We start from the raw sequence: 133,098 nt of genomic DNA on the forward strand, positions 1-133,098 counted from the left end.
TGGGGGACTCACTAAACACAAATCATTTTGAATGGTCATCCAACTCAGAATTCCAAGTCGGAATTTCTGGCCTCTTTCTAGAGCCCACAAGAAGGACCGCCACGCCATCTTCCTGTTCAGGTGAGCACAGCACAACAAGGTGAGTCCAAAATATGTTGTATGCTGCTGCATAAATTAAGGAATATGCCAAGGAGAAAGTAATACTAAGTGTATGTTGTGTAGTAAGCAGTTAGTAGCCCATGTGCCCAACCCTAATAATTTGATCCCTTCCCTCCCTCATAACCTACCCTGCTGTTCTGACTTGATGGTGCACATGTAGCCTGTTTTAGAGAAATGTAATCATTGAATATTGTAAGAACTTTCAATGTCTGCTTATATGCCCCCTTTATTTATCCCACGGTTCTGACTTGGTGTACAGGGAGATTACTGTAAGAATGACCCATGTTCTGAATTCTGTCACTGTACATTTAAAAAGTGCTGAACAAATAGTTATTGACTACGTCCGTCCTAGCTCGCTCATGTCTTAATCGAAATTACAGATTGCCTCTTATCCACTCATGCCATAGTTTGTACATCTCAATTGTCAGTAAAAACCACATTTGTTTAAGCAAGTGAGCCATATCAGCTACAGTGGCAAGAAAAAGTATGTGAACCCTTTGGAAATACCTGGATTTCTGCATAAATTGGTCATAAAATTTGATCTGATCTTCATCTAGGTCACAACAATAGACAAACACAGTCTGCTTAAACTAATAACACAATCAATTAAACATTTATACGTCTTTTTTATTTTACTCGGCAAGTCAGTTAAGAACATATTGTTATTTTCAATGACGCCCTAGGAACACTGCCTTGTTCAGTGGCAGAATGACAGATTTTTTACCTTGTCAGTTCGGGGATTCAATCTTGCAACCTTTCGGTTACAAGTCCAACACTCTTACCACTAGGCTATCTGCCGTTCTTTATTGAACACACCGTGTAAACATTCACAGTGCAGGTGGAAAAAGTATGTGAACCCTTGGATTTAATAACTGGTTGACCCTCCTTTGGCAGCAATAATCTCAACCAAACATTTTCTGTAGTTGCAGATCAGACCTTCACAACGGTCAGGAGGAATTTTGGATCATTCCTCTTTACAGAATTGTTTCAGTTCAAAAATATTCTTGGGATATCTGGTGTGAATTGCTCTCTTGAGGTCATGCCACAGCATCTCAATCAGGTTGAGGTCAGGACTCTGACTGGACAACTCCAGAAGGCATATTTTCTTCTGTTGAAGCCAATCTGTTGTTGATTTACTTCTGTGTTTTGGGTCGTTGTCCTGTTGCATCACCCAACTTTTGTTGAGCTTCAGTTGTTGGACAGATAGCCTAACATTCTCCTGCAAAATGTCTTGATTAACTTGGGAAATCATTTTTCCATCAATAAACAAGCTGTCCAGGCCCTGGGGCAGCAAAGCAGCCCCAAACCATGATGTTGGGATGAGGTTGATGTGCTGTGCCTTTTTTTCTCCACACATAGTGTTGTGTGTTCCTTCCAAACAACTCAACTGTAGTTTCATCTGTCCACAGAATATTTTGCCAGTAGCACTGTCGAACATCCGGGTGCACTTTCGCAAACTTCAGACGTGCAGCAATGTTTTTTTTGGACAGCAGTGGCTTCTTCCGTGGTGTCCTCCAAAGAACACCATTCTTGTTTAGTGTTTTACGTGTCTCATCAACAGAGATGCTAGCATGTTCCAGAGATTTCTGTAAGTCTTTAACTGACACTCAAGGATTCTTCTTAACCTCATTGAGCATTCTGGGCTGTGCTCTTGCAGTCATCTTTGCAGGATGGCCACTTCGAGGGAGAGTAGCAACCATGCTGAACTTTCTCCATTTATAGACAATTTGTCTTACCGTGGACTGATGAACATCAAGGCTCTTAGAGATAATTTTGTAGCCCTTTCCAGCCTTACGCAAGTCAACAATTCTTAATCTTAGGTCTTCTGAAATCTATTTTGTTCGAGGCATGCTTCACATCAGGCAATGCTTCTTGTGAATAGCAAACTCAAATTGTGTGTGTTTTTTATAAGGCAAGGCAGCTCTAACCAACATCTCCAATCTCTTCTCATTGATTGGACTCCAGGTTAGCCGACTCCTGACTTCAATTAGCTTTTGGAGAAGTCATTAGCCTAGGGGTTCACATACTTTTTCCAACCTACACTGTGAATGTTTAAATGATGTATTCAATATAGACAAGAAAAATAAAATAAAATAATTTATTAGTTTATGTCTATGTTTGTCGGTTGTTGTGACCTAGATGAAGATCAGATCAAATTTGATGACCAATTTATGCAGAAATCCAGGTAATTCCAAAGGGTTCACATACTTTTTCTTGCCACTGTATGTTTTTTTAAAAGGCAGTAAATTAGACTGAATGAACTGTTTCGCTGCCAGACATGGCTCCGCTGATAGCCAGGTGTAGCGGTGGTAATGTGTTGGAACTGCTGTTGGGACTTATGTAGGCCCTAACACTTCGTGGGCACCGCTTGTCACCGTTATAGTGTAATTCATGTATTGTTTAGTGCTGTGTTGTGTAGTAGCTTTGCTGGCATGCATTAAAACATTATAATTTTTTTCTCCCCACCAAGATGTACATAAAAATCGCCACTGCTCAGGTAGCCCGCGAAAACCACCATGGATAGAATGCAATAATTGACTAATATTTGTCATATTCTAATAATTCTCATGGTCCCAGCCAAGGTGCACTCCTGAAGAACAGAAATAATTGGATGGTGAAATTTGCCAGCCAACCAGTAAAACAAGACGAAGCACTTCAGGCATTATTGAAAGTCAGGACAATCCTTGTCCTGCAAAGAAACACAATTCTTATAGTTGTAAATTAATTTGCAAGCAGTAGGCATTTATAATTGCATGTGGAGTGGCTCTTACAGTTACGTGATCACCACGTGCCTCACGTACCTTCAAAATGATTCGACAATCATCATTTTTTCGAAGAACACAGTTTATCATAATTTTTCGCAATAAAGTTCAACAAAAGAAAAATCCACCCCTATCGAACGGATAAAAATGTTGTCGATCTTTAGAAAAATTATCTTATATCGCAATGTTTTTTTGTTGCTAGGTCAATGGAAACCTGTTGGACTGCCTACAGTACACAAAATACAATACTAAACACTAGTACCTACCTTTCGACCTGTCCCAAACATGTAACCTGTATTATTATTTCATATTTTCTTCAGTTATTAATTCAATTGTTTCAAGACAATACATTCACTTACTGGCTATGTCCATCGAGAACCTCTTTCATTGAGAACTGCTAGAGGCATCATTACTGTATCTGTATGCTTAGTTAATGTACCTAGACTATGAAGACCTCTGTACTGTCTTCTCTAAAGAGTAACAATAGTTTTTGTTAATATCACTGACGATTGACCCAAAAGTGATATTTTGTAAGGTTTATTTTGTTCATTTTCTTTCCTTCTTAACTTGGCATAGATTATGGGAAGAACACAGCTGCAGAGATAAGAACTGGTTTATGTGGCAATAGCACTTATCTTGTAGTGCTGCCATTTACAGCTTGTTTATATCGCTTAGTGTGGGTAGAGAGAAATACACTTAAAACCTCTGATTTCTGTGTAATTTTTGGCCAAATACAGTGACTAAACAGCCTCAAAGATGACATAGGTCAATAGTTCATTGCATGCCATTCATTTTGAGGTGATGAGGGTTCCACGTCCAGAAATTATCTACCAGTGATATCCCACCTAGCAACCAACCTTGTCCAATCCTTTGTTAATGAAATAAAAGCCTGGCACAGTGAACCTCTCAGCCTACCAGCCCCGTACACAGGAGCAGAGCTGCAGATCCCAGCACCTTTTCACCATGTCAGTGCTCCACTGTTTCTTCTGTCTCCTGAGCCTTGCTGTAGGTGTTCTGTCTGGCCAGGATGGAAAGCTTTTCCAGGGCTCCTGCTCCATGGGCTGGTATAGCTCTAATGGCCATTGCTTCAAGTACATTGACCTGTGTGTTGATTGGGCCAATGCAGAGTCACACTGAGTGTCTCAGAAAGCAACCCTGGCCTCTGTCCACTACCTGGATGAACACTACATTATAAACAACCTGATCAAGAGCTACGACCCTGCTGAGAGTCCCACCTGGATGGGACTGAGTGACACCCACAAGGAGGGCAGGTGGATGTGGTCTGACGGCTCCCAGGTGGACTTCACCCACTGGAACGGAGAGCAGCCAGATAATGATCAAGACACTGAAGACTGTGTTCTCACTAACTGGCCCAGTGGAATGCAATGGAATGATCTCACCTGTTTGCCTTTGTCTGTGCCAAGCGGCTCAACTAGATGGTCATAGTAGTGGAGAATACTCAGTCAGACTGTGTCTGAAATCTGCCTTGATTTTCAATAATAAACCCCTTTTATTGAACAAATGTTGTTTGTGTTGTTTGTCACAATAATGTCTTGAATTATATAACCCATTGTTTAAAATAGTCCTCATCATCACATTGCACTCAGTTGTAAAATGAGAGCTCACCAAAAATGTACATTGTTTTTTATGGCTATGGTGGCAGCTGTCTTAACTGTGTGTGTCTCAGCCTGGCTGTGGCCTTGGTTCTGGCTCTGGCCCTGGCCCTGGTTCTGGTTAGTAGTATGGCTCCTAAGGCAGCATCTGGAGAGGGATTCAAAGCTGTTCTGGCAGAAGCAAAAAAATAATTTGCATAGAGCAGGAAGGGGGAATGGAGTTAAAACAGTTAGAAACTCTCTTCGAGTCAGCTCAAGTCTAAGTGTATAATGCCATCTTGTGCCACTTTGCCCTCCCAAAGATCTTCTAGACAAAAAGAGACTGCATCATAACATAACACTGCTTTGGCATTGAGGGGATTTTATCTGATAACACAGCCCCTGGTCTTAGATCAATTGAGTGAAATTGTGCCATCTTTGGCATCAGTTAAGAATGCTTTAAAATACAAATGGCCAAAACAAAGGCAGAATATTACTTCTCGCCCAGCTAGCACATAACGTTCTGAGAACCATATGTTTCTTAGCGCTTGGTGAGAGAGTGTTTGTCCTATGGTTCTTTTGCATACACTCTCTCACAACTTTCTGGGAATGGTGAAGGAAAGTTGTGTGGCTCTGGAACATTCTCAGCACATTTAAGGAACTTGACAAAAAAAGGTTATTTTCATGATATTTCATTACTTTAACAGAACGTTTCCTAAAAGTTCAAAGATGGTTACATTTCATTTCAATTTGGCTAATGGTCTAGGAAGTTTGTCCAACTGGTATGTTCTAAAATAGTTCAGAGAACATTAAGGAATAACGTTCTTCTGTGGAAGTTTCAGTACTTCAGCATAACGCTTCCTCATGGTTCTATTTAAAGTCATATTCTCAAATTGTTCCTAGGACTTTAAGAAAACTTTCCATAAAAAACACAAAACTTTTGTAACGTTCTAAGAATGTTATTTAAAAAGATACACATTCCATTCTTCTAAACATCAACAAAACTCTATCCTTTATCTTGTTAAGTGTGTTCAGGTTTTGTTGGCTGTGCCCACTAATTGGCCACACCTGATCCTAATGAGTGCTTGATTCCTTTGAAATGGGGTCTGCTTGAATAGACTAAAATTAACAACTTTGTACGAGTTAAAAAAAAACATATCATGCTAGCTCCATCCTGGAGGCGCAGTGGACTAATTCCATGGATAGAGAACAGAATATTATAGGTTTGAATCTACAATAGAAAATAAAAATGTGTTTGCATGATTGACGCCTAAGCAAATTCATTTCCATGTGTCCTATCTGTGCTTGGAGGTTAATCCAAACTAAGCTAAGAATTCTAATAAAAGTCTTATTGAAACATGTTCTCAGAAAGTAATTGAATTACCTTCAAGTAACCTATAATTCCCATTCTCAGCACAAATTAATGAAACCTCTCAGGAAAACTTTCAGGGAACCACAGTAAAACATTCTCACAAACTCCCTGCAACCTAAAAATGTACATTCCCAGAACAGGTGAAATTTTCACTTCCGTTCTCAGAACGTTTAAAAAAACGTTCAGTTTTACTGGTCAGGAACTATATGGCTTCGTTTCAGAACTAATGGAAAAACTCAAAACGTACGTTCACACAACTTCCAAGAAACCAAATATTCTAGCTGGGGCAATATGCCATGGTTTTCAGGAGGATCCTGGTTGGGTTTGTGTGTTGACAAACCTCCGTTCAACATACTGCACAAAATAAATTAGTGGAGGTTACTTAACAGCTGGGACAGCAGAGGAAAATGCAACAATGTATTTCACAGTCCTGTTTCAGACTCTACTGACCTGGTACTTAGTCACAAAATCACGTGGTACAGTAACAGTTTGTACATTCAGTTATTTACCAAACAATACAGAGGGCTATTTTCTCCATGAATCCCAAAGAAACCGAAAGATAATTATAATAATCATCATTTTGACCTAGTTATTTCAAAGAAAATTCCAGGTAAATGGCAGACTGTATAATAAAACACCAATGCATAAATGTTATTTTTAAACACCACTGAAATGCACAGCTGGAGCCTGTAATGTGCTGGCCATGCCAATATTTGAAGTATGTTTCCGCATTTTTCTGCTATTACTCCCACAACTGCTGTTGCTTGTCAACACGGATAATTATCACTAAAAGACGACAGTCTGAGTAAACAATTAAGCTCTATATCTCTAGAAATAGAAAAGGCCTATGGAGTTGGTGGAATAATCCTTTAATTCATTGCCACTTACTCAGCTGGTCCAGGGGCGCTTTAATTCTGTCAGGTGGAAATGTCCGACAGATCTCCACTCCATAAAAGGAGGAAATCGCCTGATCGCGCTGCTTTCTCTTCCTTCACTCCGTCTAATCCAGAAGTTCTGTGCGTCCATGAATCCATCGAATCTGTTACCTTTCATCTGAACTATCTGTTGCGGTCGGGAGAGCGGGCCATCAGTTGTTGTTTAGAGTTATTACCGCGGAGCGCGGCTTGGAGCGCACGCTCCAACATATTGTGTAATGTGAATGGTCAATGATCACGGCCCTACTGATCATAATAGGCCAATTATGCAATCGATATGGTTTATATGTAATGAAATTACATGTACACATGAAGACACTTGAAAGGGTGAAATAAGAAAGTCATTGTTTGTTGAACTGATCGACTCTGATATCCAACTAATGGCGATTATAGATTGAATAACCGATCACTGTTTGTATTATTCTTTCATGATTTATGATAAATAGTTACGAGCCTAAATTACTCACGGATGATTCCTAATGACTTATTAATAAACTGGATTGTTGAATTCCTAAATTATGTTAATAATGAATGATTTATGATTTGATCTTTGTGATTATGAATTTGATTGGATACATGTTATTCCGTTTCCTTTGTTATGCAGCACAGACAGACTACCCAGTAAATATACCACTTTATGGTTAAAGGAATTTCTGCCTCAGTCTCAACCATTCCTCTGTCACCTGACACGTGACCCGTGACCACCTGTTCACCTTCACTGTCAATCATCCTACCTCTCCAGCTACCCACACAGATTGCAATAATCTTTCAGTCATTAAGGTAGCCACAGCGCCAACAGATGTATTCACTTTCTCCAGCCTACATGTATTAAACCTTTCATTGCACACATATGGGTATAGCCCCCATCCCTTGTTCTCTTTTATGTCGTGGTTACTGTTTCCTATCCCCATTTTGAAAGCATCTCAGTGAGCATCTCTGTAGACAATCCTGTCCAAAGGGAGGTTCCAGACCTGCAGTATTACACTCAGCTCCTGTCTCCCCTCCAACCTGACCTTATCATCCTCATTACTGACACATTATCTCTCCTGTCTGATTAGCTGTAATTCTGCAATTGGCTCTAATTGAATGTTGTCCTCCCCTGTACGCCGCCTCCAGATCTCACACACATCCAGAGCGTCACATCTCTCTCTCTCACACACACACACACACACACACACACACACACACACACACACACACACACACACACACACACACACACACACACACACACACACACACACACACACACACACACACACACACACACACACACACACACACACACACACACACACACACGGATTGTGTAATTTCTGTTGTCACCATCTTTGTCTGTATCTATAATTCTCCCTCATCTTTACCATTGTCAACAGAGAGATCATGAACATCTAGGCAATAGCAACCTTAACAAGTGGTGTTCATGTCCTGGGTGACACCATTCTGTTTCATCTCCCTTATTGTAGTCTTTAAGTTCCCTATTTTTAATTAGCAGCAGTGAGTCAGTGTGGTAGATAAGGCTATCCCCTGGTGATTCAGTGTCACCATTGTGCTTTCTTTCAGCTCCGTATAGTTCTCTGTGTTTCTCCTATAGTAGTTTTGGGGAAGATACCCTATGGGAAGTCAGTTTAAATTATATCTAAAGCCCTCTCAGAAAACGAAAAATACAAAAGGCTTTGAAGGAATTTAACTCACTTCAGAACCAACAGTAAACTTGTTCCACACTGTGGAATGGATCATTCAAAATCTAATTAAAATATGCCCTCACTCACTGTCAACAAACAGCCCAGGAAATCACCTTATAGAAAGAGAATGTGTGTGTGTGTGTGTGTCCAAGATGAAAAGTACTATTGGCATCACAGTGAGAGAAGTGTGCCCGAGGCTAAACTGACTCAGGATGATAGCCAGTTGATCTATATCAATAGCTAATTAAAACAATTCCCGATAGACAGACACAAAGTCTAAAATGTTTTTGTCTCATTACAATCCCTTTAATTGTAGAGAGCTCGTTGTCTCAGTATGAAGCTGGAGCCTGTTTGTGTGGAGTGATTGACAGCTCGGTGTAGAAGGCACGGATCTAGTAATTACTTCGGAGAGATTGGGGGTTCTGTTTTGATTGCTTGCCTTGCTTTTAAATGATGTTCAGTCTTCAATCTGGTAATTAACTAGTGCCACCCAGCCCTTCTTTGTTCTGCAGAAACAACTTTTTCTACATAGATGTGATTTCTTATCTGAGGTCTTTTTGAGTTCAAATATGAGGGAATTACTATTTAGTGCCAATAGCCAATGATTCATTGAAGAAAGTACTGTAGGTTAAAGCTATGTCCAAGAGCATTTAGAATAATATTTTTACAGTAGTGCGCACTGATGAACTCATAATTGAGGAAAGGCCATCTGATCATAGTAGGTAAAGGTTACACCCAATGCAAATACCCATGATGAAGAGAGAAATTCTAATGAAAGCAATTTCAGCCGTAATAATGAACAATATATAGTATGTAGGGGCTAGCGCGTCAGGAAAATTACACTTCAGTGTGTGTGCAGTAAAGGTCAATATATATGAAGGAATGAGCAGAAGCAATTTATCAGTCCCTTAAACCCGGTCAGCCTTTTTCTATTAGTGAGAGGAGTGAGAGATGGGGCTAATCTCTCCATTCAGCTGCTGGTTTGATGGGGGGGTGACAGTGAAAGCAGCCTGACCAAACACCAATAGCATGGCTGTCCCCCCGTCCGTCCTCCATGTCCCCTGTGAGACAGACAGCACACCATCGGTGATCAACTGGGTGATTGACTCAGGGTTAATGTATTGTACAGTGACTGTAGTTAATCTTCAGTCCACTAGAGGTCCTCACACCATAGTCAATTTAGGACTCCCAGGCAGGTACTTTGTCAATGACAAAAAAAACTGCATAGTTTCAATCTGGGAGATTTGCTCAGCCACACACACAAACTCACACTCACACACTCCCAGCAAGCTGGTAAACAAAACTATGATTCTTTCAGACTCTCAGCAGCAGTGTTCAAAGTAATGCACGATGCCAAAGACAGAGGCAGATTGTAGCCTAAGAATTATCTTGTCTGGGTGCAGGAGGTTCAATCTCTCAAGGAATGGTTTTAATGATCTATTATCATTACTTGTATATTGAAGAGGCCAGAAAGCACTTACAGAAATAATCATATATTAGAATTCCTCCATGGATGATTCATTAATATTATTAATTTATGGCTGCAGTACGGATACTCTGTTTATAAACAGGATTATTTCTTCCCTCAGTCAGTGCCATGATGTTCCAACAGCAGTCAGGAGTCTAATCTGAAGTGGTGTCTGATGAGAAAGTAATTTCTGCACAAGGAGAAAGAGGCCAAGAATGAACACTTACATAAATTCGAATTGCTTGACAGATGTAATTAAGTTATTGATGTGTATACGCCTACATTAAGACTGATATCCACCCTTACCTTTTTAAAGTGGGTAAGTGGCCTGGGAGGTGGGGGGGGGAGTCTCCTCCTGGGTACATTAGACATGGGTGACATTAGCCAAACAACATGGAGTCCAAAGTACCAATACATTTACACTGTTTAGGAAATAATGGATGTGATGTGAAATTTCGCTACATATTTACAGTAATGGTACCTTGGGGGCCCTGGGGCCTCATTTATCATTCATAGGCACAAATCTGTGCGTAAACCATGTGTGGGATCATTTCAACGCAAAGTGTTAGATTTATCAATATGAACATTTGCTTGAGAGTTTGCGTAAATGTACGCACCGCCATGACCATGCGTACACATTGGTGGAATAAGGAACTGCTTGTCAAGTGTAGAATGGGTCAAATATATGGTGAAAATGTGTGAAATTGTGGGAGTAATAATTAAATAATTTTTCCATTTCATTGTATTCCCATTGTGAATTCATGCAACATATCTTGACAAGCTACAGTATATAATTTGACTACATCAGTGCATTTGTTACGATAAATTAATATAAAGTACAGTCATTTGTTAAATGACAAGTATGTGTGAAAGTGAAACCATTGTTGAAATACAATAAAAGACTGAGATAATGGAAAATCGAATGAGTTGAGAGCTCAAGGGAGGCCTACTTGGTGGAGAAGATGGCGGACAAGGAAAAAAGGATGAAAGTGGAACATATTATGAATAAATATGGAGTGGGGATTGCACAAGCCTTCTGGAATTTCTGGTAAAGGAGAAGATCGCGGATAAGGAAAAAAGTGGAATATGTTTTGAGGGAATATGGAATAGAGGATCGCACAGAACTTTTGGAAAAGCTAGAGAAGGAAAGTGAACGTGACGAGTGAGGGTGAATTAATTGTACTGGCAGGTGCAGTGATGACCGCTGAGAAGGGAAGCGGGCTGCTGAGGAAGGTTGGCTTCAAGTGCAAAAAGTACGATACCTGCTCTAGTAGCTCAGAGATGGAACCTGAAGAGAGTATGGCGGTAGTATATGCGGTGAGGCCCGCCGAGTTTGGGCCTCATCCCGAAGATGAAAAGGATGATTCTGGCCCAGTGGGAGTGAGATTTGTGGGTCCTTGCATTTTGGCTGATCCATATTGGGTGGAGAAGAGGCTGGGGACTGTTGAGTGGTGAGTGTAACTCGGGAGTGGACTAGTGATGATTTATCGTGTTTCTTCCGTGCAGAGGAAGGGGGCACTCCGGATCACGTGATTAGGGAAAATAAATGTGTCTTGGTTTGCTCTTTGGAGCACGGCGCCATTGAAAGGAGTAATATTGGGGTGGCATTAAGTGTTGAGGAGGATCAGTTGAAATGTAAAAAATTATTGGTATCTGTGATGCCGGCCGTTTGGTGTGACACAGATCCGATGGAGAGCGTGTGAAGAAGACATTGTCTGTCCTGCTGAGTTTTGATGTAGAGTCTTTGCCCAACAATTTCATGTACGTTATCCCGTGAGAGCATTGTTAAAAAAATACTACAGTGTTTTAGTTGTCAAGTTCATGGGCATGTTGCAGCAGTGTGTAGGAGGGAGATTCCTAGATGTGAGAAGTGTGCAGGAGGTCATGAGATGAAGGAATGTGTAGTTTCCTTGGAGAAAGTTGTGTGTGTTAGCTGTGGGGGTGCCCATGGGGCTGGAGATTGAGGCACTTGGTGAGAGAGAAAGGCAGGCTGAGTTTGCCATGGTTAGAGTTGTACAGAAAGTGTCATATGCCAAAGCAGTGAAGAGAGTGGTAGAGGAAGATGGGTACAGGGTGAGGGATACTTAGAGGATTCCTGTGAGTAGGCAGAGACCAAGCAAGAGAGATGGGAAGAATATGTGCTTCAGTAAGGTGGGCTTTTTAGCATTCATAGCCATGGTGGTCAATTGTAATGCAGAAATGGATCAGAAGTCACAGAAAATAGAGGTTGTGGTGGAAGAGAAGTACATGGAATTGTGAGGATTTACTGCAGAATAGTTGCAGGGGGTTTTGAATGGTAGTGTTCTGTCCTCTCACACCGTTTGTCTCAAGTAGGATTAGATAGGGTTAAATAGTGGAATGGGGTGGTGGTTTTTTAGAGAGGGCTAGTAGTTGGCAGGGCAATTTTCCTTTTCCCCAATTTTGTATTACCAAATCAAGAATTGAATGTAGGTAGGCCGTGAATGGCCTCACACACCAGTAAAGTAGGTGGCGGTGTATGCACCTAAAAGTTGGATGCGATCCGCCAACCAAATCCTAAAGAAGAAATCGAACGAGAGATATCTGATCTTGCTCTGTTTGAAGATTTGACACACTTTACATTTAGCAGAGTGCATTTTTAGAGACAGGTGAGACTTTCTGCAAAAAGTACAGATTGTCTCAGTAAATATTGTTTTCAAAAACCAATCTTTAGGATTTTTACAGAGATTTAAGACAAACACATGCCATTCCGGTGCACATCCAAACGCTATCCACCCCCAGGTTTTTGTTTTTTGCCAACAGCACTTTTCAGTAGGAACTTGCCGATAGGCATCTCACAGCCCTCGATGAACCCAATGTTTTGGATGCAATCATCAGCAAAAGGAACAGTAACACATACAATTTCCATACACCATCGCACAACAGGTTGGTCAAGAGGGGTTTCTTTGCCATAATGCCATGGGTTCCCAAATACGAGCAGAGCAATAGACGGCACCCACACCCAAAACAAAAATACCATCCCAAAACGGTTTCAACTATGTGAACAGAAAAGGCTTCCACTTTTTATGTGCAGGTGATGCGATGCGTAAAATACACTGCTGAATGTGGTGGCAAAGTGGCCCAACTTGTTCTGCAGAACAGCAATGTTGGCCTATACGCTTGCAGGAGGGAGCTGTTGAGGATGGATGGCTTATTGGTGAGTGTTGCCTTCTCATTAAAAGTATATTTTCCATTGCTAAAGCAACTTGAATTGTCAAATGGTCCTCTTTGTAGCCATGTTTTAATTTTTACTGGTCAAGCCACAACTGCAGGGAGCCAATTAAAAAATGTTGGTTGTACTCAATCTCTGACACTAGCACCTCCATTTCAGTCTCGGAAAAGTAAAAAAGATCATATTTTTTGGTTGCACCATTGTATTTCATGGTACGGTGTTATATATTCCACACAGGCTTTAAAGGGATGATTTTGACCATATGTTTAATTAGGGGAGTTTCAAAATGCAAACAGCCAAGGTCATGTACGACCACTGAGGCTGAGAACAATTGGTATTTATCAATGGTTATCGCCTACCAGTGTGTGCATGACGCATGTAGGATTGTTTGATAAATAACTTCTATGCGTACGACCATTCTAAATTCCATTCGTAACAGGCCCATGGCCTGTTTAAATGCCATTGATAGCCTCAGAATATATTAATAGCAAATCCATAATGTGTTGGTTTTCGAATAGCGAGATGGATTTGAATTTGTTAAACTCAAAATGAAAAAATGTAAAATGGAACTTCCTTCAATCTCTTACGGATCAATCATGATGATGAACGCACAAGTCCTTCCACATTCAAATGAGAAAGATGTAGCTTTCACAGGGCTGCCCTGCCATAGTAAGTGAAGTCTGCCAAAACACCAGAGAGAGAGAGATGAGCTCACTCCGTGTCTGTCAACTCGGCTTCATCTCATCACCAGGACATTAATACACTGGGCACCTGAGAGGAGTCAGAGAAGAGTCACGCATTGTGACCTTTTCTCAAACAGTGGCTCAAAGACCTCAGTGCCTTTTATAATGGGCCACTCTAGTCTGCTCACCTACATATCTACAGTAATGGAGAGCCTAGAAGATTTAGCCATACTCATCATATTATTCCATTCAATATTTTAGTCTGCATAGTAACCCAATGTAACATGCCAGTCCACAGGTAGTCACAAAGAAACAGGCATTGACCATAGGTAGATAGGCTTTCAGATATAAGTGTTTATCAAGTATCAAGTGTTTATCTGTGCTGGCTCTAATTAGCAGGCCCTGACAAGCTGGGTGACAGCTGTTTCTGCTGCAGCTGAGGCAGCCTTAACCAGTGCAAATGAGATCAATTAGGCCTGATCAAAGCAGGAGATTACAGCTGTTTGTGAGACGGGCCTGAGTCATGCCATCCTGATTCATTATTCAGTCTGCCTCTGCTTTGCCACCCAGATACAGAGGCCCATCATTCAGGCCCTCTACGTCAGCGCAGACAGGGAATGGGTGAAGCATAACATTAACTGTTTTTCAAGTTATCGTGTGCTTATTCCCTTTGATAATAGTTTTTTAGAGTATCCTTATTTACAAACTTGGTGGTGTGGTTTTATATATTTTAATTGTTGGTTATTTCTGGGGTTTTGCTTGGCTTGCTTAAGTGACAATAGCAGATCAAAAACCATCTACTGGGAATAATTGTGTGATACCAAGCGGCAATATTAATTTTCTTGGGGTGAAAAGGTGAATTGAATAGAGAGAAAGACAGAGCGAGACAGAGGTGTGTTGCAATGAGGAGAGAGACAATCCTTAATCACACGGTTCACTATGTCTCCCCAGGAGATCCATCCTTAGTGAGATTGCTGCAGTCACTTCTAAAGCTTGGCCATCTCATTTGGAGAGATCAAAGGGGATCAGACACTATCAGAGGCTGGCGGAAGTATCTCTATAATCAGAGCAGACGATTGGTGACTACTGATCATCTTTGCTGCGGCTTCACAGTCTACAGGAACACTATCATTGTACTGAGGTTCTATCGAGTTCTGGATCAATCCACTACATGCTGAAAATCAAGGATAAATATATGCCGAGCATTTAATTAATCCTTTATTATGGTAAGAGCAGTGAAAAACCTCCCCCCACTCCTAGCTAGCTTCCTTTAAAACTCATAGTTCAGGGGCAGCACGGAGACTGAATGGGACTTTTTTCCTCTCTCTCTTCCCTTTCTCTGAATTTGACCCACAGCTGTGCCCTGTTCCCTGTGGCTGCACCATGTAAAGTAGGAGATACTAGAGTTCTCTTCTGCTGCGTTGCTGTGTCTGAGGATGGCTCTGGGGATATGCCTGCCAGTATGTAGTACAGCATATCCCTTCTCTCTCTCACACACACACTGACTCCCCCTCTCACTCCATCAATCCACAGCCTGCTAAATAACTCATGAGAACAAGTGGGCTGGAAACAAGCTGGCTCTGAAATTCACACAGGCTTTGATCTCTACCAAGACTTTTACATCAAGGATCAAATTGGATGGATTTCATAATTTTGCCATTCTGTGAATCCCGTTTGAGGCTTCTTTCCTTCATATATTCTGGATTTGGATCAGAAAAGATCACTCACCCTGTGCTGTTTTCCTTTGAATGTGAAAGTTATATTGCTTGAAAGGGTTTCATGATGTCACGACTTCCACCGAAGTCGTTTCCTCTCCTTGTTCGGGCGGCATTCGGTGGTCGGCGTCACCGGTCTTCTAGCCATCGTCGATCCACTTTTCATTTTCCATTTGTTTTGTCTTGTTTTCCTACACACCTGGTATCCATTTCCCTCATTATTTGTTGTGTATTTAACCCTCTGTTCCCCCCATGTCTTTGTGTGGGATTGTTTGTTGTAAGTGCTTGTTTACTGGTGCGCGTCGGGTTTTTTGTACCAATATTCTGTTGTATATTTATGCCGTTGGTTTTTGGATTACACTTCTCCGGCTACTACCTAGTTCTGCTCTCCTGCGTCTGACTTCCCTGCCACCAGTTACACACCCCTTTATACATGAGATCATTGTTGGGTAATGAGAGTGTATTTCTGACCAGTCAGTTCAAGACAACCTGGTGTGCTGCCAATGGATCAGTGGTGCTGAGACTGTGAATAAGTCCAGAGCAATAGCAAATACCCACTGGGCACAGATGTCAATTCAATGTCTATTCCGCGTTGGTTCAACATAATTTTATTGAAATTATGTGGAAACAATGTTGATTCAACCAGTGGGTACCCAGTGGGTAGGAGTGTCTTCAGTTTACCTCTCTCCTGTTCTCTCCCTCACTTATTCAATCTACCTCTCTCTTCCACTATTCTAAACTCAGCAAAAAAGAAACGTCCTCTCACTGTCAACTGCGTTCATTTTCAGCAAACTTAACATGTGTAAATATTTTTATGAACATAACAAGATTCAACAACTGAGCCATGAACTGATGAAGTTCCACAGAAATTGAATAATGTGTCCCTGAACAAAGGGGGGATCAAAGTAACTGTCAGTACCTGGTGTGGCCACCAGCTGCATTAAGTACTGAGTGCATCTCCTCCTCATGAACTGCACCAGATTTGCCAGTTCTTGCTGTGAGATGTTACCCCACTCTTACACCAAGGCACCTGCAAGTTCCCGGACATTTCTGGGGGGAATGGCCCTAGCCCTCACCCTCCGATCCAATATGTCCCAGACGTGCTCAATGGGATTGAGATCTGGGCTCCTCGCTGGCCATGGCAGAACACTGACATTCCAATCTTGCATGAAATCATGCACAAAATGAGCAGTATGGCTGGTGGCATTGTCATGCTAGAGGGTCATGTCAGAATGGGCCTGCAGGAAGGGTACCTCATGAGGGAGGAGGATGTCTTCCCTGTAACGCACAGCGTTGAGATTGACTGCAATGACAACAAGCTCAGTCCGATGATGCTGTGACCCAGACCATGACGGACCCTCCACCTCCAAATCGATCCCGCTCCAGAGTATAGGCCTCAGTGTAACGCTCATTCCTTCGACGATAAACCCAAATCCGATCATCACCCCTGGTGAGACAAAACCGCGACTCGTCAGTGAAGAGCACTTTTTGCCAGTCCTGTCTGGTCCAGCAACGGTGGGTTTGTGCCCATAGGCGACATTGTTGCCGGTGATGTCTGGTGAGGACCTGCCTTACAACAAGCCTACAAGCCCTCAGTCCAGCCTCTCTCAGCCTATTGCAGACAGTCTGTGCACTGATGGAGGGATGGTGCGTTCCTAGTGTAACTCAGGCAGTTGTTGTTGCCATCCTGTACCTGTCCCGCAGGTGTGATGTTCGGATGTACCGATCCTGTGCAGGTGTTGTTACACGTGGTCTGCCACTGCGAGGACGATCTGCTGTCCGTCCTGTCTCCCTGTAGTGCTGTCTTAGGCATTTCACAGTACGGACATTGCAATTTATTGCCCTGGCCACATCTGCAGTCCTCCTGCCTCCTTGCAGCATGCCTAAGGCACATTCACGCAGATGAGCAGGGAACCTGGGCATCTTTCCTTTGCTGTTTTTCAGAGTCAGTAGAAAGGCCTCTTTAGTGTCCTAAGTTTTCATAACTGTGACCTTAATTGCCTACCGTCTGTAAGCTGTTAGTGTCTTAACGACCGTTCCACATGTGCATGTTCATTAATTGTTTATGGTTCATTGAACAAGCATGGAAAACGGTGTTTAAACCCTTTACAATGAAGATCTGTGAAGTTATTTGGATTTTTGCAAATTATCTTTGAAAGACAGGGTCCTGAAAAAGGGATGTTTATTTTTTTGCTGAGTTTATTTTCCCCATCTACAGTGAGGGGGAAAAAGTATTTGATCCCCTGCTGATTTTGTTTGTTTGCCCACTGACAAAGAAATGATCAGTCTATAATTTTAATAGTAGGTTTATTTGAACAGTGAGAGACAGAATAACAACAACAAAAAATCCCATAAATCGCATGTCAGAAATGTTATAAATTTATTTGCATTTTAATGAGGGAAATAACTATTTGACCCCCTCTCAATCAGAAAGATTTCTGGCTCCCAGGTGTCTTTTTATACAGGTAATGAGCTGAGATTAGGAGCACACTCTTACAGCTCTTTAAGGATAGGGGGCAGTATTGACAATTTCGGAAAAAATATGTGCCCATATTAAACTGCCTCCTACTCAAACTCAGAAGCTAGGATATGCATATTATTAGTAGATTTGGATGGAAAACACTCTGAAGTTTCTAAAACCGTTTGAATGGTGTCTGTGAGTATAACAGAACTCATACGGCAAGCAAAAACCAGAGAAATCCTACCAGGAAGTAGAAATCTGGATGCATGGGCTCTATTCAAGTCGTTTCCTATTGAATACACAGTGACATAGTAATAATTGTGCAGTTCCTAAGGCTTCCACTAGATGTCAACAGTCTTTACAAAGTTGTTTGAGGCGTCTACGATGAACAGAGACTGAATGAGAAGGTGGGGAAGTTGGTGAGCCAGGGAATGACATCACTTCATTGGTGCGCGTTCACGAGGGTGGATCCTCCGTTCCAAAATGTTTTTCAAGACACAGGAACCGTCCGGTTGAAATATAATTGAATCTTCACGTTCTAAAGGCCCTAAAGATTGATGTTTTACAACGTTTGACATGTTTGAACGAACGTAAATAAAACTTTTTTTTACTTTTCGTCGTGAAATTGTCCGCGCGCTTCCTACACTTGGAGTAGCTGAACTGAACGCGCGAACAACAAGGAGTTATTTGGACATAAATTATGAACTTTATCGAACAAAACAACATTTGTTGTGGACCTGGGATTCCTGGAAGTGCCTTCTGATGAAGATCATGAAATGTAAGGGAATATTTCTAATGCAATTTATGATTTTAGATGACTCCAAGATGGCGGCTATCTGTATAGCCTAGTGTATTTTTCTGAGTTCAGTACTCAGATTATTGCAGAGAGTGCTTTCCCCGTGAAGCTTTTTTGAAATCTTTCATAGCGTTTGCATAAAGGAGTTCATCTATAATTCTTTGAATGACAGTTTAATATTTTATCAATGTTTATGACAAGTATTTTTGTAAATTGTGGCGCTGATTCACCGGCAGTATTTGAGGGAAAATATTTTCTGAACGTCACGCGCCGATGTAAAATGCTGTTTTTATATATAAATATGAACTTTATCGAACAAAAAAATGCATGTATTGTGTAACATGATGTCCTAGGAGTGTCATCTGATGAAGATCGTCAAAGGTTAGAGCTGCATTTAGCTGTGTTTTGGGTATTTGTGATGCATGCTAGTTGCTTGGAAAATGGCTGTGTGGTTATTTGTGTCGATGTACTCACCTAACATAATCTAATGTTTTGCTTTCGCTGTAAAGCCTTTTGAAATCGGACAACGTGGTTCGATTCAGGAGAAGTGTATCTATAAAATGGTGTAAAATAGTCCTATGTTTGAGAAATAGAAATGATTAGATTTGTGGTTTTGAATATGGCGCTCTGATTTTTCACTGGCTGTTGTCAAACTCGCGTCGTAAGAGGACTGCTCCTAATCTCAGCTTGTTACATGTATAAAAGACACCTGTCCACAGAAGCAATCAATCAATCAGATTCCAAACTCACCACCATGGCCAAGACCAAAGAGCTCTCCAAGGATGTCAGGGACAAGATTGTAGACCTACACAAGGCTGGAATGGGCTACAAGACCATCGCCAAGCAGCTTGGTGAGAAGGTGACAACAGTTGGTGCGATTATTCGCAAATGGAAGAAACACAAAAGAACTGTCAATATCCCTCGGCCTGGGGCTCCGTGCAAGATCTCACCTCGTGGAGTTGCAATGATCATGAGAACGGTGAAGAATCAGCCCAGAACGACACGGGAGGATCTTGTCAATGATCTCAAGGCAGCTGGGACCATAGTCACCAAGAAAACAATTGGTAACACACTACGCCGTGAAGGACTGAAATCCTGCAGCGCCCGCAAGGTCCCCCTGCTCAAGAAAGCACATACACATGCCTGTCTGAAGTTTGCCAATGAACATCTGAATGATTCAGAGGACAACTGGGGGAAAGTGTTGTGGTCAGATGAGACCAAAATGGAGCTCTTTGGCATCAACTCAACTCGCTGTGTTTGGAGGAGGAGGAATGCTGCCTATGACCCCAAGAACACCATCCCCACTGTCAAACATGGAGGTGGAAACATTATGCTTTGGGGGTGTTTTTCTGCTAAGGGGACAGGACAACTTCACCGCATCAAAGGGACGATGGACGGGGCCATGTACCGTCAAATCTTGGGTGAGAACCTCCTTCCCTCAGCCAGGGCATTGAAAATGGGTCGTGGATAGGTATTCCAGCATGACAATGACCCAAAACACACGGCCAAGGCAACAAAGGAGTGGCTCAAGAAGAAGCACATTAAGGTCCTGGAGTGGCCTAGCCAGTCTCCAGACCTTAATCCCATAGAAAATCTGTGGAGGGAGCTGAAGGTTCGAGTTGCCAAACGTCAGCCTCGAAACCTTAATGACTTGGAGAAGATCTGCAAAGAGGAGTGGGACAAAATCCCTCCTGAGATGTGTGCAAACCTGGTGGCCAACTACAAGAAACGTCTGACCTCTGTGATTGCCAACAAGGGTTTTGCCACCAAGTACTAAGTCATGTTTTGCAGAGGGGTCAAATACTTATTTCCCTCATTAAAATGCAAATCAATTTATAACATTTTTGACATGCGTTTTTCTGGATTTTTTTGTTATTCTGTCTCTCACTGTTCAAATAAACCTACCATTAAAATTACATTTCTTTGTCAGTGGGCAAACGTACAAAATCAGCAGGGGATCAAATACTTTTTTCCCTCACTGTACGTGACTATTTTACTCTTTTAATCCCTCACTCTTGATTTCTGTCCCGTTATAAGGCATTATTTTCATTCGGCCTCACGTGTCCCTCTTACTGTGTTCCCTCATTCTTTCTCTGCTTGTTTTCCCTTAGCGCTGTCCTTCTCATCTCCTTTCTCTATCAATACAAGTGGGCTCAGACAGTTTGGCAGGCCACTCAGACACCAGGATCATGTGAAGGGAATGTCTGGGGATTTAGAAACCTCTTCTCTATCTACCTGTGCTTTCTCTCTCTGCTCCACCTCTCCAGACAGCCAACAGTCACCCTGCCACTCACCTTTCCTAAAATCCAGACCACAGATGCTCTTCAGTCCTTCAGCAGCACCTGATTTACCACTGAGAGTGGCTATACCGTCTGTGTGTCATGCTGCTAGATCCCAGTCTATAAACTCTGTAATTGTGTGACCTTTGCAGTGACAGAGTGTCTGCCAGAGCAGTGACAGATGCTGCATGAATAGACTGGTCCTGAATCTGCCAGCTGGCCCGAGCTGCACAGACTCACCTGCTGATGGGTATGTCTTCTGTCCTCAGCTCCTCTCCACTGTCGGTTAGCACACACCTTTACGGCTTGAACTCTAGCTATCATTCCACACACCTTTACGGCTTGAGCTCTAGCTATCATTCCACACACCTTTACAGTGTGAGCTCTAGCTATCATTCCACACACCTTTACGGCTTGAGCTCTAGCTATCATTCCACACACCACTATTTTGGGTGGGTAGCATGCGTGCAGGATGGCATGCACCACTGAGCTTGCTTGATCGGATAGCATGTACCATAGTATACATCAGTGACCAGGCTGAGTGACCTCAACCATAGATGACAACAGAAGAGGAGTGACAGGGCATTTTGAGTGAGTGGGCTGATATTTGAGGGCATTTTCCTGGAGAGCCTATTTCCTCAGCTCTGTGGAAGACTTTGCTGCCTCTCTGACTATGGAAAATATTAATGTGTAAATATAATCCATATAGCCCAGAGAGAGGTATCCAAAATGAGAATGATTGGTGAATATCCCCTTCCAGATTAGTTTTAGCCCATCATTTCAGGCCAAATGAACTTTAACAGTAGTTGTGATTTGAAAAACTCTGCAATCGCTACCTAGTCAAACCCCTTGGATATGACCCTGAGCAGGGAAGCAATTAAGTCAGCCAGGATGGAGACTGCATTAGCCAATGTGATTACCACCTTACATATGAAAATAACTCCCATCCGTAGAGGTGAACTGCCCGAGCGTCCGGCGGAGTGACTGACAGATTGCTAATGAGGTGAAGAGGCAGAGACACGGTCGGGTCCAAACCCAACCTTCCTCTTTTCGGATGCCTCTGGGCAGACTCGGCACCAGTGGCCCAGATCTGGATGATACTACCCAGCTAGCACATTTGGTTCGTTGGGAGTTGTGGGAAAGTATGTTTTTGGTTTCATGTTGGTTCTGGGAACAAAGCCATACGTTTCTGACCAGTAAAACGGAACGTTTTTTTTATACATTCTGAGAACGGAAGTGATCATTTCGGCTGTTCTGGGAACATTTATTTTTAGGTTGCTGGGAGGTTCTGAGAATGTTTTACTCTGGTTTCTTAAAAGTTGTTTCTAGGAGGTTTATTAAAGCTCTGAGAACGAAAATTCTAGATAATTTGGAGATTTATGAATAACTTTCAATAACACGACTAGCTTATTTCCTTAGGCATTAATAATGCAAACCTAAATTTTTTTGTGACACGGCATCAGTGAAATTCAAACCTATAATCATCTGTCCTCTATCCATGGAATTAGTCCACTGCACCACCAGGATGGGGCTAGAATGCCATTTTTTGTTGCATACAAAGCTGTTCCTTTTAGTCATTAAAACAGACCCCATTTCAAAAGGTAAACAAGCATTCATTAACCTCTCTTGGGTAGGGGGCAGTATTTTCACGGCCCGGACGAAAAACGTACCCAAAATAAACGGCCTACTACTCAGGCCAGGAACGAGAATATGCATATTATTAGTAGATTTGGATAGAAAACACTCTGAAGTTTCTAAAACTGTTTGAATGATTTCTGTGAGTATAACAGCACTCATGTGACAGGCAAAAACCTGAGAAACAAATCCAACCAGGAAGTGGAGGATCTGAGGCTGTAGTTTTTTTATCTAACTTGGGGTTCATTTTGCACTTTCTAAGGATCCCACTAGATGTCAACAGTCTTTAGAAAGTTGTTTGAGGCGTCTATGGTGAACAGAGAGCCAACAAAGGAAGTTGGAAGTTGTTGACTCAGGAAAGCACATGAGTTCCTTGGCGCGCATTCACGTGAGGGGTAGCTGTGTTCTAAAACGTTTTTCAAGACATTGGAATCGTCCGGTTGGAATATTATTGAAGTTCTAAGTTAAAAAGGCCCTAAAGATTGATGCTATACGTTTGACATGTTTGAACGAACGTAAATATAACTTTTTTTGACTTTTCATTGTGACATTTTGGCTGCGCTTCCTACACTTGGAGTAGCTTACTGAACGTGCAAACAACAAGGAGCTATTTGGACATAAATTATGGACTTTATCGAACAAAACAAAATGTATTGTGGACCTGGGATTCCTGGAAGTGCCTTCTGATGAAGCTCATCAAAGGTAAGTGAATATTTCTAATGCAATTTATGATTTTAGATGACTCCAAAATGGTGGGTATCTGTATTGCTTGATGTCTTTTTCTGACCGCAGTACTCAGATTATTGCAAAGTGTGCTTTCCCCGTGAAGCTTTTTTGAAATCTGTCACTGCGGTTGCATAAAGGAGATGTTCATCTATAATTCTTTGAATAACAGTTTAATATTTTATCAACGTTTATGATGAGTATTTCTGTAAATTGTAGTGCTGATTCACCGGCAGTATTGGAGGCAAAATATTTTCTGAACATCACGCGCCAATGTAAAAGACTGTTTTTTGATATAAATATCAACTTGATCGAACAAAAATTGCATGTATTGTGTAACATGATGTCCTAGGAGTGTCATCTGATGAAGATGGTCAAAGGTTAGTGCATAATTTTAGCTGGTTTTCTGGTTTTTGTGACACCTGTCCTTGCTAGGAAAATGGCTGTGTGGTTTTTCTTGTGTTGGAACTGTCTTAACCTGTTGGGGCTCGGGGGCAGTATTGAGACATTTTGAAAAAAATATGTGCCCATTTTTAACTGTCTCCTACACCAACTCAGAAGCGAGGATATGCATATTATTAACACATTCGGATAGAAAACACTCTGAATTTTCTAAAACAGTTTGAATGGTGTCTGTAAGTATAACAAAACTCATATTGCAGGCAAAAACCTGTGAAAAATAGATAAAAAAAAATGTGAATTTTGTGACTGTACTATTTAGTGTCATTGTTTTATAGATACCATAGTGAGAAAGGATTCATTTCGCAACACCTACGGCTTCCACTAGATGTCAACGATCTTTATAAAGTTGTTTGAAGCGTCTATGATAAACAGAGAGCAAATTAGAATCCAAGGAAGTTGACATGTCATCACTTCATTTTTTTGCGCCTGCGCATAAATCTGAGAAGCGTGAGTTTGTCTTCATTGTTTATCTTGACATAGGATAGGTTGTGTGAAAATATTACTCATGTTTAACGTTAAAAATGGACCAAAAGATTAATGCTAAACAACATTTGACATGTTTGAACGGACGTAAATAGATTATTTACTAGGTTTTTTTAGCTTTTCGGCGTGATTTTACACTCCCCCCACCACGTTTTGTGGGAGCATAATGAACGCTAAGTACTTGGTGTTATTTGGACATAAATTATGAACTTTGTCAAAAGAAACCACATTTGTTCCGGACCTGGGATGCCTTCCGGACCTGGGATGCCTGCCTTCTGATGGAGATAATCAAAGGTAAGGGGATATTTACAATGTTATTATCGATTTTAGATGATGCTAACTGTATAGCATAGCCTGTTGTTCTTAGATAGCACCCCGTTTATTGCAAAATGTGATTTCCCAGTAAAGTTATTTTGAGATCTGGCCATTCGGTAGCAATTACGAGATGATAATATATTATTCTTTGAATGACAATATTATAATTTACCAATGTTTTCGAATAGTAATTTTGTTATGTTCACCGGAAGCATTTCAGAGAAGAAAAAAATCTGAATTTCACGCTACTGTAAAATGCTGTTTTTGGATATAAATATGAACTTGATGGAACAAAAAATGCATGTATTGTATAACATAATGTCCTAGGAGTGTCATCTGATGGAGATTGACAAAAGTTAGTGCATAATTCTAGCTGGTTTCTGCTTTTGGTGACGCCTGACCTTGAATTGAAAATGGATGTTTGTACTTTTGTGGCTATGTACTGTCCTAACATAATCTAACTTTATGCTTTTGCCGTAAAGCTTCTTTGAAAATCGAACAATGTGGTTAGATTAAGGAGATGTTTATCATTTAAATTGTGTAAAATAGTTGATTATGTCAGCAGAGTAACCAGCCAGAAATAATCAGACACCCATTTTTCAAGCTAGCATATAATGTCACAAAAACCCAGAAGACAGCTAAATGCAGCACTAACCTTTGATGATCTTCATCAGATGACAACCCTAGGACATTATGTTATACAATACATGCATGTTTTGTTCAATCAAGTTCATATTTATATCAAAAAACAGCTTTTTACATTAGCATGTGACGTTCAGAACTAGCATACCCCCCGCAAACTTCCGGGGAATTTACTAACAATTGACTAAATTACTCACGATAAACGTTCACAAAAAGCATAACAATTATTTTAAGAATTCTAGATACAGAACTCTTCTATGCACTCGATATGTCCGATTTTAAAATAGCTTTTTGGTGAAAGCACATTTTGCAATATTCTAAGTACATAGCCCAGCCATCATAGCCTAGCTATTTAGACACCCGGAAAGTTTAGCCTTCACCAAAATCAGATTTACTATAACAAAAATGTTATTACCTTTGTTGTCTTCGTCAGAATGCACTCCCAGGACTTCTACTTCAATAACAAATGTTGGTTTGGTTCCAAATAATCCATCGTTATATCCAAATAGCGGCGTTTTGTTCGTGCGTTCCAGACACTATCCGAAATGGTAAATCAGGGTTACGAGCATGGCGCAATTCGTGACAGAAAATTCGTAAATATTCCATTACCGTACTTCGAAGCATGTCAACCGCTGTTTAAAATCAATTTTTATGCAATTTATCTCGTAAAAAAGCGATAATATTCCGACCGGGAATCTCCTTTTCGGTAAACAGAGGAAAAAACAGAAAGACGGGGGCAGCCAGTGCACGCGCCTAAGCCCACTGTCCCTTGATCGGCCACTTGACAAAGGCGATATTGTGTTTCAGCCTGGGGCTGGAAAGACGACATTCAGGTTTTTCCCGGGCTCTGAGAGCCTATTGGAGCCGTGGGAAGTGTCACGTTACCGCAGAGATCCTAAGTTTTGGAAAGAGATGTCAAAGAAAGCCAATAAATGGTCAGACAGGCCACTTCCGATAAAGGAAACGCTCAGGTTTTGACCTGCCATTTGAGTTCTGTTATACTCACAGACACCATTCAAACAGTTTTAGAAACTTTGGAGTGTTTTCTATCCAAAGCCAATAATTATATGCATATTCTAGTTACTGGGCAGGAGTAGTAACCAGATTAAATCGGGTATGTTTTTTATCCAGCCGTGTCAATACTGCCCCCTACCCCCAACAGGTTAACAAAATAGAGGATAGAGAGAGTTTAGTTGATGCTGAGAATGTTATTTACAAATATATACATTCCAATCTTAGAACGTTCTCTTAATGTTTCAAAAATTTGCTTGTGGTTTTTATGGAAAGTTTTCTTAACATTCTTGGAACAATTTGAGAACATGACTTTAAGTAGAACCATGAGGCAACCAGTAGAAAATGTTATAATGTACTGAAATTCCATTGTTCCTTAACGTTCTCTAAACTATTTGAAAACATTCCCAATGTCAAACCAGTTGGAGAATGTTTCTAGAATATTACCAGAATTGAAATTAAATGTAACCATGTTTGAACCTTTAGGAAACGTTCTGTTAAAGTAATGAAATGCCAAGAGAATAACATATTTTTGTCAAGTTCCTTAAATGTACTGAGAATGTTCCAAAGCCAAGCAACTATCCTGCACCATTCCCAGAAAGTTATGGGAAGGTTGTATGCAAAATAACCATAGGACAAGCATGCTCTCACCAAGCTCTAAGAAACATATGGTTCTCAGAACGTTATATGCAAGCTGGGTATAGTCTAGAGCTGGTTCCCCCCTGTTTAGACTGCTCTCTCTCTACCTACCTGCCTGCCATGTGTCTTGCCTCTGGCCCAATTCAAATTGAACAAGCTTCCCTCAGAGAGACAGGGCAGGCTTATCATGCATGTACAGCACTGTCTGTGTGTCTAAGGGAGGTGCAGGAAGGTTTGAGTCAGGAAGTACAGACATAGACAGGGATTGTGCCTGCATGCTCTGGGTCCTGCATTTTTATACATGCTATAAATGTTTTGGTGAAAATCACATTACTGTATACGTTATGTACATATGTTGGTGTGCATGAATATGCAATATCCATATTTGCATTTTGGGTATTTTTCTACACACTGACTTTTAATGAGATCTGCCCCCCAAAAATACCAAATTTGGTTCATCAAGACCAGACCGAATCTGAATCACTCATATATTTCACAAGTTTGGACATCAAAGTAAGCACAGTAGAGCTTAGTAGAGGACAGCACAGCACAAAACAGTAGAGTTTAGTTCAGTACATTATAGTGTACTCAACTCTAGTGTTCTCTACTGTGTACTGTACTGAACTCTACTCTATTCTACTCTACTAAATTCTACTCTACTGTGCTGAACTCTACTGTACTGAACTGTAAGCTACTTTTCTTTACTCTGCTGTACTGAACTATACTCTACTGTACTGTCCAAGTGTGTACTGTGCTGTCCAAACTTGTGAACCCAACTGTGGTTTGTGACTACTATGATTTCCCATTGTAGCCAATTTAATTACAGAAATTCCGTTACCGATTTGGTAATGGAATTTCGAGTTTGAAGTGGTTAATAATTGCTAAACAACATTGATATCAGTACAAACACTAACTAATTGATAGGTCTACCTTTACTTGTTACTTCTGTGAACTTTCATTATCCCCCCATGAGTGAGAGAAATTTGAAAATATCTTAAAGATGTGAGTTTTTGGTAAAAGAATTTCAAGGCAATGTTTCTTAAGAATACAGAAGGCAGAAACATTTCTTTAAAATTAAATATAAGTTTTGATATTCGTTGGCAGGGGTATATACTCAAACATTATTGTGTTTTGATGTATTTCTAATACCTTTTTAATATTTTTCTGGTAGATTTTTCCATCTATTTGACCAGAAATCAAAGGATTTGCTTATTCCAATATTCCAAAATGAGTGACTGAGACAATTAGAAGCTGAGGATGATTAGGTGCCCATGATGGTATGAGGGCCAGGTCACCGGGGTTAAAATCCCTACTCTTCGATAAGTGCCATGGGGTCTTTAGTGATCACAGAGAGCCAGGACACCCGTTTAACGTCCCATCTGAAAGACTGCACCCTACACAGGGCAATATCACTGCCCTGGGGATTGGGATATTTTTGGGGGGACCATAGAAAAGAGTGCCGCTACTGGCCCTCCAACACCACTTCCAGCAGCATCTGGTCTCGCAATTAGGGACCGACCAGGACCAACCATGCTTAGCTTCAGAGGCAAGCCAGCATTGGGATGCAGGGTGGTGTGCTGCTGGCATATGAACTTCACATGTTGGTGTTGGGTCTTTTTACATGGAAATGACCAGCAGCAAACCATAGCTCATTAAGTAACACTAAGACAAACAGGCCAATTTCCCTCCTCCAATGCACGCTTTACTCAGAGAGAGCCAGACCAGTCACCCTCCATTGAGAAAAGGCAGGAAGTGAACCAATTTCATTGTAGACGCTTTGCCAATTAAGTATGTGAGAGAACACACACAGACACGTGAGTCAGATTCATTTGAAAGAGCAGGCGAGGAAGCCATTAGAGGTGTGTGTTGCATTAATCAAAAGGGAAGGCTGCTGGTAGGGGACATGAGCCAGCAGCCTTAACCCCACTGTCACGCAAAGAAAAGCACCACAGAAACAAGAGAGAGGAGAAGAGAGTGGGAGGCCTGGCCAGCAGTTTAGATAAAGGTGATTAATCCTAGCCTGTGACCTCTCTCTGTGGGGAAGGTGGCCTCCCTCGCTTTGAATCATGCCTTTTCATGGCCACTGTATGGGCTAATTCACTGATGGAGAAAACACATTCAGCTGGTTGACCGGTGGCTGTCCACTCTACTTTATACTGAGCTTACATATTGTTCCTTACCTACAGCGCAGGCAGTACACTATGTTCTGTATCTCTTTTCATTTCTTTTATATTTCATACTGAAAGCCTTGGATTAACGGTGACATCCGTGCTACAGTATGCTAAAGGTTATGATTATTATTGATTACTATTACCATTATGTATTATCCTGTTACCAGTCACTTCCTGTTCACATGTACATAACTATCTCAATTGCTCCAGTACCCCTGCACATTGTAATAATGGTACTAGCACTGACCTGTATATAACTTCCATTCTCCTGTTTTTTTTCTTCTCTTATTTCTTGTTTTCCTCATCTATATTATTACTGCATTGTTGGAAAGAGCTGCAAGTAGCATTGTTGGAAAGAGCTGCAAGTAAGCATTTCACTGTGCTGTTATACACCTGCTGTATTCTGTACGTGTGACAATACAACTTTGAAACTGAAGGCTAGAACTATTGTTTTTTAAGGATGGGACATGGACGTATACAAGAAGTCCTGCCACAACCTCCGTCAAGCCATCAAACTTCTGAACTTCTGAGTTTACCTTTATATTTTATTCTTATGCACACTCACATTCCAACTCGCATTCAAACTCACTATCATTTGCTCTCACACACATAATATGCACATACATTTACACTGACTTTACACACACCCATTCACATCAAACTACTCTGTTTTATCATATATCCTGATGCCTAGTCACCTAGTGGAGCTAGGTGACAACTGTAAGCTTACAGAACAGGACCGCCAAGTGCTGAAGTGAGTAGTGAGTAAAATATGTTGTCCTCGGTTGCAACACTCACTACTAAGTTCCAAGCTGCCTCTGGATTCAACATCAGCAAAATAACTGTTAGTTTGGAACTTCCTCCAATGGGTTTCCAAGGCCGAGCAGCCACACACAAGCCTGAGATCACGATGCGCAATGCCAAGTGTCGGCTGAAGTGGTGTAAAACTCGCCGCCATTGGACTCTGGAGCAGTGGAAACGTATTCTCTGGAGTGATGAATCAGGCTTCACCATCTGGCAGTCCAACGGACTAATCTGGGTTTGGTGGATGCCAAGAGAATGCTACCTGCCCTAATACATAGCGCTAACTGTAAAGTTTGGTGGAGGAGGAATAATGGTCTGGGGCTGTTTTTCATGGTTCAGTCTAGGCTCCTTAGTTCCATTGAAGGGAAATCTTAACGCAACAGCATACAATGACATTCTAGACGATTCTGTACTTTTAACTTTGTGGCAACAGTTTGGGGAAGGACCTTTCCTGTTTCAGCATCACAATGCCCTCATGCACAAAGCGAGGACCATACAGAAATGGTTTGTCGAGATTGGTGTGTGGAAGAACTTGACTGGCCTGCACAGAGCCCTGACCTCAATCCCATCGAACACCTTTGGGATGAATTGGAATGCCGACTGCGAGCCTAATCGCCCAACATCAGTACCCGACTTCACTAATGCTCTTGTGGATGAATGGAAGCAAGTCCCCGCTGCAATGTTCCAACATCTAGTGGAAAGCCTTCCCAGAACAGTGGAGGCTGTTGTAACAGCAAAGGCGGGACCAACTCCATATTAATGTCCATTATATTGGAATGAGATATTCGACGAGCAGGTGTCCACATAATTTTGGTAATGTAGTGTATCTACCTGTATCACTCCAGTATCCCTGCACATTGTAAATATGGTACTGGAACTGACCCTGTATATGGTATGCTTACTTACTTTGTGTTTTTCTTATTTCTTATATCTTGTGTTTTTGTTCTACCTTGTTATTTTTAGTATTACATTGTTATTGATTACTGCATTGTTGGGGTTAGAGCTTGCAAGAAAGGCATTTGACTGTACTTGTGCATGTGACATTAAAACTTGAAACTTGAAAAACACAGCAAAAGGACAATACTGGAACAAAATGGAATCCTACTACAATGTCTCCGACACTCCTCAGATGTGGCAAGGCTTGCAGACTATTACAGATTACAAAGGAAGACCCAACCGTGTGTTGCCCAATGATGCCTCCCTCCCAGATGAGCTAAATGCCTTCTATGCTCGCTTTGAGGTAAACAAAACGAGCCATGCATGAGGGTTCCCACTGTTCCGGGCGACTCTGCCATCTAGCACTCTATGGCTCAGGTGAGTAAGACTTTTAGAAGAGTTAACATTTGCAAGGCCAGGGACCAGACGCAATACCAGGGCATGTGCTCAGAGCATCCACGCCCCCATCCACATCGACAGGGATGTAGTGGAAGTTCCTTGGTGTACACATATCTTAGTTAACATGGTCCATACACACCCACACAGTCGTGAAGAGGGCACAACAGCAACTTTGTCATCGGCCATCAGATCCCCAAGAGGATTTACAGCTGCACCACCGCAAGGCTCTATAGAGAGTGGAGCAGACGGCCCAGTTCATCACTGGGTCCGAGCTCCCTGCCATCCAGGACCTTTATACCAGGCAGTGTCTGAGGAAGGCCCAGAAAATTGCAAAAGACCTCAGCCACCCAAGCCATGGACTGTTCTCTCTGCTACCATCTGGCATGCAAGCGGTACCATAGCATGTTCCGAGACAGCTTCTGTCTCCAAGCAATAAGACTGCTGAACAGCCAATCAATGGCTATCCGGACTATCTGCACGGACTCTATGCGCACACTCACACACTTACACTGACGCACATGACGCACACATATTGACGCCACACACATAACACAAACATACTGACGCCACACACACGATCACACTCATCATATACACTGCTGCTACATTTTAATCTTATTATTATCTATCCTGATAACTAGTTACTTTACCTCTGCCTACATGTCCAAATCTACCTTAACTACCACATATGCCTGCACATTTAGATATTATTGGTACTCCTTGTACAGTGCATTTGGAAAGTATTCAGACTCTTTGAATTTTCCACATTAGTTACGTTACAGCCTTATTCTAAAAATAAAATCCTCATCAATCTGCACACAATACCCCATAATGACAAAGCAAAAAAAGTTTTTTAGACATTTGTGCAAATGTAATAAAAATAAAAACAGAAATAACTTGACTTATTTGCTATGAGAATTGAAACTGGTGCATCCTGTTTCCATTGGTCATCCTTGAGATGTTTCTACAACTTGATTGGAGTCCACCTGTAGTAAATTAAATTGATTGGACATGATTTGGAAAGGCACACACCTGTCTATATAAGGTCCCACTGTTGAAAGTGCATGTCAGAGCAAAAACCAAGCCATGAAGTCGAAGGAATCGTCCATAGAGCTCCGAGACAGGATTGTGTCAGCACAGATCTGGGGAAGGGTACCAAAACATTTCTGCAGCATTGAAGGTCCCCAACAACACAGTGGCCTCCATCATTCTTAAATTGAAGAAGTTTGGAACCACCAACACTCTTCCTAGAGCTGGCCACACGGCCAAACTGAGCAATCGAGGAGAAGGGACTTGGTCAGGGAGGTGACCAAGAACCTGATGGTCAATCTGACAGAGCTCTAGAGTCCCTCTGTGGAGATGGGAGAATCTTCCAGAAGGACAACCATCTCTGTAGCACTCCACCAATTAAGCCTTTCTGGTAGAGTGGCCAGATGGAAGGCACCTAACGACTCTCAGACCATGAGAAACAACATTCTTTGGTCTTATGAAACCAAGATTGAACTCTGGCCTGAATGCCAAGCGTCACGTCTGGAGGAAACCTGGCACTATCCCTACGATAAAGCATGGTGGTGGTAGAATCATGCTGTGGGGATGTTTTTCAGCAGCAGTGACTGGGAGACTAGTCAGGATCGAGGGAATGATGAACGGAGCAAAGTACAGACAGATCCTTGATGAAAACCTGCTCCAGAACACTCAGGACCTCAGACTGGGGCGAAGGTTCACCTTCCAACAGGACAACAACCCTAAGCACACAGCCAAGACAATGCAGGAGTGGCTTCAGGACAGCTCTCTGAATGTCTTTGAGTGGCCCAGCCAGAACCCGGACTTGAACCCGATCTAACATCTCGGGAGAAACCTGAAAATAGCTGTGCAGTGACGCTCCCCATCCAACCTGACAGAGCTTGAGAGCATCTGCAGAGAAGAACGTGAGAAACTCCCCAAATACAGGTGTGCCAAGCTTGTAGCGTCATACCCAAGAAGACTTGAGACTGTAATCGCTGCCAAATTTGCTTCAACAAAGTACTGAGTAAAGGTCTGTATACTTTATGTAAATGTGATATTTCAGTTTCTCTTATTATAAATTTGCAAACAATTCTAAAAACCTCTTTTTGCGTTGTCATTTTGAGGTATTGTTTATAGATTGACGAGGGGAAAAAACTATTTAACCAATTTTAGAATAAGGCTGAACATTAAAAAAGTCAAGGGGTCTGAATACTTTCCGAATGCACTGTACAGTGGCAAGAAAAAGTATGTGAACCCTTTGGAATTACCAGAATTTCTGCATAAATTGGTCAGCATATTTGATCTGATCTTCATCTAGGTCACAACCGACAAACATTGTGTGATTAAACTAATAACACACAAATTATTGTATTTTTCTTGACTATATTGAATACATCATTTAAACATTCAGTGTAGGTTGGAAAAATTATGTGAACCCCTCGGCTAATGACTTCTCCAAAAGCTAATTGGAGTCAGCTAACATGGAGTCAATCATTGGAGATGTTGGTTAGAGCTGCCTTACCCTATAAAAAAAACACTCACAGAATTTGAGTTTGCTATTCACAAGAACCATTGCCTGATCTGAACCATGCCTCGAACAAAGAGACTTCAGAAGACCAAAGATTAAAAATTGTTGAGTTGCATAAAGCTGGAAAGGGTTACAAAAGGATCTCTAAAAGTCTTGATGTTCATCAGTCCACAGTAAGACAAATTGTCTATAAATGGAGAAAGTTCAGCACTGTTGCTACAATCCCTAGAAGTGGCCATCCTGCAAAGATGACTGCAAGAGCACAGAGCAGAATGCTCAATGAGGTTAAGAAGAATCCTAGAGTGTCAGTTAAAGACTTACAGAAATCTCTGGAACATGCTAACATCTCTGTTGACGAGCCTACGATACGTAAAACACTAAACAATAATGGTGTTCATGGGAGGACACCACGGAAGAAGCCCCTGCACTCCAAAAAAAATACATTCCTGCATGTCTGAAGTTTGCAAAAGTGCACCTGGATGTTCCACAGCGCTACTGGAAAAATATTCTGTAGACAGATGAAACTACAGTTGAGTTGTTTGGAAGGAACACACAACACCATGTGTGGAGAAAAAAAGGCACACCAACATCAAAGCCTCATCCCAACTGTAAGGTATGGTGGAGGGAGCATCATGGTTTGGGGCTGCTTTGCTGCCTCAGGGCCTGGACAGCTTGCTATCATCGACGGAAAAATGAATTCCCAAGTTTCTCAAGACATTTTGCAGGAGAATGTTAGGCTATCTGTCTGCCAATGAAGCTCAATGGAAGTTGGGTGATCCAACAGGATAACGACCCAAAACACAGAAGTAAGTCAACAACAGAATGGCTTCAATTTGATACCATCGATCACCACATTCTTTTGGAGAGATTGGAAACCCAAATTGGTCTACATGGACAAGTTCTGGCCTGGTTTAGATCTTATCTGTCTGAAAGATATCAGTTTGTCTCTGTGAATGGTTTGTCCTCTGACAAATCAATTGTAAATTTCGGTGTTCCTCAAGGTTCCGTTTTAGGACCACTATTGTTTTCACTATATATTTTACCTCTTGGGGATGTCATTCGAAAACATAATGTTAAATTTCACTGCTATGCGGACGACACACAGCTGTACATTTCAATGAAACATGGTGAAGCCCCAAAATTGCCCTCGCTAGAAGCCTGTGTTTCAGACATAAAGAAGTGGATGGCTGCAAACTTTCTACTTTTAAACTCGGACAAAACAGAGATGCTTGTTCTAGGTCCCAAGAAACAAAGAGATCTTCTGTTGAATCTGACAATTAATCTGGATGGTTGTACAGTCGTCTCAAATAAAACTGTGAAGGACCTCGGCGTTACTCTGGACCCTGATCTCTCTTTTGAAGAACATATCAAGACTGTTTCAAGGACAGCTTTTTTCCATCTACGTAACATTGCAAAAATCAGAAATTTTCTGTCCAAAAATGACGCAGAAAAATTAATCCATGCTTTTGTTACTTCTAGGCTGGACTACTGCAATGCTCTACTTTCCGGCTACCCGGATAAAGCACTAAATAAACTTCAGTTAGTGCTAAATACGGCTGCTAGAATCCTGACTAGAACCAAAAAATTTGATCATATTACTCCAGTGTTAGCCTCCCTACACTAGCTTCCTGTTAAGGCAAGGGCTGATTTCAAGGTTTTACTGCTAACCTACAAAGCATTACATGGGCTTGCTCCTACCTATCTTTCCGATTTGGTCCTGCCGTACATACCTACACGTACGCTACGGTCACAAGACGCAGGCCTCCTAATTGTCCCTAGAATTTCTAAGCAAACGGCTGGAGGTAGGGCTTTCTCCTATAGAGCTCCATTTTTATGGAATGGTCTGCCTACCAATGTGAGAGACGCAGACTCAGTCTCAACCTTTAAGTCTTTACTGAAGACTTATCTCTTCAGTAGGTCCTATGATTAAGTATAGTCTGGCCCAGGAGTGTGAAGGTGAACGGAAAGGCTGGAGCAACGAACCGCCCTTGCTGTCTCTGCCTTGCCGGTTCCCCTCTTTCCACTGGGATTCTCTGCCTCTAACCCTTTTACAGAGGCTGAGTCACTGGCCTACTGGTGTTCTTCCATGCCGTCCATGGGAGGGGTGCGTCACTTGAGTGGGTTGAGTCACTGACGTGGTCTTCCTGTCTGGGTTGGCGCCCCCCCCCCCCCCTCCTTTGGGTTGTGCCATGGCGGAGATCGTTGTGGGCTATACTCGGCCTTGTCTTAGGACGGTAAGTTGGTGGTTGGAGACATCCCTCTAGTGGTGTGGGGGCTGTGCTTTGGCAAAGTAGGTGGGGTTATATCCTGCCTGTTTGGCCCTGTCCGGGGGTATCATCGGATGGGGCCACAGTGTCTTCTGATCCCTCCTGTCTCAGCCTCCAGTATTTATGCTGCAGTAGTTTATGTGTCGGGGGGCTAGGGTCAGTCTGTTACATCTGGAGTATTTCTCTTGTCTTATCCGGTGTCCTGTGTGTATTTAAATATGCTCTCTCTAATTCTCTCTTTCTCTCTTTCTGTCTTTCTCTCGGAGGACCTGAGCCCTAGGACCATGCCTCAGGACTACCTGGTATGATGACTCCTTGCTGTCCCCAGTCCACCTGGCCGTGCTGCTGCTCCAGTTTCAACTGTTCTGCCTGCGGCTATGGAACCCTGACCTGTTCACCGGACGTGCTTGTTGCACCCTCGACAACTACTATGATTATTATTATTTGACCATGCTGGTCATTTATGAAGATTTTAACATTTTAACATTTTGACCATGTTCTGTTATAATATCCACCCTGCACAGCCAGAAGAGGACTGGCCACCCCTCATAGCCTGGTTCCTCTCTAGGTTTCTTCCTAGGTTTTTGGCCTTTCTAGGGAGTTTTTCCTAGGGAGTTTTTCCTAGCCACCGTGCTTCTTTCACATGCTTTGCTTGCTGTTTGGGGTTTTAGGCTGGGTTTCTGTACAGCACTTTGAGAATATCAGCTGATGTACGAAGGGCTATATAAAAATAAATTTGATTTGATTCAATAGAAGAAAATATGCCTTCTGGAGTGGTCCAGTCAGAGTCCTGACCTCAACCCGATTGCGATGCTGTGGCATGACCTCAAGAGAGCAGTTCACACCAGATATCCCAAGAATATTGCTTAGCTGAAACAGTTTTGTAAAGAGGAATGATCCAAAATTCCTCCTGACAGTTGTGAAGGTCTGATCCGCAACTACAGAAAACTGGTTGAGATTATTGCTGCCAAAGGAGGGTCAATCTGTTATTAAATCCAAGCGTTCACATACTTTTTCCACCCTGCACTGTGAATGTTTACATGGTATGTCCAATAAAGACATGAAAACGTAAAATTGTTTGTGTGTTATTAGTTTAAGCAGAATGTGTTTGTCTTGTGTCCTAAATGAAGATCAGATACATTTTTATGACCAATTTATGCAGAAATCCAGGTATACTTTTTCTTGCCACTGTATGTAGCTTCATTCTTGTGTGTTTAATTTCTCATGTGTTTTTTTTTTTCTGTATTGTTGAGGAAGAGTTTGTAAGCATTTCACTGTAAGGTCTACCTGTTGTATTCAGCACTAATATGTGACTAATACAATTTGATAAGACCTGTACAGTAAGCTGGAGGGAGTTAGGTGAGCCAGAACAACTACATGGCAGTTAAATGGCCCTTTCCAAGTTTGTTTCTTGACCATGACAGTTGAACACTCTCCAGAAAACAACACACTTATAAAATCAAAGACAGCCTCTTGAGAGTCAAGATGCTCCAACCTGTGCTGTTGGCTCTCTACAGTCTAATCCTCTTATCTCCCGACCAGCAGAGCTGCACTGTAGCTTATGAGATAATAATACATTATAGACCTCTCTGCTGCTTCAGTCCACTTTCACCTCAGAAAGTCACAGTTAGACTGCTGCTCAACGCATGGTGGAGTTACACCAGCTGGGGAATGTGAACTGGCTATTACCTGCAGCATTAGAGAAACATCTATGGTCTGTAATAGAGTTATGTCATTGGCAAAGGTAGTGTGAGGGGATGGGGTTTTTCTTTCAGTAAATGCCATGGGATCTTTAGTGACTACAGAGTCAGGACCTCAGATTAACATCTCAATCAAAAGGACGGTTGGGCGAAGGGAGAGCCTCCCCACTGGGCACAGACGTCAGTCAGTCTAGTTTTGATTTACATTTGGTTAAATTGTCAACTAACATGAATTCAACGTGAACTCAACAAAAAATATCACCATGTCATTGAATTTAGGTTCAAAGTTAGTTGGAACAGGAAAAGCTCATCGCCTCCCTCGCTCCCTCACCCCGTTCCCATCTCTCTCCTCTCCATCCTTCAGTTCTCACTCCTGTGCCTGTGCTTTTTCAAGCTAAAGTTCAACTTGAGTTCACAGACAGGAAAATTATGATTAGAATGGGCTTAAATGTGTCTCTCCATTAAACTCAGGTGACAATGGAGTATAAACACCTTCATTAAGCTGGCAAATTCCAATCATCTTCTCTCAACATATCTCATTAAAACTTCTCTTATCTTGGCTAAGAGTGTTCAGCATTTCTGGAGCAGCTAGGATGAGAATGTCTTTCACGTCACCTCAGCCATTTTGTGCAAGTCAGGCTAGTGTGGTAGAAAAAGTTGGCAGATTATTTCTGGCACTATAAAATTATGTCATTAAATCCCATATCACCTCACTTAAATCATGTAACAAAAACATAATGAACAATACGCCGCACCAATACTCAACAAAGCACTGTACTATAGCTGTGATTCAAGTCAGTAGTAGATATATCTACTGGACAAAACATTAAAGGAAGAAAGACCTAATTGGAAAAAGTTTCTCATTGCAGATTGAAATTCACATATCTCACCATTCCATTAAAACTATTTACACTGTTGGACAGAATGAGCCATTTTCCTTTTTAATATCTGGACGGACTGCCACAAAAAACGTGTGCAGACATGACGTTGGCACAGTCCGTTGGAAATAAAAGTTTAATATAGAGCTCTCAGGACTATGAGTGGCCTGGTTCCCATAGGAACCCTGTATGGTAGACACCTGTTTGAAGTTAGAGCTTGCAGGTTTGCCTGTAGACATCCTCCCTCTCTCGCTTCAGGCCTGAAGGTAGGTTCATCTCTCTAATTTCTACCATCTCTATTTTCCCCCTGTGGAGTTTGCGAGGCTCTCTGTTACCTCCAGAGAAGAGTGATACACAACCTGGCAATGGAATCTTAATCAGGACAACCACAGGAGGGAGAAGACCGTGGGAGGACAAACAGGAGTTTGGAACTAAAACTTTTAGTCATCAGCACAGATTGTCTGATGTGTCGGTTAATGTCATTCTCTGAAATGATTGAAACACATGACTGATTCTGAGTGTCTTCCATGTGTTTTATGAAAGAGTGATCTACTTGTCTATACCAGTGGAAGAATCGTAAAATTCACATCAGATGTTGTAGAAATGTCTCTGTCAGTTTCCTTCATTAAATCCATATTGGTGCCTCTATCAAAATCTATGTAAATGAATACGAGTACATTATTGGCAGCCTCAACAAGTGAATGATGACGTTCATTTTACACCCAGGTCAGGGAATGGGAAATGCTGATGAGGGCTATCAACCCTGTTGATTGCAAAGGGATAATTGAATGATTGTCTACAGTATATGGGCTTTCTCAACATCTACCTCCAGCTCAATCTCCCTCAGAGACAGACTGGGACATGGACCAGCTCCCCTGCAAACTCACTTTACTGGGTCTCATCATGGTATTGGGGTATGGCAAGTATAAGTTTGTGTTTGACGGTTACTTCAGTAAATCATTGGTGTCTACAAGACTGAAAATCCTGAAGTCGGACAGACAAAGAGGGCAAAGAACTGTAGAGCTGCTGGTTGTGGTGAGATGAGTGAGAGGTGGGATCTATTGCACCTAGAGCCATGGATAAGCCAACACTACTCTTCGTCCGAACAGAACTCACTCTGAGATCTGCACCATCTAAACGCAGCCTTCCACCCACTCTGGCAACCTTCTCACGAATTGTCTGTGGGTATTTAGGCACCACTCCATGAACTAAATGAGTCCAAGCCAACAGTGCCTGCAAAGAAATCACCAGCTCTGAAAGAAGTCATTAGAACATTCTCTTCCATTTGGCTTTGTGAAATTGACCAAAAAAGATGGATGACAGCTTTACACTCAATTGCTTTTCTAAATCTACAGACTCATTCATGTCTCAAGACGTAACCTGACTCTTAAACTTGTTTTAGAGTTGAAGAGTTGTACCAGAAAAGAGTTGTACCAGAATGTTTCAATTGTCTTTTTTATTAATCAACACTTGTATGTACAAATATACTAATGTATGAGACATGGAAAATATTACATCTAGTAGTGCATCTACTGTACAAATATCCCAACTGCATTATGATCAAAGTATTTCACAGAACATTACATTCCATACAGTATCTGCATGTCACTTGAAGCAATGCAGATATTAGCAACTATAGCATTGCAATACAATTATCAGGGATATAATTTTGAATCCCCTCATTTCTGTGTTCCTCATAACTCCATCCCCCTAACATTCCTGTTGTTGGACCAAATGTAGTCCATAAAGACTATTGTAAAACTTTCACCTTATAGCAGCATCATCACTTTAGCAGGGTACAGTACAATCATGCATTTCCCTGAGATGCATCATGTCAGCCACACGTCTTGTTTGGCAGCCATTTTGTGGGTTTGGCGACCGGGTATTCTAGTAATTTCAGAATTGCCAATGCACTGAGCCTCCGGTCAGAGCAGCAGGTAGGGAGTCTCATTTTTCTTACTTTAACATTATCCAGCTGTCCAGTTCCGTGAAGCATTCCCCCCTGTGCTATAATGATACCAGCAGTGATCTTTGTACAGCTGCTCCTCTACCCCATGGTGACCGACCCTACCGGTTCCTCTGTGTCACCCACAGTGACCTCCAGCAAGGCCATCCTCCTCAGTGTCCCTCCCACCTATAGAAAGGGCCCCTGGGATGGCCAAGGCTGAGGGAGGGGTGGCCGGTCATCTTCCCCCAGGTGCTGGTCACAGTCATAAGCAGTCCCTGCACAGCGCCACCTGGCCCTTACGGTAGTCCCTGCAGGGACAGAGGCGGTGGTACTTGGTGTTGGCCCCGGCACAGCTGAACAGCAGACGGTCTTTCTGGAGGCCACACTCACTACTCTCCACTGAGAAGGCTGGGAAGATGTGGTTGATCTCAGCCTCCACCCCCTCACACTGCACCTCCAGCCTGGGCAGAAACACCAGAGATACATTTCTTTATATATCATTATTCATATTAAGTAATGTGATTTACATTATAATCAATGTTTAAAAAAAGGCTTCATAAATGGCTATCAATATCATTACACCAAAGCACATTGGGTAGTGCATTAGAATGAGGGAGGATATTCAGAAGAATTTAAGATGCACATATTCATTGTTTGTTTCCTCAGTGATCGTGCTGTATAACAGAATCTGCTAAATGTTAAATTACAAGATGTAATGTTGTGTAACAGATGGTGGTGTGATCACATGGTGGTGGAGGGAGGCAGCAGCAGCTCACCCGCTGAAGGCCTCTTTGATATTGATGAAGCGGTAGAAGGCGGGCTCACAGATCAGGCCTGCGCTCTGGCACGCATCTATACATGACTGGCCCTCCAGGGAGGCCAGCAGCCTCAGGGCGCTAAGCGGGGGCCATGAGGGGGGAGTGCTGATGTTGGAGGCCCAGGCCAGGGCACTGGAGTTGGGCAGCAGGACAAAGGGGCTGGGGGGGCTGCCTGGCCAACTGCTGGATGCATTCGCTGAGGGAAATGGAGCTTCGGGTGCACAGAATTCCTGCCGAGTACAATACAACAGAATAACTACACAATCTGGCTATTCAGCATTACATTCATCAGTCAATTCTACTGTAGCCTACATTCAGCATTGAAGCGGCAGGTAGCCTAGTGGTTAGAGCGTTGAGCCAGTAACCAAAAGGTCGTAACCAAAATACCCAAGCCGACAAGGTGAAAAATCTGTCGGTGCCGTTGAGCAAGGTTTAACCCTAATTTGCTCCAGGTGGGCTGTACTAATATGGCTGACCCTGTAAAACAACACATTTCACTGCACCTATCCTGTGTGTGACAATATATATATATATTTTTTTAATTAATTCAGCTGTGAACTATAAATTCATTTATTAGCTATACGTTCTGATTTAGACAGAATAATAAAAGCAGCATCACCATAGCTCTTATGACATACACATTGCCTTCCAGCCTCCTGGAATAATATGAATATACAGTACCAGTCAAAAGTTTGGACACACCTACTCATTCAAGGGTTTCTTTATTTTTACTATTTTCTACACAAGTAAAATAATAGTGAAGACATCAAAACCAGGAAATAACACATATGGAGTCATGCAGTAAACAAATCAAAATATATTCTATATTTGAGATTCTTCAAAGTAGCCACCCTTTGCCTTGACAGCTTTGAAGACTATTGGTATTCTCAACCAGCTCATGAGATAGTCACCTGGAATACATTTCAATTAACAGGTGTGCGTTGTTAATTTGTGGAATTTATTTCCTTCTTAATGTGTTTGAGTCAATCAGTTGTGTTGTGACAAGGTAGGGGGGTATACAGAAGATAGCCCTATTTGGTAAAAGACCAAGTTCATATTATGGCAAGAACTGCTTAAATAAGCAAAGAGAAACGACAGTCCATCATTACTTTAAGACATGAAGGTCAGTCAATACGTAAAATTAATAACTTTTAAAGTTTCTTCAAGTGCAAAAAACATCAAGCGCTATGATAAAACTGGCTCTCATGAGGACTGCCACAGGAAAGGAAGACCCAGAGTTACCTCTGCTGCAGAGGATAAGTTCATTAGAGTTAACTGCACCTCAGATTGCAGCCCAAATAAATGCTTCAGCATTCAAGTAACAGACACATCTCAACATCAACTGTTTAGAGGAGACTGCGTGAATCAGGCCATTGTCGAATTGCTGCAAAGAAACCACTACTAAAGGACACCAATAAGAAAAAACGGCTTGCTTTGGCCAAGAAACACGAGCATTGGACATTAGACTGGTGCAAATCTGGCCTTTGGTCTGATGAGTCCAAATTTGTGATTTTTGTTTCCAGCCGCCATGTCTTTGTGAGACAGAGTAGGTGAACGGATGATCTCTGCATGTGTGGTTCCCACCGTGAAGCATGGAGGAGGAGGTGTGATGGTGTGGGTGTGCTTTGCTGGTGACACTGTCTGTGATTTATTTTGAATTCAAGGCACACTTAACCAGCACGACTACCATAGCATTCTGCAGCGATATGCCATCCCATCTGGTTTGCGTTGAGGGGGACTATCATTTGTTTTTCAACAGGACAATGACCCAAGACACCTCCAGGCTGTATAAGGGCTGTTTGACTAAGAAGGTGAGTGATGGAGTGCTGCGTCAGATGACCTGGCTTCCACAATCACCCAACCTCCACCCAATTGGGATGAGTTGGACCGCAAAGTGAAAGAAAAGTAGCCAACAAGTGCTCAGCATATGTGAGAACTCCTTCAAGACTGTTGGAAAAGCATTCCAGGTGAAGCTGGTTGAGAGAATGCCAAGAGTATGCAAAGCTGTCATCAATAATCTAAAATCTATTTTGATTAACACTTTTTGGTTTACTACGTGATTCCATATGTTATTTCATTATTTTCTACATTGTAAAAACTAAGAAAAACCCATGAATGAGTAGGTGTGTCAGAACTTTTGACTGGTATTGTATATACACACATACCAGTATACATAATTTTGATAGCAGGACACTGTAAAGTCCATTATCCCTCTGAAGAGTATGAATCCTAAGCAACCTGCCTACACATAGTCTGAAGAACAACATAGCTACTGTAGTAGGTTGAAGCTGTGTGCTGGAAACCCTAGGTAGAGCATGGGTGAAATGGGCAATGTGGTGCTCATGGGAATTTCCTTTATTTTTTCAGCTTCAGACCAATGCCTATTTTCAATTAAAACCTTGTTTTTAAATTCCAAGGTTTTTACACTGGAAGGTGATTATGCAACATTATTATACAACATAATTAAGCACGTGAGAGCGATAAATTATAAATTGACAAAAAACTGTTACACCTACACATTTAGTCAATCTGGCATTTTTTAAATCCCGATGGTCGCTTTATGGACGCAATAGTCTCGTTTTAATCCGACGTCTAAATTTTAGCTAGGTAGGCGCAAGAAATACTCTGCTATGTGGTTCTCAGTAACGGCTCATGACAAGAGGCGGGGAGTGTGTTGAGTACCTCCAATCAAGTTGATTTGGTGTCATATTGGCTTAGATATGATGGTAGGGAGATTTGAATGTAACACTGAACTATCGTCATGTCTATAATACAGTTATGCCACCAATAATGAAATGAGGTTCAGGCAGGAATCAACCCTGGGAGAGCAGTTGGGCCTATTCATAAGGAACAGGGTATAATATTTCTGCGACATCTTCCTCTGACCCCCAGCCCGGTTTATTAAACAGGCTCCCAGCGCCCTGCTGCAATAACCAGGCCTCCTCCACACCACGGCCCCCCAGCCCTGGGCTACTGCTCAACAGGAAAACAGGGCGAGCTGTCACACACCTCATCCAGAGTCTGTGTGTGTGTGTGTGTGTGTGTGTGTCATGAGAAAGCAGTATAAAAATTCTAAATAAAGAATCTGTGAGGATCATGGGGTCAGTGTTGCCCACGGAGGAGGATAGAAGGATTGTCGCTGATTGGGAGTCTGGGTTCGTACATGCCAGGCGGGCAGTCTCAGTCAGTCACAGCCCACTGAGCACACTACTCTGTGTGTGATGGACAGATGGGGGAGTGGATCAGAGCTGGGCATAGGTCACCCAATTTCCCCTTTTCTCCCACTGCCACGGCCTTAACCAGACATGCACCGCACAAATCATCTCAGCATGATGAACATACTGGAGCATGACAATGTGTGTAATTGTGCAAAGAAATATTAAAAGGCTTTTAGTGTGTGTGTGAGTGGATGTGTTTAACTATACTGGTGGGAAGCAGAAGTCCCCACAAGAATAGTAAACAAACAAACATTTGACCAACTGGGGACATTATGTTAGGTCAAATGCTATTTCTAGGTGGTTTAGGGTTAAGTTTAGAATTAGTGTTAGGATTAGGTTCAGGGTTTGGAGCTAGGGTTAGTTTTAGGGTTAGGGAAAATAAGATTTTGAATGGACTGAATTGTGTGTCCCCACAGGTTAGTTAAACAGGACTGTGTGTGTGTGTGTGTGTGTAAATGAGCTCTTTTATATGTATACAGTACAGTGTGACTTCATCTTGCCTGTGCATAAGTAAATGTGGATGAGGTTGGCTGCACCATCTCCAGGGTAATGGAGGCCAGTGTAGGCAACACAAACCCACCTGGTTCTGGATGTAAGCATGCACTCTCTCCAGCATCCCCTCACAGGTGTACTCATAGGGCAGATATGGCTCCACCTGCAGAAAGGAAATCATACACCGTCACACACCATCGGCTTTAGACCTCCATCAACACCACAGCTATAATAGTACTGCAACGTTTTACCGTTAATCAAAGCTGACATATTCATTAAGGTAATTGTGAACGGTGTTTCAGTATGATATGTTGGATAAAGGAAGAGAGACAGACAGATGTCAAGTTCAATAGCCTTGTTCATGTACTGTACAAATCCCTACACCCGGAGTCCAGGGAACAGTCCGGCTAGTCGATTACCTATCAACTAGACTCCGTAACAAACGGCTTCATTATGAGCTGCTTCATATTATAATCAATGACCTCATACATCACAGGTGACAGCCTTTGACTTGATTTCATTATTCTATTGACATTGACTACATCAATATGACAAACAATGGATTAAGCTGACAATCGACCACAGGTTATGTACGAGCTGCTAAACCGAATGTCTGAATCTTTTTAACAACTCACTGGAGGATGTGATGACCCTCCCACTGTTGACCTTTACCAGATCATGTGAAAACTTTCTCCAGAGCTGGCATATTTCATAGAGTTACAGGTTAGAACGTATGTTACATACACAACAGATGCTGTGACACTGCAGTGAAAACAGCACAGAGAAGGCATTTCTTTTCAGTGCAGCAGTAAACACACATTAGTCATCAGTGTGAAAGGATGAAGTCTGCAGGTCAATGCTTTCTATTTTGCTGTTATCCAAAGCCTATTTGGGTTAGATTACATAAATAATGATGATACATGTTGGAGTGGGAAATGTTCAATCAGTGTGATGGTACTGCATTCCCATTCCACATCACCTAACCTAAGATGTCTGTGCCATTTAAAAGAGATCTCATTGTTTACCATCAGGCCTCTCAGAAGCACTTCCACTTTTAAACTGATAAATGGTTCCTTTTAGCATTCACTTCCTTTTAGTGCTCACTTACTCGTTTATTTCATCTGAGTTTAATGAAATGTATTTGGCACCTCATCAGCTATTCCAGAATGCAATTTGCCTTTTGGGCATCTTTATATAATGGAATGAAAAGGAGCAGGAAAAAAACTGCTCTCCATGGAGTCTGAATTGAATTCAGCTTTAGAATACATGTACATCTCTAAACCGACCACATTTCCTGCATACATACTCATCATATCTGACCAGTATACCTGATTACAATATCACCAGTGGTGTAAAGTACTTAAGTAAAAATAGTAGAAAGTACTACTTAAGTCGTTTTTTGTGGGGTATCTGTACTTTAACTTACTATTTATATTTTTGACAACTTTTACTTCACTACTTTCCTAAAGAAAATAATGTACTTTTTACTCCATACATTTTCCCTGACACCCAGAAGTACGAGTTACATTTCTAATGCTTAGCAGGACAGAAAGATTTTCCAATTCACACACTTATCATGAGAACAACCCTGGTTATCCCTACTGCTTCTGCCTCACGAAATACAAATGCTCTGTTAATTAATTATTTCTAAGTGTTGAGGTGTGCCCCTGGCTATCTGTAAAATAATAAAACAAGAAAATCATGCCATCTGGTTTGCTTAATATAAAAAATGTGAAATGATTTATAGGTATAATTAAAACCAAATCCTTTTAGACTTTTACTGGGTGACTTTCACTTTTATTAGAGTCATTTTCTATTAAAGTATCTTTACTTTTACTCAAGTATGACAATTGGGTACTTTTTACACCAGTGAATATCACAGGGATTAGTATTGTTGTTCACCCACATTGGATCAAAGAGGGGACATGTTTTTCTTCACCTTCAGTGTGTACTGTATAGTACAGTGCATTTGGAAAGTATACAGACCCCTTGACTTTTTCCTCATTGTGTTACAGCCTTATTCTAAAATTGATTACATTGATTTTACCCTAATCAATCTAAAACACAATACCCCATAATGACAAATCAAAAACAGATTTTTATACATTTTTGCAAATGTATAAATATTTTTTGGGGAAATATCACATTTACATAAGTATTCAGACCCTTTTTTACTCAGTACTTTGTTTAAGCACCTTTGGCAGTGATTACAGCCTTCAATCTTCTTGGGTATGATGCAATAAGCTTGGCACACAAGTGTTTGGGGAGTTCCTACCACTCTTCTCCGCAGATCCTCTCAAGCTCTGTCAGGTTGGATGGGGAGCGTTGCTGCACAGCTATTTTCAGGTCTCTCCAGAGATGTTTGATCGGGTTCAAGTCCGGGCTCTGGCTGGGCCACTCAAGGACATTCAGAGATGTGTCCCGAAGCCACTCATGCGTTGTCTTGGCTGTGTGCTTAGGGTCGTTGTACTGTTGGAAGGTGAACCTTCGCCCCCAGTCTGAAGGTCCTGAGGGCTTTGGAGCAGGTTTTCATCAAGGATCTCTCTGTACTTTTCTCTGTTTGTCTTTCCCTCGATCCTGACTAGTCTCCCAGTCCCTGCTGCTGAAAAACATCCCCACAGCATGATGCTGCCACCACCATGCTTCACCGTAGGGATGGTGCCAGGTTTCCTCCAGATGTGACGCTTGGCATTCAGGCCAAAGAGTTCTATCTTGGTTTCATTAGACCAGAGAATTTTGTTTCTCATGGTCTGAGAGTCCTTTAGGTGCCTTTTGGCAAACTCTAAGCGGGCTGTCATGTGCCTTTTACTGAGGAGTGGCTTCTGTCTGGCCACTCTACCACAAAGGCCTGATTGGTGGAGCGCTCCAGAGATGGTTGGCCACTGTGTTCTTGGGGACCTTCAATGCTACCAATTTTTTTTTGGTATCCTTCCCCAGATCTGTGCCTCGACACAATCCTATCTCGGAGCTCTACGGACAATTCCTTCGACCTTATGGCTTGATTTTTGCTCTGACTTACACTGTCAACTGTGGGACCTTACTATATATAAACAGGTTTGTGCTTTTCCAAATCATGTCCAATCAATTGAATTTGCCACAGGTGGACTCCAATCAAGTTGTAGAAACATCAAGGATGATCAATGGAAACAGGATGCACCTGAGCTCAATTTCGAGTCTCATAGCAAAGGGTCTGAATACTTGTGTAAAATGTGATGTTTTTATTTGTAATAAACTTGCTAACATAAAAACCTGTTTTCACTTTGTCATTATGGGGTATTGTGTGTAGATTGATGAGGAAACTAATTTATTTAATACATTTTAGAATAAGGCTGTAATGTAACAAAATGTGGAAAAAGTCAAGGGGTCTGGAGCCTCCTGAGTGGTGCAAAGGTCTAAAGCACTGCATCGCAGTGCTTGAGGCGTCACTACAGATCCGGGATCGATCCTAGGCTGTATCACAACTAGCCGTGAACGGGAGTCCCATAGGGCGGCGCACAATTAGGGCGGCGCACAATTGGCCCAGCATCGTCCAGGTTAGGGGAGGGTTTGGCCGGGGGGAGCTTTACTTTGCTCATTGCACTCTAGTGACTTCTTGTGGCGGGCCAGGTGCCTACAGCCTGACTTCGGTCATCAGTTGAACGGTGTTTCCTCCAACACATTGGTGTGGCTGGCGTCCGGGTTAAGTGGGCGGGTGTTAAGGAGCGTGGTTTGGCAGGTCATGATTCGCCACTCCCAAGCTCGTTGAGGAGTTGCAGCGATGAGACAAGATCGTAATGGGATATGACGAAAAAAGGGGGGGGGGGGTAAAAAAATGTATATTACAAAAATGTAAAAGTCAAGGGGTCTAAATACTTTCTGAATGCACTGTATATCAACATAATGAGAAGTGCTTGTGTCCTGTATTATTTTGTTGTTTTGTTTTCCTCCTGCCCCTCCCCTCCACTCCTAACCCATTACATGCACGTGTTCTACCACAGCATTACATCAAGTGGATGCTCCGTTTTGGTTCCCTCAGCAGCAAATCTGGGCTATATTTAACCTGCCATTATTCCCCACGTGTTAGGGGATCAATTGGCCGTACCTTGCATGTTGGCCTGGCGACAGATTGAGCACAGCATGATAGATTCATATCATCTCCAGTAGAAAATGGTTAGTGCCTGGAGAAGACAGTATGGGCACTCTGGAAGACTGCCATACTAACCCAGGTGTCTGCTGCCCAGTTTACCTACTAAGCAACTCCATCTCTGAGGCAATTAGGACTAAAGTCCTTGGAAGGAGCCAGCTATGCAGTTGCAGTTACACTGGATCCTGTGATTAACAGCTCAATTAGCAATGTGAGAGAGAAGTGGGTCACAACTGGAAATACAGTCTGTGGGAGAGGAGATTATATACCTCCACGGCACCATTAATCATATGCGTAGGTAATGTTAATACTCAAGACTTTCTTTAACATGAGATGCAGTGAAGATAATACATCTGAAAGGTCATTTGTCTCTGAACAGCCACGCTTATCTCTGTGAAATCATGTGGTCCTCTGTAGCCAGGATAGTGGGTTTGATTCCCGGGACCGTCCATACTTAAAATGTATGCACACATGACTAAGTCGCTTTGGATAAAAGCGTCTGCTAGATGGCATATATTATATTATCATCTCAAGTGAAATTAGCATACTAACCTTGGTCCTCAAGATGTCACGTATGGCAGACTCAAACTCTTGGGAGTTGTTGAAATCCACCGTGATGACATGTGGCCTGCCTATATACTGCTCAGCATAGGGATGCTGTGAGGAGACCTGATGGAGGAATTAACACAATACTATATATCAGTCAATACAGTCTCCATCCAGACAATACATGGACACAGCCATGAGCAGAGAAGCACACGAGTCAGGTTGAGGCCTACCTTGCACTAATTCACTGACTAACATTCATTTTCTCGACAGTATGGAGACAGTCCACTGACACCACAGAGACAACCCACTCACCTGTCTGGAAGTGGGCTTCCCTCTGAAGAACTCATGGTTGAGGGAACTGTGGGACGGCTTAAACTTGGGCTGCAGGAAGATGCAGCCATTGGCTATGGCCTCTAAAGGGGCTGGCCCTTCGTATGGGAAGCCAAACCCAATGAAGAGCTTGTTTGACAGAGGAAAAGAAAAAGATGAACCAAACTGCTGCTGTTTACTGGCAACTTGAAGTATATAATATAAAAAGGTATTGAAACCCTCCATACCTTGGCCTTTCTGAGCAGCTGTTGCAGCTCTTGTTGGGGCAGCAGGCCGTGGTTTTTGACAAAAGCAGGCACCTCTGGAGGGCGCTGTGTCTCATAATAGACAGTCCCGTGGATATCCATGTAGCGATGCAGAATGGCCAGGAACCTTTCCTTACCCTATGGGTCAATGGAACAAATGGTTAGGACGGACTGGGCACACAGTATAATCTACCTATCCACCCCAAATATGCAGAATGTAACTCCTTTTTTTAACCAATTCTGTATGAGTTCAAAGTTCTTCTCAAACATAAAGTTATGTTCAGTGTGTTGGTTGCCGGCATAACCAAGACAGGGGCAAACATGTTAATCATGACATTGGCTGTCAGCCTCTTCCACTTAGAGATTCCTCCATACTATCTGTGTCACCCTCCTGGGACTGAAGAGCAAGGGAGAATGTGCTCAACCTAAGAAGACTACAGTAGCATGGAGGTCATCGCTCAGAAGAGTTTAAACCCCTTGGCTGATAGGCCTCTCACCCTGGAGAGCTTCTGATTGGTGCAGAGCAGTGTGGACAGAAGCATGTATGACTGACTGATACTAGGATTAGTGGAGTGGCTACTGTAGCCTCTGGTGCATACAGACTGGCATGGCCAATTAGAGGGGTGATCTGATTTCCTACACCAAGCAACAGCAGCACCAGGGGCAAATGACACGAGAATGGCCATAGAGTGTGAAAAGTAAGCATGGGTTTCACCTTGGCTACAGCAGCAGACTGGTCACTGATCATAGAGATGTATTCGGTGAGCATGATTTACATATATTGGTGAGAATGTTGTACACAAAGTAAAACTATCATTAGTAGAGAACTGGCATTCTGAGTATTGATTAAAACTCCACCTTTTGTATTTTCCTAAAGCTGTTATAGGGCAGCAGTTTATTGATCTGACAGGGGGATGGCAGAAGATGCAGATAGACCAGGATGAACGCAACCCTCAGGCCTTTTTAGAAAAACTCCAGTGTCTTTATGGTAGATAAAGATGATTCACCTGAAACATCTTTCTTTTTCTGTGTCTGAAGAGCTAAAGCTGCTGACTCATTCCAAAATAATTGTAGTTAACTGTCTGGCACATTTAATGGAACATTAACACATTCATTGTGCATGAACAGTATCAATCTCTATAAAAGGAATCTGCAGAGAAACCAAACACCAGGGACAGTCCGTACTATGGCTCAATGTAAAACAACGTTTCAGAGGGTGTTCAAAACGTCAATCATTGACAGGAAGTGCAGGTATACTTACTTGGAGCTGGAGATGATCCATCAACATGGCATGAGAGCAGAATAGGAGGAAACCATGTGGGAAGGAGAAAAGACAAGAGAGAGTGAGTGGGAGAGATAAAAGGATAGTCATTTTGTCTCCTTGTAGACATACAGCTGTAGTACAACACATAGCTGACAAGCATGTGAACCGGAGAGCTGAGGATGATGCCAAAGGAGTGAGGGGTAGTCAGTGTCGAGGGAGGGCCAGACACAGATGGCATTCACACTCATAAATATTGTACCTCGCACCCCGTACCTCAAACTGTTCAGAGGGAGGGGGAATTCAATAAGCGTAGAGAGTGAGAGAACAAATGCAGCTGATTCAACTACGGGGAGGCGGCCAGACACATCAATAAGTGATGCCTTTTTCCTGTAGCTTGGAGGGAGAATTTACGCTAAACAAAAACAATTGCCACTTCCACAACACTCACACCTCTCTGGGCGTACATACATATACCTAGCGGATTGAAGTGTCATGCTTGGCAGATAGGAGAGAATAGCTTAGGCAAGTTTCAGCTTGTCTCTGGGAGTGGGGTGCACTCCATTTATCACATCATGACAGAATACACTGCAGCGTATAACAGACTGCTGACTGTTGTGTAAATATGTTGAGACGCCACCTCAACTGGACTGCACATCTTAGTAGGAAAAAAGTCATTCGTTTGTTGATATCTTGTAGACAGGAGCAGGTGATACGCCCATTGGTGTGTCAGTCAAATGCACTCTCAGCAATATGGTTTTCTTGCTTGAGTTGTGACATTAGTGGTGTAGAAATTGAACATTAATATTCATATGATCACCTTCCACATGCTGGCCTCTTTGCCGTACACCACTGCCATGCTGTCCACCTTGTTCCTCTGGATGCTCAGCCTCTCTGTGCCGTTCAGCTCCTCAGCCACAAAACCCATGAAGGAGTTGTCTGGAGTGTGTGCTGTGAGGGACAAACATAGCAAAGTGTCAAGCTCAATAAGTCAAAGTCAATGACGCCTGGGGAGGGAACCAAAGGGAGTGACATACAGTTGAAGTTGGAAGTCTACATAAACTTAGGTTGGAGTCATTAAAACTCGTTTTTCAACCACTCCACAAATTTCTTGTTAACAAACTATCATTTTGGCAAGTCAGCTAGGACATCTAATTTGCACATGACACAAGTAATTTTTCCAACAACTGTTTACAGACAGATTATTTCACTGTATCATAATTCCAGTGGGTCAGAAGTTTATATACACTAAGTTGACTGTGCTTTTAAACAGCTTGGAAAATTCCAGAAAATGATGTCATGGCTTTAGAAGCTTCTGATAGGCTAATTGACATAATTTGAGTCAATTGGAGGTGTACCTGTGGATGTATTTCAAGGCCTACCTTCAAACTCAGTGCCTCTTTGCTTAACATCATGGGAAAATCAAAAGAAATCAGCCAAAACAATTGTAGACCACAAGTCTGGTTCATCCTTGGGAGCAATTTCCAAAGGCCTTAAGGTACCACGTTCATCTGTGCAAACAATAGTACGCTAGTATAAACACTATGGGACCACGCAGCCGTCATACCGCTCAGGAAGGAGACACGTTCTGTCTCCTAGAGATGAACGTACTTTGGTGCGAAAAGTGCAAATCAATCCCAGAACAACAGCAAAGGACCTTGTGAAGATGCTGGAGGAAACAGGTACAAAAGTATCTATATCCACACTAAAACGAGTCCTATATCAACATAACCTGAAAGGCCGCTCAGCAAGGAAGAAACCACTGCTCCAAAACCGCCATTAAAAAGCCAGACTACGGTTTGCAACTGCACATGGGGACAAAGATCGTACTTTTTGGAGAAATGTCCTCTGGTCTGATGAAACAAAAATAGGGGGTGCTTTGGGGGGTGGTAGTATCATGTTGTGGGGGTGCTTTGCTGCAGGAGGGACTGGTGCACTTCACAAAATAGATGGCATCATGAGGCAGGAAAATTATGTGGATATATTGAAGCAACATCTCAAGACATCAGTCAGGAAGTTAAAGCTTGGTCGCAAATGGGTGTTCCAAATGGACAATGACCCCAAGCATACTTCCAAAGTTGTGGAAAAATGGCTTAAGGACAACAAAGTCAAGGTATTGGAGTGGCCATCACAAAGCCCTGACCTCAATCCTATAGAAAATGTGTGGGCAGAACTGAAAAAGCATGTGCGAGCAAGGAGGCCTACAAACCTGACTCAGTTACACCAGCTCTGTCAGGAGGAATGGGTCAAAATACACCCAACTTATTGTGGGAAGCTTGTGGAAGGCAACTGAAACGTTTGACCCAAGTTAAACAATTTAAAGGCCATGCTACCAAAAACCCTAACCCAGGAAATAAATCATTCTCTCTGCTATTATTCTAACATTTCACATTCTTAAAATAAAGTGGTGATCCTAACTGACCTAAGACAGGGAATTTGTACTAGGATTAAATGTCAGGAATTCTGAAAAACTGAGTTTAAATGTATTTGGCTAAGGTGTATGTAAACTTCCCACTTCAACTGTATATAGGGCAGGTAATCAAGGAAGTGATGGAGTTCAGGTGAGTCTGAAGACCCACAGGTGTGCGTAACGATGGTGACAGGTGTGCACCATAACGAGCAGCCTGGTGACCTAGAGGCCAGAAAGGGAGCACACGTGACACTAAACTAAATATTGACATTCAGTTTCAGATGAGTCAGAAGCATGTTGAGTAAGTTGTAGGAATAAAAAGAGAGTGGTTAAAGGAATAGATTGGGCCAGCTGGGATCACATCACCTAAGAGAAGGACAGTGGTCACTCCATAAACCAGGAAACAAAGCAAGGCCTGAGTATTCCCAGTACACATGAAAAACAAAAAAGCCATGAGAATCATATATATATATATATATATATATATATATCATAACGTGTTCCTATTTCAAACCCAATATGAGTGTGGCTTGCAATTACAATGTGTATTTCCAAAACAGCAGTACTTCCACAGAAGCTATGCTCACTGAGTTAATTGGAAGAGCACAAACACAGCTGAAGTCTCCTCTCCTTCCACTGATCCCAGCTGGATGTCTGAGCTCTGCGTGCCTGCCAGTGAGAGCCTATGGTGCTAAGTTCTAGTGTCTAGCTCTAGGCATCTGTTTGGCCTCAACTGCTGTTACCCTCCCAGGCTCCTCCTCGTCTCTCTGCCCCTGAGCTTCCACTGTGAGAGGCCAGAGGCCTACACAAGCGCCCCACAACATCTGTGCCCACACACACACTCCAAAAGCCAAACCTCCACTAAAATCCCTATTACCCTTTCCCACTTTCTCTCTTTCTGAGGTTGATACCTGATAAACAAGCGCAACCCCATTCCCCTCACATCCAGTGTCAGAAGAGAGATTATGCTCAGAGTTCACTCACGGAACATGGTCATGTACTGCCTGCAGTTGAGGTTCCAGTAGCCCCAGTTGGTCCTGTAGCCGTGCAGGGTGGCGTAGTCCTCATGGTTGTATGCCGGCTCTGTGCCAAATGTGTCAATCACACGGATGTGGCACCTGAGAGACAGAGGAAAGAGATGGGAGAATGAATGGGTTCTCTATGTCAAAATAGCAGAACATATATAGACATTGCCTCCTGTTGCGATGATAGAATATTTATCTGGTAAAAGCCCATGTCTAACAAGCAGTGGTATGGGAACCAAGCCCAGGAGACTTGAACCGTAAAGCAGTCAGAGGTGATGGATGTCACCGTGCCTCTCCTCTCCCTCAGTGTGCTGGGCTCAGCCTGCCCTCCAGGTGGGGGGAAATTGACTTTAAATCACACGCTGCTAGGCCACTACACACCACGGGGGAGATAAATGGAGAGCTCTTACTCACAGCAATGTAACCATGTCTCGACACCACAACGACACCTCCCTTCTTTGGTGGGTCTTTGACATTGCTGGTGCATAATGTGTGAGGGGCTGCTTCCTAATAGTCGGAAAAGGCTTCCTTTCCTTGTGTATGACCACTTACTGTACCTGACAGGATTGAATAAGAGAGACATTTTGACAGGAGCACTACTAACATATACTACTTTGATCGCTACCTTTTAGTAGCAACGGTCATCAAAATTGTTAAAAGGTTTTTAAAATAATTCTTATAAAATGCAACAGTTGGACATTTACAATGGAAGCTGCTGAGGAGAGGAGGGCTCATAATAATGGCTGGAACAGAGCAAATGGAATGGCATCAAACACATGGAAATCGCTCCAGCCATTACCACGTGGTCATCCTCCCCTATTAAGGTGCCACCAACCTTCTGTGTTGGACAATGGATGAAGATACTCCAAACTTTTAACATTTTTATAATCCATCAGATATTGACTGAATTATAGCACATAAAACATTTTACGGACAAATAATGAATCGAGTTCAAGGATTTTGGTGGGAATTCAGGTTTTCAATTTACTTTTATATATTTTTTACAATGTACTCATATTTTGAGTTAAATAAAGAAACATATGTGCCTATTTGTATATATACACACACACACACTGAACAAAAATATAAACGCAACAATTTCAAAGATTTTACTGAGTTACAGTTCATATAAAGAAATCAGTCAATAGAAATACATTCATTAGGCGCTAATCTTTGGATTTCACATGACTGGGAATACAGATATGCATCTGTTGGTCACATATACCTTAAAACAAGGTAGGGGCGTGGATCAGAAAACCACCATTTGCCTCATGCAGCGTGACACATCTCCTTCACATAGAGTTGATAAGGCTGTTGATTGTGGCCTGTGGAATGTTGTCCCACTCCTCTTCAATGGCTCGGGGAAGTTGCTGGATATTAGCGGGAACTGGAACACGCTGTTGTACACGTTGATCCAGAGCATCCCAAACATGCTCAATGGGTGACATGTCTGGTGATTATGCAGGCCATGGAAGAACTGGGACATTTTCCAGGAAATGTGTAAAGATCCTTGTGACATGGAGCTGTGCATTATCATGCTGAAACATGAGAGGTGGATGAATGGCATGACAATGGGCCTCAGGATCTCGTCACGGTATCTCTGTCCATTCAAATTGCTATCGATAAAATGCAATTGTATTCTTTGTCCGTAGCTTATGCCTGCCCATACCATAACCCCACCATGGGGCCCTCTGTTCACAATGTTAACATCAGCAAACCGCTCGCTCTCATAACGCCATACACGTGGTCTGCGGTTGAGGCCGGTTGGACGTACTGCCAAATTCTCAAAAATGACGTTGGAGGCGGCTTATTGTAGATAAATTAACATAAAAATGTATCTGGCAACAGCTCTGGTGGATATTCCTGCAGTCAGCATGCCAATTGCACGGCCCCTCAAAACTTGAGACACCTATAGCATTGTGTTGTGACAAAACTGCACATTTTAGAGTGGCCTTTAATTGTCCCTAGCACAAGGTGCACCTGTGTAATGATCATGATATTTTATCAGCTTCTTGATATACCATAGCTGTCAGGTGGATGGAGTACATTTGGAGAAATGCTAACTAACAGGGATTTAAACAAATTTGTGCAGAAGGTTTCAGAGAAATGCTTTTTGTGCGTGAAAATGTATGGGATCTTTTATTTCAGCTCATGAAACATTGGACCAGCACTTTACATGTCGCGTTTATATTTTTCTTCAGTGTATGAATACATTAACATAAAGGTGAGGAACAGGGTTGCAACCACCAAACACTTGCTGGCTACCCTACCTGCACTCAACTGCGCTGTCTAGACTGCCTCATTAATAACGGTTGTTGTCACATTCTCTTGCATAATTCAACAAGTGTGTCAATAGCAGGATTCCCTCAGATAAAAGGGTATCAACACGATTACAGCTATCTAAACATACTTTACATTGTTTGCGAGATCAGACATAATATCACTATAATCCGAGTTCATTTTCAGAAATTGCTTTCATTTCAGCGCATCTCATTTCTAAACATTTCAACTGTATTAAATTAGTACTTTTTTCAATTCCACAAAAAAAATGTACACCAATCAAAATAAAGTTATCTTCTCTTTCTTGTGACGTAAGTGTCGAGACGATACGTTCAATTCCAATTCCAGCCAATGTATCCCATTGAGCCCATTTCAACTATTACCGGCGTGTGTTTGATAGGTCTTTACAAACATTTCCGTTGTCATAGCGTTAATGGAGAAAAAAAACGGCAGGTGCAAGCAAGAGTATGAAGAGTCACAAAAAGCAAGTGGATTTTGCACCCCTCAAACACAGGAAATAGACGGCTGAAAAATACACATCCTGAGGTGGGTGGGGCATGCACTTCACTACGCTAGATTAGATGAAAAGGAAGAAAATAGGAAGGATAGGGAAAGGAGGAGGAAGGATAGAAGAGGACGGATAGGGAAAGGAAGGATAGGGAAAGAAAGAGGACGGATAGGGAAAGGAAGAGGACGGATAGGGAAAGGAAGGGGAAGGATATGGAAAGGAAGAGGAAGGATAGGGAAAGGAAGAGGAAGGATAGGGAATGGAAGAGGAAGGATAGGGAAGAGGAAGGATAGGGAAAGGAAGAGGAAGGATAGGGAAAGGAAGAGGAAGGATATGGAAAGGAAGAGGAAGGATATGGAAAGGCAGAGGAAGGATAGGGAAAGGAAGAGGAAGGATAGGGAAAGGAGAGGAAGGATAGGGAATGGAAGCCATTTGAGAATACTGAGAGGGTGAGTCGAACATGGAGCATTGCTTTATCTCCCAGCTTCATCAGCTCTGCATATCCAGACTGAAGGAATCAAGGGATCTTATCAGATCTGGTTGATTTATCAGTGTCCTGCATCTCTAAGCAGTCTCCCTCCTGCAGAGGAAATTAAAGTATTAGCCTGCCAGACTGGGACAGTTGATACACATCAGCTAATCAAGTGACCTTGGATTGACACCGATGGGAATCCATGGTGAATTATTTCAGCAGCATGTACTGTCTGGGCCGGGACTGAGGGTCTCATAAAAGAGTCTTATAGGACCTCAAAGTAATCGCACAGTCGGATTTCTCCTGTGTCATCTATTCAAACATAATTCCACTGCTGCACAGATATCTGCCTGTAATGCAAATGATCCATGAGGCAAACACAATCATATTGGCATGTGGTCAGTCATCTTCATTAGGAGTTTCATTGTGTGATCGCAAACAATAGTGTGTGCACTACAAATATTGTGCTGTGTTTGCATGTCTCTATCACAGGAGGCTGCTGAGGGGAGAATGGCTCATAATAGTGGCTGGGAAAACGAGCAGATGGAATGGCATCATACACCTGCTAACCATGTCTTTGATGTATTTGATACCATTCCACTTATACCGCTCCAGTCATTAATACGAGCCCGTCCTCCACAGTTAAGATGCCACCAACTTCATATGGTGTGTGTGTGTGTGTGTGTGTGTGTGTGTGTGTGTGTGTGTGTGTGTGTGTGTGTGTGTGTCGTGCTGTGTGTGTGTGTGTGTGTGCGCGCGCGCAGCGCGCGCGCGCGCGCAGGGGCGTGAGACAGGGTTGGGTGGTATCCAGATTTGCATACCTTCATACCGTTCCTGTACCATACCGGGGTATACTGTATTACAGGCAGTGCACACAACGAGCTCTATTTATTTCCAAACGTACGTTTGATCCAGGACGGGATTGATTGTCTCTGCTGTAACCACAAAGTTTGATGTTGCAGGCTAGCCACTTCGCTAGCAAGTTAGCAAACCAAATGCATAGCTTAAGCCCTGAGCGAGATGCATGACTTCGCTTTCACACAGTCACACAAAGCATCTGTGCATGTGCACAGGTTCGCCTCACATTTTTGTCATGTGGTAGCCATGGGACAAAAACAGAGGAGAAGTTGAGACTCACCCTTCAAAGCTCTTAGTTGTCGTGGAAATTGACCACTATGCTGTATTCTTTCTGCATCTGTGACATATTAATGTCTCCCTTTAACTTATATTTATAAGCAGTGGGGTAGCACACACCCCCCCCCCCTTCTCCCTCCCAAACTTTAGGGTGCACATGCAAGTGTGCTGATGTTTGAGTGCATGCATGTGTATAATGAGCTAAATGGAGGTTGTGGAACAGGAAATTGAATATGCAGCTAGGGACAAAACAGCAGACTGGAACACTACTCCACAGTATAATGGAATATAACAGAACAGATTTATCACACCCCAGACATATTAGTTACTCTCCAACCAAGAAATGGAAACATTATCATTTTCACAATCCTATCACTTAAAATTGTCCTGCAATAACTAGGACCAATAATTACATGTTTTATTTGCTTAAGTCGACTCTTTGCGGGCCTCTGGCAACTTCCTGTACATTGCAAAGTTCAAAATATATACAGAGAATTCAGGGGCTTTAAGCGGTGCCATTTCTCCACTGTGCTACTTAGCATTTCTATCAGTCAAACTGGGATTCATTATTTACCCAATTGATCGCTGTGTAGGCTCTCATGCAGATTCCCCCTGGAAGCGCTATGGTGACTCACAGGGGACCAACCAGCTGACCAAATACCAGCCAATAAGGGCAGCAGGCCAATAAGCCACTGATTAACCAGTACAACAGAAATGCCAGCAACAAAGAAACACTAGACAGTTTAACTTACGCATCATGGACAAGTTTGTTCCTCCTCCAGAAGGTAAGAGATAAAATTCATATTTGGCCCCGTTATCGTGCATAGTATATTCCATGCCTACACACACAGTAAGCACACACTCACAAAACACACATACAGTTGTGGTCAAATATTTTGGCACCCTTGCACGATTCACTATTTCTTCTGAAATAAGTAGACATTTAAAAAACCTTTGGTGTTCACACATGTATTTCTTTGATTTATAACTGCACAGGACCAAGAAAGAAAAAATCTAAACTGAAATTGAGATTTTTCTCTTCAAGTAAAAAAAGAAAAAATGGCCTGGACTATTGGCCTGGACTTACAAAATTCTAATTAATTTTGTTGGAGGTGAGTGATTCTCGTTTTTGTGTAATCTATCTCACCTATGGTAAGTTGCAGGTGCCTACAGGGTAAAGATTGCCATTCAACCAGTTTTGAAAAGAGAAATCAGAACATTGCTCCATTGCACTGCATTGTCAAGTGCAAGGGTGCTGATATATTTGACCGCAACTGTATATACATTTTATTTAACCAGGTAGGCTAGTTGAGAACAAGTTCTCATTTACAACTGCGACCTGGCCAAGATAAAGCAAAGCAGTGTGACACAGACAACAACAGAGTTACATAAAAACCCACTGACTTGTGCTTCCTCAGAGAGAGACCCATGTGCTGCCTCATCTGCTGCAGGCCATGGTAGTCCGTGTAGATGAGGTCAAAGGGCAGAGGTCCTGTCAGGGGGCAGCTTCCTCTTCCAGGGGGGACCCCAAGAAACCTGTACACACACGGCACACACAGAAGCTCAGTTTAGATACAGCAAACACATCACAACAACTTCATCACTGTACATACAGTACCAGTCAAAAGTTTGGACACACCTACTCCTTCAAAAGGTTTTTCTTTATTTTGACTATTTTCTACATTGTAGTATAATAGTGAAGACATCACAACTATGAAATAACACACATGGAATCATGTAGTAACCAAAAAAATTGTTAAACAAATCAAAATATATTTTATATTTGAGATTCTTCAAAGTAGCCACCCTTGGCCTTGATGACAGCTTTGCACACTCTTGTTATTTCATAGGTTTGATGTCTTCACATTTATTCTACAATGTAGAAAATAGTAAAAAGAAAGACAAACCCTTGAATGAGTAGGTGTGTCCAAACTTTTGACTGGTACTGTATATCCACTGTCAATATGAGAGGAATGTATATTAACAATCGACACAGAGAATAACAAGACTTGGAAAATAAATACTACACATTGTCCAGTTCCCGATAATGTAAGTAAGACTGTATATCCACACAATGAAGGGAACAAGACACAGTAAAAAGCAGCTGACATACTCTGTTCCTATAAAAAGCAGCTGACATACTCTGTTGCTGTAAAAAGCAGCTGACATACTCTGTTGCTGTAAAAAGCAGCTGACATACTCTGTTGCTGTAAAAAGCAGCTGACATACTCTGTTGCTGTAAAAAGCAGCTGACATACTCTGTTGCTGTAAAAAGCAGCTGACATACTCTGTTGCTGTAAAAAGCAGCTGACATACTCTGTTGCTGTAAAAAGCAGCTGACATACTCTGTTCCTATAAAAAGCAGCTGACATACTCTGTTGCTGTAAAAAGCAGCTGACATACTCTGTTGCTGTAAAAAGCTGAAATGCCTTAAGGGGGGTAATTCCAATGCTCTGAAATGGCCTGGAAGTTTCCATAAATGTTGTGTGCCATCTCCCAAGTGGTGTGTGTGAGAGAGAGCTGGGGAGCCCCAGCCGTCAGAGCTCCCAGCTCTAGTCACATCAACTAAATGTGTCTGGTGTAAGGGGAATGATACCAGAAGTCTGATAGGTGGAGATGCAGAAATGGGTCAGAGAATGTTCCTAATTCAGACACTGCTTTGCCACTCGCTCTATGTGCAATTAGTAGAGAAATGAAAGAAAAGGTATGTGTTGCCGTGAGCAATAAAACAAGCAATGCATCTCAGCTCACCTCAAGAGGCCTAAGCTTTTTAGACTTTCCACACTAAAAACGGTATTATCATGAAAACAATCATTTGCTTGCCAAAATACAAACAAACACATATGAATTTATTTCCCTTCGTAAAACCTTCTCTACACCAGCCACATGGCTCGGAAAAACACCTGCAGTCTTTGTAAAATATCCAAAGGGATTTCAAATAAATGTTTCAAACCAGAGGTTGGACCCTGCCTGTTATTCACATATTCTGATGTCTGTCACCACAATATTACCTGACTCTCTCATATGAGTGACTCTCTCAATAACCACTGGTGTTGTTGATTATTAAGCCATGTCAGTGACCCACAATCACCTCAGAGAGATAACGGATAGGCAGGCAGTATGTACAGGGATATCTAAACACTTGATTTACCATATCATTGCTGTCCGTAATGCATGGCTGAGTAGGGAGAAGCTTCCAAATGACACCCTGTGGAAGAGGTAGTGAGGCATTGGAATGAAAATGACAGCTATCTGCCTCCTATCCAGACTTTAATCTCTCTGGCTGTCAGAAATGCACACAGTTCTGCAGCTACCACTTATGCTAATGACCGTAACACCAAGAATTGGAGTCCAGAAAATTGGCCACTCGTTACAATTTCCAGAAATAGCTGGGGGAAAACAATAATGACAGAGTCTTTGTGTTCTCTGACTGACTGTGAGACAGTCTAAGTTTTGTTATTCAGCTTAGGAGCCTCAAATCAAGCACCACACACACACACTGACATTAGTCCAGGATACAAGGTAAACATGTTAATTGCAGGTCTTGATTAATTCCTCCGGATTCCACTTTACAGAGTGGCTGGGTTTCTAATGTTGGAGTGTTCTTCAGATGCAGTGAGATTGCACTAGTCAGCAGCCAGAGTAATTGCTTCCCTTTGCTAGAGCCGAAGTTTCAGGAGGCTGTCAGAGACAAAATGGCCCCTGCAATCAAACGGTTTTCAGCTGAATTATGTCTGCCTCTAAATTATAAGATTTTTTTGTGATTGCACAGCAGACGGGAATATTGTCAACACATTGCCTTCTGAAAGGGAGATGGACAGCCTCTGTGGGAGAGGAAATGTAATTGCAGAGGTAGACAGGGAGAGCAGTTCTGTAAATGGCATGGTATAAGCAGAGATAATGGTAGCTAAAAGATGAGATGTTATCCACCTCAAAATTCAGTGTAACTTATTTTTATACTATCAAACTAGTTGAGTTTGTTGAATAGTTGAATTTTACCCAGATCTGATCCATACAGCACAACACGTTTGTCAATAATGTGCATTCTGTACACAAAATCTTGTTGATACATATTAACCTGATTGCACAATTTCCAGGCTAAGTTGTATAGATCTATGTAGATGAAGGATGACAGTGTTTGTGTGACTCAACTGTGGTTGATTTAGATGCTTTGCTGTGTGGTCTTCTGAATGTGTTCGTGCTCACAGCTGTTCTAGCGGGGCTTTGCAATAAACAGCAGAAAGGCTTAGACTGCTACTGTATAAACAGTGTGAATAAACAGACACAAACAGTCAACACACACACACACACACACACACACACCTGCAAATAAAAGCTATCGATTTTTATTTTGTTTGCTCAACTGATTTAGTCGGAATTGCAAACTGGTGGAAACGGGCACGGTAGAATGTTCCTCTGCAGTAGATTTGATAATGAGCAGAGAGTCTTTGTCAGCCGTCACTGCTTTAGACTAGAGCTTCATCAGTCAATTGTATAAAGGCTTACAAAAACAAAAGGGGTCTTCACTCAAAAGTGGATTCAATTCTCTTTGCCTGCACCACACTCAAGAATACATAGCACTAGTCAAGCCACTTGTATGGATGTATGCCTGTGTGTGCATCCAAACAGCACCCAAACACAAACCTTGTACACTTCACCGGACTGAAATGAATCTGATTGCAGTGTGGGCCTGCATAGTAACCCAAAGACCTACAGTAAACTCATACCCTGTGTCTGGCATTCAAATAACTCAACTTAGACAGTTTGCATTTTTGTCGGGTAGTGTCATGTTTTACTATTGGAAATGAACACGTCAGGCTTAATTTCAAGCAAGACTGCTCCTAAATGGGGTGATTTGCCTCCACTGTGGTCTATTGTGGCAAACTTTCACTCCCAAAATGGCAATGGCATGCCTCACCCTTCTGTGTGTGTGTGTGTGTGTGTGTGTGTGTGTGTGTGTGTGTGTGTGTGTGTGTGTGTGATATATATATATATATATATATATAGAGGGATTTGCTATTTGCTCTGTATTTTATTTATTAAGGACAGATATACTGTAGCAAAGTCAGCATGGTCAATCTAATACACCCCCACAAAGGAAGTGAAGGAGCTGCAAGACATTCTCTCACCTTGAAAAGCTAGAGAGGTAATTTAACCTCACCATGGCTCAAGCAGTGGCATACCTACCTTCCCTGGGGGCAACAGTAGATTTAACAATATACAGCTTTCTATTCTATTTTCTATTATGACACACGTAGTGTATCTGACAGCAACACACTGTTCTAAACACTGTTGCTTCACCTGTGTATAGTGCCTTGTGTCATGTAAAAATCTTCCCTGCGTGAAAAAGTTCCCAATCGTTCTGATGGCGACGTCATGTTGTAACATTCCGTACAGCGTCATAATGTTCCCAGTTTAAGAATTAAAAGGCTGAGATCGTTCGGATGTCTCTCTAACACACCCATGACACCTTGCAGCAGTTCAGACAGGTGGAACTCATCCCGCTCATCCCAACTAACCCACTGAAAAGTGGCATTTACAACCTTGAATATCACATTTAATTTAATTGTATTAGTCACATGCTTCGTAAACAACAGGTGTGGACAACAGTGAAATGCTTACCTTCCCAACAACGCAGAGAGAAAGAAAATAGTGAAATAATAGAAAAGTAAAACACGTAATAATACAAGTAATAATAAATACACAATGAGTAACAACTTGGCTATATACACAGTACCGAGTTGATGTGCAGGGGTACGAGGTAACTGAGGTAGATATTTAAATATAAACTAGGAATAAAAAACAGATAAACAGTAGCAGAAGCATATGTGATAAGTAAAAGTTCAATGCAGATAGTTAAATAGTTAACCACATTGCTACCCAGACTAACTATTTAGCAGTCTTATGGCTTGGGGGTAGAAGCTATTCAGGGTCCTGTTGTTTCCAAACTTGGTGCATCAGTACAGCTTGCAGTGCGGTAGCAGAGAGAACAGTCTATGACTTGGATGTCTTGAGTCTTTGGCAATTTTTAGGGCTTTCCACTGACACCGCCTGGTATAGTGGTCCTGGATGGCAGCTAGCTCGGGTCCAGCGATGTACTGGCCTGTAAGCACTACCCTCTTGTCATGACGTTGGCCTCTTTGAGTACAGGGAGGACAGTTGACCCCCTCCCCCCCTTTGCACCATCCCCCAACCTACCTTCCCCAACCCAGTCCCTGTGTGAAGGAGTGGTAAAATTCCAGGAGAGTCTCTGGCCACATGGCCCATAGAGAGACACAGGAAATTCTTCCAACTCACAGAATTGGGGAGCCAAGCGACATTTGTGTTCTGGAGAAGGTATGGAAGACTGGTGAAGAATCCAGCTACGAACTGGTCCGCTTGGTACAATTTTGTGATACTCAGAAGAGACAATATAGCCATATTACCATAAAACGGTTTATATAATAGCCTCAGCCTTGAGACTTGCATCCACATGGTTGTATAGAATGTATTAATAAGGATAAAGCTATTTGTAATACATTGAGATGCTATGTACTGATGTTAATGTGATAGAATTATATTTCTGTACCAAGTTTAACTCAGTCATCGGCACGCCCCCAGGGACACAGACAGGACCAGGCGTCATTTGACAAGCCTGTTCTATGTTCACTATAAAACCCAACCTGATTTACTTGTCTAACAGACCCGGCCTCCACTCCATTGCGAGTTGGCCAATAGGTTTGACCATCCAAGTACTCTACTGAAAGTGAACTATACCACGTGGTTAACTTTTAGACTATTGATACCGACAGAATAAGAACAAGTCTTTGATATTAATTATTAGTCTGCAGCTAAGTAAATTATATCATTGAACGCGAAGACCAACGAAACATCCATTCTATGACGACATTAATGAATGTCGCTTTGAAAGATCCATTCTAACCGAGAGAGAGAGAGAGAACTCTCCATCAGAACGACGCGCCAACAAGGATCCCGACGACACACTGAGCGTAAATATATATTGATTGCAATTGTTCTCAAATGAGTGAGCGTTCATGTGCAAAGGATTAGCATGTCAATTGTTAATATTAATGAACTGTGTACCTCCTCAGCTGAACATTTTATGACCCATTGTTAACAAGACACCAGCCATGCCTGTTTTAGCCCACTAGGGCACATTACTCTACCAATTCTTTGTGATGATAATTACTGTTTGTATACTTTATGTGAATTACTTAGTTTAGTAAATAAATGATTTTAAGACAATTGATGTATGGATGACTCTTAGTAAAGACTGGGTTCGTGCAGATACAACAATTTACGACGTTTGGAATGAGACTGGACGCGAGGTAAAATACACCATTTAAACCAGAAGATAATCGGCCTATACTATAATAGAATATAATGTTATAATATAGGAAAGTCATATTAGGAAAATTATAACTTTGTAATCTGAATATTTTCCTTGGTGCCCCGATCTCCTAGTTAATTACAATTAAACGATGAATCAGTTTGATCGCGTGATAATAATTACAGGGAGTTAATTGATAAACATGTCTTCAGTTTAATGGTACCCCAAAGACACGACACTCTGTAGCGCCTTATAGTCGGGTGCCAAGCAGTTGCAATACCAGGTGGTGATGCAGCCAGTCAAGATGCTCTCAATGGTGCAGCTCTAGAACTTTCTAAGGATCTGAGGACCCATGCCAAATCTTTTCAGCCTCCTGGGGGGAAGAGGTATTGTCGTGCCCTCCTCACGACTGGGTTGGTGTGTGTGAACCAGGATATATCCTTAGCTATGTGGACACCGAGGGACTTGAAGTTCTCCACTACAAGCCCCGTTGATGTGAATGGGGGCGTGCACAGCCCTCCATTTCCTGTAGTCCACAATAAGCTCATTTGTCTTGCTGACATTGAGTGAGAGGTTGGTCTCCTGGCACCACACTGCCAAGTCTCTGACCTCCTCCCTATAGGTTCTCATCATCGTCAGTGATCAGGCCTACCACCGTTGTGTCTCCAAAAAACATAATGATGGTGTTGGAGTCATGTGCAGCCACACAGTTGTGGGTGAACAGGGAGTACAGGAGTGGACTAAGCATGCATCCCTGAGGGGCCCCCGTGTTGAGGGTCAGCGTGGTGGATGTGTTGTTGCTTACCCTCACCGCCTGGGGAGGCCTGTCAGGAAGTCCATGATCCAGTTGCAGAGAGAGGTGTTCAATCCCAGGGTCCTTAGCAATGAGCTTGGAAGGCACTTTGGTCTTGAATGCTAAGCTGTAGTCAATGAACAGCATTCTCACATAGGTGTTCCTCTTGCACAGGTGGGAAAGGGCAGTGTGGAGTGCAATAGAGATTCCGTCATCTGTGGATCTGTTGAGGCGGTATGGAAATTAGAGTAGATCCAAGGTGTCTGGGATGGTGTTGATGTGAGCCATGACCAGCCAAGCATTTCATGGCTACAGATGTGAGTGCTAAGGGCGATAGTCATTTAGACAGGTTACCTTGGGGTTCTTGGGCACAGGTATGGTGGTCTGCTTGAAATATGTATGTATTACAGACTGGGTCAGAGAGTGGCTGAAAATGTCAGTGAAGACACTTGCCAACTGGTCAACACATGCTCCGAGTATGCATCCTGGTAATCCATTTGGCCCTGCGGCCTTGTGAATGTTAACCTGTTTAAAGGTCTTACTCACATTGGCTACGGAGTGAGTAATCACACAGTTGGCACACTGAGCGTAAATATATATATTGATTGCAATTGTTCCCGAATGAGTGAGCGTTCATGTGCAAAGGTTTAGCATTTCAATTGTTCATATTTATCAACTCTGTAGTGTCTTCTCCGCTGCCCCCACCGCCCCTTTTGTCTAACAACCCGCCATGCCGGTTTAGCCCACTAGGGCACATTCTTCTATCATTTCCTTGTAACCATATCTGTTTGTTTTGCATTTCTGTTGAATTATTTAGTTTAGTAAATAAATTATTTTAAGACAATTGATGTATGGATGACTCATAGTGAAGACTGGGTTCATGCAGATAACCAACAATTTATGACGTTTGGAATGAGACTGACGAGGTAAAGAATACGTCATTAACCTCGACGGTCGCCTAGGATAGGGGGCGCCACAGCGCATTTTGAAAAAAAATTGTGCCCATTTTAACCTGTTAGGGCTAGGGGGCAGTATTGACACAGCCGGATAAAAAACGTACCCGATTTAATCTGGTTACTACTCCTGCCCAGTAACTAGAATATGCATATAATTATTGGCTTTGGATAGAAAACACCCTAAAGTTTCTAAAACTGTTTGAATGGTGTCTGTGAGTATAACAGAACTCATATGGCAGGCCAAAACCTGAGAAGATTCCATGCAGGAAGTGGCTTGTCTGACAAATTGTGTTTCATCTTGTCTCTTTTTATTGAAGACTGAGGATCTTTGCAATAACGTGACACTTTCTACGGCTCCCATAGGCTCTCAGAGCCCGGGAAAAAGCTGAACGATATTGAGGCAGGCTCTGGCTGAAACACTTTATCGCGTTTGGCAAGTGGCCGATCAGAGTACTATGGGCTTAGGCGCGTGCCCGAGTCGACCGAATGCTTTATTTTCTTTCGTCTGTTTACCTAAACACAGATTCCCGGTCGGAATATTATCGCTTTTTTATGAGAAAAATGGCATAAAAATTGATTTTAAACAGCGGTTGACATGTTTCGAAGTATGGTAATGGAATATTTAGAATATTTTTGTCACGAATTGCGCCATGCTCGTCACCCTTATTTACCCTTTCGGATAGTGTCTTGAACGCACGAACAAAACGCCGCTGTTTGGATATAACTATGGATTATTTTGAACCAAACCAACATTTGTTATTGAAGTAGAAGTCCTGGGAGTGCATTCTGACGAAGACAGCAAAGGTAATAACATTTTTCTTATAGTAAATCTGACTTTGATGAGTGCTAAACTTGCTGGGTGTCTAAATAGCTAGCCCTGTGATGCCGGGCTATCTACTGAGAATATTGCATAATGTGCTTTCACCGAAAAGCTATTTTAAAATCGGACATATCGAGTGCATAGAGGAGTTCTGTATCTATAATTCTTAAAATAATTGTTATGCTTTTTGTGAACGTTTATCGTGAGTAATTTAGTAAATTCACCGGCAGTGTTCGGTGGGAATGCTAGTCACATGCTAGTCACATGCTAATGTAAAAAGCTGTTTTTTGATATAAATATGAACTTGATTGAACAAAACATGCATGTATTGTATAACATAATGTCCTAGGGTTGTCATCTGATGAAGATCATCAAAGGTTAGTGCTACATTTAGCTGTGGTTTGGGTTTATGTGACATTATATGCTAGCTTGAAAAATGGGTGTCTGATTATTTCTGGCTGGGTACTCTGCTGACATAATCTAATGTTCTGCTTTCGTTGTAAAGCCTTTTTGAAATCGGACATTGTGGTTAGATTAACGAGAGTATTGTCTTTAAAATGGTGTAAAATAGTCATATGTTTGAAAAATTGAAGTTTTTGCATTTTTGAGGAATTTGAATAACGCGCCACGGGATTACACTGGCTGTTGAGTAGGTGGGACGCAAGCGTCCCACCTAGCCCATAGAGGTTAAACGGCCTACTACTCAAACTCAGAAGCTAGGATATGCATATAATTAATACTTGTGGATAGAAAACACCCTAAAGTTTCTAAAACTGTTTGAATGGTGTCTGTGAGTATAACAGAACTCATATGGCAGTCAAAACCCCGAGACAGATTGAAACAGGAAGTGGAATTCTGAATTGCGAACTCAACTTCATCACGTTGCCTATTAATCACACCGCGAGCTATGGTTCATTGAGCACTTCCTATTGCTTCCACTAGATGTCCCCAGTCTTTACAAAGTGATTTGAGTCTCCTACTGTGAAAACTGACAGAATGACACGCTGTGGAACGTGGTCACACGGAGAGGGCCATCACCATTATGACGCCAGCGCCCCTGGTTACCCTCCCCTTTCGAAACGTTTTGAAACACAATGCAATCGTCCTCCTCGAATCTTATTGGAGCTCTGGTTGAAAAAGGCCCTAAAGATTTATGTTATACAACGTTTGACATGTTTGAACGAACCTAAATAAGAAAAAAATGCATTTTGTTGAAAGAGTAGCCCCGCGCACGTCGGAACTTTTGGTGCAGCCTTCAGAACGTGCTAACAACAACAAGCTAATGGAACATAAAGGATTAACTTTTTCTAACGAAAATACATTTGTTGTGGACCTGGGATTCCTGGAAGTGCCTAAGGATGAAGATAATCAAAGGTAAGGGATTATTGACAATAGTATACAAGACTAGATTTGATATGCGATTGTTCAAAGATGGCTAGCCTATTGCTATTGCTAGCCTATTGTTCTGAGTATCGCATCCCCTTTTATCGCAAAGTGTGATTACCCAGTAAAGTTATTTTTAAATCTGGCATTACAGGTGCTTTCAAGAGATATTCATCTATAAATCTTAGAATGACAATATTACATTTTAAAAATGTTTTCGAATAGTAATTTAGTAAATTGTAGCGCTGTTTCATCGGATGCATTTGAGGGAAAATAGTTAGTCAACGTTACGCACCGATGTAAAATGCTGTTTTTATATATAAATATGAACTTTATCGAACAAAAGAATGCATGTATTGTGTAACATGATGTCCTAGGTGTGTCATCTGATGAAGATTGTCAAAGGTTAGTGCTGCATTTAGCTGTTTTTTGGTTATTTGTGATGCATGTGGTTGGTCGGAAAATGGCTATGTGGCTACTTTTACGATATACTCCTCTAACATAATCTAATGTTTTGCTTTTGCTGTAAAGCCTTTTTGAAATCGGACAACGTGCTTCGATTCAGGAGACGTGTATCTATAAAACGATATAATTTGAAAAAAAAAAACGATTACATTTTCTTATGCTAATGGCGATAGGATTTTTTGCTGGATGTCCGGAGGCTGCACAGGGGTTAAATCTGAAGACTCAGAGATCAGATTTTATGATATCTGAAAGTTATATTAGGAAAATTATAACTTAAAATCTGAATATTTTCCTTGGTGCCCCGACCTCCTAGTTAATTACAGTTACACGATTAATCAGTTTAATCGCGTAATAATAATTACAGAGAGTTATTTGATAAACATGTCTTCAGTTTAATGATGCCAAAGACACGACAGAGGAGATGTGTTGCCTGATAGGTAGGTCTCCATCTGGTGACTGAGGTGGTGTGTTGCCTGATAGGTAGGTCTCCATTGCAACTGTTCTCTTTAAAGTCTGTCTTCTATTCCGTTGGTTACATTTCCATTGCCTTCTCTTGTTTCTTTGTTCTCGCTTTGTAAGCTCAGAGATAGATTTCACTTCTCCATTCTCTTTTTTCTTCCAGTATCTCTCCCTGTCTTTTTGCAGCTGTTCCTGGTATCGTATAGGATCATTTTTTATTTTGTTTCTATATGTCTGTGACCTCTGTGTTGTTTTATGTGGCATCGTCTAAAAATAAAGACAAATACTACTTAGTTTTCAACTTGTGCACACCTTGGAGCATTTACTAGATTCAATTAATTTAAAACATGATTAAATAAGCCAAAATAAAAAAAGTTAAGTAAAATCGAGTAAGATAATGGATTTGTGTCATTTCCACCACACTTATGTTTGTGATGGAAATGACTGTGATGGAAATGTTACTTCTACTGTTTCTGGAGAAAATTGACAGACTGCTTAGCATGCTTTGGTTAGTATTACAGCTAGCATATCATTTACACTAAATACCTCAAATATAAAAAAAATTCAAAAGTTCTACCACAAATGAAAGAAATTATAGCCTGTTTGGAAATGACTGACAATTAAAATATTCTCTACACAAGCAATATTTACCTCAATTTTTCTTCAACTTCTGGACATCACATCTGGAATAACTGTCCACTGCAGCCATTTCCTTCAGTGTTACAATGTTTCCATGGTAACTAAATTAACATTCTCTTGAAAAAAACTTTATTAATGAGGAATTTGTCCTCGGTGGTGGAAATGACACCACTGCCAAAGGACAGGTATATTTTGTGTAAAGGGCATACTCACAATAAATATTGATATAGATTTTATTTAATTGACTCTTTCTGTAGTATATACCATTATATAATGTGTAATTATTAATGTTTTCTCATTGAAAAACATAGTAGAAGCTTAAAAGTCTGGGTCAGGGACAAGGGCAAAATAGTGATATTGAGGTATAAAATGCATCTGAAAAGTAGCTAAAATACTTGATATAGAGGTGTTTAAAAAAGTATGGGGTGGTTCCAGTGTGAACTTAACATACAAATATTTGTATTTGTTTAATTTTTTATAAAATCCCCAAAATTGACCCGAGGACATAGAAGTGCCCGTAGTTGCAGAAATACCCACCTACGTAAATACGGTCACTGTGGGGACGTCGTTGTGCACTTATTAATGAAGCCGGTGACTGATGTGGTAAACTTCTCAATGCCATCAGATAAATCCCGGAACATATTCCAGTCTGTGCTAGCAAAACAGTCCTGTAGCTTAGCATCCGCTTCACCGAACACTTCCGTATTGAGCACATCACTGGTACTTCCTGTTTGAGTTTTTATTTAAAGCATGAATCGGGAGGATTGAGTTATGGTCAGATTAGCCAAATGGAGGGTGAGGGAGAGATTTGTATGTGTTTCTGTGTGTGGAGTAAAGGTGATCTAGAGTTCTTTTGCCTCTAGTTGCACAAGTGACATGCTGGTAGAAATTAGGTAAGAGGGATTTCAGTTTTCCTGCATTAAAATCACTGGCCACTAGGAGCACTGCTTCTGGATGAGCATTTTCTTGTTTGCTTATGGCCCTATACAGCTTGTGAAGTGTGGTCTTAATGCCAGCATTGGTTTGATGTGGTAAATAGACAGCTATGAAAAAGATAGGTGAAAACTCTCTTGCTAAAGAGAGTTTATAGCTTATCATGAGATATTCTTACTCAGGCGAGCAGAATCCTTAATATTACAGATCGCGCGCCAACTGTTGTTAACGAAGAGACACGCACCTCCCCCTTTGAGCTTACCCGACGCTGATGTTCTGTCCTGCCGATGCATAGAAAAAACAGCTAGATGTATATTGTCCATGTCCTAGTTCAGCCACAACTCTGAGAAAGACCGTATATTATAGTTCTTCAGGTCCCGTTGATAGTATAGTCTCGAACGGAACTCTTCCAGTTTGTTCTCCAATAGAACGGAGGTACTGTATTTATTAGAACGTATAAAACAGTAATTTAAGGGATAGATCAGATAAAAGATGTGGTGTGATAATGTGAGAACAAATGTTTAATAATTACAAAGTGCATTATGTGACTCCATGAAGCAGTATTGCACACAAATGCACTAAATCTGCTGTGTTCAGGGCTTTAATTGGATATATGCAAATCCCTGCAAACTTGGAGAGAACAGGGGGATTACATTTGCAGTTATGGAGCTGAAAATGAGCAGCAGTTGAATAAAAAGCAACACATGCACGCACGTGCACACGAACAAACACACCGAGTCTGACGCACAAACTAGAGGAAAGACATCGGCAGCTGACAGTCCTGCTGTGAGTTCGGCAGGAGTGCGAGAGAGTAGGTGAAGAAAGGGGGAGAGATGGAGAGAGAAGGAGCGGAAGAAGAGAGGAGGGGAGGATGGACTGGCACCCCATAAGAAAAGAACCAGCTACATGCACCAGGCCATCTTGGTGTATCCCACTGAGTGGACTGGCCACCTGCACCGTGCTGCCAGATATCAGAGAGAGAACCTTATACAGTAGCTGAGCAGAAGTCTATCTCACAGAGAGGAGGAAGTCAGATGGTGAGGAGAATTGGCCCGTGGCAGATGCCGTGCCACATTCACAGGAAGGAGGCCAGGGTGGGGCCATGGGGTGCAGAGGGCTCAGTGTGGAAGAAAAGGAAACGGGCAGAGAGAGGGTAGTGGCAGCGTGGAGACCTGCTTGGCAGAATAGAGCCAGGCATAGTAATGAGCCAGTTGAGAGAGTTGGGCATAAGAGACTGAGACGCTGCCTCCGTCAACAACAAAAGCACAGCTTCCTCTTAATGTGGAACACCCACTTGTTATGCTATTTCCGCACTTTTATTCACTGATTGCTTATTGTTAGTGTTAAATGTCGACCGCCCACTTTTTGGCTCTGTACAGTCAGTCCTGTGAATCAAAACCTCAATGTGGAGAAGATTGAGTGGAGCTAGCAGATACTACTGCAGCTACTGAGAACTGTGTTTGGCCTCTCCTGCTCCATGTCTACTGCAGGATATATACAGTATATAACGGGTGTTCATATTTGGTCCTATTTTACAAAATACAGGGTGTGTCCAATTAAATGTCACAATGTTCAAGTGACAAAAGAAACGTCCTCTCACTGTCAACTGCGTTCATTTTCTTAACATGTGTAAATATTTTTATGAACATAACAAAATTCAACAACTGAGACATAAACTGAACAAGTTCCACAGACATGTGACTACCAGAAATGGAATAATGTGTCCCTGAACAAAGGGGGGGTCAAAATCAAAAGTAACAGTCAGTATCTGGTGTGGCCACCAGCTGCATTAAGTACTGCAGTGCATCTCTACCTCATGGACTGTACCAGATTTGCCAGTTCTTGCTGTGAGATGTTACCCCACTCTTCCACCAAGGCACCTGCAAGTTCCCGGACATTTCTGGGGGGAATGGCCCTAGCCCTCACCCTCCGATCCAACATGTCCCAGACATGCTCAATGGGATTGAGATCTGGGCTCTTCGCTGGCCATGGCAGAACACTGACATTCCTGTCTTGCAGGAAATCACACACAGAACGAGCAGTATGGCTGGTGGCATTGTCATGCTGGAGGGTCATGTCAGGATGAGCCTGCAGGAAGAGTACCACATGAGGGAGGAGGATGTCTTCCCTTTAACGCACAGCATTGAGATTGCCTGCAATGACAACAAGCTCAGTCCGATGATGCTGTGACACACCACCCCAGACCATGACGGACCCTCCACCTCCAAATCAATCCCGCTCCAGAATATAGGCCTCGGTGTAATGCCTCCTTGCAGCATGCCTAAGGCACGTTCACGCAGATGAGCAGGGACCCTGGGCACCCTTCTTTTGGTGTTTTTCAGAGTCAGTAGAAAGGCCTCTTTAGTGTCCTATGTTTTCATAACTGTGACCTTAATTGCCTACCGTCTGCAAGCTGTTAGTGTCTTAACGACCGTTCCACAGGTGCATGTTGATTCATTGATTATGGTTCATTGAACAAGCATGGGAAATAGTGGTTAAACCCTGTTCAATTAAGATCTGTGAAGTTATTTGGATTTATACGAATTATCTTTGAAAGACAGGGTCCTGAAAAATTGACATTTCTTTTTTTGCTGAGTTTATAATACAACATATAGTTGAGGAAACTAGCAGCGATTGCAATATCTTGCATCCATATGTTGTTTACAGTAGCGATTCAAACTGGATGAAAACTGACATGCAACACTCAAAAACACACCATGTAGTCCTTTGGTCTCAATCTCATTTAGGCATCACGCTACGACTCTTGGATGAAGTTGAATCCCTCTCGCTGCAGCTAAATCATGTCACATGATTCTATCATGTTATCGTGCCGTGACCCAAATGCTTTGATTACTGCAAGCGATAAAAATCTGCTCTCAACTGTGATTCTGTAAAAGTGCTGCGCACTGCAACATATTGTAAACACACAGCAGTCTATTTTTAACAAGGCTGCTTTAGTTTGGCTTTTCAAAGCCGAGAAACAAAAGCACATCGTTGGAAAGGCTGGAGGGTGAGAGAGCGCAGTAGCACTTGCAGGCACAAAAAGCAGCCCCCATTCTGGAAGCCTAGTCAGCCTCAAAGGGTGATTTGATAGGGGTAAAACGACAGGGAGAGTTATGTTTCTTAGTGCCTCCTTCCCATACACATAGTGGCTGTGCTCTTATCGATGCTACCTCTGATTCCAGATCAGTTTGAACCTACTCGTCATTTATTGCACGGCTCTATCACGCTTCTGATTGGACTCGTGCTGAGGGTTCAAATGATGTATGTTCCTCATATTGTGGTCTCTCTCTCTCTCTCTCTCTCTCTCTCTCTCTCTCTCTCTCTCTCTCTCTCTCTCTCTCTCTCTCTCTCTCTCTCTCTCTCTCTCTCTCTCTCTCTCTCTCTCTCTCTCTCTCTCTCCTCTCTCTCTCTCTCTCTCTCTCCTCTCTCTCTCTCTCTCTCTCTCTCTCTCTCTCTCTCTCTCTCTCTCTCTCTCTCTCTCTGAGGGTGGAGGACAGAGTCTGTGTGGGTGGAGACAGACAGAGCTGCTGTAGCAGGGGGGTTCTCAGTATTCTCCTGGTCCTGTCGTCACTGCAGAGCCAGCCAGCTCTGTCAGGCTGCTATCACCTCCCTCTCCACTCTCCCTTTTCTCCTCCTCAGGTGTTGATAACCCATGCTCTGGTGCTGGCTAATTACTCATGTCGCACTGGGAGGAACAGGGGGGAGATCCCCTAGAGGAAGTGACAGCTGTCTGCACTGCTCGGCTAACCGCCACAGGGCACCTTTTAGCACATGTGATGCTGTTCCCAACAAATATGATGTTACAACCACTAAGGCTCCCCCTTCAATTAACCTCACCTCCCTTGACAGAGACTGGAGCCTCATCACTTCCTCCCATCCCCACTCTCAGCCTAGTGACTCATCTGCCCGTCAAGGCAACACAGCAGAGAAAGAGGGTGACCAATAATGGGATGTTTACATTTTTTAAATGTTAGTCATTTAGCAGACGCTCTTAAGTGACTTACAATGGTGAGGGCATACAGTACATTTTCATACTTTTGTTTTCATACTCTAACATAGAAAAACACACTGCACCATCCCAAACTACTACCACAACTTGACCAACCGCAACAGAAAAATGGGCTTACATTAATCATGAACATTTACAGATGGAACAGTCCTTGGAGAATGTCTTTTCAAGCGGTTTTTCTGTGCGAAGGCGGACTTGATGAATCTGGCTGCATGCAGAGGAGCGTCCTCCTCTCTGTCCAGAAATATCACAAAAAATATACCAAAGCAGCTTAGTTAAGCATCTGCAAGCGATGTGAGCCAGAAGCTTATACCGAGAAAAAAAGGCTCTCAGCTAAAGGAACGAGTGGAACAGAGACATCTGAATAAAAAAAAGAGTGTATGAAAAAAAGAGAGCCAGAGGACTAGTCCATAAAGCTGGCAGGGGAAGTGACAAATGAGAAATAATTACAACCACTCAAGCAAACTGCTTTGTCTCATCCAAACCACCAGGTACTGTAGCTACTACTAATCTATATCTAACTTAGAGTAGTAGTAGCTACAGTATCTGGTGGTTTGGATGAAACCAAGCAACCCATGATCTGCAAAACAACAATATCAACCATCGTCCTCTTATAACAGCCGCTGTAGACCATGGGATATTAGGATGACATGTTTCCCAGGCTGAGTGGGCGAGATAGGAGGATGAAATCTAAATAGATACAACCCTGGAGGAATCTGTGGGAGCACAAACCATATAGCAATCTGTCAACTTAATAGTGAGAGAGAGAGAGTGTGTGAGAGAGGGAGGTAGAGACGGAGAGAAATGTCTGATTTCCTATTCATTAATGTTCCTGGAAAGGAATTTATTGGACATTCAGCATCTCTTTTATTGGCCAATTTGAGAAGATAGGATCATAAAAAGAGAGTGGGAAATGTACTGCGTCTCTTTTCTCTGTGAGAAAAAGGGGGAAATGGTCTGTCTGATAAATCCAATAGGCTCCAATTTCAACCTTCTATTATATTTTCTCCAAGGCTGCACATTCCATTTCCTGACAAATAGAGAGCTGCATGGGCCTTACAGTAGACCATCACATATACCAATAAACAAACACACTAGAACACACACACACAAAGAGCATTTCAACCTTCGGAAACAGAGCCTAACATGGCTTTAGCACAGCTACAATTTGTTTCTGATTGACAATTACTGTCAGTCTCATGCGGTTTCATCAACATTCACAAGACACATTCCCCGTGGTGACTGAATGCAGTAATTCAATACTCCATGACACCAATTAGTGAGGTAAATAATAGCGTGGGCAGAAGAGGCAGAATCCCATCCGCTCTCACTGATCTCCAGTCTACCCTTATCAAAGCTGCTTTCTTCAAAACTCCAATTTGAGATCACAGGGAAGCTCTAAGTCTTCAGTGCAGCTCTAACTCTGACGCTTCCCCACAGTGAGGAATATGTGTTCAATAACAGAAGCCACACCATATGCTGCTGCCTGTCCAATTTCTCTCAGCCTCACGTCTGCACTGGCAGGAATCGACAATATCCGATATCTCCAGTCCGACTTAAACACTGCAATTTTGACCAGGCCGGGTGAAACTGGGAACGGGTAAAAGATAAAAGGAGAGGCAGGGACTGGGTCCTCCAAGACATTTATGGCATTTACTCCCAGATTGAACCATCTGCTCTCTTAACTCCAGCAGTCACACCTGGCCGATTTGAAAATCAATAGCGTTATCTTTTCAGATGGATAAATAAAGCCTTGGTTAGACAGAATGTTGCTCTGTGGCCCAGCCAGCCACTGCTATCAGTCTGGGGTCAGTGAGCTGGAAGAGGAACACATAAACGCTGTCTGTCTGGGGTCAGTGAGCTGGGAGAGGAACACACACTGTCTGTCTGGCGGGAACTCCAGTCCACAGGGAGACAGGAAGCTTATCAGGGTGAGACCAAATGTGACCAAACACACTGCGTGGGAATGAACCCTGAGATGGGCTGCCTTATACATGGTTACACATCACCTAAAAAGGTAAGACGGTATAAATAGAGATGTGTTTATAAGATATGTATGACATGAGTGCCAGAGAAATAAGCTTGTTTGTTCACCCAAATGTGTGTGCAAAAAAAATATCATGTCACAGCAAATCACATGACACTCAATAAATACATGTCACAGGACTAGAGCATTCCTGAGGGGATTAAGAATTGACAGAACAGTTAGAATGGCCATAGCACGGTTCTCCCTGGAGCTATCCATGGTGCTGAAAAAGTCCTTTCTCATGCATGACTTTATATACTCTGAGCCAGAGGAAGTTGTTCTGAACCACTAGACTCTGTCTGACCACTGTGATAGGTCCCATCCTTACATATAGATATAGACATAGATAGAATATGACATCATCTGACTCACCCCTGCAGCTCCTTGAGCGAGACAGAGATTTTGAGGTTGTGTCCCAGGACGTGCAGGGCTGTGAGGATGTCGGCCCACTGGACCATCTCCCCCAGAGGACCTCCCTTCAGGACCTTGGGGCTGAACACGTCCCCTGACTCCTCTGTCAGGAAGCCTACGTGCACCAGGATCTGAGAAACAAACGGAGGGTTGAGGGGTTGGAACCATAGGGTTGAAGAGTTTCCAGTCTCATTCTGATGAGCTCCCAACTAATAGGACTGATCCATGGTTCTTATCCATAGCTCTCTCTATTAGCTTCATTCATGTCTGTACATCTCAGATCACCCCAAACCACTGGTCCTGGAATAGAGATGAATGGAGATAAGAGAGATGAATTGCAACAAACTGAATATTTATGCTAAAAGATAGGAAGAATAATAATGCAAGCCATGAAACATTCATCCCCAAGCAAATCTTGGAAAACACCATTTTTGAATCTGGAATCTGAATAGTGATTGACCTGCTGAAGATAATTAATATGCCTAATGGTACAAGACTGTTTTAATTGCTGATGGGAGAGGATGGGACTTCCAGCCTGTTAACTGTGTAATGAAATCAGACTGTGTGATTTCTCAACAGATGGCAGCCTTTAATTCTTCCTCAGTTACTATTGACTCACAAAACTTTCTCATCTTACTTCTAAAAGGTAAAGTAGCTAACCACTCTGGGGTTCGTGCTCCAAACTAGTTCAACCATTCTCACTAAAGACGGGAGAAAAAGAAGGACACAGTGAAGGCAGCCAACACAGACCCATTGAATATTGCACAATGCAGGGAAATTGCTAGAGGACAAGATGACTGCACAGTGCACACTCAATACAAAGAGGGAAATCGATGACAATGAATTGCGATTTATTGCTCTGCTTTCGTTAAGAGTGGACGCAACATACAGTGGGGGGAAAAAGTATTTGATCCCCTGCTGATTTTGTACGTTTGCCCACTTACAAAGAAATGATCAGTCTATAATTTTAATAGTAGGTTTATTTGAACAGTGAGAGACAGAATAACAACAAAAAATCCAGAAAAATGCATGTCAAAAATGTTATAAAATGATTAGCATTTTATTGAGGGAAATAAGTATTTGACCCCTCTGCAAAACATGACTTAGTACTTGGTGGCAAAACCCTTGTTGGCAATCACAGAGGTCAGACGTTTCTTGTAGTTGGCCACCAGGTTTGCACACATCTCAGGAGGGATTTTGTCCCACTCCTCTTTGCAGATCTTCTCCAAGTCATTAAGGTTTCGAGGCTGACGTTTGGCAACTCGAACCTTCAGCTCCCTCCACAGATTTTCTATGGGATTAAGGTCTGGAGACTGGCTAGGCCACTCCAGGACCTTAATGTGCTTCTTCTTGAGCCACTCCTTTGTTGCCTTGGCCGTGTGCTTTGGGTCATTGTCATGCTGGAATACCCATCCACGACCCATTTTCAATGCCCTGGCTGAGGGAAGGAGGTTTTCACCCAAGATTTGACGGTACATGGCCCCGTCCATCGTCCCTTTGATGCGGTGAAGTTGTCCTGTCCCCTTAGCAGAAAAACACCCCCAAAGCATAATGTTTCCACTTCCATGTTTGACGGTGGAGATGGTGTTCTTGGGGTCATAGGCAGCATTCCTCCCCCTCCAAACACGGCGAGTTGAGTTGATGCCAAAGAGCTCCATTTTGGTCTCATCTGACCACAACACTTTCCCCCAGTTGTCCTCTGAATCATTCAGATGTTCATTGGTAGACTTCAGACAGGCCTGTATATGTATTCTTGAGCAGGGGGACCTTGCGGGCGCTGCAGGATTTCAGTCCTTCACAGCGTAGTGTGTTACCAATTGTTTTCTTGGTGACTATGGTCCCAGCTGCCTTGAGATCATTGACAAGATCCTCCCGTGTAGTTCTGGGCTGATTCCTCACCGTTCTCATGACCATTGCAACTCCACGAGGTGAGATCTTGCACGGAGCCCCAGGCCGAGGGATATTGACAGTTCTTTTGTGTTTCTTCCATTTGCGAATAATCGCACCAAATGTTGTCACCTTCTCACTAAGCTGCTTGGCGATGGTCTTGTAGCCCATTCCAGCCTTATATAGGTCTACAATCTTGTCCCTGACATCCTTGGAGAGCTCTTTGATCTTGGCCATGGTGGAGAGTTTGGAATGATTGATTGCTTCTGTGGACAGGTGTCTTTTTTACAGGTAACAAGCTGCGGTTAGGGGCACTCCCTTTAAGAGTGTGCTCCTAATCTCAGCTCGTTACCTGTATAAAAGACACCTGGGAGCCAGAAATCCTTCTGATTGAGAGGGGGTCGAATACTTATTTCCCTCATTAAAATGCAAATCAATTTATAACATTTTTGACATGCATTTTTCTGGATATTTTTGTTGTTATTCTGTCTCTCACTGTTCAAATAAACCTACCATTAAAATTATAGACTGCTCAAACGTACAAAATCAGCAGGGGATCAAATACTTTTTTCCCCCCACTGTATGTCATCACAAATGTCTCGCCATGACCAGGCAGAAGTACCTCAACAGGCCCCCATCTATGATGCCAGTGAATCCTCATGTCACTGCAGTGCCAGGGTACTCATGCCAGCCACACAATACTTGTCACATCACCATATCTACATTAAATAATTCATTTTCAAATTACTACAAAAGGAATTGGAAGTTTAAAAAGTTGTCTACAGCAATTTTGCCTTTATGAAAGTACAGTTCAGTGCAGTGTAGAGAGAAAAAGACAGAAAAATCAAGGTTGCAAACAGAGAGGAGAGAGACAGGTGGGGTAGACGGCTGCTGTCTAGTTCTTCTCCTCCGTGAAGTCTCCCTTCAAATGAGTATTTCCATCGGCAGATTATCGTTCTCTCATCTGCGTTTTCACAGCAGCACAGCAGTTCCTCCTCGTCTGTTTTCTAAACACAGAGGGGCCAGTTAATGGACAGTAACTATTGCTGTTGAACACACCGTTAAAAAAGAACAACAGAGACTCTTCTTTTTGGAGGCTGATCAAGGAACAGGCTTGAGAAGGATGCTGTGTGTTGACAGCGCTGGTGCTGGTTTATCCAAGCTAATAGTTCTCTAAAGAGAGACTGATGAAAAGAAGAATCCTATTTATATACGTTCTGAAAGCATCTCTTGGCCAAAGACCAGACTGGCCTGCTTTCCCAAAGCAAAGCAAACACCTATCAATCACTGCGTCTCATGTTCACTCAGGCGTTTGAAGTTATGAGCCTCTTTTTAACTAGAGAAGGTTTAAAGGAGTGGGGTTTGCATGAAGAGAATGCTCGGAGTGGTAAACTCAAAGAATACTGCAGTCAATCTATACCTTTCCCAGCCTTGGTTTTGTGAATAATTCAAGCTTCAAGTGTTTAACGCTGTGTGCACAAGTACAGTGAAATACCTTTCTTGCAAGCTCCAAATCCAACAATCAATATCAATGTAGCACTAAAAATAAGGTAGAACAGTAACCCATGAGAAATAAAAATAGGAAGAACAGTTTATAAAGGGTCAGTTCCAATACCATATTTCCAATGTGCATGGATACTGGAGGGATATAGGTAGATAGAGGAAAGATGACTAGACATCAGGATGATAGACAGAGTAGCAGCAGCACAAATTATGATTGTATGTGAGTGTGTGTGCATGTTGTGTGTGTGTGTGTGTGTGTGTGTGTGTGTGTGTGTGTCAGTGTGCGTGAGTATGTAGAGTCCTGTGAGTGTGCATAGGTGTCATTCTTGGTGTCCCGGTACCGCTTGCCATGCAGAAGCAGAGAGAACAGTCTATGGCTTGGGTGGCTGGAGTCTTTAATGATATTCCGAGCCTTATTTTCATACTGCCTGATATAGAGGTTCTGGATGGCAGGGAGCTCGGCCCCAGTGATGAACTGGGCTATCCGAATCACCCTCTGTAGCGCCATGGCATAGAGGGTGGTGCTGTTTCCATACCACCTTACCTTTGATGCAGCTAGTCAAGATGCTCTCAATGGTGCAGCTGTAGAACTTTTTGAGGATCTGTCATGAGGGCCCATGCCAAACCTTTTCAACCTCATCCCTTCTCTCAGCACACATCCAAGCTGCAGGCTAAGGTTAAATCTAGACTTGGTTTCCTCTATCGTAATCGCTCCTCTTTCAACCCAGCTGCCAAACTAACCCTGATTCAGATGACCATGCTACCCATGCTAGATTATGGAGATGTAGTTTATAGATTGGCAGGTAAGGGTGTTCTCGAGAGGCTAGATGTTCTTCGGCCATCAGATTTGCCACCGATGCTCCTTGTAGGACACATCAATACTCCTACTCCTCTGTAAACTGGTCATCTTCTGTATACCTGGCGCAAGACCCACTGGTTGAAGATTATTTATTAAACCCTGTTAGGCCTCACTCCCCCCAATCTGAGATACCAACTGCAACCCTCATCCTCCACATACAACACCCGTTCTGCCAGTCACATTCTGTTAAAGGTCCCCAAAGCACACTCATCCCTGGGTCACTCCTCTTTTCAGTTTGCTGAAGCTAGCGACTGGAAAGAGCTGCAACAAACACTCGAACTGGACAGTTTTATCTCAATCTCTACTTTCAAAGACACTCTTACTGACACTTGTGTCTGCATTGTCTTCTTTGCCTAACAAAGTTTGTGCTGCTACTATGTTGTGCTGCTGCAATGTTGCTGCTATGTTGTGTTGTCATGGTTTTTTACCTTTATTTAACTAGGCAAGTCAGTTAAGAACAAATTCTTATTTACAATGACAGTTTAACCCACTGTTCCCGGGTAGACTACCTTGTTCAGGAGCAGAACAACATATTTTTTACTTGTCAGCTCGGGGATTCGATCCAGCAACCTTTTGGGTACTGGCCCAACGCTCTAATCACTAGGCTACCTGCCGGCCCTGCTGTGTTGTCACCATGCTGTGTTGCTGCCATGTTGTGTTGCTTGCTGCCATGTTGTGTTGCTTGCTGCCATGTTGTGTTGCTTGCTGCCATGTTGTGTTGTGTTGTGTTGCTTGCTGCCATGTTGTGTTGTCTTAGGTCTCTCTTTATGTAGTGTTGTCTCTCTTGTCGTGATGTGTGTTTTGTCCCCGCAGGAGGCCTTTTGCCTCTTGGTAATCCGTCATTGTAAATAAGAATTTCTTCTTAATTGACTTGCCTAGTTAAATAAAGATTCAATAAAAATATGTAAATAAAAGGTGGAAGGGGCAATGTTGTCCCTTCTTCACGACTGTGCATGTGTGAATGGACCATTTTAAAGTCCTTAGTGGTTTGGACACAGAGGAACCTGAAGCTCTCGACCCGCTCCACTGCAGCCCCATCGATGTGTTGATCAGCTCCTTGGTCTTACTGTCGTTGAGGGAGAGATTGTTGTCCCGGCACCACACTGCCAGGTCACTGACCTCCTCCCTGTAGGGTGTCTCAGTGTCTCCAGTGATCAGGCCTACCAACGTTGTGTCGTCAGCAAACTTGATGGTGTTGGAGTCGTGCATGGCCACGCAGTAGTGGGTGAACAGGTAGTACAGGAGGGGACTAAGCACACACCCGTGTGGGGCCCCCATGTTGAGGGTCAGCATGGCAGAGGTGATGTTGCCTACCCTCAACACCTGGGGGCGGCCCGTCAGGAAGTCCAGGATCCAGTTGCAGAGGGAGGTGTTCAGTCCCAGGGTCCTTAGCTTGGTGACAAACTTTTAGTGGACAATGTTGAACGCTGAGCTGTAGTCAGTGAACAGCATTCTCACATAGGTATTCCTCTTATCTAGGTGGGTGAGGGCAGTGTGGAGTGCAATTGCGATTAAGTTGTTTTTGAATCTGTTGGGGCGGTATGCAAATTGGGGTGGGTCTAGGGTGTCTGGGATGATGGAGTTGATGTGCGCCATCACTAACCTTTCAAAGCACTTCAGGGGGGTAGTCATTATGGCTTGAAGCCTTAGAGTTCTTGGGGACAGGAACGATGATATTGAATATGCCTGCCAGCTAATCTGCGCATTCTCTGAGAACATGCCCTTGAATACTGTCTGGCCCCGCGTCCTTGAGAGTGTTGACCTGATTAAAGATCTCACTCACGTTGGCCTCGGAGAGCGAGATAACCCAGTTCTCTGGGTTGGTGGGGGCCCTCACGCATGAAACGGTATTGTTATGGTCGAAGCGTGCATAAAATGCAATGAGTTCATCTGGAAGAGAGGCATTGTTGGACAGAGCACGTCTTCCTTTGTAATCCGTAATGGACTGAAGCCCCGGGTGTCGGAGCCTGTGTAGTATTATTCCACCTTTTACCTTATTGTCCTTTTGATATTTTGCGTAGCGGGACTTCTTGTACTTGTTCCTTTCCTCAGCCGTAGCCTCAGAGTTGTCTGCGATAGCCCTGTTCGCGGTATTCTTTGTCCCCTATCCTTTATTTTAGCGCAAACCTCAGTGTTAATCCAGGGCTTTTGTTTGGGGAAGCAGCGACCCTTCACTATGGGGACAACATCGCCGATGCATTTCCTTATGAAGCCGGTGACGGAGGTGGTTAACTCGTCAATGTTATTCACTTCACTGTGAAAGGAAAATCAGCACAGCTACTGTTTCATCCATCTAATGCACTGCAGACAAGCACAGGCATGTGCACACACACATTCCAATATTATTATGAGGTTGATTTATAACCGTTTATGACATTACGAAAAGGTTTTCAACACAAAGGGCAGGCTTGGGGAGATTCTACAGTCATTGTCATTTCATCGGTGATGGTAAAGCAGTGTTCCTGTATTCAGGCTCCACCACTCTTTCAAAATGTCCCTGTAAATGATAGGCTGGTTAAAGAGCACTAAAGACAATACATCCCAGGCCTGCTCTCCTGATAACGGCTGGTCAGTCTCCTCCTTACAAATCTACTTCTCTCTGCCATTCACAGTAACACCACTCACAGCAAATGGGTCCGTAATGGCTAGTGGAGAAAAACGTCACCACTGTAATGTTCATGAAAGCCACCTCGTTTTGATCCATCTTTGGTCAACCTTCCATCTTTTTGTCAGTTGTGTCTCTGCCTATTTTTTCGGGAATCAAATATAGCAAACCAAAATGGGCACCTACCTGTACAGCATATTACTGGCCTGCACTGTCATGGGAAGAGATATGAGTGAACTGTCAACCTTTTGACTCATAGCAGAGACACAGAAACTCTCTCTCTCTCCACAGTCACAGCACACTCACCCTCTTCTGCTCCCTCCATTGACTCCTCAGACTGTCATCTAGCCTGCGTGCAGCCGAGGCCCACTGTGCAGCCAGCCTGCGCATCCTTCTCTTCATGAAACTCAGAGACTCCTTCCCCGTACCCACCTGCTCCAGGAGGGCCTCGATGTCTGACCGGAATGCCAACTGGAGGACAGGAAAAGGAACATCTACATTTTTCTTCTCCCCTTACTATGTTAATCGCTATGAGCACCTAGAAAGAGATATATATATATATATATACACACTGCTCAAAAAAATAAAGGGAACACTAAAATAACACATCCTAGATCTGAATGAAATAATCTTATTAAATACTTTTTTCTTTACATAGTTGAATGTGCTGACAACAAAATCACACACAAATAATCAATGGAAATCCAATTTATCAACACATGGAGGTCTGGATTTGGAGTCACACTCAAAATTAAAGTGGAAAACCACACTACAGGCTGATCCAACTTTGATGTAATGTCCTTAAAACAAGTCAAAATGAGGCTCAGTAGTGTGTGTGGCCTCCACGTGCCTGTATGACCTCCCTACAACGCCTGGGCATGCTTCTGATGAGGTGGCGGATGGTCTTCTGAGGGATCTCCTCCCAGACCTGGACTAAAGCATCCGCCAACTCCTGGACAGTCTGTGGTGCAACGTGGCGTTGGTGGATGGAGCGAGACATGATGTCCCAGATGTGCTCAATTGGATTCAGGTCTGGGGAACGGGCGGGCCAGTCCATAGCATCAATGCCTTCCTCTTGCAGGAACTGCTGACACACTCCAGCCACATGAGGTCTAGCATTGTCTTGCATTAGGAGGAACACAGGGCCAACCGCACCAGCATATGGTCTCACAAGGGGTCTGAGGATCTCATCTCGGTACCTAATGGCAGTCAGGCTACCTCTGGCGAGCACATGGAGGGCTGTGCGGCCCCCCAAAGAAATGCCACCCCACACCATGACTGACCCACCGCCAAACCGGTCATGCTGGAGGATGTTGCAGGCAGCAGAACGTTCTCCCCGCGTCTCCAGACTCTGTCACGTCTGTCACATGTGCTCAGTGTGAACCTGCTTTCATCTGTGATGAGCACAGGGCGCCAGTGGCGAATTTGCCAATCTTGGTGTTCTCTGGCAAATGCCAAACGTCCTGCACGGTGTTGGGCTGTAAGCACAACCCCCACCTGTGGACGTCGGGCCCTCATACCACCCTCATGGAGTCTGTTTCTGACCATTTGAGCAGACACATGCACATTTGTGGCCTGCTGGAGGTCATTTTGCAGGGCTCTGGCAGTGCTCCTCCTGCTCCTCCTTGCGCAAAGGCGGAGGTAGCGGTCCTGCTGCTGGGTTGTTGCCCTCCTACGGCCTCCTCCACGTCTCCTGATGTACTGGCCTGTCTCCTGGTAGCGCCTCCATGCTCTGGACACTACGCTGACAGACACAGCAAACCTTCTTGCCACAGCTCGCATTGATGTGCTATCCTGGATGAGCTGCACTACCTGAGCCACTTGTGTGGGTTGTAGACTCCGTCTCATGCTACCACTAGAGTGAAAGCACCGCCAGCATTCAAAAGTGACCAAAACATCAGCCAGGAAGCATAGGAACTGAGAAGTGGTCTGTGGTCACCACCTGCAGAACCACTCCTTTATTGGGGGTGTCTTGCTAATTGCCTATCATTTCCACCTGTTGTCTATTCCATTTGCACAACAGCATGTGAAATGTATTGTCAATGTTGCTTCCTAAGTGGACAGTTTGATTTCACAGAAGTGTGATTGACTTGGAGTTACATTGTGTTGTTTAAGTGTTCCCTTTATTTTTTTGATCAGCATATATATAAGTCCAATATATTAAACACTTAATTAATACATTAAACACCTCCCCAAGCCTGTACAAAACAGCCACATTGTAACCACCAATATCCAGCAGCCCTACTTGGAGATGGGTGTTATATCAGTACTGCTCTCACTGTCATACCCATTCCCCCTGGAGGCAGGGCTCTCAGATAGTGTTGCCTGAGGGACTCCTGCCTCATGCTCATAAACAGGCTGCCTTCATTTCACTCCGCATGTTTCCCAGCCCTTTTTAAATCGCTGTATCACAGTGCAATCCGAGCAGCCAAGTGCTAATCAATGTTGTAACCGCATAAGGGATCACAGAGGACGTTTAAATGACACACATAGACAGTCACACAGACCTCTCCGTCTCTCTCTCACACAGTGGGGACACACAATCCCTCTTTCCTTCCACACACATTCTCTTGCTTATGCACACATACAAAATCAATATGAGATGCATTACTTTCACACTCAAGTTAATTATTGTTTGGAAAGCAACTTGTAGGTGTTTCTGTGAATGCAGAGGAACACCTGAGAGAAGTCACAGAATTAGTCCAGCTGGATCCAGGCAGGTAATTAGAATCCATGATTAAGCTGCACAGATAATTTAAATGAGCAGCCGACCCATTGGTGTGTAGTGCACAGCGCTCCGGGGAGCAGCAAGGGGGCTGTAACTAGAACACCTGGCCCTGGTGGACCCATAAATAACTGGAATGCTGCTCTCACAAGAAAAACAGCAACAGCCATGATTCAAGGCAGAGGGAGAATAGACTGTGAGTGACTGTATATCCACACTCCCCTCCCAGGAGACTGTGTGGCAGTCGGATAGAGGGAAATTAGAGTGGAGATGAAATACAAAGACTAGTATCATAGACACAAACTCTGTACACACACACACACACACACACACACACACACACACACACACACACACACACACACACACACACACACACACACACACAGTAGCAGCCCTGTAAACAGCCCATGCCAACCCAGCTATCCCACCTGTCTCTTGGGGAAAGGTTTGTGCGTGGGTGTGGTGGTCTGGTTCCTCCAGGTCAGAGGGGGGCAGAACCACTCCACCTCACTCAGGTAGATGAGGAAGGAGCAGTCGGAGCCGTCCACCCCATAGAAGGCATAGCAGGGGTCTGAGGTCCAGCGGGCACGCATCCACTGAGGGGAAAGGTCAAGGCAGACTCAAGTAATAATAAATATATACAGTATCTCTATGGATCAAAGGAGGTCAAAGAATGTCAAATGTCAGTGTAGAAATGAATGTATTATAGCTAAGGAACCCATGAAATGTGGCTTGGACTTGGTCAAGGTCCTTTCATTGATCTGAACACAGCACTAGACATTGATCCTTATGAAACAAGGCAGGGTTGATTGAAGCTGATCGTAAAGCTGGAGTTGCAGGGTAATAAACAGTCCAAGAGCAAAAGGACATAGGGGCTGTGGGATCAGGAGAACCACTGTGAAATTGCATGACATGCGGACTTACATCCACCTTGCTGGGGCAGTCTGGGTAGTGAGGGTCTTTGGGCACCTCACACTGTCCTGTTGTGCCATCCTTAACTGTGGGACAAAAACACATGTATTAACAACAAACACCTCCCTATGGGCAGAATCCTTATAATACCTGCTCATAACTTTGCTATTCAGCCCTATGAGGAGAGTATGGAGCAGTTGAGCCAGGAACCAGACAAGCTTTTCAACAGGTCATACCTAAAAGGAAGCATATCTTGGCTTTAGCACTAGTCTATTGTATTAGAGCAGAACTCTCCTTGTCATGGGGATAGAACAGAGTGTTAGACAGACTGTTGGGTTAGTTAACTAGTGGCCATGGGGATAGAACAGAGTGTTAGACAGACTGTTGGGTTAGTTAACTAGTGGTGATGGGGATAGAACAGAGTGTTAGACAGACTGTTGGGTTAGTTAACTAGTGGTCATGGGGATAGAACAGAGTGTTAGACAGACTGTTGGGTTAGTTAATAGCCACTTCTGAAAGCCTGGCTTCCCTTGCTGATCTCTGATGCCTACTGAGAACAGTGGATAGACAACACTTGATTAATAAAATCCCCTCTCTCCCCAGTCTCACTCCTTCGTTCCCTCTCTCCCCAGTCTCACTCCTTCGTTCCCTCTCTCCCCAGTCTCACTCCTTCGTTCCCTCTCTCCCCAGTCTCACTCCTTCGTTCCCTCTCTCCCCAGTCTCACTCCTTCGTTCCCTCTCTCCCCAGTCTCACTCCCTCTCGTCGGCAGCCAGCTCCAATTAAAGAGAGCGGAAGCTGTTTCTCTACCAGCACGCCGCCAAGCCTGGGTGAGCGCAATCACAGACAAAGGATTAGCAGCCATTCTGTTTGATTACCATTATAACTACAGCAGTCACAGTGTGGAGCGCTAACACTAGCGGTGTCACTAAATTAGCCAGGGGATTAGGTTCTGGTAGCAAAAACAGTCTCTACAGAATAGAATATGTCTGCTTTACTCAATGACAAGGCAAATAATGACAATATGCAAAGTCTATAATTGGCTTTCTAATGTGTCGGCTAGTCTCGCTTTGCATGTAAGTAGCCTACTGTATCTCTTGCTCAAACAGAACAGGAGCACAATGAACTGAGCAGAGGACAGCTAATAGAAGAAAGCTGACAGTCTCAGATCTAGAGGGGAATTCGTCAGCATACACTGAACATCATGTAATGCTGAGACAGGGAGATGGATCCCTCCTGCAGCGTAGCTCTCTTTACAAAGACATGAATGGAGACTCATCATTTGAAGTACTGTCATAAATGCTGCCTGTCATTACAGTGTGGTCTTACAGTGTGGCAGACATATACAACTCCCTTTCAAATGTGAAGAGTGGTCAGATGTGTGTGTGTGTGTCTCTCGTACCTCTGTTGTTGGCCATGCTGCGCTGTAGGATCTGCTCCACCCTCACAGCCATGTCAGACATGTTCTGGGCGATAGCCTGGATCCTCTCCACCAGACCAATCGGCTGGATCCTGCCAACACACACACACACACACACACACACACACACACACACACACACACACACACACACACACACACACACACACACCACACACACACACACACACACACACACACACAGAGGAATGACCATCAATAGGGCACATGCAGGCACAGGTGATTAAAGTGTTAGGCATGTCTTCTCTTTCTTACTGATCTGATCATTTCTGCCATCTCTTTCCCCATGACAACCCACCGGGCACACACTGGTTGAATGAATCATTTTTTTCTAGTCATTTCAATTAAATTATGTTGAACCAACGTGGAATTGATGTGAATTGATGTCTGTGCCCAGTGGGAATGCACATTCAATCTTTATCCTTTATCTCAATCCTTAAACTCCCTGGAAACATCTAGAAAAATAAACATAGAAGGCTACTTCTTTCATCTAAGTCCACCCTCCTACAGTATACGCTTACTTTTTCCTCCCAAAAGAGAAGAGCTTCAACAAGTAGAGGAAATGATAATTGTGTGGAACTTGGTTGGAACGTGAAATAAAAAAGCTTTTAAACTCTGACACAATTTATTTGTTGAGGTGAAAAAGTGACTCAGCACATTAAAGCAGGTCCCTGGGAGACTGAGAACAGAGCGCAATTAGGTTGTTAGCAAATTCCTTTTATGGCAGCTGACTGCCATGGCTTGTTGTTGCCATGTTAGTGTTGGCACAACAATCAGAAAAAGAGAGTGAGAAAGAGAAAAGGAGACAGCAATAGAAAGAGGGAGATAGCCCTGAACTCACAGCTATCTCAGGCACTAGCAGTGAAAACTGGAAGGTGCCCAGGGAACTCCAAGCTGAAGCATTATGGCAGTGTGAACATTTTGAACTTGCTTTGGCTCCCTTCCGATAAAAACCGAAATCTCAGCCCTAGCTGATGTAACAAAGGTCCAAAGAGGCACAGAGATTTCCAGCTGTCTTTATGGAGCCATGATGATTGTGTATAATCTCAATGCAGTCAGTCAGCCGCCTGGGCCCTACAGTATAAAAGAACAGTGCTCCTCTGTGTGCTGTAGAGAACTGAGGTCTAAATGTTCTCACGGGCATAGCCATGGTTAAGCAAGGCCACCGAGACAGAATTATCACCAGTCCATTCAGCCTCTATCTGTTACTTCTATACTGGATCTTCCCAAGGCTGCTGTGACCTGCTCAGGGAAGCTGAGGACCCTCCAATAGGATTGATGCTGGTCTTAAGGAGTACTACTGTACTATAGATGAACTCTGCAGAGCTGAAGACACTGTTTATCAGGGAGTATCAACCAGAGCTAAATCAATACCTGGGGTCTAACAGCCTGTCATATCAATGAGATGCTTACTGTAGACAGTGTTCAACACTGGCCTTTTGCTTTTGTTCAAACTCTACAGCTTTATCTAACATATGCATTTAAATGAATGGTTGCGAGTTTTTTTGTTGTTGGAAGAAAATGGGAAATGGTCTAGACCAGTGCTTTTAGTATAAGTGTATGAGCATGGGTGTGGTATGTGTGTCTAAAATGCTACATTACTTTGCGTAAAATCCCCCTCTAATATCACTTGACCATGTACTGCCCTATGGGCAAGTGTTAGCCATCCCTTCCGATTCCCTCCTATGAGGCAGCATGTCAGAACAGATGAGAGCCAGACACAGACAGAGCTGTCCTCTACACAGCACCAGACTGCAGCACAGACTGATCAGTATAGGAAACATTCCTGTGGCCAGACAGATAATCCTGTCCTCTCTCTACAGAACACCACTAATACATTTACAATGGGTGTCTGGCCCTGGAGAACCATATACAGCATTGAAGAGAGAGAAACGGCTGATTCCTTTTTAAAGACCTAACAGTGAACTCTGAATGGCTGGGTGTCACGGTCGTCGTAAGAACTGGACCAAGGCGCAGCGTACGTAGCGTTCCACATCTTTTTATAAAGTGAAACTTCAGCACAAACAAAACAATAAAGAACAAATGAAACGTGACATTCTGGAGTGCTCACAGGCAACTACACAAAAAAAAAAAAGGCTGAACGTCATGCCTGGACTGGGCACCGGCGCAGAAGAGGGCTCCGGCCATGGAGCTGGGTTGGACGCCGTGCCTGGACTGGGTATCGGCGCAGATGAAGGCTTCGGCCATGGAGCTGGGTTAACCGCCACGCCCGGACTGGGCACCGGCGCAGAGGAAGGCTCCGGCCTTGGAGCGGGACTGGATGCCGTGCCTGGACATCAGCGCAGAGGAAGGCTCCGGCCTTGGAGCGGGACTGGATGCCGTGCCTGGACATCGGCGCAGAGGAAGGCTCCTGCCATGGAGCGGGACTGGACGCCGTGCCTGGACTGGGCACCAGCGCAGAGGAAGGCTCCGGCCTTGGAGCTGACTGGACGCCGTGCCTGGACTGGGCACCGGCGCAAAGGAGGGCTCCGGACTGGGGACCGTCGCCGGAGGCTCCGGACTGGGGACCGTCGCCGGAGGCTCCGGACTGGGGACCGTCGCCGGAGGCTCCGGACTGGGGACCGTCGCCGGAGGCTCCGGACTGGGGACCGTCGCCGGAAGCTCTGGACTGTTGATGCGCACTGGAGGCCTAGTGCGTGGAGCCAGTACAGGTGGCACCGGACTGGTGACACGCACTTCAGGTCGAGTGCGGGGAGTAGGCACAGGACATGCCGGACTGGGGAGGCGCACTGGAGGCCTGATGCGTGGGACCGGCACAGGTTGCACCGGACTGGTGACACGCGCTTCAGGGCAGGTGCGGGGAGCTGGCACAGGATGTACTGGGCTGTGGAGGCGCACTGGAGAATTGGTGCATAGAGCCGGCACAAATCGTACCAGAACGATGACACATTTCGCACGGCGAGTGCGGGGAGCTGGCACAGGACGTACTGGGCTGTGAAGGCGTACTGGAGACTTGGTGTGTAGAGCCGGCACACATGGAACCGGACAAATGATACGCTCCAAGTCGAGTGCGGAGAGCTGGCACAGGACATACAGGGCTGTGGAGGCGTACTGGAGACCTGGTGCATGGAGCCGGCACAGTTTTTACCAGACTGCTAGCACGCTCCTCAGGACGAGTACGGAGAGCTGACTCAGGTGGCATCAAACAGATAACACGCTCCTTAGGGCGAATGTCGTGCATCATACACCAACACAACAACTCTCTCATTTCTCTCTCTTCCAATTTCTCCATCAACTCACTGACGGTCTCTGACTCTCTCCATTCACTCTCCTCCAATTTCTCCCTCTTCTCCCAGATAGGCTCTGGTTCGCTCCTCGGCTCCGCAGACCACCCCGTGTGCCCCCCCCCCAAAAAAAGATTTGGGCTGTCCTTTGGGCTTTCCTTGTGGCCGCGAACCCCGGTGTCGTCGCTGTCCTCCCTTATCTCCTTGTGTCTGCTTCCAAGGAAGTCTTTCGTGTCCCTCCATGATTTCCTCCCATGTCCAGGATATCTTCTCCTCCTTGATCTCCTCCCAAGCCCAGGATACCTTCTCCTCCTGGGCACGCTGCTTGGTGCTGTTGTGGTGGGATCTTCTGTCACGATCGTCGTAAGAACTGGACCAAGGCGCAGCATACGTAGCGTTCCACATCTTTATTATAAAGTGAAACTTCAGCAAATACAAAACAATACAGAACAAACGAAACGTGACGTTCTGGAGTGCTCACAGGCAACTACACAAAAACAAAACAAGATCCCACAAAACACAGTGGGGAAATGGCTGCCTAAATATGATCCCCAATCAGAGACAACGATAAACAGCTGCCTCTGATTGGGAGCCATACCAGGCCAACATAGAAATAGAACAACCTAGATTACCCACCCTAGTTACACCCCGACCTAACCAACATAGAGAATAAAAGGCTCTCTATGGTCAGGGCGTGACACTGGGTTTTTTGTTTGTATCTGTTAAACTGCACCTTGGCTGAATTCTGAGCAGGTCACCAAGCAGACTAGACTTTATTACCAGAGGCAAAGTGCTGAAGCCTAGAGACGCTCCCCCTTTTTCATAATCGCTTACAGTTAGGCTGACTTAAACAGCAATGAATGGCCTCTTTCCGGCAACATTTAGGAAGAAAATCCTCATAATTTCTTTAGTACCTCCCAAAGAAGCCAATTAGATGCCTGTACATGATAGAATGTGAATAGTGGGAGTTATTTATGTTCTAACAATACTGTCTACTCTGGTGGTTAGAATCCATATCAAACATCCACAACTCTGCATCCTGGCAGTTAGCTCAACTCTCAGGCATAGTTTGAGCCGGGATTATTTTCCTGGTGTGAGACAGTGAGTGTAGGAGCAGGGATGTCCAGAAGGGATGGCCAGAGTGTCAGACATGGGCAAACCTCGGCAGGAGGGAGCCTCTCAACCCCCTGTATGAGAAAGGTCCGTTGCCATGGAGACAGAAGAGCAAACTCCAGGTTGTTAGCCTCTGCATGTCTGGCAGCGCAGCATCCCTGTCTGACTGTCCATGTCCACCCAATAACAGAGCAAATAGATAGGAAAATGTTGAGACTAACGAGACAACTTCTAGTTTAAATATCCTCCAATTATTTGTCTATATGCAGACAAATACATGCATACACCATACATTATGTAATGGCAGGCCTGCTACCAAACCCCAGAACCCTACCTGTCCAGTGCTGAGCTGAGCTCATCCAGTCTGTGGGAGTCTGTGGTGGTGTTGCCCAGTTTGGACAAAGTGTCCATCCTCTTCATGATGACCTCCAGCATATCACTGATCTTCCTCAGCACCCCGCGAGACTCTGGACCTCCCAGCACTGCCAACACACAGACACATACAGTAGGTCAGATTATAAGAGCACAAGGGCTGGGGTCAATTCAATTTGAAGGCTGTCAATTCAGGAAGTAAACTTAAATAACAATTCAAAATGTGGAAAAACTACATCTATTTTTTATGACTTCTCAAACTGAGGACTAGTTAAAAACTAAGGACTAGAAGCTACATTTTTCAAAAATGTTTCAATGTTTTTTTATTTTTTTTAAAATTAAAACCCCTTCCTGTATTGACTGCCTTCAATTCATCCCTGAAGAGCAAAATACAGTTAAATCGAGTACAGGCATAACTGAATGACAACAGAACCAGAATACAATATGGAATTTTATTGAATGTTTTTGGGTAGGATAGTTTGGGGTAGGCCTCGTCTCAGAGGAATGTTCCTCAGAGCCAGATGCTGATGACAGGTTGCCCTATGCTGGGCATCTGGCATCAAAACCCCCCACCCGCTGGGAGAACAGGGATCCGATGAAGGTCCTTCAGTTGGTGGTGGGGAGGTCATTGGAAGACTGTTGCTGCAAAACAGCAAGTGGGAGGTTTGAGATTCATGCACATAGACCCTTTTCTTGTACACGACACACTGACTTCATGCACAGACGCACGAGACGCTTGGCTGCAGTAAGAAAGCCATCGCCATCTGCGCATATTCAACATAGCCTAGATTTGTTTTTATCACTTCTGAACAACAACAAAAACATTTTGGGGTTCTCATATGCTTACAATGATGTTTTGATTCTTGCTTGAACAGTCGCTAAGATTATATTTGGTTGTGATCTTTGCAAAATAATTATTTGGGATGCAGCACTTGTTAGCTAGAATGCTAACGCTCATTGATATAGTCTGTAGCAAAAGCTAACCAATTGTACTGGTTAAGGTTGAAGTGTTTTCGAAGTATAATGCCGTTGATTTGCGATGATGACACATTATATTAAACAGGACATTCATACAAGCCTTAAAATCCAATTATAATCCAAAAGTAGTGTGAAATGCACTCATAAGCAACATGTAAATCAAGGCTTTTTTTGCTGGCATTCTATAAGAACCCCGTGTTCTGCAACCAACTTGCGCACATCGCCCTCGTGCGGCAACGTTTGCAAACACAGAAAGGGGTCTACTGGTTGAAAGAGATGAAAGTAATTATTGCACGAGTGAGTCCATAGGTTAATCAGCAACCGTGGTGGAACTGCCTTAGTGTGCCATGATCATAGGATGAAGTTAATAGGTGAATGACATTCCACACGCTTGCTAATAGTAAAGGAGGAGGAGAGACCTGACGCTATGCTGATGAGGTAACATTATGAGACTACCCTATAAATACCGGCTATACTGATGAGGTAATGTTATAGGCACTACCCTATAAATACCAGCTATACTGATGAGGAAATGTTATAGGCACTACCCTATAAATACCAGCTATACTGATGAGGAAATGTTATAGGCACTACCCTATAAATACCAGCTATACTGATGAGGAAATGTTATAGGCACTACCCTATAAATACCGGCTATACTGATGAGGAAATGTTATAGGCACTACCCTATAAATACCGGCTATACTGATGAGGAAATGTTATAGGCACTACCCTAAAAATACCGGCTATACTGATGAGGTAATGTTATAGGCACTACCCTATAAATACCAGCTATACTGATGAGGAAATGTTATAGGCACTACCCTATAAATACCAGCTATACTGATGAGGAAATGTTATAGGCACTACCCTATAAATACCGGCTATACTGATGAGGAAATGTTATAGGCACTACCCTATAAATACCGGCTATACTGATGAGGAAATGTTATAGGCACTACCCTAAAAATACCGGCTATACTGATGAGGTAATGTTATAGGCACTACCCTATAAATACCGGCTATACTGATGAGGTAATGTTATAGGCACTACCCTATAAATACCGGCTATACTGATGAGGTAATGTTATAGGCACTACCCTATAAATACCGGCTATACTGATGAGGTAATGTTATAGGCACTACCCTATAAATACCGGCTATATTGATGAGGTAATGTTAGGCACTACCCTATAAATACCGGCTATCCAGTCCTTGGGGGCCTGATTGGTGTCATCAATTCCCCCCCCCATCCCTAGCAAACACACCTGATTTAAACTAATTGCATTTTTAACTGAAGATCATGATTAGTTGATTATTGGAGTCAGGTGTTAGCTGGGGCAAAAGTGTGACACCAATCAGGCCCCTGAGGACTGGAGTTGCCCTGAGCTATGCTGATGAGTGAGATAGTGATGGGAATTATATGAGTTTACTAGATGAATGAAAAGTGACAATCCATTCAGTCTAGCCTTACTGATTGAATGTTCGTAAACTACATTACTTTACACACACACACAGAGACAGACAAACAGACAGACAGAGAGAGAGATAAGTGATAGATAGTGATAGAGATCTGTTGTGTGGTTAACTGCTATATTGACAAAGAGAACTGCCAGTTAAATCAGACATGTTGGAAGTAAAAGCACCATTGCCTCTGATCCATACTGTCAGCATATCAGCCTCATCCAAAATGAGTTAATCTAACTAAACAATCAATCCCTGGGCTAAGTACAACACAGAACCTAGGGGACAATCCTCCTGCTTCCCCACTCCCACGACCTATCCATTCTACAATATGAAGATTAAATTAAATCTAGAATCGGCTTCCTTTTTCGCAACAAAGCATCCTTCACTCATGCTGCCAAACATACCCTCGTAAAACTGACTATCCTACCGATCCTCGACTTCGGCAATGTCATTTAGAAAATAGCCTCCAACACTCTACTCAATAAATTGGATGCAGTCTATCACAGTGCCACCCGTTTTGTCACCAAAGCCCCATATACTACCCACCACTGTGACCTGTACGCTCTCGTTGGCTGGCCCTCGCTTCATACTCGTCGCCAAACCTACTGGCTCCAGGTCATCTACAAGTCTTTGCTAGGTGAAGCCCCGCCTTATCTCAGCTCACTGGTCACCATAGCAGCACCCACCCGGTTACCCTCACTGGTCACCCCCAAAGCCAATTCCTCCTTTGGCTGCCTTTCCTTCCAGTTCTCTGCTGCCAATGACTGGAACGAACTGCAAAAATCTCTGAAGCTGGAGACTTATATCTCCCTCACTAACTTTAAGCACCAGCTGTCAGAGCAGCTCACAGATCACAGCACCTGTACATAGCCCATCTGTAAATAGCCCATCCAACTACCTCATCCCCATACAGTATTTATTTATTTTGCTCCTTTGCACCCCAGTATCTCTACTTGCACATTCATCTTCTGCACATCTATCATTCCAGTGTTTAATTGCTATATTGTAATTACTTCACAAGTATGGCCTATTTATTGCCTTACCTCCCTTACCTCATTTGCACACACTGTATATAGACTTTTTCTACTGTATTATTGACTGTATGTTTGTTTATTCCATGTGTTATTCTGTGTTGTTGTATGTGTCGAACTGCTTTGCTTTATCTTGGCCACGTCGCAGTTGTAAATGAGAACTTGTTCTCAACTAGCCTACCTGGTTAAATAAAGGTGAAATAAAACAAATTTAAAAATGAGGCTTAATGCCTTTTCAAAGGCTGCGTCACAATACAGATTCACTCAAGATTGCATTTGAAATGCAATGCATTGCAGACAGATGTTCCATGAATATCTCAGCCAGGCCCTGTGGTATTTGCAGTGCACCTTGACAAAACAACATCCAGGAGTTTCTCCATTTTATTTATTTAACCTTTATTTAACTAGGCAAGTCAGTAAGAACAAATTCTTATTTACGATGAAAGGCCTCCTGCGGGGACGGGGGCTGGGATTAAAAAAAATAAAAAACACCTTCATTTGACCTTCATTACTGAGGCAGAGAGCACAGGGACAAACAGGAAGGGAACAAATTAGGCTGACATTTTTGTTTTTCCCTTCTTTCTCAGCTCCAATTACCCATGACCCAGAGAGAGCAAGGGAACCAGAATGATGCTGTTAGCCCTCACCTGGTCAATGAATGAGCCCGTAGCTATTATACCAGGGTCAACTCAGTTCTCCACCACACCACACTCACATGCCACGGCCATGTGCTCCCTTATGTTTACCTAATTACTCTGCTCTAACTCCACAATGGAGATTTTATTAACTAAAGAGCACACCCAAGTCAAACAGAATGTTGAATCAATATAACCAGCTCTGCAGTTTAATGAGAATAGTACAGCTTCTGGTTAACAAGTTGTTAAAAGAGGAGTGTTCCTTTTAGGTCATTGTACCAAAAGTCTAGATACAAAACTAAATAATAGCCTTATCCTTACCCATGTCTGACAGTCTGAGTCGTTGAGAACACTGACACTGACCGACAACAGCCCCAAAATGTTGTGATTGTGGTGTGAATGAAATAGAGCTTAACCTTTATGTGGTCATTCATCAAGCGTATTAGGCTCTTAAAAATGCATTGTGTGCCGACTCACTTGCTTTCACTGTCAGACTTCATTTGTCACCGTCTAAGAGAAAGTCACCTTTGTCAGAAAAAACGAAACAGTTTTAAATTAAACCACAAAACAAAACAAACTCAGGAGTAAGTACTTAATCAGGGGGAAAAAACTGATTAGAATGGAATTGATCTTCCTGCACTGGAGATTCACGGTGTGTGTGTGTGTGTGTGTGTGCGCACAAGTGTGCCCGTGTGTAAATATACAGACACACTTTTGTCTAAAATGTCTTCCTTTCATGGTTACATCTTCCATACCTGTCTAGAGTGAATAAAGAAAACAGGCTAGATAGGCTTCTCTTCATTCACTAAGGCTGACAGCAGGGGCTGTTCATAGAGTTGAAGTCGGAAGTTTACATACACCTTAGCCAAATACATTTAAACTCCGTTTTTCACAATTCCTGACATTTAATCCTAGTAAAAATTCCCCGTCTTAGGTCAGTTAGGATCACTACTTTATTTTAATAATGTGAAATGTCAGAATTATAGTAGAGAGAATGATTTTTCAGCTTTTATTTATTTCATCACATTCCCAGTGGGTCAGAAGTTCACATACACTCAATTAGTATTTGGTAGCATTGCCTTTAAATTGTTTAACTTGGGTCAAACATTTCAGGTAGCCTTCCACAAGCTTCCCACAATAAGTTGGGTGAATTTTGGCCCATTCCTCCTGACAGAGCTGGTGTGACTGAGTCAGGTTTGTAGGCCTCCTTGCTCGCACACGCTTTTTCAGTTCTGCCCACACATTTTCTATAGGATTGAGGTCAGGGCTTTGTGATGGCCACTCCAATACCATGACTTTGTTGTCCTTAAGCCATTTTGCCACAACTTTGGAAGTATGCTTGGGTCATTGTCCATTTGGAAGACCCACTTGCGACCAAGCTTTAATTTCCTGACTGATGTCTTGAGATGTTGCTTCAATATATCCACATAATTTTCCTCCTCATGATGATGCCATCTATTTTGTGAAGTGCACCAGTCCCTCCTGCAGAGAAAGCACCCCCACAACATGATGCTGCCACCCTGTGCTTCACGGTTGGGATGGTGTTCTTCAGCTTGCAAGCCTCCCCCTTTTTCCTCCAAACATAACGATGGTCATTATGGCCAAACCGTTATATTTTTGTTTCATCAGACCAGAGGACATTTCTCCATAAAGTATGATCTTTGTCCCCATGTGCAGTTGCAAACCGTAGTCTGGCTTTTTAATGGCGGTTTTGGAGCAGTGGCCTCTTCCTTGCTGAGCGGCCTTTCAGGTTATGTCGATATAGGACTCGTTTTACTGTGGATATAGATACTTTTGTACCTGTTTCCTCCAGCACCTTCACAAGGTCCTTTGCTGTTGTTCTGGGATTGATTTGCACTTTTCGCACCAAAGTATGTTCATCTCTAGGAGACAGAACGCGTCTCTTTCCTGAGCGGTATGATGGCTGCGTGGTTCCATGATGTTTATACTTGCGTACTATTGTTTGTATAGATGAACGTGGTACCTTCAGGAGTTTGGAAATTGCTCCCAAGGATGAACCAGAATTGTGGAGGTCTACAATTTTTTTTCTGAGGTCTTGGCTGATTTCTTTTGATTGTCCCTTGTTGCCAAGAAAAGAGGCACTGAGTTTGAAGGTAGGCCTTGAAATACATCCACAGGTACACCTCCAATTGACTCAAATTATGTCAATTAGCCTATCAGAATCTTCTAAAACCATTACATTTTATGGAATTTTCCAAGCTGTTTAAAGGCACAGTCAACTTAGTGTATGTAAACTTCTGACCCACTGGAATTGTGATACAATGAATTATTAGTGAAATAATCTGTCTGTAAACAATTGTTGGAAAAATTACTTGTGTCATGCACAAAGTAGATGTCCTAACCGACTTGCCAAAACTATAGTTTGTTAACAAGAAATGTATAGAGTGGTTGAAAAACGAGTTTTAATGACTCCAACCTAAGTGCATGTAAACTTCCGACTTCAACTGTACATACATAGAATGCGCATCCATTTAAATGAAATCCCCAGACTGGACCAGTTTGGCAACATCATGACTCAAAGGAGAGGGAGGGAGATCTGTAATGTACAGAAACACTTCAAAGAACATCTCCCTTATTTTCCTGGTAATTACTGTTATAGAATGCTGAAAGACAGCATATGCTCGCCCTACAGTAATGCTAGGGATTGAAATAATTCAATAGCAAAAAAATTATCCATGTAGATGTCATTCATAATTTTCAATATCAAGAGTAATTCTATTGATGCATTTGTTCAACAGGGGAGCATGAGGCTTACAGAGACGGTATCTCAACCAGAGTAGAGGCTATAAAGCAGATGCCAAGTTCCAGGGAGGCTCTCCCTGCCGCATTGAGTCTAAACACTGCCCCTGGGCTTTGAGTCTAGGTGGAACTGGAACGTAGCTTCACAATAACGACGTTTCTCACACGTTTCGCCCATAAATCATCATTATGGAAACTAACACCCCTCCCACACAGTACATTTTATATATGTTCGCAATCTATTGTTCATCAGCTACCTCTATTTATTGCGCCAGCGACTAGTCTATCCCCTGGAGGTGAATGGGCTATTGTGTTTTCACCAAGTCCTGCGCTGTTAGTGGTTTCAGCAGCCGGTTTGCCGATAGTATCTGTGTGCTAATGTGGGCCGTTGCCATGTCATTCCTCATCTACTGGTTAATAAAGGGCCCATTTAACAAGAACTAATCTCCTTAACGACTCCATTTCGTAAGTGCCACAACACAATCGATTTTATGAACAAATTCTAATTAGATAGCCATACCGTAGCAAGCTGAGAGCGGAGCACTGGTCGGCCAGTCTCATTTCACAGTCACTGTGCCTCCACCACTGGTTTGAAATAGCTCGCCCCAAATGGGACTGGTCACATAGATGGACAGCAAACAGACTTTCACTCTATTTTTTTATGGCTCGCTGTACTATGGGTTGTTAGAAACTGAAAAAATAATTTGCTTACATTCGCCACTTTTTTTTCATGTGTTATGTTTCTTGCCAGCTAGGATGAGAAACATCTGTTCATAGGAAGAATTAATTAGATCAGTGTAGTACTTTTCCGAGCAGCTTTGCATGAACAGTTACTAATTGTCTGCTCTCTCATTGACTTTTAGTAGGGACACATATTAACGTTATAGGTCCTGAGAGTCTGGCATCTGAACCACAACGGTTTCCTGCAGCCCGTCATCAGACCCTCTGAGGTGAGGACAGATAATAAGTTCAGGAACCAGAGGGGCTCCTAGTGGGTTAATAAGGCATGTATGACTCAATGGTGTGAAGTGAATATTGCCCTGGTTGGCAATATGTCATAGCCTTCCCTGTAGCTCAGTTGGTAGAGCATGGTGTTTGCAACGCCAGGGTTGTGGGTTCGATTCCCACGGGGGGCCAGCACAGAAAAAAAATGTATGAAATTGTATGAAATGTATGCATTCACTACTGTAAGTCGCTCTGGATAAGAGCGTCTGCTAAATGACTAAAATGTAAAATGTAAATGTCATAGTACTAATCAAATTCCAACTTGGTTTATTGATCACTCCAGCTAAGATTCATTTAGCTGAGAGCTCTTACTGCCTGGAGACTGTTAGTTCTGAGCCGCATGTAATTTAGATTGAAATACAAGTGTTCAGATCGATGAAAGCCTTGCCAAAGGGCATTCCCACATAAGTTACTTTTTTGCGTTTCATCCAGACCTTTTCAGAAAAGAACATGTCCCTCTCTGCAAAGCACTGTAAGAGCCTGTGTACTTCGTTCTGAAAATAATATTAACCGTTTATTGTAGTGGGCTAAATCAGGGTCACACAGAGTGTTTCTTAAACAAATCTACTTTGAAACAAAAGTATACACCTCACACACATTGTTATGGGCTTAAAAAAAAGAAGACACCTGTACAATGTCAGATATAGAGTTTAAATATTACATTTTGAGTTTGCATCCCAATATTATACTTTATGTACATCACAGAAGACTGAAATAAAGCAACTTTTTTTAAAATTTAAATAATGTTTATTAATTATGACAAATATGAATAACATTCCACTTATGAAGCCACTAGAGGGCGATTTGGTCATTTGACTGCAGGAAACTACAAGAGCATGAGACATGCTATGCGTCATTGCAAGTTAACATAACAAATCGTGAGCAGTCATCCTCCTCGTTTTTGGGCAGTAATGCTCATCAAAATGTTTGTGGCATGGATCATGAAATCTAGTCAATTTAAACAAATCTATCAATGGAAAATTGGCAAAAGATAGAAAAACATGGCCACCATTGTGGAGTAGACAGTAAAGCAGCATCCGTGCCCTGTGTGTGCATACAGTACGCTGTAATCCAGTAAGGTTTCAGACACACAAACATGATACAGTTTAATGCTTGTGTTTGCCAAGCCATGCTTTGCCTAATGTCAACCTCTGTGTTGCCTTTGCTACTGTGGCTGTCTGTGGGCATCGTTTCCTCAGCCTCCTGTGGTGGGTGTGGATTTGGGCTGACACTCCAGCAGCATCACAGAGGGATGGCTGTGTATTGTGTCTCATCACACTGCGCTAATCCTGCAGACACACTCGCTCCAACATCTGGATGATGTATTTATTAGCCTTGTGAAAATCCCTCATTTTTTATTTAAACAGCGGGTATATGTTTGGACTGATTAAGTAAATGCATGACTTAATCGTCAGACGAAATCAATACCTGCCAAGTATGTGTATTAAATGGCTAAGTGTGTGTGTGTCTGGTGTCTGTGTGTGTGTGGTGTGTGTGTGTGTGTGTGTGTGTGTGTGATGAGATGAGATGCCAGGTGAAGTAGAGGAACAAGGACTGCTGCTGAGGAGAGAGAGAGTAGGATGAGAAAAAGAAAGTGCTATAGTTTAGGTTTGGGAATTGCCAGGGACTTCATGGTATGATATTATCACCATACTTAGGTGCCGATACTATATGTATTGTGTCATGACGTTGCCCTCTGGGTTTTCTATGCACCATCCCCCTAACTACCTCCCCCTACCCAGGCCCTGTGAGAGGGGTCGTAAAATTCCAAAGGGGAATGTCCTGCCTCACAGGCCACAGTATAAAGAGACAGCGTGTTTTCATGGAAAGAACAAAGGATTCTTCCACCTCACAGAATTGGAGAAGAAGGTATAAAAGATCGGTGAAGAATCCAGCTATGAACTGGTCCGCTTGGTACAATTTTGTGAGGCTCATTAGAGACAATATGGCCATATTACCATACTAAGGTTTATATACTAGCCTCAGCGATGAGACTTACATCTAATGGTTGTATAAAATTATTTAATAAGATTAAAGCTATTTGGAATATGTGGAGATGCTATGTACTGATGTTAATGTGAGATAATTGTATTTCTGTACAAAGCTTAACTCAGTCATTGGCACGCCCCCAGGGACACAGACAGGACAAGGCATCATGTGACAAGCTTTTCTATGTTCAGTATAAAGCCCCCACCCAGAATTTCTTTCTTCAGACCAGCTTACCTCAGAAGAGAGAGCCAAGGTTTGACCATGCATTCCTCTACTGAACTTTGACCATACCACGTGGTTAAACTTTTAGACTATCGATACCGACAGGATAATAACAAGTCTTTGATATTAATTGCTAGTCTGCAGCTAGAAATTCAGTATCATTGAACGCGAAGACCGACGAAACATCCATTCTATAATGACATTAATGAATGTCGCTTTGAAAGATCCATTCTAGCCGAGAGAGAGCATGCGGACAAAAACTCTCCAACAGGACAAAAACTCTCCAACAAGGATCCCGACGACACACTGAGCGTAAATATATATTGATTGCAATTGTTCCCGAATGAGTGAGCGTTCATGTGCAAAGGATTAGCATATCAATTGTTACTATTTATCAACTCTGTAGGGTCTTCTCAGCTGACCCCCCACTACTCTTTTGTTTAACAAGCCGCCATGCTGGTTTAGCCCACTAGGGCACATTACTCTACCATTTCTGTGTAACGATAACACCTGTTTGTATGCTTTCTGTGAATTACTTCGTTTAGTAAATAAATGATTTTAAGACAATTGATGTATGGATGACTTAGTGAAGACTGGGTTCGTGCAGATAACAACAATTTACGACGTTTGGAATGAGACTGGACGAGGTAAAGAATACACCATTTAAACCAGAAGATAATCGGTCAGATACTATAATATAATGTTATAATATAGGAAAGTTATATTAGGAAAATTATAACTTTGTAATCTGAATATTTTCCTTGGTGCCCCAATCTCCTAGTTAATTACAGTTAAACGATTAATCAGTTTAATCGCGTAATAATAATTACAGGGAGTTATTTGATAAACATGTCTTCAGTTTAATGGTGCCCCAATTCTCACAATTCTACAGTTTATGTACTGTGTGAGAGCAAAATTACAAGATTATGTTATAATACTCTTATTGCATCAAATGGTTGTTTTATGCAACAGAATAGAATCTTAGAACTCTATTGTGTCTGTGTAAACTGAAAGGGGGCCTCTGGGGCTTAGTGCTGACAGTAGATTTACGATGCCTTAGGTGATAAACCTAACAAGCCACATTCCATTCCTGTGAGGGAGATTGCTCTGGTCTGATGAAGGTACCAGGGAGAGATGGCTCCGGTATGGATAATGATGAGGGGAACCTTGTTTTGGGTGCAAGACCCTGGTTTCCACACAATGAGAACAGTCTTTACAGCAGATACTGTCTGCTGTGAATTATTCATTTATTTCATACGAATCCTAACCTTCTGACCCATTCCACACATCTGTTGTCATGTAGACTAAAGGGGGAGTATCTTTACTATAAAAGATAGTTGAATCCTTTGTCTCATGGCTCTCAACACATCATCTAAGTGTGGTTCGTCGACCAGCCATCGTTACTGCAGAACACTCACATCATTCACTTATGTGTGTGTGTGACCTGCTTTCCTTATTAACAAGTGAATAAAGACTATGTATAACTCTGACTTGTGTGACAAGTTTGTCTCTCCTCATTTGATAATAAAGAAATGACCACCACAATTGTGATTTGATACTTGCGATTTGATATTCCAAACATATTGCCCATTATATACTGATCAAAACTCATTTTCTCATGCTCTCTCTTGTCTCTCTGCAGCAGACCAGAGGAGGCTGGTGGGAGGAGCTATAGGATGACAGGCTCATTGTAATGGCTGGGATGGAACAAGGGAACAGAGTCCAACATGTGGTTTTCATATGTTTTATGTGTTTGATATTATTCCAATAATTCCATCCTAGTCTTTACAATGAGCCTGTCATCCTATAGCTCCTCCCACCAGCCTCCTCTGGTCTGCTGCAGAGAGACAAGAGAGAGCATGAGAAAATGAGTTTTGATCAGTCAGGGAAATAAAAGTGCTGAAGGCATGTTGGCTCACTATTTAAAAAGAAGATGGAGAACAAGCTATAAGATGAAAAATACAGGTTTTAGCACAGGTACAGCCGACTAATGCTACCTACAGTAGCAAAAAAGAGACAAATATCGATAAAATCTATTCAATGTCTTGGCCATAACATGCACAGACAGACAGACATACCTGACCCTGTACATACCATACTGTATTGAATTGTTGGTTGTTTCTGCATAAAACATGACATTTATGCTTTCTTATCCCTATTGACAATTAGCCTTCAGTTTTTCATAGGGTTTTGTACAAGATTATGTACAACTGAGAAATGTTGGTACATATAACTCGAGAGTACTGTGTTGGTGTGTGTGTGTGTGTGTTGTTTTCCGGGTTGAGGACCTTTTGGGGTGTCAGTCCCTCCCCCCTCTCCCCTCTCCCCTGCTAGATTCACACTCCCCTAGCCCTGCTGCTCTCACTCCTCATACGGATATTCATTAACAGGAAGACTGATTGAGATTGAGTTGCTCTAGTGTACCCGGCAGCCATGGGGGAGCTGACAGAACCAGAACCTATTAGGACCGACAACCTCGGTCACTTATCCTCTCTCTCCTCATTGCACCTAACAGCCCAGAAAAAGGAAACTATCTGCACTAATGTATCTGTCTATGCTTCTCCACGGCTTCAATTAAAAACCTGCCTCTTCCTCCTATTAACCCTACAGCTAATATACACAGACACAAACAAACCCAAAACACATTTTAGGAGAACCACAAGCAAGTTGGAGGCCAGTCTTCTTCATTGGTATGAATGGCAGACATAAGGTAGAACTAAATGGGGAGCTTTTATGTAGATACTAACAATGTTTACATTCAGCATTCAGTTCACATTTGACCTCCCACCACCACCATTCTTATGTTCTGATAGAACGTGTGGCCCGGTATTTTCAGGGTAAATAAGAAATCGACCCCACCAACAACACAAAGAGGGGAACCACAGAGTCAGGGACTCTGCACAAAGACCAGTGATAGGCTTCTGATTCAATGTAATGTACACACATCCAGTTCTCACACACACACACACACACACACACACACACACACACACACACACACACAAACAATACAGTATATACGGACTACTGTGTTCAGCATTAGGCATTCATGTTTGCCATTCAGAGGGTGGGCAAAACAAAAGATTTAAGTGCCTTTGAACGAGGTATGGTAGTAGGTGCCAGGCGCACTGGTTTGAGTGTGTCAAGAACTGCAACGCTGCTGGGTTTTCACGCTTAACAGTTTCCCCTGTGTGTAGCAAGAATGGTCCATCACCAAAGGACATCCAGCCAACTTGACAACTGTGGGAAGCATTGGAGTCAACATTGGCCAGCATCCCTGTGGAATGATTTCAACACCTTGTAGAGTCCATGTCCTAACAAATTAAGGCTGTTCAGAGGGCAAAAGGGATGCAACTCAATATTAGGAAGGTGTTCCTAATATTTTGTACACTCATTGTATACTTGAACACTCCAAAGAAATAATTCATAACATTTAATTTTGACATTTTAGTCATTTAGCAGGCGCTCTTATCCAGACTGACTTCCAGTTAGTTATACAACTTTAAAAGGTTTGCACTGTAATTTTACATATTAGTTTCTCTTCTAGAAATAATGTTTGTGAGAACGCAAGTAAAATCCCCTAATGATTGTGACAGTGTTTTCACTGGATGAAGGTTTGATCAATCAACACAGAATCGAGATGACTGTAAATCTTTTCAGCTGCTCAAGATGAAGAATCTTTGAGGTTTCTCCCCTCTCCCCTCTTCGCTGCAGAACCCCATGCCTTCTTACCCTGGTGGATGAAATCAGATTTGCTAAGAATCAAAAACATTTGTGCAGCCGCCCTACCCATAGAAACATGGGATTTTTCTGCAGCCAAATGTCACTGCCTATCATGGAAAACAGAGTGAGAAAGATCTGTACAACATGGCTGTTGTGAGCTTTTCAAAATCCAACAGAAAAGCATCTGTCTCTTTGTCTGGCGACCCTGATGGAAGCTCATGTCTTCTTTAGTCACAGCAGCTCACCTCAGTCCAGCCTGCTGGACCTCCTGCAGTGTCTCTCTGTCCGTGGGGACTATACCTGCATGCTGCAACAAAGACCAATTCTTCCCTATTTTTCAAAACCACTTCTGAGAAGACCACCCTCTGTTTCAAGCGTGCCATTTTTCTTTCACTGAGGCAACTTACGTTTTTTTAGAGACCTGTACAGTAAAAGCCATGTCTTCACTTTGAGAATTCAGTTAATTGCTCTACTTTAGGTAGTGATGACTGCTGAGCTACACAATACATGGTCTATCGTTGTCATGAACGCGTCACCGAACATAGCTTCAGTGGAAGTCTTAACACGATGATGGATTTAACTGCATTATTAGCATTTCAATGAACACGCAAACACATTGTGACAAGATAGCCATGACATTGAATGGAGGTCAAATTAGATGTCGTTTTCACTCTTGTGTACATCCTGCAAAATAGTTCATCAGCTCTCTCTGTTTCAGCCTCACCTTAGTGGCTCCTGCCCAACCACTATGTTTTCTGACGTAATACGTGACCTACTATGGGTTACAAGATGTAGGGGAACATAACATGTGCGGTGAGAGTTCATGAGTTATTACCCCTCACTTGGCCTCCGGGCCAAATACGTGTGTGAGCCAGTCTACTTCCCTGGCCCCATATTAGCACCAGACTCCTCCTGTTAATTACATGTGTACCAACATCCATCAGTGGCATTTTGCTGAGAGAGCACCTTAGGCCGAGTACACAAACACACTGTGTGCACTGTTACAGTGCATTAACTGAGTGACTGAGTGAATAGACAGCTATTAATGAATAGAAGCTTCATAATGGGTGGTTCCTTAAAGGATGCTACAGTACTGTACCTAGCACTGATTGAGTGTGTATATATAGCTAGTCTGATAGAATAGCTACTCAGATTGAGTCTGTAGAACAGCACAATGTAACTTCTGCCTCTCATCTCTCAGCAGTACAGGGGGGATAGGCAAAATATGTTTACATCCAAACTACTGTATATCAACCATTTAAACAGCATCAGCCTGCCAAGGGCAAATCTTGGAGCTCATGAACTTTACCCTTTCTCCATCTACCCAACAGCCAGGCAGGGCCACGTTAATAGCCCCTATGGAAAAAGGGGTCTCCGTGAGGGAGGGCTTCAAAGACACTATTAGAAGCCCCTGGAACACCTCTGCAGCCTTTAAGATAGAGAGGATCAAACGTTTCCCTCTTTCATGCCTTCGTCCTTTCCAGGAAATAGTCCCCCACCACATCATTAGTTTCACGTTCCATGAAAGACCACCTGCAAAATGCAGGTTAGCATTTATTGGGATGACTCATGTTCTGGAGGCAGCTCTGCCCAGTGGTCACTAGCTGGCCCAGCCACAAAGTCATACAACCCCAACCACACTGCTAACCCTAACGCCTAACACTAACCTAAATGTTGTTTTCATTCATTTTTACAATATAGCTCATTTTGACTTTGCAGCTGGCACATCTAGTGGAAGTCACTCAGTTCTGCATCACGGACAAGACTCATCCCCAAAAATGTTAACCTGCACCAATAATGGGGTAAACGTTTGTACAGACACATTATTTCAGTGGCCTACTGGGTGTAGCAAGGTAAAGCAACAGGACAGAAAAAGCAAATAGTACAATATTGCTCTATGAATAAGAATTGAGCAACAGCAGTCACTGAGAATAGGCTACAATATATTGATTGGTATTGATGTTGATTCAGACAAGTCTGAATTGATACATATCAATAAGAAGAGGTAACTGAAATGCAAGATTCAAACACTGTATGAAACCTTAGGAATCTATTCTATTTCATTGTTGGGTATCAATTCCATATAACATTGTGTAAATCCCCAGTGTGGTCACTAATCCGACCAGGGAGAATCCTACAACAGAGCCTGTATGCCTGCTAATTCTCTCCCTGTCCACACAACAAGCCAATAAAGCCCTAGACAAACAGATCATCCAATGTAAATAGCATCAAAGCTTGCAGAGCTGGATACTATACAGACAGGATCTGGGCAGAATCTACAAACGATTCATTGATTTGTAGTGATTTGTAGTCCTCCCACTAGCCTACAGCAGAATCATTTATTGTATAGTAGTATACTGTATCTACTCAAATTTAATTTAGACTTCTCTGAAAGATCATTAAGGAAAACATGTTATGATAGGCTCAGGCTGCCTCTAATGACTGTATTGTCTATAATGAACAGAAAACAGTAGACTGTCCTAACAGTTTTGTTGAGGCTTTATCCTGTGGTTGCATTGTAAGTGAGTTCCTTTATAAAAACAAACTGCTGAGGGAGAGAATTGTTCACTGGGGAACACCTTTCATCAAGCAACCTTCTCTTCCCTACGTTAAAAACCAGTCTGTTGGGTTTCCTCATTTTTATACTTCCTCTCCCTTCCATCTAAACTCCTCTATCAACTACGGGTCCGTTCATGAGCTCTACTGAAAGGCTTATTACCATCACAGTCAATCTGGGATATATTTATATGCTCAGTTGGTCTAATGCGTAAAAAGATCCCCCATTTACTTGGCCCCTAGCCTTTTTCCTCCCTCTTGCAAAACACAAATTGTGTGTGTGCACTAAAAGATCCTCCTCACTAAAGCAGATTACACAGTCAACAGGCTCTCTGTGTCACTCCTGGGGCCAGAAGTAGCTGACTTGGTGTCTACTATCCTGATGTTGCTCCAATGAACACTGACCTCCATCCTGCCCATTCATCACACACACACACACACACACAGACACACACACACACACACACGCACACAGTTTACTTAGCAAGGCTTTCCCTGGTTGGGTAGCAGACAGTGTTTAATGAGCTGAGGGCCAAATGCCTTCCCTAGACTGCAGCTTGTGAGTGGTTAATTTATCAGGCAGCGTTCCAGCCTTCCTCTGCCTGCCCACGTCCCTATCTCTCTCTCTCTCTGCTGGGGTTGGCGTGCAGCACGGCGGATTACATTATATGAAGATTATCCATCATTTATGGATTTTATCCACAGTTTGGAGGACAGAGAGGGATTCTGCTTTAGATCAGGCTTTCACACAGACCAAAAAAAACTGTCACTAGAGATTCCTACTGTACTGTGTATTATCACTGCACTGCAGCAGCATTTTAGTCTACAAGCATTCATCACTGCTGAACAAACCATAAAACAAATAATCTGTAAAACAACAAGGCACAGGAATAATTCTGAGTTCTCTTGACTTTCTATTGTTCTGTTGGGTGGTTATGTCACCTGATAATGCCCACATTGCCCTATGAGGATGAGACAGTGTCAGAGTGCCAGGCTGTGATAAAGCTGAGAGGCAACAGTGCCCAAGCTAACATTGACTCTTCTAAATGATCTGTGCACTGTGATATAAATGCAGGGGCACATAGCACAAACACAGATAACGTCCTCCGAAATTTAAGAGCCTGCTTTCCCAGAGCATGGAACACTGACCAGGGTGAATACTAAAGACCTGGAGGGGGTGACATCTTAGCAAGACTACAGGGAGGTGAGGGGAGGATAACAAGACCCACATCCCCATCTCCCCAGCCCCCCTAACCCCCACCTGGTGAGCAGCAGACTGATGAGGTCTGTCAGCCGGCTGCAATCAAGGGCTTCTGCTGCACTGAGCGTGTTCATCCGTGTTTATTGTGTGCAGAGAACGTATGTAGTCAGAGGCTGCCAGGCTTTACCGAGAGAGAGACGCTGTAATGTCTGTATTCTGGAGCTTACCTTCGGCCCGCATGGTGAAGGGAGTGTCTCCGGGTCGCTTGGCCGAGAACTGCCCCCCCAGGGAGGTCATTAGGAAGCACAGGCTGAAGAAGCCGATCCCCGCCACAAAGATCCTGCAGGGACAGGGACCAGGGCAGCCAGGAGACAGAGAGTAAGACTCAGGGTTAAAACTCAGGGGGAACAATAAGAGAAAAACGAGGGAGTTAAGGCAGGGGAGAAGAGAAGAAGGGAGAGTCAACTGTCAGAATGAAAGCAAAAGAGCTGTACAGTACAAAAGGAATGGGGCACAAGAAGATGATGCAAAATAACAAAGAAACTTAAAGATGACAAGTTTGAATTCTATGGCCATTGGTCTAACGCGTTGCAATTCTTTTCATGGGGGTAGTCAGGTGCACCTCACATAGCTTGGCAAACGGGAGCTGAAAGCATCATGAAAACAAATGCTTTTACTTTGGTTTTTTTGAGTCCACTTAGGTTTCACTTAGTGTTTTGATCCTATCACTGCATTTCTTGCCATTTAACAGAGTGCAGAGAATCCAATTGTCGAGACTAGAGATGGATGAATTATCAATCAATCATCATTCTAAAACTAATCTACCTACGGCAATGCTGGGGATCTGGTTGTGGACAAAGGTAAATGGCATATTACATTCAGTACATGGGTCTTGTGTACTACACAATGCATGAAAAGTCAACTGAAAAATTATAACATTAAGGATTACAGTTGCATATTTGTGACTGCAACCATAATCACTGTAGACATTTTTCAAATGTTCAGAATGGTGGGTGGAAATGAATGCTCATAACAGATGCCTTTCAAACTGTAGATGACATCCTTGCGTGAGAAAAGTGTTCCACTGAGAAATGCTCATGCAAATGTTGAAATATTTGAAACCATTCTCGTCCATTCCTCCAGAGGAGAGCTGCTGGATGGAGAGCTAGATTTACATATTACACACCACAGCTCACGTCACTTGCTGCTCATTTAACACGGGTTATGATATAGCTTTCTTTCTTCTCATCCTATGCTGTAAGGGTAGCCCTTTAAAAGAGAGCTTCATTTAATTCAGAGGAAATATTATACTCTTACTGCCTAAGAGCAATGTCACACTTCATCACTGTCCAATATTTGGGCTAATGGTGAAGAGTTGAGTTTTGTGCTCATGAAAGCTAAAACCAGTGTGAGCAGAAATACACATAACTAGTTGATATCACCTACTGTAAGCTGATGATCTGTTCCTTTGTGTGTTTGCATGCCACTGAACACATTCTACACACCAATGAATTCATTCACAGTAGACACAAGACTAACTGCTTTTAGAGTGCTGGCAGAGTTCAGGTTTACCATAGTGATCAGAGTATGCCCAAGAGCTCAAACAATGCAGTGATCCATATTGACTCAAGTGTCAAGTGCATAGGCCTACTGTATAGGTACATGCATGTCATTCTATGTACAGGGGAAAATACAAGCAAACTACTGTAGAAATATGTAGTTCATATTCAGTCTTGTTGTGCACTATCTGCAATGCACCTTGATCCGTTATGCCATTAGCCTACTCCTTGCATTTATGAGGTTGTCATAACATGTTTCTGACATGACAGATCCATTTTCACACCTCTATGACATCACAGGTGTGTAGTCCTGTCAAGGCAACCTGACCACTGTGAGCTTGTTGTAGCCTACTCATGACGTTCCCATTTTCATAAGGTTAACTCATTTTTTTCCAACTCAATTTGAGACTTAGGCTACACAGAGAGAGAACACTGCATGTACATCGAGACCACGAGAACAGTAGCCTACATGTAAATGCTTACCTGAATGGTTTGAACGTCAGAAGACATCTTCTCACCATAGTTGAATAGTCTGTGTTCACAGCACTCATTTTCCGGAGAAGGAGAAAACGCAAAGAACCCCCAACATTGTGTATATTTCACAAAGTGTCCTAAGCGCAAACATAAACATAGTAATTATGAATGAATAGAGCTTTAAAAATATCGATACATCGACTTGGGAATCGGATAACCAATACTGCACGTGCTCGGTTTAGTAAAGTTCGGCAGGAATACACTCCGCTTGCCCAGCTGCATACAACAGTTTGCTTCCGCTGAGTTTAAATTAGTCCGTAAATTAACCGTGACTCCGGAGTCCTAGCCGTTCTGTTGGAAAAACACAAGTAATATTGTTCACTCCTCTCCTTGTTAACATGGTAAACGTGTTTCACGTTGGGAAAAGGGTAGCAGAGTTATCGAGCGTAAAAGTCCATTGCTCACCAGTGAGCGCTCGGTTCCATTCGCTTTCTGGCGGTGTATTTCCAGATTGTGCAAATAGCCTAGAATTGTTTTCAGTGCAGCGCCATCTAACGAGTGATACATACAATCAAAAGTTTCAGTATTGCAGGACAAATGACTACTGTTTTTATAAAAAATGTCCCAGTCAGCCCTGCACAGAAGCCTAAATCAAAATAGCTGTGAATTAGACTCTAGAATAGAAAGCCAACATCATAGATAACTGTAGGAACTAGGCTTTCATTTAAAAGCACACAAGCTATTCAATAAAAAAATACATGTTTAGTCTTTGGACAGTATAATTTACACTAACTTTACATACCAGCTTTTTTCACATCCGTAGACGCTGTGGCCTACTTTTTTACTTTCAGCACCATGGCCAGTTCCCATTGCCGTCAGCAGCTGAGCAGACATAAACTCAGCAAAAAAAGAAACGTCCCTTTTTCAGGACCCTGTCTTTCAAAGATAATTCGTAAAAATCCAAATAACTTCACAGATCTTCATTGTAATAAACGCAGTTGACAGTGAGAGGACATTTTTTCTGAGTTCATCAACAGCAGCACTCAATGGTCTGAATGGGGGGACATTCAAACCAAGTCTCTTATCGACAGCTGCAGTGTGACTGGTAGGACTAGGACCTGACGCGTTTGGATCAGTGAGAGTTTGCGCCTGTCAGACTAGCCTGCTTTGGCCCATTCTATGAATCCAATTGCTAAGAATCTACTCTACTATTCTAATATATAGCTAGGTAACTATGGGCAGAAGTTACTCACAAAGTTGAACGATCTCACCTTTCCACAATGTATCCTCTATCCTCCCTCTGGCTTTTTGTAACCTAGTGAAAATGTATATAAAATACGATAACTAATGATATAAGACCTGGAAACTGGAGGACAGATAGATGAAACCCATTGTCACAATCCCTAGATTTCATTCAGACACCCATGAAAATCAACATGACTGTGACCAGCCTGACCACTTGTGCTCCTGCACCTGCAGGACTAGTCAGAGGAGAGAGAAAGGAGTATGTCATTGGGTTAAGGCAATAAATCACAGAGAAGAGACAGAAAGACAGAGAGGAGGTGGCCATTCTTGAGGTCACCCAGGGCCATCCCTACTATGACAGAGAGCAATCTACATCCCTGCTGCTATGGCAACCATTTTCATGCAGCCCTATGAGCCCTGAATTAGACTGACACGACAGGGCTCTCTGGCAGGCCCGGTACGGTCATGGTGTGGAGAATGGCATTATACTCAATCTCTGGCTTCAAAGGCATTGACAGTCAGCTCACATTCATTTAAGATGACAAGTTCAACCCTTCACATTATATTGTAGAAAAAATGAGGAAGGGAAGTGCTGCTAAGGTACACAATAGTAGGTTTTGATAGACAGAAGCTGCTAAGGTACACAATAGTAAGTTTTGATAGACAGAAGCTGCTAAGGTACACAATAGTAGGTTTTGGTAGACAGAAGCTGCTAAGGTACACAATAGTAGGTTTTGGTAGACAGAAGCTGCTAAGGTACACAAGAGTAGGTTTTGATAGACAGAAGCTGCTAATGTACACAATAGTAGGTTTTGATAGACAGAAGCTGCTAAGGTACACAATAGTAGGTTTTGATAGACAGAAGCTGCTAAGGTACACAATAGTAGGTTTTGGTAGACAGAAGCTGCTAAGGTACACAATAGTAGGTTTTGGTAGACAGAAGCTGCTAAGGTACACAATAGTAGATTTTGGTAGACCGAAGCTGCTAAGGTACACAATAGTAGGTTTTGGTAGACAGAAGCTGCTAAGGTACACAATAGTAGGTTTTGGTAGACAGAAGCTGCTAAGGTACACAATAGTAGGTTTTGGTAGACAGAAGGATAATATTCATTTTCTCGACCTTGACATCAGTAAAAATGACAGTTTGTTTGCACACATCAATCTTATGGAAGCCTACCGATGGGAATAACATTCTGAGGGGAGACAGCTACCACTCCAAAAGGCTAAAAGAGAACATTCCATATGGCCAATTCCAAAGTGTCCGCAGAATCAGGAAACAGGCTACAGCTGAATTGGAGAATCGCTTCTTGAACCAGGGTTACAGCGCTCAGGTCCTGAAAGATCCAGGTTTAATGGCCGGACGACTTGATAGAGAGAACAAAGGGGAGCGCCTCGTGATGCACCAGAGAGTGTACTTTGGTACAAAATATAGCACTGAAGCACAGAACATTAAAAGAAACATAAAAAATAATTGGGGAATCATCCAAAGTGATACGCTACTATGCGAAGTCTTCCCAGAGCCACCAGTCATAAGCTTTATTAAGAGATGTCCTACGCTAAATGACAAATTAGTCCACAGCTATCTTCCTGGTAACTCTGAAAAGACTTGGCTAGACCACAAACCCAGCAGCTCTTTTAAATGCAACCAGTGCAACCATCGCAGAAATATTGCACAGAAAAAGTATTTTGTTGACACAGCTTCTAAAACGGAGTATCAAGTCAAGCATTTCATTAACTGCAATACTACTCATGTCATCTACAGATTGGAATGTCCATTACAAGGTGTTCTACATTGGACGGACAAAGAGACACCTTCAAAACCGCTTAGTGGAGCACAAGTGCGCCATACGGGTAGGCAATGAAGACTACCCCATGGCAAGGCACTACAAGTCCTTACACCATGGCAACCCTGCCTCCCTACAAGCTACGGGTATTGATCATGTTCCGGCCTCAATTAGAAAATGGGACTGTCTTAAACAGCTAAACCAAAGGGAAAGTCTTTGGATTTACAACTACAGGCCATTAAGTACCTTGATTTAAATTAAGATATGGATTTCTCACCTTTCCTGTAGGGTCGTAGGAGGTCCCTTTGCTGTCATCTAGTGGACATATTGCTCTATTGTCCTCGGCTATGTTTAGATGGCGGTGGTCCATGTTTTCTGTGATCTAGTGTACTATAAAATAGATGTTTCTCCTATTCTTACCACTTCGCCCAGTCATATTCAAGGTTAGAACTACTTTTCTAGAGGTTCTGATGCGTCTAGCTTTGATTTGCATTTTGATAACATATCTACAGTACTTCACTTCTTAATGTATATGGTATTGCTTACTAGGTGTTGTCCCATGAATTCTGTAACCACAGCTTCTTCAAATCAGGGTTTATTGGAAAAAGCTGTTCAAAAGAGGACATTGCATTATCATATTTTTGTACTCCCTGACGAAGGCCATGCAGCCGAAACGCGTCAGAGTTTTTAATCTTTGTTTTCATTGAACATGCCTTACAAATAAAGGAATTTTAATTAATTACATGAGCAGTGCCTTGGTCCTCCTTTCTTTTTGATGACCTTCACATTATTTGTTTGGACAGGAAGGAAACTCATTGAAGAGCAAACTGATATTTGTAGCAAGATATGTCAGGACGAGATACTCTGTCTGTCTGTCTGTCTGTCTGTCTGTCTGTCTGTCTGTCTGTCTGTCTGTCTGTCTGTCTGTCTGTCTGTCTGTCTGTCTGTCTGTCTGTCTGTCTGTCTGTCTGTCTGTCTGTCTGTCTGTCTGTCTGTCTGTCTGTCTGTCTGTCTGTCTGTCTGTCTGTCTGTCTGTCTGTCTGTCTGTCTGTCTGTCTGTCTGTCTGTCTGTCTGTCTGTCTGTCTGTCTGTCTGTCTGTGTCCATGCATCAAAATTGGCTTTAAGGCATAACATGTTAGTACTGCACAACCTTTAGGACCTGGTGTGCTCAGTCACAGCGCTCAGCACAAACCATATAGTAGAAACAATAGAGCCCTAGCTAACTCTCTTTGTTCTATCTGCTGCTGTCGCTCACTTCTCTGTAGTTTTATCTCAGTCTGCTTTTCATGCGAGTTCACAGAGGAAAAACCCCTCTGGGAGGGCAATAGAACTCTTAAAAGTGATTACTTTATATTGAGCTGTGACTGTGTTAACTAGAAAAGATACCCCTATGTTTGGGTTGTTTCACAGTCCCCGATCATGTATCATGAAACTCCTTTGTTTCGCTGTCATTAACAAAGATGAAAAATCAATAGCCCTCTTTCACTGAGACTTTGTAGCTCTGATCAGAATGGAATAAAACACAGTGGTGAATGGCCTACATACAGACTTTGTAGCTCTGATCAGAATGGAATAAAACACAGTTTAGTGGTGAGTGGCCTACATACAGACTGTAGCTCTGATCAGAATGGAATAAAACACAGTTTAGTGGTGAGTGGCCTAGATACAGACTGTAGCTCTGATCAGAATGGAATAAAACACAGTTTAGTGGTGAGTGACCTAGATACAGACTGTAGCTCTGATCAGAATGGAATAAAACACAGTTTAGTGGTGAGTGGCCTACATACAGACTGTAGCTCTGATCAGAATGGAATAAAACACAGTTTAGTGGTGAGTGGCCTACATACAGACTGTAGCTCTGATCAGAATGGAATAAAACACAGTTTAGTGGTGAGTGGCCTACATACAGACTGTAGCTCTGATCAGAATGGAATAAAACACAGTTTAGTGGTGAGTGGCCTAGATACAGACTGTAGCTCTGATCAGAATGGAATAAAACACAGTTTAGTGGTGAGTGGCCTACATACACATTATCTGGCCTCCGTCCAGCATTTTCCCCCACAGCTCTTCTGCCAGACATCTGGGAGAAGAGGGGAGCAAGACTGGAGAGCTGCAGGGCATCCCGTCCTATAGGGAAACAAAAGCTGTGACTAACCACTGTGACACAAGAGGGAACCAAACCTCAACAGACTCAGCCTTATTATGAGTAGAATTTTATATTGAGAAAGGCTGGGTCTTTTTGACAAGGCTTGTTGTTTCACTGTAGTGTAGTTCATTTCACCCCTCCGCTGTGAATAATTCTCAGATAAAAGTCTGGTATAGTATGAGACATCATTCAATATTAATTTGCCAAACACTTACATATTTCCACTTGTCTCAAAAGCTATTCAAGTTAACTTTCTTTGTGACCTACACTAAAACCAATTGATTGAAATGACAAAACTGCTAAAGCACTTCTGAAATGGGCCGGCAAATCATCTCTCTGGTTCTCAAGTGCCATCCTCAGGGTTTTTCCATTTCCTGGTGATTCTATACTTTTAAAGTCAAATTACACCCCCTGACTTGATATCTCAGACAATTACATTTCCTCGGTGGGAGAGTTGAGAGTAACAGAGCGTGACAAGGAACTATGATCTTCTAGGTGCAATGACAACAGAAGTGGCAGTCAGACATTTGCATATGGTATAAACACCCTGGGACAGGCTGAAGCTAATTCAACTGACAGACAGGTTGGAAGAAGAATACCTCTGATGTTCTAATGGCATTATAATGATGACTAACCTAGCTGGTGAGGGCATATGATGAAAATTATATCTCCTGTCAACAAATAGTCAACACCAAATATATAATTTCACCAATAACAATTAGGCTATAGAAAGACCATCACAGCTAATGGTTGTGACGTACTTCCATTAAAGTGGGAAAATAAGTAGAAATTATGAGATGAAATGAAGAGTCAACACATTGACCTACTGTAATTCATTCTGGGGTTGATTGCTTATTAGGGGAACTTACTAAAACAGGCTAATGACACTGATAGACAGCCAACACAGTGATGTGCTGCCAGTGGCATGATGACTCATGCTGACAGTCAGTGGGAGGCCTTTATTCTCAGGGGCTCTATCGCCTCCATCACCTCTATGGGCTAATTCATCATGTACACAGTGATCAATAGGGCCACATGCAACTGGACAGACAGCACTCTGTCTGCAGTGGCTCATGAAGACAATATGTTTCAGTGTAACATCCCACTGAGCACACTACGTCATTTCAACGTGGATAATTAATTGGGCCATATTTGGTTGAGACGTTGATAAATGAGATTACAAACTATTTTCACCCACAAAAAAAAAGACAGACAAAAGTTAGTTGAATTTCCAATATGTTATCACTATGCTTTCAACCATCTTAAAGTACAGCAAAGATATTTTGTTTATTTATCTAATAGCAGAACCAAATGACCTGGGCCCACTTTCCCAAAAGCATCTTAAGGCTAAGTTCGTAGTTAGAACCTTTGTAGGAGCATCGTCCCAATACCATTGTTACCAAAGTTGCAATTGAAAACGCTATTTATTTACCAACTGCCTCAGACCACTCATAGAACAGCTAAGTCTGTCGTTAGATGCTTTTTCCCTACCTTGTCACTTTATACACAGAAGATCTCCGCTCAACATATAACCAAGATGTTTATCTGAAGCTCTGTGACCACTGATAACGTCACAACGAAGTTGACCACAAGTATAAAGTTGCCAATGTCTTTGCAATTGTTACAAACAAGCGAAGAATAAAAATCAGCTTAAAATGAAAACCGAGATGACTGCATTAAAATATAGACACAGTGACGTGTATTCATGGATGCCAGGCTTCCCCCAAACATTTACAACAACAATAAAAAACATACAAAACCATTTATCTTTCATCTATCTGTGATTCAAAACAGCACCTCTCTGTCTCAGTATGTGTGGGGTATCTATCTGATGCTATCTGGTCAGAAAGGGTATGACATTGTTGCCGCCAGTAGCATTGAATGCAAGGGAAGCCAGTGAGCATTTGGCATCCCTTGATAAAAAACAAATAAAATAATAACCAATCAGCGTTGAGTTAAACTGAGTGAGCTGTGTTTGGTGCTGGCGCACAAAAAAACATGTCAAGGGAAGCCAGTTTGGATTTGCCCAATCCAAACTTCATTATTGAAGCCAAACTTCATTATTGACAGAAAGAAAACGTATGGTTGTGTTGTTTTCCTCTGGTGGCTAGCTAGCTAGCTAGTTAAAATCGTCCCTTTCCTAAATTAGCCATCGATGGAGATATGGATTTGGACTTGTGGTTTTACTTAATTCTTCATACTGGCCAATGATTAGAACGACGATTCAGATCTAACCTTAAATTTAACCCTTGTGCCCCTGGCCCGAGAGGATGGAAGTTCAATATGTAGCTAGATGTAGATTGCTAGTGTTAACAAGCAGGCCTGACGTATCGTTGACCATGAAAGGAAGTTAGGCTAGAGAGCAAGTAGAGTTGCATACAAAAGTATGTGGACAACCCTTCAAATTAGTGGATTCGGCTATTTCAGCCACACATGTTGCTGACAGTTGTATAAAATCGAGTACACAGCCATGCAATCTCCATACACTAACATTGGCAGTAGAATGGCCTTACCTGTTATATCTGCTCCTGCCACACCCTCTACTGCTCATCCTGTGTCTCCTTGACCTGCCACCACTGCCCCAGTGCTCTCTCCCTCTCCCTCGCTGTGTGTGTGTGTGATTGTGTGGGCGGAGACAGGTGTGCTGGAGTCAGAGCAGATCCCCACCAGCTGCAACCTGTTCCATAATCAATACCTCTACAAATACTCAGTCCTGCCACTTCCACACTGCCAGATTGTAATCTCTGCTCAGTCAGTGTACGTTTCTAGCCGTTTGTTACTATTTAGATCATGTTGTGCATGGTTTACTTGCCTGACATAGTTTTCCTCTCCGCTACAGTTCTGCCTGCTCTGACTCTGGTCCCTGTCTCCTCATCCTGCTACTCTGTCCTGGATTCCTCACTCTACTGCTCCCTTGGATTCCCCTCCGGACCTGCTTACCATGTCCCAACCCCTCTCGCTCCAGCCTCCGCACATGGTTTCCTGCAACCCGCCCAATCTTCCCCTGGCCTGCACTCCACCGTGTTTCAATAAATACCTTGGTTACTTCATCCCAGTCTCCTCATCTGAGTCTGCTCTTGGGTTTCCCTGTTCCACTCCGCGTAACATTACTGAAGAGCTCAGTGACTTTCAACGTGGCACCGTCATAGGATGCCACCTTTCCAACAAGTCAGTTCATAAAATTTCTGCCCTGCTAGAGCTGCCCCGGTCAGCTGTAAGTGCTGTTATTGTGAAGTGGAAAAGTCTAGGAGCAACAACGGCTCAGCTGGGAAGAGGTAGGACACACAAGCACACAGAATGGGACTGCTGAAGCATGTAGCTTGTAAAAAATCGTCTCTCCTCGGATGCAACACTCATTAACGAGTTCCAAACTGCCTCTGGAAGCAACATCAGCACAAGAACTGTGCGTCAGGCGCTTCATTAAATGGGTTTCTATGACCGAGCAGCCGCACACAAGCCTAAGATCACCATGCGCAAAGCCAAGCGTGGGCTGGAGTGGTGTAAAGCTTGCTGCCATTGGACTCTGGAGCAGTGGAAACAGGTTCTCTGGAGTGATGAATTACGCTTCACCATCTGGCAGTCCGACAAACAAATCTGGGAACCCTACCTGCCCCAATGCATAGTGCCAAATGTAAAATTTGGTGGAGGAGAAATAATGGTCTGGGGCTGTTAATGGTTCGGGCTAGGCTCCTTAGTTCCAGTGAAGGGAAATCTAAACTCAACAGGATACAATGACATTCTAGATGATTCTGTGCTTCCAACTTTGTGGCAAAAGTTCAGGGAAGGCCCTTTCCTGTTTCAGCGTGACAATGCCCCCGTGCACAAAGCGAGGTCCATACAGAAATGGTTTGTCGAGATCGTTGTGGCAGAACTTGACTGGCCTGCACAGAGCCCTGACCTCAACCCCATATTTTTGTTCAGTGTACATCTTCAGCCATTGTAAGAAATATGTATAGTTAAAACACTCGTAAGCCTAAATTCCATCGCTATCGGGAAACCAGGCCCTGGATTGCAGTTGAGATTGCATTAAAAGTACATGGTGCAAGTGATCAATGCCGGTTGAGATTCTGCACAGATTATTACAGCAATTGTGAAGATCTCCACAGACCTGTAATGACCTATGCATGCTATCTTGAACATGCACGCTTTATATGATTACATAAGAAATGTATAGTTACAGTAAATTAAAAATGTGGCCATGGATGTGTTACTAATTTTAAGGTTGAATGTTACATTAGTTTCTAAGATAACTTTAGGCTAAGGCTATTTACTGTAATACGAAAGTAATATTGTATTGTATTTGGTTGACAATTCACCCAAATATCAACATTTACAGTAGATTTACCTCCTGCTTGGATAGTTCCATCTGAGCCACTGGCTTAATCACCTTCTTGTTTCTTTTTTATTTTTGGTTGAGTTGGAGACATGAATCCAACATATCATTTGTAACCCCCTAGAGTTTATTGATGCACCGGTGCGTCCATCTAAGTAACTTAATAAAAAAAATCCCCATCAAAATCTGTAAATTTAAGGTAGAGATACCTGCGTCTTAATCCATCACATCTGCCTATGGCGGCCTTCAACGATGGAAGGTGGCCAAGCTACAGTGGTGTTTGTCAGACTATGAAACATTCAAAAAATTGGTCTTCTCGCGAAAACATCTGTAGCGTCCGAACGGTTTGGCCTAAAAACTCATATGGAAAGATGAGACTCTCACGATGGTAGTCTTTGTTTTTCTCTACAAAGTCGATACCGCCGATGTGCCAACTTCTGTTTGTAGCGTCCGAACCATTTGGGCTACAAACTAATGTAACCACCACTGTGGAAAAGGGAGAATCCCATGAACAGGATGGTGTTCTCGGTTTTGCTCTATGACCTCCACAAGTGTCACAGGACTCATCTGAAGGTAACCGGTAGCGATTAAAAACATTAATGGAAGTATGGAAGTAGTTTACAGCCTACCACAAAAAAAGGGGTTAAATATGTGTAAAAATATATATATTTCCTGAGCTTTCTTATATCATCTAGATATACATGTAGGACAGACACTTCAAAACCTTATTCGTTATGATTTACTTTTTGACTGTCATTTTTGCCATTTATTCAATGTGTTTCTATGGGCTGTAGTAGTGAAGGCCAAGTTCATATATTTTTTTACCTAAATGGGTCTTAAAATTCTAAATTAAATAGCTAAAATGATCCATGGTATGACCATCTTAAAACAATTCCATATGTCAGCTTAGACCCCCAAGGTTTTAACTTGTCAACTAGTTAATATGCTATTCATTGTATTTGTAAAGTTATTTAATTCCAGTTTGTCTACAAAATAATCATTATGTTGGATGAATGTCTCCATCTCAACCAACAATATAAGTTATAGAATAGGACTAAATTAAACTTTAAATGTATTTTATATCAAGATTAATTTGATTTAGTCATATTCTTAAACTCTGATTTATGGTTGAAAATATACATGTTTTATTTGTAGACAAGCTGGAATTAAAGCCAGTGGCAGAGATGGAACTATCCAAGCAGAAGATACATCTCCTTCAAATGTTGATATTTGGTTGCATTGACAACAAAACACAATTCAATATCACTATCATTACATTTCAAATCAACCAGAGCTTGAAACCCTAGGCCTATTGTATTGTCTGTTTTTAGTTGAATTCTGGGTTTAATTCAAACAATTGTTGTTGATGAATTTGCAAATCTATATAGGCATAAATAACATCCTTGATGATTGATTAAGTATGGTCACACTTCATTTTCTCTGTTAAACCTTCCCTGTGGAATAACTTCAATAGCAACAGTGAATCTAGTTAGTTTTTAAGTAGAGATCTCTCAACAATCATTCTCACAATAGCACATTGGTAATAGTCTGTGAAACATATCATAGCTGGGCTTGGGTATAACCTTGGATGGTAGACCAAAGGGTAGCTGTAGATACATTCATCCTCCAGCAGGAGGTGCTGCCCAGCCTACTTGCCCAGGTACAAACTCAACATACACTGCTCAAAAAAATAAAGGGAACACTTAAACAACACAATGTAACTCCAAGTCAATCACACTTCTGTGAAATCAAACTGTCCACTTAGGAAGCAACACTGATTGACAATACATTTCACATGCTGTTGTGCAAATGGAATAGACAACAGGTGGAAATTATAGGCAATTAGCAAGACACCCCCAATAAAGGAGTGGTTCTGCAGGTGGGGACCACAGACCACTTCTCAGTTCCTATGCTTCCTGGCTGATGTTTTGGTCACTTTTGAATGCTGGCGGTGCTTTCACTCTAGTGGTAGCATGAGACGGAGTCTACAACCCACACAAGTGGCTCAGGTAGTGCAGCTCATCCAGGATGGCACATCAATGCGAGCTGTTGTAAGAAGGTTTGCTGTGTCTGTCAGCGTAGTGTCCAGAGCATGGAGGCGCTACCAGGAGACAGGCCAGTACATCAGGAGACGTGGTGGAGGCCGTAGGAGGGCAACAATCCAGCAGCAGGACCGCTACCTCCGCCTTTGTGCAAGGAGGAGCAGGAGGAGCACTGCCAGAGCCCTGCAAAATGACCTCAAGCAGGCCAAAAATGTGCATGTGTCTGCTCAAACGGTCAGAAACAGACTCCATGAGGGTGGTATGAGGGCCCGACATCCACAGGTGGGGGTTGTGCTTACAGCCCAACACCGTGCAGGACGTTTGGCATTCGCCAGAGAACACCAAGATTGGCAAATTCGCCACTGGCGCCCTGTGCTCTTCACAGATGAAAGTAGGTTCACACTGAGCACGTGACAGAGTCTGGAGACGCCGTGGAGAACGTTCTGCTGCCTGCAACATCCTCCAGCATGACCGGTTTGGCGGCGGGTCAGTCATGGTGTGGGGTGGCATTTCTTTGGGGGGCCGCACAGCCCTCCATGTGCTCAGCAGAGGTAGCCTGACTGCCATTAGGTACCGAGATGAGATCCTCAGACCCTGGTGCGGTTGGCCCTGGGTTCCTCCTAATGCAAGACAATGCTAGACCTCATGTGGCTGGAGTGTGTCAGCAGTTCCTGCAAGAGGAAGGCATTGATGCTATGGACTGGCCTGCCCATTCCCCAGACATGAATCCAATTGAGCACATCTGGGACATCATGTCTCGCTCCATCCACCAACACCACGTTGCACCACAGACTGTCCAGGAGTTGGCGGATGCTTTAGTCCAGGTCTGGGAGGAGATCCCTCAGGAGACCATCCGCCACCTCATCAGGAGCATGCCCAGGCGTTGTAGGGAGGTCATACGGGCACGTGGAGGCCACACACACTACTGAGCCTCATTTTGACTTGTTTTAAGGACATTACATCAAAGTTGGATCAGCCTGTAGTGTGGTTTTCCACTTTAATTTTGAGTGTGACTCCAAATCCAGACCTCCATGGGTTGATAAATTGGATTTCCATTGATTATTTTTGTGTGATTTTGTTGTCAGCACATTCAACTATGCAAAGAAAAAAGTATTTAATAAGATTATTTCTTTCATTCAGATCTAGGATGTGTTGTTTAAGTGTTCCCTTTATTTTTTTGAGCAGTATATTTTATACATGGTATGTTTGTTTAAATTTGGTTACCATGATAACATAAGCCTGTGGTTGAAATTTCACCCTCAAAATAGTTTACGTAGATTTTTTTTTAATCCAATGTATTTTCCACATAGATTCCACATCACACCTCATTGACAAATTAAGTTGAAATAATCAAATCAAATTGTATTAGTCACATGTGCCGAATACAACAGGTAGACCTTACAGTGAAATGCTTACTTACAAGCCCCTAACCAACAATGTAGTTTAAAAAGATATGGATAAGAAATAAAAGTTACAAGTAATTAAAGAGCAGCAATAAAATAACAATAGCGAGACTATCTACAGGGAGGTAACGGTACAGAGTCAATGTGCGGAGGCACCGGTTAGTTGAGGTAATATGTACATGTGCAGAAGGTAGAGTTATTAAAGTGACTATGCATAGATGACAACAGAGAGTAGCAGCAGTGTAAAAGCGGGGGGCAATGCAAATTGTCTGGGTAGCCATTTGATGAGGTGTTCAGGAGTCTTATGGCTTGGGGGTAGAAGCTGTTTAGAAGCCTCTTGGACCTAGACTTGGCACTCCGGTACCGCTTGCCATGTAGTAGCAGAGAGAACAGTCTATGACTAGTGTGGCTGAAGTCTTTGACAATTTTTAGGGCCTTCCACTGACACCGCCTGGTATAGAGGTCCTGGATGGCAGGAAGCTTGGCCCCAGTGATGTACTGGAATGTTCGCATTATCCTCTGTAGTGCCTTGCGGTCGGAGGCCTAGCAGTTGCCATACCAGGCAGTGATGCAACCAGTCAGGATGCTCTCGATGGTACAGCTGTAGAACCTTTTGAGGATCTGAAGACCCATGCCAAATCTTTTCAGTCTCCTGAGGGGGAATAGGTTTTGTCGTGCCCTCTTCACGACTGTCGTTGTGTGCTTGGACCATGTTAGTTTGTTGGTGATGTGGACCCCAAGGAACTTGAAGCTCTCAACCTGCTCCACTGTAGCCCCGTCGATGAGAATGGGGGCGTGCTAGGTCCTCTTTTTCCTGTAGTCCACAATCATCTCATTTGTGTTGATCACGTTGAGGGAGAGGTTGTTGTCCTGGCACCACACGGCCAGGTCTCTGACCTCCTCCCTATAGGCTGTCTCGTTGTTGTCGATGATCAGGCATACCACTGTTGTGTCAATGGCAAACTTAATAATGGTGTTGGAGTTGTGCCTGGCCCTGCAGTCATGAGTGAACAGGGAGTACAGGAGGGGACTGAGCATGCACCCCTGAGGGACCCCCGTGTTGAGGCTCAGCGTGGCCGATGTGTTGTTACCTGCCCTTACCACTTGGGGGCGGCCTTTCAGGAAGTCCAGGATCCAGTTGCAGAGGGAGGTGTTTAGTCCCAGGGTCCTTAGCTTATTGAGGATCTTTGAGAGCACTGTGGTGTTGAACGCTGAGCTGTAGTCAAAGAATAGCATTCTCACGCAAGTGTTCCTTTTGTCCAGGTGGGAAAGGGCAGTGTGGAGTGCAATAGAGATTGCATCATCTGTGGATCTGTTGGGGCGGTATGCAAATTGGAGGGGTCTAGGGTTTCTGGGATAATGGTGTTGATGTGAGCCATGACCAGCCTTTCGAAGCACTTCATGGCTACAGACGTGAGTGCTATGGGTCGGTAGTCATTTAGGCAGGTTACCTTAGTGTTCTTGGGCACAGGCACTATGGTGGTCTGCTTAAAACATGTTGGTATTACAGACTCAAACAGGGAGAGGTTGAAAATGTCAGTGAAGACACTTGCCAGTTGGTCAGCGCATGCTCGTAGTACACGTCCTGGTAATCCGTCTGGCCCTGCGGCCTTGTGAACGTTGACCTGTTTAAAGGTCTTACTTACATTGGCTGCGGTGTGCGCGATCACAGTCTTCCAGAACAGCTGGTGCTCTCATGCATGTTTCAGTGTTATTTGCCTCGAAGCGAGCATAGAAGTAGTTTAGCTCATCTGGGAGGTTTGTGTCACTGGGCAGCTCTTGGCTGTGCTTCCCTTTGTAGTCTGTAATGGTTTGCAAGCCCTGCCACATCCGACGAGCGTTAGAGCCGGTATAGTACAATTCGATCTTAGTCCTGTATTGATTCTTTGCCTGTTTGATGGTTCGTTGGAGGGCATAGCAGGATTTCTTATGAGCTTCCGGGTTAGAGTCCTGCTCCTTGAAAGCGGCAGCTCTAGCCTTTAGCTCAGTGCGGATACTGCCTGTAATCCATGGCTTCTGGTTGAGGTATGTACGTACGGTCACTGTGGGGACAACGTCATCGATGCACTTATTGATGAAGCCAATGACTGATGTGGTGTAGTCCCGGAGGAATCCCGTGACATATTCCAGTCTGCAAAACAGTCCTGTAGGTTAGCATCTGCTTCATCTGACCACTTTTTTATTTATCTAGTCACTGGTGCTTCCTGCTTGAATTTTTGCTTGTAAGCAGGAATCAGGAGGATAGAGTTATGGTCAGATTTGCCAAATGGAGGGCGAGGGAGAGCTTTGTATGCGGAGTAAAGGTGGTCCAGAGTTTTTTTCCTCTGGTTGCACATTTAACATGCTGATAGAAATTTGGTAAAACGGATTTAAGTTTCCCTGCCTTAAAGTCCCCGGCCACTAGGAGTGCCACCTCTGGGTGAGCGTTTTCTTGTTTGCTTATGGCGGAATACAGCTCATTCAATGCTGCCTTAGTGCCAGCCTCTGACTGTGGTGGAATGTAAACAGCTACAAAAAATACAGATAAACTCTCTAGGTAGGTAGTGTGGTCTACAGTTTATCATGTCATGTATTTCGTTGTGTTGAGGAAAGGAGGACCAAAATGCAGCGGGATTGTGGACACTCATGTTTATTCCTGATAAAAACAGGTAAGGTATCCACTCGAAGGAAAAAATTTAACCGCCAATCCCACGGCATGCCATATAGATTTTTGACATTGACTCTGACTCCAATCCCAGTTTCTAACAGGAAGCATTTCTTTATTTCCCTCCTCCTGTCAGGGCCCATACTGGCTGACATCTTCAAGAGATCCAGTCATTGGATATCTGACTAGTCTAAAGATAAATCATTCACTTTATATTAACAATAGCTAGTCTTCCATCCAATTGGCAACAGATGTTAATGCGAATACTCAAAAATGTGCATGAAGAAAATATGCACATTTTCCCACCAGTGTTTCCACCAAACTGACTTAGTGCAGACAAAAATCAGTGCGTGATGACGTAGTGCACACAAAATTTACTTTTTTGTTTAAGTTTTCCATGTACCAAATAAAAATCGAATGTTCAATGGGTTTCCATCACATTTTCAACTCTACCGATAGTTTCATGGTCCTTTATGGTTAGAGGAAACCTATTGAGATCACCTTTGTTCCCCCAAAGACCTGAATAAAGTCAATGGAGAATCAGCTCCATTAAAACAAGAAGCTCAGAATGTCAAACTGACAGACGTCTGTAACTCACACCTCTCATAGACTCCACTGCGAGAGAGGATAGCAGCAGCGGAGAAGGCATAGCACTATGTTAGAGACATGAGGATCCAATAAGGTAATACAGAAAACATAATCCTCTTTTTCATGTGTGCACTCATCCAACTCTTGACACTTAAGAGGGCAGTAAGAGTCATCCAGATGCCTTCTAAAAGAGGGAAGAACAGACAGAGACAGACAGAGAGACAGGGAGACAAAAATCATGCCTTAACTTGTATTAAAGCAAGACCAACACCAAGGTTCAGGTAAGTCAGGGTTTATTCTCCATTCTACTGTTGCCCCTGGCTGTGCACAGAGTGGAAAAAGACCTCACTTAATTCAATTCCAATAAACATTTATTTCAGGTGGAAAAGGAGGGGCACTTGGGATAGCACAGATCAGGGCAGAGAGAGAGAGAGAGAGAGAGAGAGAGAGAGAGAGAATGTGGAGATGAAGTCGAAGTCAGAAATTTACATACACTTAGGTTGGAGTCATTAAAACGTGTTTTTCAAACACTCCACAAATTTCTTGTTAACAAACTATAGTTTTGGCGAGTCGGTTAGGACATCTACTTTGTGCATGACACAAGTAATTTTTCCAACAATTGTTTACAGACAGATTATTTCACTTATAATTCACTATATCACAATTCCAGTGGGTCAGAAGTTTACATACACTCAGTTGACTGTGCCTTTAAGGTGTATGTAAACTTACGACTTCAACTGTGTATATATATATGTATATGTATATATGTATGTATATGTATATGTAGGGGTGTGTGTGTGTGTGTGTGTGAGAGAGAGCCAGTGTGAGGATATGACAGAGCCAAGTGACTTGGTGTATAGCGAGAATAGGAGAGGGCCTAGAACAGAGCCCTGGGGGACACCAGTGGTGAGAGC

General features: G+C 42.9%; 1 protein-coding gene across 1 annotated transcript; it reads right to left on the reverse strand.

Moving 5' to 3' along the window:
• Positions 1 to 40,136: 40,136 nt before the first annotated feature.
• LOC106601405 (alpha-1,6-mannosylglycoprotein 6-beta-N-acetylglucosaminyltransferase B) lies at positions 40,137 to 116,527 on the reverse strand. The gene is made up of 17 exons (XM_082976506.1): positions 116,008 to 116,527; positions 114,193 to 114,305; positions 96,361 to 96,508; positions 91,630 to 91,739; positions 90,242 to 90,315; positions 89,746 to 89,913; positions 86,896 to 87,060; positions 79,697 to 79,866; positions 60,913 to 61,044; positions 55,074 to 55,207; positions 52,500 to 52,630; positions 50,401 to 50,556; positions 50,156 to 50,302; positions 49,847 to 49,963; positions 45,260 to 45,334; positions 41,420 to 41,691; positions 40,137 to 41,104 (listed from the first exon to the last, which is right to left on the reverse strand). Exons 1-17 carry the CDS (start codon positions 116,073 to 116,075, stop codon positions 40,906 to 40,908), a joined length of 2,379 nt encoding a protein of 792 aa, XP_082832632.1. The 5' UTR covers positions 116,076 to 116,527; the 3' UTR covers positions 40,137 to 40,905.
• Positions 116,528 to 133,098: the final 16,571 nt, after the last annotated feature.

This window comes from Salmo salar, chromosome 06 (assembly GCF_965601325.2).
Source record: "Salmo salar chromosome 06, fSalSal1, whole genome shotgun sequence".
NCBI classification, from domain to species: Eukaryota; Metazoa; Chordata; class Actinopteri; order Salmoniformes; family Salmonidae; genus Salmo; species Salmo salar.

Bases quoted from the DNA above. Each gene is read 5' to 3' on its own strand.
- LOC106601405 (XM_082976506.1), bottom strand. From the start codon at position 116,075: ATGAGTGCTGTGAACACAGACTATTCAACTATGGTGAGAAGATGTCTT. The intron at 89,914-90,241 runs GTAAGTCCGCAT...CTTTCCCCTCAG, and splicing joins ACTGCCCCAGCAAGGTGGAT to TGGATGCGTGCCCGCTGGAC. The intron at 45,335-49,846 runs GTTAGTATGCTA...TCCTTTCTGCAG, and splicing joins GTGACATCTTGAGGACCAAG to GTGGAGCCATATCTGCCCTA.